Consider the following 144,179-nt stretch of genomic DNA (forward strand, 5'->3'; position numbering starts at 1 on the left):
AGTTTCAACTGTATTAGTGTTCATACAAAACAAACAATACAGAAGCCTAGTACCACCCCTCACTCCACAAAAACACACATGTATATTTGCATACAAATCGTGTATTTTGCTTATATTAGATTTTGTAAGTAATCTACACTGCTGTTGATTTGGCCAAGTCTCAGATGGTAGACTTCTTCGAAGTAAAAACGATACCCAAATCGATTGCCTTTCCTTAAATCATAATCAGAAAAGTATAAAAAAAAAAAGAAAAAAAAAAGAGTATAGCAAAAACACCATACCTGATGTATACATTACTTTTGGTGTGGCATTAACACTAAGGGGAAATGAACATTTATCATCACCGAGAAGACGATGATCAGAAGAAGCTCGTCTTCGCTGGGAAGATAGATAGTAAAATAGTCACACATAGCGACAACAGTGTGGCGACAATTGAGATCAGCAGAAAATTTGTCCGGTTGTTGACCCGTTGAACTATGTGTAATTTTAAAATTGCATCGTAATTATGGCTGTTATGCGTGCAGTGAAGGGAAATAAAAAAAATTAACAAGCAAGATAGATTAAAGAGGAAGAGCTTTTGAAAGCTATGATTCTGACGAGTTTATTTTAGACCCCATAATTGCCAATCAATTGTGCTTGGCAGACGAACGATAAATAATAAGATGTAAATTATGTGGCAATTAATTTTTGTTTAATGTAATACACCGTTCCGTATTGTTTGATCAAGGTGAAATAAAAGGTTTGTAATCAATTTGAACAAATAAATGATGTGTTTGGTTTCATATATTGAATTTCGGCCATTTTGTCACAGATGGGGGAAAAACAATAACAGCGCCTCTTATATCACAGGATGAAATGATATCTTGAAATCATTGGACTTTGGTATGGGTTGGGAAGCGGAGGCTTTTAATCCTACCATAAAATGACTATCAAATCAGTATGTTTTCAATTGAAAACCACAACAAAAAGAACAGACGAGTGTAACGACCTTTAGTCGTGTTCTCCTCAAGAGGATGAAGGCATCCATTAAAAGCTTAGCATCAAGTGCATCTTTGTTCCTTCAACACGCGAAAAAGTCACCCACTCTCTGAATCACGTCTTCAGAAAGATTTCATTTAATATGATTACCATTTATACGCTCTCTATCAATGAGTAATTTTTCTTTGTATTCTGAATAATAAAAGGATAACTTTTTTTTCTAATTTCGTAATTCAAAATATTATGTAGACATGAAAGAGATATTAAGGACCTAGCGTTATTAAGCTCTGAGGAGGCAGGCGTAGGCTTTTCTTCAGTCGAATGTACCTTTACCTTTATTTTCTTCTTTGTAGTTATTTTCGTTTCCCAATAAACAACCTACAGCTAAATGATGACCAAATGACTTTGTGGCATTTCTTATTAAAATGAACCTTCTTTTAGTTTTTTTAAGGATATTTTGGGTTTATGAAATGACTTTTATCTGATTTATTTTAGTGACTAGATACTCTATGGTGCTGAGTGTTCTAGGCTGCTTCCTTATATAACCGTTAAAATTGACTACAGGTTTTTTGGTTTTGATAAAGAGAGGACTTATTCAGGCTCTGCCTGCTGTCCAATCCCTTTATGTTTTTATAATGTGATATTGTTCAAATTAAAGTGATGATAAACACATAATGACGCCGCCGACGGAGGAGGAGGAGGAATAAGAAGAGGAGGAGGAAGAAGAGTATGATGCTGAAGCACGATGATGATACATGATTTTTGGCAGTTGTTCAAGCTTGCTTGACATTGTATAAGATGATCATGCAGTGTTCTGATGGTTGCAAATTATTTCCCCCTTCAGCTCTTACAACATGCTATTTGTTCCTCCAGGCAAAATGTATAATATGCATCAGGACTTATGTTTATCAAACAACCCACCACCAATTTTCGACCAAGCTTATTTTAATGATTAAGAAAACCTTCTCTTCAGAAGAACAGCATCTTTCTATTGGTCTATTATTGGGAGTTCATTAAACTCCTCGTGTTTTTTTTCTTTTTCTCAAATCGCCGAACAATCATTTTCTTTCGTTTAAGCAATGAGCTTCAAACATTGTGGGAGGCCCATATTGTTTAAAAAAGTCAACGACCTTGGGGAAACTGAAACGGTTGTTTATCAAGTTTATACAATGTCATTACGAATTACTTAACTTTGTTTTTTATGGTAAAGTGCACATTGATGGCAATGGTACAATAAGCCCGCTGTTCAGAATTACACAACGTGCTTTGATAACGAATTTCGTTATGATGCAGTCAGTAATAATCGAAAGGTTGTTTTTCAGGTTTAGAAAGTAAAAACAAATTATCAAATGACGTCAATTTTAATTTTTAAAACTCGTCCAAAAACACGATTTCATTAGGCCTACTCTTTTATAAAAATTATTAGCATGATCATGATTTCTCTACAACTAGAAATTAATTTTATAAACGTAATTAACGGTCAGGTTTTTGTAAAATATTGGAAACCCATTCTTTTTCTTTGTAGCTCTCAGTGCGAGGTATGAGCAATTGAAATTCTCCCTGAGAAAAGGCTGTGTTGACGTCACAGGCTTTTAGTCGTCACCGCCACGGCGTGTAACAGCGGAGCGGGGCGCGAGCAGGCAGCGATAGACACCAAGGCGATGGGCGCTATGTCGCGAGCACCGCTCGACCAGCGGTTACACCCCTCTCCCTCCAGCTTCCCGCGGACTTGCTTTCTGACGGTTACCGAAAGATTTCTACCCCTGATAATGAGTTTAAAGTCGATACGTATTCAAATGATAACCCTAGGACATGCAAACTTTTATACAACCTAAGCAAATATTTTCAAACAAATACACAAAGTTCGTTGAACAAAGATGTAAATGTTATGCAAGGAAAGCGGACCAATATTTATTGCTTTATTGCTTTTTTCCTACAAGTGTATGCATGACCACCCAGAAAGGAATGTAAATTGGAAGTGCAAAACAATTCATGTCAGAAACTAAAATAAAAGGTGGGACAGAAAGGCTAGAAATTGTGAATGGTGATCGAGCGAGTGCATATGAATGATTTTTATGCGCAACTAAAAAACTAGCAGTGATGTATTCCAGAGAATGTTAATGCTGTTAGCTTTTTTAATTGAACTTCCATTTTAGATGAGTTGATTTAGAGGAACACTTGAGTGTCATTTATTGTCATCTATGTAAGACAGAGTATCAAGCACTGATTGCAATAATATATCAAATGATCTCCTATATATTTTTAATATGATGTTTTTTTTAAAGAGGGACCTCCAACCATAAAATAAAAATGAGAGAGGGCTACATTGTTGCAGCTACTTTAAGTATGTAAATTGAACAGGCACATGCAATAATGTAAGCAAGTATCCCCCGTTTTTAAATAAGATGTCTCTGAAAGAGGGACCCCCCCCCCCCGAAAAAAGATGAGAGAAAGTTACATGGTTGCAGTTAATTTCTAAATGTATGAACTCAGCAGGCTCGTAGCATCGATTTTGAAAGGGGGCCTTCGCATGCTATTCTTGACAAGGCAAAAAAATCCACATGGCCAATCTTTACAAAATCCTAATTTTTCTATATGTAAATGTAGAAAACTGTCCGTTATGATACACGTCTGCTCAACAGGTGTGCACGTGTCTTGTTTAAACATAAATCTGTTGTTTTAAACCCGTGGCAATAATTTACAGCTTCCGATTTGATATAATATCCGTACCGACAAAAACATATTTTATTCACTTGATGAACTTGTTATTAAGACTACGTTTGGAAAGATTATAATATATGGCATAATTCTTATTTATAACTGCTTTATGCATTGTTATTCTAACTACGTTATATATAAACACCAATTTATAAACATATTTACAGAGCATTTGGGATATTGTTAACAGTCATTCTATAAAAAAGAATTTGTTATGCGCAACAGCTTAGTTGCTGCGTACAATAATGTGGAAAAATATTTCGAAGAAGGTTTTAAAATTATTGCAACTGAGCAGTAAACACATTCAATTCGGTTCAATTTATTTCCTTGTTGTATAACTCATCAGAATACAAATATTTAAAAATTCTATTAACTTACAATCGGTTTATAGACAGATAACAGAATATGAATTTTATCACAATGTATGGTTTTCAAAATACATGTATATATACAAGTGCAATTTGGTGTATATGCTACTCCAATGGTAAACTTCTTAATTTCACAAATTGTAACAGGATTTTGCCTCAATAATTGAGTTTTTTTTGTATAATTTACAATAAATAATTCAGCTAGTTAGTAAACATTACGTTTTACAGTTACATAGTTAACGCTGAAATATAAACTATATTTCTTAATTCTTCACATAATGAACATTCCATAATAAAACGTTCAGAGCTGTAGTTCACATCGTGTAACAAGGTGTTGCCTGAAAAGGAAGTCCATGTAATGGAAAATTTGCTTAAATAAATCTAAAATATAGATCCACATACATGTAGTATATACATGTACCTGCCTCTCTTTCATGTATAAACTTTGATCTCCCTTAGAAGCCATATAAGAGGGCTACATAAATATATTTATCCTGCATCTTATACATGTACTCTTGATAAAGGTCACTGACTGTACACTTCCAAGACAGCATAAACTAGGCTCTGTTTGATACAGATTCTTTATAGGTTACATTTGACAAAGAAATCACATTTTTTTAAAAACAGGATGACAATGGCCTTATGATAAGAACAAATATATCATAATAAAATATTGGCGAATCCAACGAATAATTTTGTTTGCTACACAACCCCACCCCCCTTAAAACGTTCTCTCTACTAAACTGCAGGTGTGTAGCTCCCGGTCTGAAAAATTCGGATGGACTCCCAGGTTGTCCATTCGAAGTTTTTCAGACCGGGAGCAACCTGCGACCTGCAACCAACTCTCTCTCTCTCTCTCTCTCTCTCTCTCTCTCTCTCTCTCTCTCTCTCTCTCTCTCTGTTTTTATCGATCCAGTTCCCATTTTTCATAAATAAAATCTTTACATCAATATTACCCTAAGGTAAAATAACATTTAACACCATATCTGTTTTTCTATTTCTATAATATTAAAATTCTAATTATTTTTCTTAATTGACCTCTAGTTATGTCTCGACAAACACCACCATTTAGTTAAGCCAATGAGATAACAGGCTGTACTGGGACGGAAATTGTCCATAACACAGCAACAAAACAAAATTTGTTTCAACATCAGGAAAAACCGTACAATATACGTAAATTGATTCACTTAGTGCAGGGGTAAAGAAGTACGTTCTGACGCGCGGAGTATGGGAGTGAACTGAGAACGGATAGACGGACGCAAACAAGGCATCTGTCGGTGACCAAAAAGACACTGTATAGAAAATCAATGGGGGATACAGTAGTTATATCATTTTCAAGGTCACGAGCGCCAAATGTCGTTTGGTGCAGTATTGAAAATCATTATCGAGCAAGTTATGTTTTAAGATTTTGTTACAGTATCAGTCACAGGGATGCTGTAGTCCGCCAGATCCGCTACGTATGCTGCTGGGGCTTGAATTACAATGGAGACGCATGTTGCGAAGTGTCAACTCGCTGAACAGTTGATTTTGATTAAAAACAATGTCATAATGATCATGTCCCCAGAAGTGACGAAATTCTATCATTTCTCGTGTGCGTGTAATAATGAAGATATGTATACACATCCAATTTCTCAGTATAAATAGTTCAAGTTAGTTATTTTGTAACATAGGACTCATCGGTGAAAATTTTCATTACATTTTAGAATGTTTGGCATGAGAAGAAATGAGGAAAGACTAAACACAAATTGATGTAAAAGACCTGTCTGTTCCCCCTTAATTATTCTCCCGATCTATTGATATCAAAGTGTTTTACAAATATGTAATACGTCCATCTTTACTACCCTTTTCCTGTATGTACGTATGTATATGTACACTTCTGATGATCTATATACATGTTCATTGGTCGAATAGTGGTCATTCAAAAAATCACCTCCATCTCCCATTAACAAAGTAGTGTCAATGTTCTTGGCATGCGCGGATCTAGAAAAAAAATCAAAATTCTTAAAATTACATTATAAAATTACCAAAAATATGCTTCGGACCCCCCCCCCCCCGGGCAAACTCGATTACACCGTTCTGCTTCCGCATCAACCAGTATCAGACCATTTATGGTTGTTTATTAAATCAGTTGACACGGAGCAAAACGCACAGAATAGAATTGTATTTTCTATATGAAATATACCCAGATCCAAACATCAACTTTTCATATTCTGTGTGTATAAAGGAGTAAGTGGAAATTAGAGTGTGCAAGGGCTCTTCCCCTCACCCAGTTTATATGTATCCTTTATGTGTATTTCAGATACAAAGTGAGATACCTTCTTTATTTACTACATCTAGCATCATTTTGCTACATCCGTTATATAGACGTGAAACATATAATTTAGAATGGTAGATTTGTCAGATATCTTGACGATCAAAAGTTATTACTGATGGTTATCATGGTTCAATACATATTTCAGTCAAGCGTTTTTTAATTAAAAATAGTAGAATGAGTAAGAGGGAGACGTGTTTATATACGTATTGACGTTTATTCAAATACTAAATAAACTCTATGCATAAAATTCATGTATGGAGAAATATCCCATGTTGCTGACCAACCGTGTAGAATTCTACATATGTAGGACAATGCATTCATGCATCTGGTTTTTATTTTAAACACCAGCTTTGATTCCAATTATTACTTAAACTTTAGGTAAAGTTTGACATGTTTGATCGTTTGTTGTTTATTACGTGTACATATACACGTTACATATTGCTTGCACTTACCAGTTAGAAAGGAGCTGTCATCGTGAGGACCATTTGCAAAATATATTTTATAGGTCTTGTATTATTTTGTACATTATTCCTCTCAATTGCAAAATGTATACTTTTGAATTACAGTTGATAATTAATTTAAAAGCTTAAATTTGGTATAATTGCTTTTTTGGGGGTTAAAAAAGATATCAAAAAGAGAGTGTTGTATGTTCAAGGGTCTACATAAGAAATTACATGTATATGTTTGATATAAATGATTTTAGCAGATATCAATCTAATCATCTGTAAAGAAGACAGTAATGGCGTATAATACATGTATATCTGAATCATTGTATAAAAGCATGCAAATGTTGAAAAATTACCGTGCAATAGTATAAACTTTTTAGTAAGGTTATGAGTTGTTTTAATTATTCAAATAAAAAAGTACATAAGGGAATAATCTACTAGAGATTTGTTCTACCTAAAGTAACACTATCTCGATTTCTACAGGAAACTGGAGGCTGAACTTTCCCCGTAGTCATTTCTCGAGAAAACATAGATGTGTAAAGATGAAACACCGTAAGGAAAAATGTTATATAGATACATGTAACATTCGCGCTTCTACCTCATTGGGTTCACATCAAACTTAGCCAGGACACCTAACAAGCACCTGCATGACGCTGCCGCGGTATTCATTATCCTATCCCCGTAATGAAAATTATATTCCCCTTCCTATGTAAATAAGAATAATAGCAATTGATTAAAAATGAGTGGGTATTAAAGTTTGTTCAATGATTACACATAGGCGTCGGAACCGGGGGGGGGGGGGGGGGGGCTTAGCCCCTCCTCCCCCCTCTTTTTTTTTTTTGCAAAGTTAGACCTAACCATTAGGAACATAGCATCAGGGAGGTTTCACATCCCCCCCCCCCCCCACTTTTTCTCGCAGCAAACAAACTTGTTCCTAAATAGACCTTAAAAAGAATGAAATATTAATAGTGATATTGAAAATTGGAGTCATAGTAGGAATACTAGCAACCCCCCCCCCCCCCGATTAGGAATTCTATGATTTGGAACAAAATAAGATTATAATTTAGGGAAAAAAATTTGGGGAAGGTAAGATTGGAGTTATAGGTATACACCCCCCCCCCCCCCCCCCCCCACACACACACACACAGATTAGGATTTTCATGATTTTGGGAATTCTTGTCAAGATTTCTGATGATTAGGTTAGCCCCCCCTTTCCATTTGCTTCAGACGCTGTTCAGTGGGGAGGACTGACGGATTCCTGGATTCCTTATGTAAGGTAAAAGGGAGATAAATGCTACAGTTTTGATTACTTTTTTCTATATTTTTTTAAAAATCATTTTTTCTTTTGAAAAGGCATTAGATATTTATGCATAACACATAATTTCAATTTCAATTTCAATTTTCAATTTCTTTATTAACCAATTAAGGGCCCTCAAGGGGCAACATGAAGACTGTACATACAACATCCAATGTACACATAAAAACATTCAATATATAAACATACATGTATACAAGAGGGAAAGAGTTGGATGATTGAAAGAGCTAGGACAGACATGAACATTTAATTAGTATATACATGTATATGTATGTTTCTATACATTCAATACAGTGTCTTCTATATATTTATGTTAAACACCATACATAAATATGTCAAAATACACTGAATGTACATACAAATTTGAAATTATATAAATGAACGAATTTGAAATAAATGAAAATGAAATATTTCAAAGAATAACGCAGAGATATAAATACTATGTCTCTGAATAACATGAATAACGTAATAATGTCCGTGGTACATAATTGATTACAATGTACATGCTTCATTGGTGTACAATTATTTTTTTTAAATCTATATTTTTTCTCAGATTATCCATAATAGAAAAATGCATAGAATGAACGAGTACATTGCAGTGACTAAGTCAATAATCCTACGGCAAATAATCTATAATAATAATCTATCTATATCGGATTATTTTTGTCCACCGTTGTTGACTTTGTAACATATGTTGAGGCTGAAAACGAGATTGACCTCGGGGTCACTAAAATGGTTTCCTCTGTACGTGGTAATCTTTCAAACTTTTGACACATTTGTAAATATCATTTGCAAACAGCCTAGATTGTACTTAATCAGATGGTAAATGGAAAAACATAGCTACTCTAAATTAATCTAAACGGACCTTTCCTACAAAGTGCTCAAATATCGATAAAAATTCTGCTAGACACGTTAAAACCGGGATTTACAAAAAAAAAGGGGGGGGGGTGTATAATGCCTATTTGAATTTTGTGTTTTTGTTCGTTATTTTTACAATAAGGCATTTCAACTTCCCTCATTAACTCCTCAATACCCCTTAACCAGTTGTTAACCAACGCAATTAATACTAATAGGGGAGGTAAACTGTTGAAAACTATGTTGCTGGATTGAACATGCTGTTTTTTTTTGTTACAGTGAAGTGAACACAAGGAGAATGAGGAGGAACACGGTGACTCTGCTGAAGTACTTGATTGTGGGATGTGTCATAGTGTTAGGGGGACCACTTATTCTAAAGAAACTATTTGGTTCAGATACACCCCCAGATCTGTATATTGATGCCCGAAATGTACTGCCGAAAGTTCAGAAAAGCGGAAAGGTAAAAAGAAGAAAAAATGAGTTTGTTTTACTTATTATTTTACTCACATAAGCACTTGGCTGTTTCTAAAGAAAAAACTATTCAAATCGTCATAATTCTCATTTCATTTGTGTCTTGTTTACACTAGGTATGTATAAAGTAACGGGATAGGCAACTCTCGGAAGTCTCGCCCAAATCACGCGGTATGTGATTTCGTATGTCATTTTAAACTTCATATATCTATGATGTTACCCGATTTATCGTTAATATATCTATGATGTTACCCGATTTATCGTTATAAAACCTTTAAAAACTATCTTGAAATTATTCTAGAGTTGTTATTTTTACTTTATAACCCTGATCTGATCATAATTACGATGGAGTTCTCAAAACCCTGAGACCCATTATTTGCCCCATTTCTGAGAGTACGTAAAATCGATGCTTATTTTCTTTATATCTAAATAAGTTAACTACATGTGATTTAAAATGTATGAAAAAGCTATCCCTTTTAACAAGAGGAAATAAATAATCTAATAAAAAACAACATATTTTACTGGGATTAAACAGAGTTTTAAAAACTTGTCAAGGCTCGCGTGATAGTTTGGGAAGTAAACACATTGCGAATGTAGATGTTGCCTATGCCGTTAGTATATACGTCCCTGTTTACACCTTCACCATTAGAAGTAAACAAAGTATGTGTTTTGATCAGGTAATGAAGTAAGACTTTGAGCCTAGCTTAGAACTGGATTAATAAATTGTTGATTTCTACAAGTGTTAGATAATGGCTCAATGACCAGCAATGAAATAGACAGGCCAAAATTGAATTGCTGTTTTAATTTGAACTAGCAGTTATTACCATAACTAAGAAGTTTGATTGTTTTCAGAATCCTTATGCAGGAGATCCTTTAAAAAAGATTGATTGTTTTCAGAATCCTTATGCAGGAGATCCTTTAAAAAAGATTGATTGTTTTCAGAATCCTTATGCAGGAGATCCTTTAAAAAAGATTGATTGGCATGACTATAAAAAAATCGCGGAGGATGAACAAAGAACAGGTACTTGTACTCAACTTCAGGATTTTACAGAAAACTATTTGTACATGCTTATAGTTCTGCTGTGACTTCTTCTAGCATATGATATTGGTCCAGATATCAGTATTTTTCATCTCCTTGAGTTTATGAGAAAGATAAATAACATTTTGTAAGAAGTTTAATTAATAAGTTGCCTCAATCTTTTACAGTTATCTCCTTCTTTTAATGTAATTGTATGAAGTAAATGTTTGAAATGAAATGGAAGAGAAATAGAATTTGGACAAACTCCTTAACAGAACCTTTTTTATATAGTTTTAGTGTGACTTAGCTTTAACTTGAAACACACAATTTTTCGTAAGATATGTGATATTTCATTTATTTTCAACTGTCGTAGTAGTAGTTCAGCTCAATGAATAAGCCAAAAATAATGCTGTTTTTTGTATGACAACACTTTAAGTTAAAAAGTTTAAGAAATCAATATACAAATGTTACATAGAGAAATTAAGCTTTAAAAAAGAAATCCAAACTGTATGTTCTTGCTATACATTGATGCAGGGCCAGGAGAGCAGGGTCAGGCCTTAATACTCTCCCCCGATGAGGAGAAAAAGAAAGGAGACCTGTACAAAGTGAATGGCTTCAATGCGTATGCCAGCGATAAAATCTCGCTGCATAGATCTCTCAAAGACATTCGTCATTCTGAGTAAGTAAGCCAGGCAAACACTGAGATATTAATCACATGTTAATCATGTACAGTCAAACACTGAGATATTAATCACATGTTAATCATGTACAGTCAAACATGATCCTGATCATGGGTTCTTGTTAACAGTTGTAAGAAGAAGAAGTATCTGAACCATCTGATGAATGCCAGTGTAATTGTTCCTTTCCACAATGAGCACTGGAGCACACTACTGAGGACGGCGTGGAGCGTGCTCAATCGCTCACCTAAACACCTCATCCACGAGGTGATACTGGTGGATGATTACAGCTCAAAGGGTGAGTGGATGATCAGACAATGTGGCACCAACCATGACTGGATTATTAAAGCACTATAGGCTAGTGGATAAAAATAGTTTCTTAAGTTCATGCCCCTAATGATTTCTTTTCTTTTTAAAGAAAACAATATTGTTTCTTATGCCCTTGAAATTTTCCATTGTAAGATGTGTAGTACATGTATCAACAGATTTGTAGTGGATACAAGTGGATAGGTAATGAAAACCCAGTGAGTGGAAGCCTCCATAAATACACACATGTATAACATGTCTATTAACTGAAGGCTTGTTTTCCTGATAATATAATCATCAAAGGCTGTGTGGTGACTTAAAATGGTAGTGGTTTTCCAAGATTTTCCTCAATTTTCCCAAGTATTTTGATAATGCCCAGTTTAGTTAGATTATAAACAATTACTTGAATCAAAACTACCATGTTCAGTGGTGTGAAAATGGTCTAGTATTGGTAGTAAAACAAAATGAGAATTTATTTACACCTGGTGGTATCAAACAATACATTACAATCACTTCCCTCTTTCTATGTAATTTCTCTATTTTATATTCATAATAATAGGGATCACAAATTCTCAAATATACATCATGTTTTCCTCCCTGTGACTAACACATTATAATATATGCACATTGAAATATTAATTCCAAAACTTGATTTTAAGAACTAAAATTTCCTAATTGTAAATTGTGTTGATGTAAAAAAAAAAAGAAAAAAAAAGGAGGAAATGACTTATTAAGTTATTGGGATATAAAAAAATTCTTCAAAAGATGTATTATTTGTATCGGAAACAAATTGCTTTTGCTATATCCTTAAATTTGTTAAATCAAAGTTAATCATAAATGTAATTTCCACAAGAAATTGAATATTGCTGGGGACCCAAGAAAGTTCCTCTTCGTGAATTGGCTATTTAACCAAATTTTACGAGACAAATTTTAGTGTATAGTCATGCTTAAAATTGCAAAGTTTTCATTGTACCAATATGTGTTGTAGAGCACTGCAAGCAGCCGTTGGATGACTATGTGAAGGAACACTTTACCAATGTGAAGGTGGTTAGAGCCAAGAAGAGGGAGGGTCTGATCCGGACCAGACTGCTTGGGGCCCGGGCAGCCACCGGACAGGTTCTCATCTTCCTAGACTCACACTGCGAGGCCAACATCAACTGGTTACCTCCCTTACTGGGTAAGAAAAGTGTTGATTTTTTAAAAGGTGTACGTAGGTGCATGTTTTTATGGGAGCCAAATATAGGTACTGAAGTGTAGCATAAATTCAAATGTATATACTATACTGTAGACTTTAACAGAGTGAAGAATGTGATTTGTTAGAGTTGTTATTCCATACATTGAAAGAAATTACTTCTAGTTTTAACATAGAAGTTAATGATATAGATACTGATTGGTTGAATAACTAATTCTTAAAGTTATTCTATTGAAGAAAGAGCATTGTTGTTCTATATTTCAGTATGTAAATATAAGAAATGATCTGAGATACTAAGAGCAAAACATTGTCCATGTTTATTTATACAGAGCCAATAGCAGAGGACTACAAAACAGTTGTCTGCCCATTCATTGATGTCATTGACTTTGAGAACTTTGCGTATCGGGCTCAGGATGAGGGAGCGAGGGGGGCGTTTGATTGGGAATTCTTCTACAAGCGCCTACCTCTTCTGGAGGAAGATCTCAAACATCCTGCCGAACCATTCAAGTAGGTTTAATCAACCAGTGCCCGCTTATTTAGGAATAATTACTGAAAAGGTCCAAATTAATAGTTATTGATACAATGATGTAAATTGTACGTATAGAACCAATGTTTTATGCATACATGTTATAAGGTGTAACAATATATTCTGTATTTGGGGTATTGTAGGAGCCCAGTGATGGCAGGTGGGCTATTTGCCATAAGTACCAAGTGGTTCTGGGAGATGGGAGGTTATGACCCGGGGCTGGATATCTGGGGAGGAGAACAGTATGAACTCTCATTTAAGGTAACTTTGGTGTATTCATGTACTTATATAATGTGTGTTTCTTCTAAGACTTTGTTACAAATATTATCTTAATGTTCTTAAAAATCCAAAATGATGATAAGTAAATTTTTGACTTTATTTTTTACATTTTGATATACAATGTATTCATATTAGCCTGATATGTTGATGATACATGATCATTTTGAAGCTGAATATAATTTATTGATGATATATGAAGGAGTTTTATTTGGTAATATCAGTTTTAAGCAATAAATCTCTGAAATATCTTTGCATTGGTCTGTGTTATTAAATGGTAGTGACTTGTGCCTAAGCCTGTGTTATTTAGTGACTTGTGCCTTAGCCTGTGTTATTTAGTGACTTTTGCTTTAGCCTGTGTTATTTAGTGACTCGTGCCTTAGCCTGTGTTATTTAGTGACTTGTGCCTTAGCCTATGTTATTTAGTGACTCGTGCCTTAGCCTGTGTTATTTAGTGACTCGTGCCTTAGCCTGTGTTATTTAGTGACTCGTGCCTTAGCCTGTGTTATTTAGTGACTTGTGCCTTAGCCTATGTTATTTAGTGACTCGTGCCTTAGCCTGTGTTATTTAGTGACTCGTGCCTTAGCCTGTGTTATTTAGTGACTTGTGCCTTAGCCTATGTTATTTAGTGACTCGTGCCTTAGCCTGTGTTATTTAGTGACTCGTGCCTTAGCCTGTGTTATTCAGTGACTTGTGCCTTAGCCTGTGTTATTTAGTGACTTGTGCTCTGTTTTTCCAGCTCTGGCAGTGTGGAGGAATGATGGTGGATGCCCCTTGCTCCAGAATCGGACATATCTATAGAAAGTTTGCTCCATTCCCCAATCCTGGGGTTGGAGATTTTGTAGGAAGGGTAGGGCTGAAAGCTAAATATATCATTCAATTAATGACTCAATACACTTATGCAAATTTTGAGAATATTAAATTGCGTTAAGGTGTAATAAAGAGAATATCTTTTCATTTTCAGCTTATAGTACCTGTCATTTTTCACTAAGAGAAATCTTGAAAGACAGCAAACCAATTTTTAAAAACTAACATTGGTGATATTTTTTTAAGTCATTTAGCTGGGATAAATGTTGTCAGATTAACAGGTTCTTATCTTGATTTATAAACAGAACTACAGAAGAGTTGCGGAGGTCTGGATGGACGAATATGCTGAGTATTTATACAAGAGGCGGCCTCACTACAGAAACATTGACCCTGGGGACGTGTCTGAACAGAAGGCCATCAGGGACAAACTTCACTGTAAATCATTCAAGTGGTTCATGGAGGAGGTGGCCTTTGATTTACCCAAATTTTACCCCCCTGTGGAGCCCCCACCATTTGCCAGTGGAGAGGTGAGTAGAAAATGAGTGCATTTAAATTGTTTTTATTCTTTTATTTTAGAAGAATAAAAAATACATGTGCTTTTGCATGCATGTTTATTTTTGTTGTCAGGTTCGCAACAAAGCTGCAAATATGTGTCTAGACACAAGGTACAAAGGTCAAAATGAAAGATTTGACCTTCAGCCTTGTCTCAAGGATGGAAAAGGGGGCGGTGAACAGGTAAGTTGACACAACAAAGTCCATTTATTTTTGTTCCTAAAAATCAAATTAAAAAGTTGAAGAGAATGAAATGTAGACATATTTGATTTAATATATCTCATTAGCCTACACATACATGTAGTTTATCCTCTATGACTGTATCTTTAAGTGATTAAGATGGAAGAAAGTAATTTTTTTTTTGAAACCCAAAATGTGCAATGCTTGCATTAATAATTATCTCTAATTGATTAAGATGGAAGAAAGTAATTTTTTTTTTGATACCCAAAATGTGCAATGCTTGCATTGATAATTATTGAAAGAAATAATTAGAAAAAAAATCTTATTCTCTTTAGCAATTTGAGTTCACTTGGCATAAGGACATTCGTCCCGGGAAGAGAACTGTCTGCTTTGATGTGTCTCAATCTATTAAGAAAGCACCTGTTATTTTATTCAACTGCCATGGAATGGGTGGCAATCAGAGGTTTAAATATAATATAGTAAGTATGTCTTATATTGGTTACTCCATAGCTGTTTTATGATATCTTTTTGAAATTTTTGTCTGTTGTGTGAAATTATGCTTGTAGACGATGTTGAAATTTAAAACAGGACTTGAATGATTTCTTTTGATGAAAATACCAAAGTTAAAAAGCAATCATTTGTGAATCATTTACAGTTAGAAATGAACAAGATTACACCCATTCAAGTTGTTTTTTCCTATTTGTAGGACACGCAGCAGATTTACCATGTGATAAGTAATCAGTGTTTAGACTGTGATTCTGACAGACATGAAATATTCATGAACCCCTGTGATAAAACCTTAGAGACCCAGATGTGGAAAGTGGAGCATGTCCACGAAGACGAAGTCCGCAAAGAGTGGGATGCTAAGTAGACAATGTTGTGTATAAGAGTGGAGAAATCCACAATTGGGTTCCTTAGAAAAAAAAGTTGATAGTTGACCATTTTGAATGCGTGGAGCATGAATAATTCGTAGATAGGGAACTACTTTTGGTTTTATTAATTGTTTATTCTGATATGGATAAATTCTTGCATTGGCTATTCTATAATATAGAGCCCTAAACACATCACTGATTCATTTTTAATTTCATCAAATTTTAGGTTAGTGTAACCCCAAGAAATCATTTGAAGTGCATTTTCCCCAAATCTCTATATTGTTCTAACATTCATGTAGATATTGGTTTTCCATACCCACATGGATATAAAATTATTGTTCATATTCAGCAGAACCTAGGATCTGTTTATTTTGTCCATGTATTATTTATAAATGAATTATTATTTTATTCGTTAGTTACTTGTACTTTAAATTTAATGAAGAAGTTGGCCCCTGGTGCTGCTGATGCAATTTTTTTGAATGGATATTGGTCATGACTTTGAAAGTTGTGTTAAGAAATTCATGCATATATGCAATTTACATTTTTTCCTTCTCTTTTTTTTTTTTATTTATGTTTAGGTGAAGCGTTGAAATTATTTTTGTTTATTGCTTTCTTTAATTTACATATATATTGACAAGACCAACTCAACTGTTCATTTAGTTGCAATAACTTAATTCTTTCATATTAAGGATTAAGTTCTTTCTGTGTATTTTAACTCACTTTCCCTGTTTTGATACACCCAAAACTTTTAATACTTTACAACTCACTTAAAATTATTTGCTGAATTTTTCATTTGTCAGTTATTTGATCGAACAAGTCACAGTGATAAATCTTGTGAAATAATGGCAGTTGTTCTTCATACAGTATTTACTTAGTAAAGAGTCACTTTTACCTATATGAAACGTAAGAGTTCTAGACAATGGGATCATCTTAAGATTTATATCTATATGTATTTCAAAAAGAAAAATAAGTCCATTATTTAACAATGGATATGAAAAACAATGTACATCTCTTTTTAAATAGAAGGTTTTATGTTGCAAAAGGTTATCCATACAAATCAGTATTAAGTCTGACGTTTGTCGGCAAGCACTAAAAACAGAATATTTGCACTCTTTGTTTAATTGTGGATGTCACCTTTTCAATAAAATAAGAAGATGTATTCTTCTTCTCTACTGTACAATGTATTTAATATTTAATTAACCTGCCTTGTGGTCCAATTGATTTGTTTTTATATGGAGATCTTGAGTTTACAGGATAACAAATAGATGTATTTTTAAAGGGGCATGGTCACGATTTTAGTCAAAATATATTTTTCCGATTTAAATGTTCATAATGCTTCAGTAAGGCATTTTTAATAGGCAACCAAAATTTTAGTGTCATTCGTTGAGTTATAAGCAAGTTACAGAGCTTGAAATTCTTCGCTATGTAAACAAAGCGCTTGTTTACATTTTAGACGTTGAAGTAAAAATTTCAGTTTAAAACCTAAAACGAATGTGTTAAACGTTAGGAAATGTTTATCTATGCTTAAAATAAATAAAAAGATAGACAAATAAGCTGGAAAAAGATTTTTTGCTGGTATATTGAACCTATGTAAACAAAAACAGGGCACGAGCCTTGTTTATATGACAAAGAATTGTGAGCCCTGTATCTTGCTTATAACTCTACGAATTACTCTCAAATTTAATTTGATCTTTAAAATTGCATTTCTGAAGCATTGTAAATAATAAAAACATAAAAATAAAATTTGACCAAAATCGTGACCATGCCCCTTTAATAGATTGATGTATTTTCTGCTGACTATTAATTTATTAAGAAAATTGTGCTAAAGGGCTCTGTAGGTTAACCCTTGAATATAATGCTTGTGTATTGTAAATGGGTGCTACATGTTTTTTTCAGTACTTGTTTAATTGTTTGTTAGTGTGCATATTTATAATATAAACAAAACCTGTAAGTTTTGTGTTTATATCATTTACACCGATGATGTTATTTAAAATAATTTTGTGCGTTAGATTTCATGCACTGGGTACTTAAATTTTTTTTAATATAATGTTTTTGATTATTTATTACTCCATTTATATATGAAAGTACATTTTAGCTTTTTCCCATGACTGTCTTAGATCGATGGTTATATTTTATAGTATATAGTGTAATACTTCATTCACCTTAGCCAAAATACATGTACATTCAATTTGTCTAAGTTACCATCAAAAGTTAAGCTATGTACAATCTCACCTGTTTTATTTTTGCTAATGTTTGTTGCCTTAAGTTTATATCATTCCCTTTAATTCCTTAATTTTGTTATGAATTATCAATAAGTGATTCAGACATTCAGTCTGTTTACATCTTTTGTGTCTATGCACGGTTTCTTTGAAGTCTTTTTTATGTGAAATGTACTGGTCAAACATTTACAGTATATGTCTAGATAATGCGAGGTACATTCCATTCCACTGTTATCCATACAATGGATTTTGAGAAGCAGGCCAAGTTTCATCAAGAAAAATTTGAAGTGTTTGATATATTGTATATTTAATTTTTTTTAACACATAATTTAAATGAGACATCAAAGTGTGGAATACAATATTAGCTTCAACTTGAAAAAGGCTTGTTATAAAGTCAATTGATATGATGCATTGATTGTATTCGATTCACTGTTCCTTTTTGAATGTTAAATGGAGTTGATGTTTTTGTTTCAAACATGACTTTAAAAATTTGTTTTTTAGCCATATTTCTGAATCAAAACCCAGGAACTGTGAAAAAAATCCTTTTTTAAAAGCTGCCTTTTTATTTTCATTGCGTTAGGGGAGGGGGGATGAAGATTTATCTTTCTGTCTTATGGTAACAGCTAATCCATTGTTAAATTCCTGTACAGTTGATTCATGTTCAGCTTTAACCCCTGTACCACTTACAGACAAATTAAGCTTTACCTTGAACTTCATAAACTTTAAAGGGGCAAAAGCAATATTCAAAATGACCCTCTTTTTTTAAGGGGGGATTGTGAATAATGTAGTAAAATTTTAATTAAGAAGTTAATGCATTGTCTCAAGTCATGGTCCAGAGTCCACATAGCTCTCTCTAGGGGGGAGTAGAGGATTGTACATATTGGCCATGGTTTGAGACCGTTAAGTTAATGGTGCCATGAATTTTCTTTTTTGTTAATTTTGATAACATCAACATTACATGCATTTCATATACCAATGCAAGACAATTAAGAATTGAGTGGATGAAAAGATTGTGGGGTTTTTTTATTATTGGTATAAATGACTGATATATCAAATCAAATAAGTTATTGTGTGGGTAGTTCTGTATATTTAGGTCAGTAATTGAAGAGTGTCTGGGGTTATTTGTCATCAAACCAAGGGACAATACTTTGTATTGATTGCTTCCCAAAATAGACAAAAAAACAGAAAAATTGCTGATTTTTGCAATTTCTGTATTATATGTGATTTTTTCATACGTAGTTCACATTTGAATATGTCTATTTTTGCCAGTGTTGATCATGACTGATTTTATATTTATATTTCTATATATTTGGGAATCTACATCTATCTTGTTGTTTCAAATAAAACAAAAATCACACAGTTTGATTTGTTATTGTGTTGCTTTAGCATTCTTTTCACCCTTTCTGTCGTATATTGTAAATATATGTACTAAATACATGTCCATCCACAGTGTATGTTTTGTTAAAAATCACTATTCTTGCAAAAGAAAAAATTAATAAAATTGAACAAATATGTCATACATTTAAACTTTAAGGCACCATGGAATCTCACAAAGGACTTGTCCAATTTGTTATTGTTGATATATTGTGGCCAAGGATAACAAGAATATATTTAACTTTTGAATTAATTGAATTCTTACTCTGCTTCACCTATCTCTAAGTTTGAATGTGGGAGGTTATATTTACTATCAGGAGGCCGATTTGGGGGGGGGGGGGGGTTTGGCGTAAACACCACAATAGCAAAACTCTTTATTTTTTATGTAATTTACATAGTACATTTTCGAAGTTCCAAGTAAATCTACAATGTAACATAGGAAATTGTCTTTTCCGCACTTTAATAAGAGCAGAATAAAAAATACTACATTAGCAATTTTCTTAAAATTGTTATGATTTGTAATATTTGATTAGTAATATCATTTTCTACCTTATATTTAAATAGTTCTTGTGGGGGTCATCCCAAAATATCAAAATGCACCAATATATGGATTCAAAAGTAACCACGGGATAGCATTATTCTCTGTATTAAATTTAAAAGTCGTGTTCTTCTAACATTTTTTTAATGATATTTCTTTTAACAGTTTAATGTATTCCCACAAAGCTTCATTTTAACATTAAGTCTTTAAAAAACCAATGGCAATGCTTACCTGGAGAACAACAGAAAACTCGTTTTAAAAATGAATTTTTCCTTTAAAAAGCATAATATTTGTATTGGTATTTTGTTTTTTGTGTTTAATTTAGTAAATGGTATTGAAAAAAAAATCAAGAAAGGCATAAATACACTGTATATTTGACTAACGGTTAGAGTACACTCACATGGGACTAATTTCTGGTAAAATATGCTATAGGGTAAAACGTGTTATTATTTACAATGCATGAACTTCAGACCAACAAATCAATTTTTGCTGAGAAAGTCCAGAATTCTTGGACATTCAAGACAAAACATATCGTTACTTCTAAGACTTTCAACATACAAGTAATAATGTATGTACCGTAACAGTTGAGATTATTTTTCCGGAAATTGGAAGGTTTATCTAAAATACTTTGAAATTCTTCACGTTGACAAAATATCCGGTGATTATTTTTGCAGAGCACATCACAGGGGCTGTGAGCACATGTTAAATTTTCTAACAAATATACGAAATCAGGGTCATATTTCAAAGGCCTTAAACAATTATTTTGTAGAATGGCAACAGCAAAACTATCCTACAACGAGGACGAGAAAGCCATTTTAGGTAAGTCAGTAGTTTTATCATAAACATCCCTAAACCATGTAAACTGGTGTTGGAGCCAACCGAATAGACCCACCATCATTATGATGTATAATACTTTTTTGACTTGTTTGGAGTATCAAATGATGTAAAAAATGTTTCAAGGACGAAATATGGATTATCTAGGCAAATGTATTTTACCGGTAGGCGTTTGTTGGCCTTTTAATTAGTATAGTATGACAGTTATTTCTTGAAACATTATTTTGCTCTAAATAAAATTGATATTATGATAAGGTAAAAACATGACAGGTTTTCCCTATGCCCCCCTTAAACTTTAACCTTTTAGGCATTGAAGTAGTAATTTACAATTCTAATATACAAAATGCACTTCTTTTAACATGAAAATATATCTATCAGGTTGGGACCAATCTTCCAAATGGGATAGAATAGCCCAAATGGGATATAAATTTAAATTGCAAAAAATGAAAAAAAAATTGATTTTGAAATTTTTGATATAAATCTGCATTAGAATAGATGAAATACACCAACTTTTAGTAAACAACTTTTTCTGTAGCTGTACTATTACAGAGATTGATCCCTCAGTATATCCAAAACTTCTTGGGGATCAATCTTACAAACTATAGACATATAAAAAAAACTTCTTAACCAAAACATGTTGCATTTGATTCACATTGATGCAGATTTATATTAAAAAACCTGAAATAAAAAAAAAAAAATTTTGCACTTTAAATTTATATCCCATTTGGGCTATTATATCCCAAACGGGCTATTATATCCCATTTGGGAGATTGGTCCCAACCTGTCTATGATGAATTTCATCAATGAATCATTTCAGCACATTTCACCAATGGCAGAATAGATAAAAAGTGCACAAGACGAATTCATTTTGGTTACTTTGAAGGTGATCAGAATAACAAAAAATTAAAGGACAGAAAGATGTTGGTAAGTTAAACTTTTTTTTCACATTTCTGATCGGATTAGAATAGTGACATTTGTATTTGATTTCAATTAAATGGAAACGTTAAGCAGATGTTTAAGGAAAGATATACAGGAATTATTTTTTTGAACTGTATGGTTGACTTCATATTGACAACTACACTGGATATATTTCTAAATGCTTACTAATTTTCATACAACTTTGATGTTTTATAACCAGTCTAGATTTTATATTTTAACAAGCAAATTATGTTAAATCAAGAAATTGTGAAAGAAATTAAAATGGCAGTAGGCAAATTTATCATCACTGAATAATATTTATGCATATAGAATATTAAGTTTTTGATTTATAGAAAAATTGCAGTTGTATGCAAAGTAATTTCTAACATTGAATTTGCACTGAAATTTCCCCACTTTAATCATACACAGGTTGCGGAGACCACTGACATGTCTTACGTTGGCCAAAATTATGGTCCCCTAGCCAGCACAATGCAGCAAAATTGCAAGTATGACTTTAATTTAATCTATTTTACATACATACACATGTTTGTGTATACTTGTCATAACTAATAATTTGTTGTAATTTGTAGATATTATGTGGGTGTGTTAGATAAAACAACAGGGAAAATGAAAATCTGTGATGCAGAAATCTTCCAGATGCACCCAAAACCTTCAGGTAAGACAACTTACTCCTGGTCTATGGAAATTGAAAACGTGACAAAATTAATAAATCAGTGTAGAATCAGTGTAGAAAAGACTCGGCAGCAGAAAAAAATTAGAGTGGGCAATGCATACAAAAGAATCAAGAAATGATAAAAAAAGATCAGTTTGTTGAGCTGATAAACATTCAGTCTAGGAATTGCATGAGCAGTATGATTAAGAAACATACTTGTGGTGTCTTTTTTAGACCAAAAAGCACACATTTGCTATCTGTCTTTATCTCCATTTGAACATATCACCTTCACATGAGATTGTCTCCGTAAGAATTCATCCAGGGCTCACAAGTTGTTTGTATTGTTTAATATCTGAATATTTTTGTAATTTACTTTACTAGATTAGAACTTCTGGTTTAAATTATGTTAGATATTGATGATGAAGTGGAAACATTCTCCCTCCCGTCAACTGTCACAGAAAAAACCTTTGTAGAGAAGGTAAGACTAAAACTCGTGGACTAGAAACAAAGAGGAACGTGAACTAGATGTCTATATATAGATAGTTTTTTAGTGAAAAAAAACAGGTACAAGGGACAGTGTTTTATAATATTCATTTTATGTGGGAAAGAAAATATTTTAATACAATGTATATCATTTGGTCATGCACCAGTAAAAAACTCCACAATTTGCATTGCTCTGTGAAAAACATTTATAACAAATGAACCAAATCAAGTAGTTAAAGCAATCAAAGACTTTGTAATAGACAAGAAATAAATAAATTAGAAAGCAATGGACAATTGAACACCATCACAATGTTTAAATGAGTTGGAAGTCGCAAGCACTGTTTATGATGTACAGTGTATTCTAACCTCTGTATGACTCTCAGATCCTATTATATCCCAACCAATTTGCGTGGTACAATCAAGTTTGAGTTAATGAAGGAACCAGTATAATTAATCAAAAGCTGTTCACTAAAATGCATGACTCAAATTGCATAAGTGTGTTTGCACTTTGTAGAATGATATGCTGACTAGTGCCTTTGGAAGCAAGAAGAAACAGAGGGCCCTGGAGTCTCGGCTGAAGAACCAGATCAAGGGGAAGGCCCTGGACAAAGCCATGAGTTCCGTGCTCAGTCAGGCCTCCAGCATCGAGCCCGTGCAATGTTAGTTACACCAGTCTTAATATGGTCGATGGGGAGGGGGGGGGGGGGGGGGGGGTAGAGAAAAAAACAGAGAAAGAGATTTGTTTAGCATTGTAATTTGTCATTATTTCAACATAATAATGGAAGGTTTTAATTCTAAAATACTTAAAGATTCTCAGTGTTTTAGTGTCTACCATACACCAGTTCTAGAAATATGAATAAGCACTCACATGCTGAGGAAATACCGGTAGTATTTATCAACTTTTTAAAAGTATCCTTTGTTTTGACTTTACAGTGACAGATTCCAATACAGAATATTCCATTACCCCTCCCATTAACCAGAAGGCAACAACACCAGGGGAGGTCTACGATATCAACTACAGTAAGTGTTCAATAGCTAGGGAGGTCTACGATATCAACTTCAGTAAGTGTTCAATAGCTAGGGAGGTCTATGATATCAACTACAGTAAGTGTTCAATAGCTAGGGAGGTCTACGATATCAACTACAGTAAGTGTTCAACAGCTAGGGAGGTCTACAATATCAACTACAGTAAGTGTTCAATAGCTAGGGAGGTCTATGATATCAACTACAGTAAGTGTTCAATAGCTAGGGAGGTCTACGATATCAACTACAGTAAGTGTTCAATAGCTAGGGAGGTCTATGATATCAACTACAGTAAGTGTTCAATAGCTAGGGAGGTCTACGATATCAACTACAGTAAGTGTTCAATAGCTAGGGAGGTCTACCACATCAACTAATAAGTTTGAATAGCTGTGGAGGTCTACAATATGAACTACAGTAAGATTTGAATAGCTAGGGAGATCTACATGTGCAATGTCAACTACAGTAAGTTTTAAAAAGTTTTGAATAGCTTGGGAGGTCTACGATATCAACTACAGTAGGTTTTAAATAACTACTTTTGTTTTGAGGATTGAAATGTATTTCTGGTAATTTTTTCTCTCTTAGAATCATAGCTTGTGTAATTACAATGATAGTAGCAACCAATTCTCAATTGTTTTACCTGTAGTTGTTCACCCCAATGAGAAGCAGGCTACAGCAGAGGCCTCGGGAGTGTTCTTTGATGCTACATTAGACACCATCCAACAGTGGAGAAAGGAAAATAAGTAAGGAAATCTAATGTAAAACTGGTTTACTGCAATATATTTGACAGTGACTTTTGTGCTCTCATAAATATTGACAGAAAAGAAAAAGCTTTGCTGCCCCCTTTCCTCTGTAAAAGAAGATATACACAATAATCTGTTTGACATATTTATAAGTTGATATTATACACTGTATATCCATCTACTGGATATGAGGACAACAACAAGTTTATTGTTTCTTAAGATAGCAATTATTTCTCATGTCACAAACTTGTTATTGTCTTCATAACCAGTATAAATGTGTCCGGAATGCAGCCAAGTTGGTTGGTATACAATTTTTAGTAATATCAGACTTTGAATTTAATTAAAGTAGCAATTCTGATTCAGAAGAAAAGTACAAGATCAAAGAAAAATTTATTTGATGTTTAAATATGTACACTCTATACTAATTAACACATGTTGTTGTGGTTAAGTTTAACATTCTTTGTTTTTTTTTGTATAGGTATCCTAAACAGATATTGTCCTTATTATCAAGAATGCCAAAGACAGAAGAGCGCCGATCAGAACAAGCGACTTATATAATGTACCTGTACTACTTGATACACCTGCACAACCTAAAGCAAAAACAGCTCAGGGATAAAGGTAAGCTGATCACAAACAAAGCCTGGCTGCTGAGCTTCAGACATAATAATTTTCTTCACGAATCAGTGGCAGCCATAGTTCCAAGTGGCTCAAGCATTATTTAAGGTGATATGGGACACATATTGTGCTGCACTCCCAATCAAAATAAAGAATCAATAAAATCAAGTGTAGTTTTCTATAACTGTTTATCTCGACAGTTGTTACCTAACAGAATAGTGAATGGGGTTTGAACATTACCTATGAATCTGAAAATTATGAGTTTAAATCTTGCTGGGCTATTTATGATTTTTTCCTATCCAAACAATTTTTAAAACATTTTTGGTCAAATATTAAAAAAATTTAAAATTCGACAATGGGAAAAGTATTTCAAATATAGGTACTTTTATCCACATCAATACGGAAAGGCATCCCATACCAACTTAATACAAATGCTGGTAAGAGTAAGAAAAATTCAGGTTTTACAGAATTAATTTTAATTAGTTTAATTCAAGGTGCTTTGTTAGATAAATTTCTATGAAATGTTCCTACAACTCTACATATCTTGCATGTTAAAGGAGCAAGAATAAACTTAATACATCTAATGACTTTGATTTGTTGCTTTTTGGGGGGGGGGGGGGGCAACTTCAAAAATCTAGCTCTTCAATGATTGGACTGCATTAGAGTATTAAATGATACTGTGACAAAGAAGTACTGTAACTATAGATTTTTATCTTATGCAAGTATATATGTACTTCATTCTGCTATTCCACATTTTGTTTTAAAATGAAAGAATATAGTTTTGATATGGTTTGTAACTGAAGATTTAATAAAAGTGAGATAATAAAATGTGTGACAGTTGTTCTCATGATTTTATGCTTATATTAATTCCATGCATTAATGAAGAATCTACGGTAGTATTGACCTTGTTTCTTATAGATCCCCTCCCCACTGACTGGCCAGATCATGTCCGGTACCATCTCCTGAAGAGATTTACACAGACAATCAGTGGGACCAGCAAACAGAGGTACTCAAAGAGTCCCTGTAATTAACAGTGGCAGTGTTTTCTTTATAGAGGCACGTCCTAAGATGTACTGACCCACAGTTGTCAGAGGTATACAAGGATCAGATCAGATCCAACCTTGCCAGCCCACTACATGTATTTGTGATCAGTTTTACACGAGAGGGGGAATGAATCAGAAAGTGACCTATTTTACAATTTTAGGAACCCTCTCGTTGAAATTGTCATACACAGAACAATCATTAGGCTTAGGAAAATGAAATCATATATGTGATAGTAGTATATGTAACATTTTCAGATTCTAACTTAAAAAGCTTTATATAACCTTGAATTCACTGAATATCTATAAAGTTTAACTATTGTTGCAAATGCTAAAGAGACAAAGTTATTTAATAATACTGAGTGATTTTCAGAGTAATATTTTGGTGAAAATGATTATGAATATAACTTGGCATACAATGTACTTACTATTGTTTCTCTTGGCATTGGCAATGAGTCTGCTGAGAAATGTAAATAATTCAGTTTTACTAACAGCTAGGCTGTAGTTGAATTTGCTTGGAAACATCAGCTTGAATTAATGTTGACAATTTTAAATTTTGAAAATGTACGTAGAATACTATTTTAAACATTTTTTTGTTGCGCTAACTTCTTGCATTGTGCTTTTCTTTCTGTTTTAAAACAAAGAATTGAATACTGTTATTTTTTTCCCCCAGAATCATGCCTGCCAGACTAAAAGATAAACTAGTGTGTCACATACTGGTCCTCTGTCTGTTTTTGGAGGAATTTTCATTGGAGCTGACAAACCTTCAGACTGATCTCAGCAAATCTCATGAAATGTAAGATGACAAAAAATGGAACCATTCATATATTCAGGGTTATATCAATCTGAATTGTCTGTGGCACAAAGCTTATAAACAGCAGTTCTGATAGACAAACCAAATGTCAAGGAAAACATATTATAAGGTCTTTCATCTGTGGTGGTTTTTGGGAGTTGATTTAAATCAACTCTCCTATGCAGTTACTCTGGCAAACCGAAAGTGAAACAGTGTTTGGACCTAAGTACAAATCATAAATGCTGACAAGACTAAGTTCTTGAAAACAATAGAAAAAAAATCGATGTAATGTATGCCGAAGCATTGTTTTTCAAGGAAACTTATCATTAAACACTTTGAAAATAGTCAAATTTTATATACTTTGAACAGTTTAGACATTTTTGTAGTCTCGTGTATTCCTACGCCAGAGTTAATATAGTCTCGTTCAACCAGACGCTCGGCTGTCTCCGTAAATCTGCGACAAGCAGAGAGGGGGCTCTCTTGCTTGTCGAATGTTAACGGAGACAGCCGAGCATCTAGTTAAATGAGACTAGAGTTCGATATCAATAGTGCTTGGATCCATACAACTTTTAGAATTGTTTCGATAACTAATACATACTAGTTGTTGAAATCTATCTTTAAATATTACACAACACGATTCATATGGGGTTTCTTGTCGGAAAAGTCTAAAAATTCATATTATAAAAAAGTGCGTAATTCAAATACAAGATACTAGAAACTAATTGCCATGCAAGATAAATTGATTTTAAAATAAATGATAATCGATAAAATCAACTCCCGTCAGTACTTCAGTACTTTGATTAATTGTGGTGACGAAAAATTTTCCTTTGGCCCAAGTTTACAGTCAAAACGCTTAAGGCAAACTCTGACGTGAGACTCTTTGCTGTATCAAAATAGAGTAGAAAAAATAAATATACCATAGATAGAATTTAGTTACTAGTAAATTTTTACAGTACATACAAGTGTAAAATTGCTTCTTTTTTATGCTTAATTATTCAAAGTTTAAGATGTTCACATGTGAATTTTGTTTTAAACAGACTGTACAAACATTGTCAGATTCTTGGCTGTTCAACAAAAGTCAAGAAGATGACGACAGAAGAGGGCAGTACCTCAGTCCGATGGGCGACCCTCTCCCTCCCCCTCCAACTACCCACCCAGGAGCGGCGGAAGAGGAAGCACTAGTCTCCATACATACAGTGTGACCTAGGGGGTGGGGGAGGAGGAGTCTTCATACACAAAAGTTGATGCTGGTGTCATTGTGTGTGGGGAGGTGGATAGGTTGTTGATTGTTAACATTTTACAGACATAAAAAGGGGGAAGGTAGACTAGGGCTTACCTTCTTTGATATCTCTTCAGCCTCAAGCAAGGAGAAGAAAACATCAGAGCTTGCCAATAAAATTTATATACTAACAGTACATTGCATATTAAGTTGTGTTTTTTCTAATTTTATTTTCGGGTATAAATTTGTAACTGATACTGTTACACAAAGACAAGTTGATGGTGATAAATACAAGGTATAAAGCTGTTTAAAATGAAGAAGGAATGTCTCAGACTTCACATTAATTGCTCAAATCTTTCTGGTAATGAAAATTAAAGCAGAGTTGCTAACAAATGAGTTATCCACACTGTACCATAGCACAACTTTCAAATCCCAAAGATAACAAAGAAATACCTGGTACTATAACTTTACATTTTTTATTTTGTTGTTGCAGATAATCATTTACATATTACAACATAATTGTTTTAAAATAGTAAACCAATTGGTCTAGACTTTTGTGGTATTTTTTCACACACAAACCATATTAGTATATATATACATATAAGGAGGATCAACCTCACGTTAGTAATAAAAACTCACACATTTTGATATCACGCAATAGGTGTACACGGTATATATACCTGTATGCAGAATTGCGTATTGTGATCCTGAAAGACCGTAATTAACAATCCATGTGTACACAAATCATGGTAAAATATAAAACAACTAAATCTTTTCTACAGAACTACTAACTGTAATCCACACATCTAAACTTGCTTAAAAACCCAAGACACTTCCATACCCATATATCAATAGAAATCAATGTATGTATACATGTATATACTGAATAATTATTTTGATAATGAAAGACATTGTGTATGTCAAGCTTGTGACTTGTACAAAATTCAACAATAAAAATACTGCTACAGTGAACACAACTCTAACACTCAAAAAATCTTCCAATAAAAAAACAAGACCAGTAAAAACATGGAATCTGGCTACTGAAGTCTAAAACATATAACCATGAATGGTGCCGGACTGTTAACAAGTTTATTAATGACCCAAATGATTTACTCTACTGAAAGATGGCAATTAAATTAGAATTTGTCATATCAACACATTATATTTGGCGCTGAAACATGGCAAGAAACCTAATCATATTCACCAATGACTGACAGCAGTGATTTACTCGTATTTAAACATGGTACATGATAAGCATGTTAAATAAATATAATGTGTGTCTCAAAATACACAATTTACCAGTATATATACATGGAATATTACTAAATTATGATTTATTAAATCAGAAATGTCATGATTATACAATCATGTTAATTGATACATGACTTAACAGTGTAGAATCATGGAACATGACAATTACGATTTATCATTATAGGCATGGCACATAACATGCAATTATCAGTACATGTATTAGTTCTGGATTTGCCATTATTTAAAAAGTTTTTTAAAAAGCTGCAAGTTTCAACCATATAAAAACAAACTAAATATAATGATAAACATGTATACACAGTGTTATGGTAAAATGACTGGCCATGGGAAATTTAGTGACGGCATCTTGTATATGCTAAGAAAAGTCAAAGCATAGTGTATATGACCAGCATCAACATGTAAATAAAATCTAATGGTAAATAACAGAACAAACCACTTCATCACCTCAAACAATTATTAAAATTAAAAGTTGATTATTTACAATGTATATAAACTGCATCTGGAGAGGAAACTACGGTAGCTCTCACTAACAAAATAGACATCTGCCACATTGCAATGATCTAAGTATATTGCCATCTTCTCTTCAGATTTGAATATGAAAATGAATGATTAATCTCAAACAATATATTACTCTTTGAATTATACACTTTCAGCTCTTCTGAATTAATGATGTGGAAAATAATATTTAAAACTCAAGTTTTCACAAAGAAAAGAGTGAAATGATACATGTATGACCAAGCTAAACTGAAAGTTCAAAATAACTTAACATCAAAGGAGAACAGTTAAAACTAAAACATATCAGTACATGTAAAAATCTTGTATTTCTGACTAGAGTCTATACTGTCACTAAATTACTAGCAGTCCTAAAACTGACCTAAATAAACAAAAACTGCCATCAAATTGGCCTTGCATATCACATCATCCTTGACATTTTTGAAGTCTTTTTAAAGTACTTTCAAGACAAGGTAATAAAATCACTCCTGATGCTTAATTAAAAATCAAAGTAGCATAAATTAAAATAAACAATGCAAAAGACTAAAAGCTTATGCTAACAACAACTTTCATTGTGACCTTGGAGTATCTCTGAATGGCGCATCTTTGGGAACCAAATTTTAAGACACCGTGGATTTTCAATCTTTGTTGATTGGACTAATGACCATCAATAGCCTTCAGAAACTTCTGCCGAATGAGCCGTGGAATGACCTTATGTCTGGAACAAGACAAACAATTTGTAAAAATCTTTTCCTATCAAATTTTTAGAAATTAAATAAGAGGCCCACGGGCCACATAGCTGAAATAGCAATATCATTCAATTTAAAACTAAAAGAAGTAAACTAGTTTTTCTGATTTTTTTTTTCAAATGGGGGAAGATATTATGGCTGTTGTCACTGTATAAAAACATGAAGATTTGTACATAATGTTACTTTCATATCAAGTTCAGTTATATGTTTAATCCCTAAGTTTTGTTTTTTTTTCAGAGAAAAAGTATGTCCAGTTTAATTATTTACTCTTTGAAGGAATATGGCCAACATGTACATTTGATAAAAAATAACCGTTAGTAACAGTTAAAAACAGACAGATAGACAAAAGATGATCAGAAAGTTTCAGTTCAGGGGGGAACTAAAAATTTGACACTTTATGACATTGACCTTATGAAATGTCAAGGTCATTGACCTGCCTTACCTGAGAGGTATGAGTGTGAAGATGAGAACTGGGAAGAACATTTTGAGATAGGGGTAGGGAGTGAAGCCAAATGCACACAGCACCAGCAGCTGCACCATCTGGAGAACGGTGAACAGGTGGATCGTCCTCTGGGGGACCCGTCGTATGTAGTGGTTTGGTGGGTAGGCACTCTGAAAGCATATCAATTTTTCTTTCATGTTTTCTGATGAAGATCACATTTTTTTAATGAAAAAGTATCAGGTAGTATGCTTAAAATCTCAGATGATAACATTGTTGCATTATCTATCAATATCTTGCTCATTAGAATTTTTTAAAATGTATACAAATTGAATATACTGGTTAATTTTAACTGGTTTAGATTTTGATTCCAAATTAAAGTTGAGGATTTATTGTTCAGGTAAAATTGCAAGAAGTAACCTCACAAATTTTAAAATACTGCTTATATTTTTCTGACAGTCATAATATTACACAAATTTTTTGTGTTCCTGATTATATATGATATATTCTTGCAATCAGAGACAAAATGACAGAATGAAGTACCTGTATAAGATAAGGAATTAACATCAGTTAGAGAAATGTACCTGTTCTGTAATGAGCAGCATGATGCGCTCAAACAGTTGGTTCCCGTACAAAGCAGTGACCCCCACGTACAGGAACAGACCATACAACACTGGGGTAGGAATATAGGCCAGGTAGTTCAGGATCAGTAGTGACAGACCAATCAGAATGTGGGAGAAGATGGCAGTTAGTCGAGTCTCCCTCACTCGCACAATACTTTAAAAAAAGACAGTCACATTTTATTCTACAAGTCATGGAAGGTTTCCTTTATTCATAATCTATTACAAGACTTATACATGGTAGCTAATTTTGCATTCAAATTATAATACCAAATATCGGTACATGTACATGTAAGAACCAGGTAACTGTACAATATTTTCTATCTCCTGCAAAGCTTCTTTATATAATCAAAAATTACAGAACATAAAGGCTGATTCGGTAACTTTATAAAGAGTGGATTGACCTACATTTGGTAGATATGGCCTTGGTCCACCCTCTCCTCTACATCAGCCAAGGCTCGAACGTGCAGGGGGGAGTGGGGCAGAGCGGCGTGAACCCAGGGGAAGGCCAGCAGACTGAGGACAGCATTGATTACACCACACACCAGCAGGTCCCAGTGGTAGGCAGTCCCCTTCTTCAACCTACAAAGAGAGTACAAACACCTTTAGACTTGATCTTGATTTCTGTCTTATATGGCTACATTTATCACGGAACAAAGTAAAATCCACACTTTGGTCATTCGAATTTACATTGATTTACATCTATCAATCATTCATCAGATTTTTATTTGTAGAAATTGTAAATTCGGAACAATACTAGTACATGTGTATTCTAAAAATATGAATGATGTAATATTAAAAAGAGCTTTATATTGTCAGTCAAGATTGTGTATGTCCTTGTACTTGATACACACATGTACTTTGCAGCAAGTCTATTTTCAGATTATGTGTATGCAGCAGTAACTGTTTGGTATATATAATTGATGCTTTTTTCACTTACTTGTTTTGTTGAGCATTCACGAGAGCAGCTGAGATGTTCTGGTCCATGAAGAACAAGAGTGACAGACAGAAGCCCAGCCCCATAGCTCCAAACACCGCCCCCACAGACAGATTGTGGAAGGGGACCACCTTAAAGACCTCCAACGATAACTCGCGGGGAGTAAAACTGCTATCCACTGCAACAAAATAGTAACTCCTCATGCACAATGATATATAAAGCTGATAATTCAACTTTTATCTCTCAGCATTCAATTTTCTTTGTCATCAATTGATATATGGTAATCTAATGATTTTGCTAATTTAAAGGATCCGATAAATTTTGTATGATGTTAAGTCAATAAGATTCACTTACACTGTACATCCCTGAAAATGTAGGAGCCAAAGAAGCTCATGATCACCACGGCAACAGGAAGTGAGTAATCTGCCAGCAGTTCTCGCTTCCCAGCATTCAAATACGGTCTAAAATTATCAACATTTACATAACATGTAGCTTTTTTTTTCAATATGTTTTAATCCAGTCACTGATTAAGCAGACTATATCATATTTGTAACAACCTTGTAACATTGAACCTAGCCAAAAATAGAATGTCACAAAATAATAAAGTCTATAGGAGTACATTTTCATTTACTTACGTCATCGTAAAGTTATACAGAGTGACACCCAGCCACAGAGTCCCTAGTAACAGAAGTAGATACAGAAGACTGACGTCCCTCTCGCAACCACCAGGGGGAGCTGTTGAGTTTACGACAGAGGCGACAGAGTTTGTGAGATTCGATGTAATGGAGTAGTTTACTGCTGAGTTAGCAGTGGTCGTCATGGAACAAGCTGGAATGTTGTAGTGGGCTGCAAAGTCTGTATAGTAAAAGGAACCATGCCAATGAATTCAATCTTATCAAAATCATGACTACTCACAAACACTGAATTTTAATTATATTGTGATAATAAAATCACTTAATTAACTAACAGTTGTGTCCACATTGTAAAAAAAGTCACTGTGCTTACAAATACATGTACCTTTAATTTGAAAAAATCCAAATGTTAATGTGCCAATGTTTGAGTTTATTTAAAAAGGAAATAATTTTTTTTAACTTTTTAGGTTTTTTTCTTGTGCCATTTAAATATACATGTCTTATGTCAGATAGAAAGTGTTCAAAAGAAATCTTTCTCTTAATGTCTTGTCTGCTACAGCTGTGTTATAGCGATCTGCCAACAGTTTATCCCTCTCAAATTCACTCACATGCAAATTCAAGATCAGATGAAAGAAACATTTCAATGGTTTTAAAATAAAATTTCAATTGCAGAAGAACTTACTACTGACAGCATCCTTGAAAGCGTCAACGCAGAATGCGATGGATATAAACAACGCAAAAATTTCCTCAGAGGATCTAAAAAAAAAATCAAAAACCAGTATATTATTTCACAAGTCTAACATCTGCAATAGTTGTCATGTCTGTTGAAAATAAACAAGAATTCCCTGATTGATTCCATTTATTTCCTTTTATCAATGCTTCAGACTGTTTAAGAGATGTGTCAATCTTCTTTTTACAAATATTTACGAGAGTTCTGTCACATATTTAGATCGATCCGTATCTGCTTATTGATCTTTTTTATTCTAAGAATAAATATTCTAATCATGAGACGTACAACATGCAACCATATTGAAATTATAACATTAACCTTGTAAATGACCTTGAACATAGTTTTGACCTTGAAATACTTTATTCATGACCTTCAGCTGGTATAGTGGTTTTAATCATTTTCCTTGATTCCTTCACACAGAGAAGAAAGGGAGAAACAATATCTATAGTCTCCCCCTCCTAAACCTCCTCTATTCCAATAATTGACAGAGATTGACATTTTGATATTTCTTGAGATTGATATTTGAGATCAGCCTACCTTGTTGACCACTTCATCAACACGCTGAGATCAAACGCTGAGTACAGGAACAGGAAGAAGCTATTCCAGAGGCCTACACAAGCGTACATAGCTGGGAAGTCTATGTCAAAGTCCTGACAAATACTATAGATAACTGCAATAGCAAACAGTGGGTGACAATACAGTTAGGATGTGGACCCACAGAAAGAACGCTTATTACACAGATTCAGTAGTAAAAACAAATATATGCATATTTCATTAAGTTTCTGTTTAATAAAACAATATGAGCTTTGAGTACCTAGGATGTTTCTACAACTAGGCACATGTATGTTCTGTTATACCCATATTTCAGGCTTTTCAAATTTGTAACGCGTGAATTTATTTTCTGATTCAAAAGCCAAGTCTAACAATCATAACTTATCAAAAATCAGATGCTAGGTGTTTGCAATGGAGGTGATTCTGTGAGGGGTACTGTACTTACTTTTAGTGTATAAAGCTAACGGTGCAGTGGTCAGGAGGACAATATGTGGAGTCCCACCAAAAAACGCAAACACCAGACCCCCAAACGTCTGAGAGTATAGAACCTTCTCCACATCTGCTCAGGAAAATAAAACAATATTTAGAATTACAATCAATCAGTGCGACAAACATTCTTGTGTAAATTCAGCATTGATAATCTGGAATATCTGGTTGTGTAAGAGCGTTTCTCTGCTCATCATACAAATTTAAATGGGAATTTATTTTACAGTGTTCTTATATCACCATAGTAAACTTCTGTATAAATATATATATCGTTAATTCTCAACTTTAGCAAAATTGATAAAAAAATATTAAAAATAGCTTTAAGACTAATTTTAAAAATTGACATATGTGTTTTTGTAATTACTATATACAACATCTAATGACTACTTTTTTATACAGAAATAATAAAGAGAAACTGACTGAGTTGGCCTTTGGTGTTGTTGGCATTGAGGACACCAAAAGCAATGGAGGGCATCAGACAGGCAAAGTACAGAAAGAATGTGGTGGAAATCGTCTTCTGGATCGACTTGTTTCCTACCACTCCTGAAATTACAGCGAAAATCATTTATTCTTCATATTTTATACATATTTAGATTTTTTTTTTAAAGTGTGTACCGGTATTAGGCCCAGACCCTTGCTTCCTCATTACAGAGATCAATCAAATTTTGATGAAATGCAAGATTCCAAAATTTCATCTTCTCTTAAAACATAATGAATTCTTAAAGACATGGAGGAACTGAACATCATGATTTTGAAATTATCCAATATACAAGGGTGGTATTCTAAATTGTTATAACTGGTATGCTAACATTATAGCTGGTGAAAAAATTTCTATCACATTTTCCAATTCCTTTTGTAAAGAGTACATTGAATGCAATTTTGGACACTTTTTGAAAAACTAATGGTTTATCAGCAATTGCCGCTGCATGCACAAGCTGTGCTGCATGTCATATTTCTATAAATAACTCCTCGGTATGAAGAAATCATCCTGATCTAATTTGATTTTAATGACCTTGATACAATTTACTCCAGTACTTAACCCCTTGACATCAATAATTGTGCTGATTTTAATCTTTTATTTTATTCTGTCTTAAAAATCTCGCATTTGATCTTTCATGATTTATACATCATAAATAAATGATAGTCTCTCCCATCAAGGGAGCTTGATCATTAAATTTTCTCTCTGTGTTGTTTCTTTCCACTTTCTTTGCCTTCTAATTCCTGATCAAAAGCAACCTGCAACTATTACTGATGCTTATCCCGACCAAAATTTGCGTGCTTTATTATGTTGTTGTTTAATGATTAAAATCTGAAACATTAAGACCTTCTTGTGAGCATGCACAACATGCTTTACAGGATGAAAATAGATCTGCTGCATACTATTAAAGCACTCAGAGAAATCTAATATTCTGTTACTTCTTTTCGACTAATATCATACTTTTCTGTAAGCTGCCAAATCTTTGTTTAGCTATCAGAGAGATTGCTACAGAGACGAAATTAAAACCTCAAATCTATTTTCACACACCAAAAGAAAATCTATGAGTTATTTTTATGTTTATGGAGATTGACTAATTAAATGAGAAAACTATAAAGTTGATAAACTTGGCCAAATTTATCCACTGACTTCAGACTGAAAACATTGCCACAGTTTTGGGATGCGTTAATTGCTTGCATAAGTGACAGCTTACAGTTCTGTGCCTGTTAAGTGAGGGTAGTCTGAACTCACCGTCTTTGAAATCAGAGACGTAGACAGGGATTCTCCGCCTTAGGTCTTCTCTGATCCCCCGGAACAAACTACATCTGAATGAACTCTGCAAAAATCAATCATCCACAAATCATTAAATGTTGCCAGGCCTTAGAAAAGCAATTCTCATATCATTCTGCATTCCAAGATACATGATTTAATCCATAATAAATTGCCTACTTTTAAATATAGCTTTGGTATAGATCTATAAAAATTAGTCTAGACTTCAATAGATATACTGGTAACCATTATACTTGTATGAAGTCTTTGTTAGACTACCTGTTTGCAGGATGTATCTATCTTCTTAGCTAAATATATAGCTCCCTCTTCAAAGCTAATGGTCTGTTCATTTCTAAAAATCTATCTTAGCTCTAAATAATGACAATTCCCTGGTACATGTGTGTGGCATGTTGCAGATTTGACTGCATGTGCAGATATATCTAAAATGCAGCTTTAACAAGAATTCGTAATTAGGTTTCAGACCAACTAGAATATTCTGTTGGTGCCATCATATGTAGTAATTATTACTATCTAAACAATCTAATTCAGAGAAATTCAAATGATCTACTTGGCAAAGAGTGCTAAAGGGGCGACTGACAGCATCATAAATTACATATGTATATTTGTTATACCAAAATAAAGGGTTCTTCACCTGTTCTTGATGTTCAGCAGAAAACATGGCTTTCTCCGAGGCCCAGTTCTTTTGTTTCTCTGCCAGAGCGTTGGTGTGAGCCTCCAGGATTTCCTTGAACTCTGGCTCTGTATTGACCTCCAGTAACTTCATACGAAGTTCAGGGTCAGACATGATGGTGGCAAAGGTTCTCCCTGTCTCCAACTCATTCTTTGTTCCTTTCTGCATATAGAAGTACAAATTTAAGAGAATTTAGGGTGATTTAATTACTGCAAACAATATCAAAGTTAGAGAAATTAGGAAGCGTGGTCCTTAATAAACTTCAATCTGAATTTCATCGGCAGATCTTGCTGAGGCTGTATATTTTAATTCCCACAAACTGTTTTCACCTCATTATTAGGATTTGATATTAAGAGCTTTCAGAGTAAATATTTGATCATGTGCAATAGTAATGTTTGTGTTTTTAGAATTGTTCTCTATTGACCCTCTTAACCTCTTTGGTTAGGATCAGTAAATCTTTAATTATTTATAATACTGTAATTCTGTTTGAGATTTCAGAATTCTTTTCTGTGGACCCCTTACCTCTTTGGTGGGGGTCAGGACCACAATAACAAAGTACACCTCCTGACTGGCGGTTCCCAGGTTAGCTGGGTGGTGTAGACGGGCTATCCCTACATGTCTGGTCTGGATGGAGGGTATACTGGCCCTGTCAAAATTATCCACTACGTTAATTCATGTCTACTGGTAAATCTTGGCTACGGCTGGTATTAAATTTAAAAAATAATTAAAGGATAATTAATAATAAACTTAAAGGTGCGAAATTATTAATTTAAGCAGGAGTCAATTTTCAAGGATTGACATTTTTTTTACTGATAAATGAGGACATAATTTTGTTAATTACATTGCATGAGGAAATGTTTCATATTTCTTAATTCATTTCATTATTCATTGAGGATACAAGTTTTTGGTGAAAGGGACCAACAAAAGCCACAAAAATTGATCTACTATAATTTTTTATAATTTCACAATATACATGCAGTAGAATATTGGGTAAAAAGAAGGTGGAAATCTAGTTGTAAGAGAGCAAAAGCTCTGCAGTATAACTATGTATGCTGGGCGAAACAGTGTGGGGTTCTGTGTTCATACTTGCCAATCTTTGTCGAATTGGTTTTGTTATAAATATTTACTGCAGATGCTCAAGTAAAATTTATGCAGCACAGAAATAATACCAAAACAATTTTATTTATGTGTGTAGGAAATGACCTTGACCTCAAAACCCACATTTTTTAAGAGACATCATCTTATCATGCTCCACAAAAAAAAAATTAGAATAAAACTTCAAGAATTTTATTTTCCTGCAAGATAAGACAAGCTTGAAGATGACTGACCTTATAAAAGATTATACATCAAGCTGAAACTAAGCAATGTTCAGAACATTAACTGCAGATGATGGGATAAAATAAGTGTACTAACATACGTGAACATTTATTTACCAGATTTCATCCACACCCCAATTTTTCATCCCACCCAAAATTATGGCCATAAAAACAACCTGCAAGCATCAGGTCAACAAAGTTTTCTTGGGATTTCTATATCTGAGAGTCAGCTGTTTAGTGCAACGGTTTAGTGTATAAATTTGGATTGAAATTTATTGACACATACATGTATAACCAAGTTGAGGTTGAGGTGAAATAGTGTTTTTATGTTGGAGAATGCTTTGTATCAATATCATGGAGACTGTATGTTCGTTTGTTATGTATGTTATGTGTGTGCATGTTTTATAAAATTTCAAACTTCTCAGTACTTTTAAACATTTAAAACAGTGCAAAAGTTGATGCTGTGGAGAAGACTTGCAGTGCTTTGCATAGAACTATCAAAGAGGACGAGAGAAACAAAGAGTAGGCCTTACAAAGCACAGATCCAGTTCTGGTCGTAATCAAAGCCCCCTCCCTCTGATATGCTGGTACACTGAAGGGTTCGACTCAGCTGATGAACTAGAGAAAACATAACATATGGAAAGTACAGCTTAGATGTGAGCAAAGAAATTATCAAACTCATCATAATTTGTATCTAAACAATAAAATATACTGGCAACATATGGCATATACTTTATACTAAAAAGACAAAAGTGCATGTATCAATGTTTACGTACTTTTATATTAATTCCACAGATTATGATTTCAAACTTTAGAATACATACTAGAGTGCACATACAACTGAGCCAAGGTTACTAGGATTGTATACCCAAAAATTCAATTTTTTTTTATCATACATGAACAAAAGTTATAATTATATTGATAACGAAGTCCTACTTGTTACTGACACATTTAACTTTCTGCACAGAAATTATAACTTGAAACTGGGTTTGTTTTTCATTACCAAGGAGAGATGAGCGCACTTTTGAGCCACCTATGCATAATCTTATCAGACACCCACATAATTCACAAATACTAATTACCAGGTAATATGCCTAAAATATTGAAATTGATATCTTTCATATGAAATGTGGTCAAAGCTCACGAGCTCATTTTCTACCAACATGATGACCTTGACATTTTAAGTACATCCCAACCTTGACCTATAACTTACCACAATCGTGTGTGAAGAGAGCTGATCTGGCCTGGTCAAAAGAGTGTTTACTGCCAGAGCTATCAAGCAGCTTGTGGAGAATTTCATCGATGATTTCATCCAAACTGACCTTGTTAAGGTCAAGAATTAAAACTGTCTTTTTGAGAAAGTTTTGGACATCCATTGTTGCTCTGACTTCCATGGAAAAGTCTTTCATAGGCAGTTTCTGCAACATCAAAATCAAATTCAGATTGGGAGATATCTATCTTTCTCTTTCTCTTTCTCTCTCTCTCTCTCTCTCTCTCTCTCTCTCTCTCTCTCTCTCTCTCTCTCTCTCTCAAGGTTAAATCTCTAAAATTTGTTTTATCTGTTGGTATTTATTATTCTTTATATTTAAAACCCAGATGTATATTGGATTTTTATACTTTCCTTAAATAAAACACTAACTGTTAAATATCTTTTTTTTTGGAAATGATAACGAAATACGTGCATTTGTAAATTTTCTTTATCAGCTAGAATCAGAGATATTTCAAATAAAATGTTGCTTCTGAAAACAGCGAGTATTTCGATTTCATGCATGCACTCTAAGTCAAGACTGACAGAACTTTTCACAGATCTTACGAAACTCAGAGGGAAGCCTTATAATTTGCTAATTTCACCTCCTGGTTATTTATTTTGGTCTCTTTCTATCACAAATCGCTTCTCTAAACTCATGTTCTAACAAATGGAAAGAGGAGGGAGTTAAATAAATCGAAAAATGTACTTTTCACATTCTTAGATAAACCACTCAAGCATTTCAAATTCTCGTACAGTAGTTGTAGTTTCATCAGGTGGCTGAGCTATTTCTGTACGGCATCCTATGTAATTAATGCACTTGAGCTTTTAATTCCCTGCATAAATATAGAGAACATTTTTCCTCCTTCCTATTGCAGGACTCTAATATTTCATTGAGAGATATGTTAATCAGCGATGAAATACAGGAATGCATCCTTTTAGATATACACAATATATTTTTCAAATGAATTCGTTTATAACCTACCTCATGCTTGGAGTACATAAGGGTCAATCCCGACTCATCTAGAAATATGAAACATTAACAGTTGAATCAGTCGTTAGCAAACATCATGGATATACATAAACACATGTAAACTATAAACATCAAAAGCAGACTGGTCGTAAAATAGCAACAAACTTATATTTATGATATAAACTTTCGTTTGTTGTTACTTCAACAAAGATCGCATACAGAGTGCAAAAATCAGTTATCAGTTTCATTAATCTCTTTCAAAGTGTGAAAATTCCCGATATGTAATAAAGTGCTATTATCTGACTTGAAAGGATTAACTTTGCAATCATGCAGTTCTTTATGCTCATCAATGCAGATTCTATACGCATAAAATGCAACCCTGTCTGCTAGAAATAAGAGAATTTGACTTTGTAGAGTTGATGCATTTAACATATCTCCATCAAAAGGTTCATCAATTCATTAATATATATAAGTAATTACTTTGCCATTATCCCAGGACTTATAGAAGCCCATTTTTCTCAATTACCTTCATGCAAATTAGTGTGTTTATTACATTGAAGAATTATTTCTTATGATTCTTATTGCATATAATCTAGCCATTTATATTTTATATTCACAGTCATGTACAGTTGATAGTTGGTATCTCAAACTCAGATATCTGAAATACCATGGTATCGTATAATTAACTCATTATGTTGAACTTTAAAAATATCAATCCTTTAGACTTAAGAAGTTTGACAGTATACTTATGTGTATTTTTTATATAGGATCTCCTGTTTTAATTACTTATGAGTCAGATTTAAATCTCGATCATTATAGACTGGCCAGTTAAAAGTGTGTAAATCTATCCCCATATCCACAAGACTCTCTTTGCATTTACATCCAAAGTCAGTTAAAGTGCCCCAAAAATTTTCAAAAAACGGCTCAGAACAGATATCGCAAGAAATGTATAAATTTGGATAGAGCAATATCTGAATGACCAGAAAACACATATATGAGCTCTGGAAAATCAGATATTATATTTTTCAGACATATTTAACAAATCCAGTGTAATTTTAGAAGTGAATTACGTAACTTCATGGAATACTATACAAAATGTAAAATAAATTTTTATTGTAGCATTCAAAATAGTGTTTTAAGTAATAATACTTGATGCAGATAGAGTAACTATCCAATTAAAAACCATAGTTCAATGGAAAATTGACTATCAATTCTAAAATAGTCCATTTACCACATAGTATCTGTAAGGTAAAAAGTAAAAAAATGTTGTCTTATAAGAAACTTATTTTATTTATTCTTTTTTAAAACTTACATACTAAATTCAACAGAGAATTATGCATCTGCTTTCATTTGTATACCTTTTACGAAGAGATTTTTAAGTTTTTGTTATGTTGAAACTCAGAGGAAATATTTTTTTGAGACATTTTTTTTTTGGTCTTCTTTGTAACGTAATTCACATTAATTCTTTAAAGTGCAAATCAATACGTTTTTTTATGATTAAACAGCAGTATTTTTACAAATGAAACTATGGGAAATAAAAAAAATATATTGCAATACCTATGCAAATGATAAAATATATCTCCAAAGTGTTATGATTGTTTCAAATCAGATTATGGCACATTTCACATATCTTGTTAAATATCAGGGGAATTCAAAAGCTGCATGTTCTTAAAGAACATAATAACTACTTACTTACAGATAATAAAGCAATATTTTCTTGTGTCCATATAAATTTGATGGGAATGGGCAATGAATTATATTTCAAAATAAGTCTGTAGAATAAAACAAGCAACGTAACGTAATTCACAAACGAAGTTGTAAGAGTCAATATGGAAATAAAAATAAAAAGTAAATAAAGTTAACTTATTGAAGGGATTTTAATAGTTAATCACACAAACTTTGAACTTTTCTTCATATATTTCAGAAAATTTAAGCATATTTCTAGTCTCTTCCTGCTATACTGGATCGTTCAAAGAGCAAAGAATATCACTATTTCTCTGTACTAGGAATCCAAGTTTTGTCTGTCTGTTCGGGCATTTAAAGGACTTTTCCCCACCTATCATAAATGTGATATGATATCCCTGGTCTTATTCGATAATTATTTCAACATACAGTGTACTATAAACCTTCGTACATGGTGGCAACATGCACGCATCTACTTGATACTTGCGTTCACCTAATCACCAACAATATAATTATATGTTCCAGTGCTTGCTTTCTGTAAAACTGTTGGTAGGGGTGTTACCCTCACTGCCTTGCCAAGGAACAGAGCTCATACAACAAGTTACCCACTTTTTGCAAGCCACATGGTACCAAATTGATGTTTTTGAAACTTGCGTCCCGGAAACATGATCTGCACGGCTATTACAACTCACAACCCCCCCCCCCTCCCCCACCCCGTGAAATAACAGCATAATAACCTCTTTTTTGCGATAGTTTTCTCTAACCTTTGGTCTTTTTTGTTCCCAGGATTTCTTTTAAAGCTTTGCATATTTCATTCTAGTCATTATATTAAATTAAAACAGTAGTTATGTTTGTTCGTGAATTACGTTACACTGTTGTAAATTACGTTACACTCTAATATAGACTTATACCTCATTTAAACACCAAACGAATCAATGTTTCATATTTATGATATCAAAGTTTAACCTTTATTCTTCATTCTCAATATAAAATTCCAATAACATCATTAAAAACCAAAAAGTTTTCTTCAGTCACAAATAAGCATAATCACACTTCTGATGATTACGTACACAACTGTAGTAGTCAAAATGGTTACCGCATGTAAACTTTCTTTCTACAAGTGCGTGTATGTTAAGCGGTGTCAATGAATAAAGATTCATGGTGATTTTGCCCCCCTTTAGGATTATTTTACAATATAAAGTATATCGGTCATAACGTAATTCACTGTAACGTAGTTCACAGTCTTGACTTTTAATCAGAATACGAAATAAAACTGTGGCAGTTAGAAGCATTTTGTATGTAGTAACAATGATAGGCATCAGTGTGTACATCAGTCTGGATAGTTGAAGTTTGTAGCATTCAGGAACTGTTTGCAAGATTGCGTAACGTAATTCACAATTTAATGTAAATATGGAAATTTTTCGAAATTTGTTATTCTTTTTTCAAAAATGGTATCTTTTGTTAGTGAGTCATAATTTTTTTCATATTTTTGTAACTTTGTGATCAGTTTTATCCATTTAACCTCACGGTAAACGCCTATTACAATTTCATTATTGATGCAAGAAAATCGTAACGTAATTCACAGCATTAAATGGGACACTCAAATTTTGGATTGTATTTTTTTCTTCGGCCAACAGGGAGAAAATTATAGACAAAAAATGTAAAGTCTATCCCCTGAGCATTATAATATTCATCACTTTGCTTCCTATATTGGTGCTTTTAGATTATTTTTTTGTACCTAAATACGACCACTCTCGTTTGTGACATCTGGTTTTGATCAAATTTGGCTTATAAATTCTTTATTTTAGTACAGTAAATGGGATTAATACATCGTAATATCTTAGTTCATAAGTCAGTCATACCTAGATATTAAATTTAATCCCCTTAAAAAATTAAAGATGGAGAATTTTGTTTTCAAAAATCGCTTGTGACAACGAAAACTGGTTTTGGGGCACTTTAACTGACTTTGGATGTTTAGATGAGAACATGTACATATCAAGTTGAATAGGAATTTTGTCTCATCAAAAATGCTTTACATCAATGTATATTCAGGCATACATGCAATAAATAGAAAAATAAGTAAAGGCAAAAAAATAATGACTGTCCTGTACAGATCACTTGACTTGCCTTGGAGTTTTGTTTGCAAACTTGAATCTAACAGAAACAGAAATACATAGAGAATAACTATTCAATATACCTGCATTGCTGTCTGATACTAGAGAGGATAAATCTATAAAACAACCCTCTGTAGGGCATTTTTATATTTTCCAAATTATCTCCCCTTAAAAAGGAGCCTGCATGGCCTTCAATTTGAAAACATTTGAAAGCACTTCACCCAAAGACGTTCTGTGCCAAAATTGGTTGAGAATGGGGCTGTGACTCTTGAGAAGATGAAAATATGAAAATTATGACATTGATAATGACCTACTGACTTGTACAAGATAAAAAGGAGTACCCTTACCAAAGTAAAATTATTGCTGCAACAATGCCGCAATATTGCGGCAATACTGCAGCAACACATTTTTGTTACCAGAAACAAGATTTTGAGACTCGTGAAATGTTGCCGCTAGCTGCAACAACTTCTGGTAACATTTTGGCAATACTGCTGGAGTGTTGCTGCTAGCGGCAATAACTTCCGGCAACATTCTGGCAATACTATTAGAGTTATTTCTGTAAAAAATTATATGAACATGCACTTAGAGTATTGCCACTAGCTGCAACGACTTCTGGCAATATTCTGGCTACACTCAGTATCATACTGCCAGAAATAATTTTCTGGTAACATCTACATGTATTTGATCATTTAAATCATGAACTAATTTATTCATAATATATATAATTCGATCTGGCAATACTGCTAGGCATCATATTTGATTTCTGCTTTAATTATAATTTAAGGAGAAGCAGATCGAGCAGTGGAGGGGGGTTAAAAAACTGTCAATTATTTAGTTATGATTTCAGTTATAACACCTCAAAATTTGCCAGAAGTTTACCACAAACTTTTCTTTTTCCTCTGATTTATTATGCTTACTGAGCTTGCAAAAGCTTAAGCAGAATTTAGACTTATAAGATTTTACACATTCAGCACAAGTCTAAAACTGTCAATTATAATTGCATGAATTGCTTTTGTATACATATTTTTCCCAAAAAGAATTATAATAAGTCGAAAAAATTAAATCTAATAAATATTTTATGATTAAAGTCTTATTCTAAGAAAGTCTCAATTAAAAATATCCAGTGATATTCCCTTCAATGGCATAAAACTGTTATGCATGGTTACGATGTACTGTTTGAATCAGCCCCCCCCCCCCCCCCCCCCCCCCCGCAACTCATGTTTTACGTGAATACCGACCTGTCTGTTCTTTTGTAACGGTATATTTTTATTTAGTTAAAATATCAGTCTACATAGATTTGAGCATCTAAACTGCTCGATGCATGTTGAATTAAGAATTTTCGTATGCTGTTTGTTTCCACTTTTACTTTCGTTTCAATATTAAGTTACGCGCGCGCTGATTGGTCGATCAAATCGCTAGCCGCCAATTTTCACATTCGAAGCTACCATGTTGTCTGCCATCCTGCCATCACAGTGATCACTGGAGATGGTGAAATGAATGAAATACGGGAATTATCTGTAAATAAGGTTAAAAAAATACACTGTCAATGGAGTGTTTATCTGGAAAAAAAAATCAACGGCTGAACTGAGGACGAACGAATCGAGTGTTGACATCGTGTTGACATCCCCTGCACCAGCCACCATCTGCATGAGCACGTTTTTGAAAAAGTAAGTTTAGCAATAAAAATATATTCATTGAATGGCAGTTTAAACTTATTTGTTATAAGAATATAAACCGAAAGACTGAGATCTACCATTATACCAATGGGTTTAACACTGTTTAAGAACCATGCGCGGATCTAAAATTTTATTCCGGGGGGGGGGGGGGGGTTCGACGGTTATTTGAGTTTGCCAGGGGAATGGGGTCCGAGGCATATTTTTGGTAATTTTATAATCTAATTTAAAAAAATTTGAACGGGGAGGTGGTCTTGACCCCCCCTGACCCCCCTTGAAACCGCAATTCTGAAAACAATTGCCAATGTGCTTATATGAAATCCATTTATCTTCCCAGTAGGTCTGCCATGGGTTACACAGACCTGAAGAAAACCATGAAAAAAGCTGTCATCTTACTAATTAAATGAATGGTGAAAAGCTGTCACCTTACTGATTAAACGAATGGTGGAACTGGCAACCAAAAAAGAATGATGACGTAATTTGTTTAAGATTATGGAGAGGAACATATACACAACAGTGCTGAATTCCAATGTGGATATTGTTGTGATACTCTGATAGCTGTTTTTGTGATTGTTTATGTGCGAAATCAGAATGCCCACGAGGCTGTCAAAAAAAGGACATTTGGAATGCCTAGGACGAATGCCTTGATCAGTCGTAATACAGGAAGTGGTTGTACAGGACTTGTGAACTATATGGTTTGAGCTTTGCTTACGGTAAACAGTGAACTTTTGTCCATATCCGTCTGTGCGCGTTGTGTCAATCCGTCTGTGCGCGTTGTGTCAATCAAACTACAATACGTGTTAATCTGCAGCAATTAATTGTCACTGATTGGCCGAGTACTTTAAGTCAAGTTTCATCATGATTTGTTCATCATATTTGTGTTTATTGTATTTATGTGTTAAATTTAAAGATTATTAATTTTAACTGGTGTCCTTTATAAGCATGTTGAAATTCCAGTTTCAGGTCTCTAATGTTATACTTTATATTTTTAATTCAATACTTATTTTGTGCATGTTACATTGAATAATATAATTTTTTTACTTCTGTAATATTGTGTAATCACAAACTGTTTTTTATTTTTGAAAGTCTAAATTTAATGTAATGCAAAATGTTAGTCTTGTAACCTTTTTGCATCTTTTAAAAAATAAAACTGTCATGGCAATTAAAGATTTTTTTTTCATTTTGGTTGTAGATTAATATAATATACATGACTGCTTTACTGTATACATTTATTATTTATAAATATTGCATATTTTGTACCATTGATGCCAGAGCACAGAAAATGCATTGAACCAATATTTCTGCAATGTCATTTTTCTTATGCAAATGTATTGCCAGAAAGGTGTTGTCGCAACAATGTGTTGCAGCAAAACTTTTGCGGCAACATCTTTCTGGCAATATTGCCGCAATCTCATTTGCATACGAAAAACGCTACTGCAGCAACATTGCCGCAATGTATTGCCAGAAAGGTGTTGTCGCAACAATTTGTTGCAGCAAAACTTTTGCGGCAACATCTTTCTGGCAATATTGCCGCAATCTCATTTGCATACGAAAAACGCTACTGCAGCAACATTGCCGCAATGTATTGCCAGAATGTTGCTGCAGTATTGCTGCAATAATGCCAGAATGTGTTGCCAGAAGGTCAATATTTTGGTAAGGGTAGCTTCAGGTCTGTAGCTTCCGGTTTGAAAAATTATTGTCCATCTGATTTTTTTCAGAATGGGAGCTACAGAACTTCTAGGTTGTACATTTTAATTTTTTCAGACCAGGAGCTACAGACCTGTGGCTAAAAAGCCATCACAATGCAATATCAAAAATTCATAATATGGTTGATATCCACCACGCGTTGAGGCAAATGTGATAAAAACAACTGTCAGTATTACAACATTGCCAAAACATCTTTATTTCATCAAGTGCTAGCAATTTATACAATGGTTTTTTATCATCACTTGCTTTTTTCTAGCACATGGCATGCAGGTGTCATTTTAGAATTTGAAACAAGTTATTTGACTTTGTAGATGTATGATTAGCGAACTTCCATTGCTATGAAATTAAAAAATCTTGATTTCTATCACAATTTCGCTGTTGGTTAAGGCATTTGTTAGTGATATGTCACAGATCTCTTTAAATATGCAGGAAGGAAATGCCTGAGTATAACAATTTTTGATTTTATAAATTTTTTTTTACTTTAAGTCTAAGTTTATATGGCACTTAGCAACATTGTTAAAACAGGGATTATACTAGTATCTTAAACAGAGTGTTCTTAATTCCTTATCAATTTTTCTATAAGTGTCCCATTTGACCTTATTGTGGAACAAAGTCACTTGTGCATGTACAAATTTATTGCCGAGTGTGTACGTCATACAGGTATGGCATCAAAACCTGGTTCTCTATATCATCACCTAACCATCAATGTCACTGGCAGGTTTGCTTCAGTTGATGCAAGACCAATTTCAGTAAGCTGATCTTTATTAATATAACCATGTAATAAAGCAATTGCGGACTTTTAGGGGGGACTGAATCTGACATGTGTACAATAAGGAAGGGACTATATTCCCTTGTTATCTTGTTTGCATGGTAATAAATGTATCAGAAGAAAGTAAAACATGGACACTTTCATCTATAAATATATATCGTTATGTGGACACTGACCAAAACATCACATAGTGCATTGACTACCACTTAACCTCTAGATATCCTTGAGATCGAATTTACCTGGGAACTAATTTCCTTGTGACAAACACGTGAAAATCTACAAATACCTCATCCAGAGTCCGACGAAGATTTTTTTGTTTGCTAGGAGTGTTCAAGGCTTATACAAATCTAATAAGTCTGATTTTTCAGGGGTTCCAGATTCCCCGACCCCCACCCCCAACCTACCTTTTTAGACCTATAATACACATAAACATCTTTATTTCAACATTTCTCTCCTCTCTCTCAACATCAACAAACAATGCATGACTTCACCAATATCCGAGATATTTTTTTTTAACTTGGCCTCAAAATCAATTTTGCAAAAGCTAATAGGATTGGAGGTTGTAGGATACTGTCCTCTCTATTTGTTTACAAGACGTTTTCTGTCACTGATTGATTTGTTTTCTTACCATCGTCAGAGTCTGTGGTCTTCCAGCTCGTTCTATCACTACACTTCCCATCCTCTGGATTCACAAATAAAAGACAAGAAAACATGCAGCAAAATAAATCTTCTACACACTCAGCATTTCTAGCTAAATCTAGATAAATAACTGATTTGAAATCAAATTTTGACTTTGCACTACTAAAAAGCAAATGAAAACTCAGAAAAGTGCATTTCTCTATATATTAATGTACACTACAAAAATTAAACTCAAAATTCTTCATAATGAACTGCTACAATATTCCACTAAAACACTCACACATCATTCATTGACAATTAAAAAATCCTACAATTCAAGTTCATGCAACTATACCCCCTCCCCAAAACTCCTAAACGAATTGAAAACTAAACAACTAACGGTACGAGTATATTTTTTTCATAACTGCTGACTAGCAAATCATATTTTACAGGCATGAATGAATCTCGCTTATACTGATTAAACTTTTAAGAGTGAGATATTTTGCCTTGCCTAAGGGCAAAATAAAAATATTCACAAGAAATTAACAAATGTCTTAATTACAATTTTCATTGTTTTTGACACCTAAACATTAACTTTTGACCTCACCTTAATCCTAAAAACTTATAGACCCCAAGATCCTCAATTTAAAGTTGATGAATATTTAATGACGCTTAAATTAAGAAAAGGAAATTCATTTCTGACTTATAAATAACATAAATAAATTTTGATAATTACCTGTTATGTAAGTGATTAAGATTTGGTTTTATTGTAAACTGACTAGTAAATATATTATGTAATATTGTACAGTTCACTTAGCCTATAATCAGAAATAAGGGAGTGTCCACATTGTCTCGATCATCTACATCTAATTACCTATGTATGGATCGTCAAACTTGATGCCGCTAATCGTGCTCCGACTCCCAAACATGGAGTTCTTGCGCTGGTTGGGTGACAGGTGGTTATTCCCGCTAGGCTGGCTGTTCAGGGTGGCTGCTGGAATAGCCCCATCACTCTTGTGTCTTCTCCGGGGGGACTCCGGACTGGTCAGACTTTCCCCGGGAGGAACCAGGGTGTTTCCCGACATGTCTATGGCCAGAGTTTCTGGAGACTCGGGGTTGGGTTGACTGTTTTTTCGGTGGTAGGGTGGCGGTGGTCCTTCATCATTGTAGCAGGCCACAGTTAACTCAACATCTTGTGTTAATGGAGTGTTCTCCATGGTTCAATTTTAATTAAATCTGTAAAATTAAATAACACCTTTAAAATAATCAAATATGAACATGACGAATTCATTTATAAATTAAAGCTATCCATTTAGGATTGTTATGACTTCAATGGTTCAATTTCAGAATGATTTATCCCCATTTCTTCATGCATTTATATAATTTTTTACTTAACTTTCATCAGCAACGTTTATACTCTACTTTAAATTATGTCAAAATGTTCCATAATGAAAGCATTATACACATCTAGTAATTGAATAACATAAAATATAATTTTCAATCAAAATTTTAAACTTTATAACTGACAAAACCTTGAACTATGATAAAATTTAAAGTACCCATAAAAATAACAGTTGATTAACTATAAACTAATGATTTCTTCAGACTTGCCTTTTACAGTCACTGAAAAGATGGTCAAAAGATGGTCAAAAGGTCACAAAAAGGACACCCATAAAAAGAATCCCTTTTACTAGCTAGACACACTTTCATCAACTAAATTATATGTAAATTCAAAACAAAAAATTACGGCTTATATATATATATACACTGGCATGTAGCTATTTCAACTTATATGATAAATGACCTATGTAATTTATTGCTCCTTACATTGGAAACACCTAAAAAACAAAAAAGATATGTATGTATGGCCTTGACAGTCAGGCACATTTCATGGCTAGCTAGCATGTCATTTTACATGTAAACATTTGTATTCTCCAGGTATCTAATAAAATGTATCATATATGGTAGTCCAACACTTCAACCTGGAGACAAGACATTTCAGTCATTCATTAATCCCCCAAAACATTAATTCCACCCTTTGCCACATTTATACTATAATTTGAGCGAATTTCATAACTCCCTATATACTGTACAGGTAATTGTATGATCCGCTTGCTTATAAACACAGATGCACTTCAATTGAATCTTGTCATTTTTTTTCTTCATCAAATAACAAGATTCTCCTGCAAATTAACTGAATTGGAAATTACACCGTAAAAATCTGCACTCATTCATTCACTGAACTGTTGGAAATGCTCAACGCCAATGTGAAAAATAGTCATCAAGTGCAAGATTTGTGGTTTTACCCAATTTTTTAATTATTTTTTTTTAGAGGGTTGACATACACAAGTCTAGGGTTCTAACCAAATTAAAACCATATCATATATATATATAACAGGTTATAATAATGTAGCGACTGATGTTTAAGTGTTAATTACACTAATGTTAATTAATGATTTTTTTTGAAAATTATATAAAAAATATTTTACCAATATAAGAAGCATACGGTACTTTAAAGACTGATCAACATAATAACACATACTATAGGTATAAATCTATATGAAATTATTGTAAAGTTCATACGAATCTTTATCTACTTAATGAAAATAACATCTTGTTTACAGTATAGTTTAAAAACGCTATATAACCACCAGCAGGAAGGGTTTGACAATCCTAAACCAACGTCCGCCTAAAAATCCCGTTATAAATAAAACAAGTTCAATATGCTGACATGATTTGAAAGCATGACTTATACACTGTTGTAGCTAAAATTCAACAAGTCGGCGAATACAGGTACTAAACGTCAAACTCACGTACAACTCACAGAACCCCAAAGTACACATATATAACATATGATACGTTACCTCTTCTTCACTTAGTTCCCAACTTATTAATTAGATCTTATTCACTAATTGAGAGTGTATATCCATTTCGTAAAGAATCACCTTGTATAAAATAACGGACCGACCACGTGTTTCGCTCAACACCCAAGTGTCGCAATATACATGGCCCCTTTAAAGCTCCCTAAATCACACCGACTGCTCATCTGGTTCCAATAGACAGGTATATATATTAGATTGGCATCGAACCGAAATCCCACGTTTAATGCCACTTCCGATTCAAGTCAGTACGTATACAATGCACCCCTTCTCTTTGTTAAAACACACCGGCGGATCCCGTTGATATTTTTCTATCTGGCAACCGCTGCAAGCCAGGATGCAAATGTATAAGTGATCACCAAACAGACCTTGTATATATATTAACGTTCACAAAGCGTAACAAGGAAACACATCCTTAGGGGGTTCACAACACGCCGGGGTGACTAACGCTCAAAATGGACGTACATGGCACTCAATAATTTACCTTTCGTCTTACATTCAGTGACATCATCGAAGGTAAACAATTCTATTTCACGGTTTAATCAATTTCTAAATCAAGTTAATCTAATTCAGCATCTCTAAATGAAAGGGGATTACAAAAATTCTTGAGCAAAATGTTTTTACAGCACAGGAGCTATTTTAACACGATGTGGGTCTTGCCTTTTCAATTACATAATAAACGTTAAATTCCTCCTTCACGGAAACAAAGGGAAGTTGAAAGGGAAGTTTATCGACATCGTTTACCGTGACAAATGATATAAAAATATTTTCCCCGCCTCTATACTTGCCAGCTAGACTTTCCGCCCCCAGGTTTTCTGTGGATCACTTCCAACGTGTAGTAATAAAAAAAATATCAAGTGGTTAAAGTATCATTTCAACTAAAAACTCTTTACTTCTGTATCGCTGCTAATTGAAAGCTTGTTCATTTCACATCTGTTGACTACAGTGCATTTCAAAAGTAACGATCTAATTAGCGAATTAGTACAACACTGTAGCAGATAGAGTTCAAACTCCCCCAAAACATAAAAAAATTCCCTTGGTGTTGGTCTAGAAAAAACGTAGGTATACATACTTCGAGGGGGAATCTTCCATTACTTAAATCATTTTCTTGAGAAACCGCAAAACCACACAATGGACATTATTTACTGCTGTTCAAGGCGACGTCATTGCAATGAAGTTTGTTTTAACTGTTTGATTCATTGATTTTTTAACGGCATTAAAAGATGTTTCATTCACATTTTCTTTGTTGATCTATAGCTAAAATGATCACAGTTTAAAGGTACATTTAAACCTACACAAACCATGAGCATAATTCTACACAGAAGGTATGTACATGTATGTTAAAGTTACATAAATGATTGATTGTTGTTTTTATTCAAATTTGAAGTCAGAGTTCGTGCCATTTGTATGGATGTTTTTTAAAAATGTTTTCCTATTTGCGACATAAAAACAACACGAAGAAAATCAACACAAGAAACAAAGCTCGGCCTGGAAATTAATTTGCATTAACCTTCAATCTAGTTTGATAAATTCTTAAGGATCTTCCGCGCGAAAACCGTCTTTACAGTAACAGTTAAATGCTAATTTTTTAGCGATCTATGGGAAAATTCGGGTTGACAGATTGGCGCTGGTTTTGGACTTCTTAGTCTTATCAATAAAAAATATGCCATAGCTAAAATCTTTAGATCTTATCTAATTAAATGTATCACAATTATTTTATAAAATGCCCCATACATGCCTCATAAACCCAAGAAAGTGACGAGTATTTTTTTTACAGTGCATTTACCATGTGTACAAATCACCATACTATTAACTAATTAACTGAATCCCAGAATTGTGATTTACACATACATGTATATATATATATTTTAAAGTTCGTTAATTGTAACGATAATTTAAAAAAAATGTTGATGTACCTTCATAACCCTCTGTGAAAATAATTTCGCTTGGTCCCAAAATTAACGCAGTTTGAAAAAAAAAATCAAAGTCCCAATTATTTTCAAAGGGCGTATTTTTTAAATGTGCGTTGCCACAGCGCCATTCAAACCAAACTTCAAGTGAAATTTTAGAGGCAAAAAAATGTTTAGAATCAGTAGTTCAGAGAAATCTAGGATATCAAAGGTGTTCGATCGTTAGGTACATGTAAGAAAGTCAACTAGAACCCAATTTTTATGTGCCAAGAATTACAAACAAACTGCTAAACGATTTGTTTCTCACCCCTTCTCTACACACCGATATATCAATATGAAAATCAATATCAAAGTTATACGACACTACAGCGCCAAATGACCTATCGTAACTGGTGATAAAAAATTGAAAATTGTTAATGCTCAGCAATTCACCGATTTACTACCTGTTATGTATATAGGTATGTAAAATTCCTCAAATAATACCCGATAATCACATCCGGTATTTGAACCAAATTTTCATGATCATTCATGGTTTGAAATGGCGGTTTTTTTTTACGATTACCTAAAGTCAAATAGACCCTGTCAATCAACAATGCTTCACAGATATAAGTATATCTGATGAAGAATTTATCTGATTTTCGATATGAGATTTTATTGTTGGCTAGCTGGGAAGGACGCACATCGATTGAAAAGAACTATTCTATGTTTAAGATTTGGGATTTGTAATGAACATCTTACACCTTTAAACAAATAGAAAAACCCAGCAAAGAGCCAGCCTTATGCTGATGACATTTATGGAAAAGGATGTCCAGAAAAAACAAACCTTTCCCTTTTACATTTGTCAGTTGCAGTTTAGCAATAATTGATTTATCCTAACAAAACCCGCAAAAATCATTTACCCTCAATTAAAAGCTTCTTGAACTAATGATTACGAATCGGATTATCTATCTAATCAATAAATGCGTGTAAGGACCAAATGATACTCTGTCCCAGTTGACCCCATTTGACCCCCCTCCCCGGGTCAACCCTGTTGGCAGAACCGCTTCCGAATATACTACATTGATACATTAGTAGACAATATTTGACTACATTTTTAAGACTTATTTACTAGTATTTTTTTTTCATAAAACAGCAATTTATTAATTCCCTTGATCGAAAATTGCATAAATTTGTTTTATGAAGAAAAAAATCTCAGTCAGTAAAGTCATAATTCGAGAAACAGGATTTACACATGGATTTCATTGTTTATTTTTCGTTTTCAACAAAAGAAAAAAAACCATTGATCAATTATAGCCATGAGTACAAAAAGTATTGTTGTATACATCTTTTTGTCAACAAATCGTATTTAAGAGGTTGAACAATCTTAATTAAAATTTGCTTGTAACATTGCAAGGAAATTGATCTTACAAACTGTGCAATTGTAGACGAGTACCAAAAGAAACAATTTCTACTTTCTTCTTTTCTTTAAGCTAACGTTAACGTTTTTAATTAAGTTTATGGTTACGTTCAATCTGCGGTTAAAGGACACATAAATCAGAAAAAGGCCAAGGAGCCACATCGCTCACCTGATCAACACTGTCCATAGGCCACAACGCTCACCTGATCAACACTACCCATAGGCCACAACGCTCACCTGATTCAACACTGCCCATAGGCCACATCGCTCACATGATAAACACTGACCATAAGCCACACCTGACAACCAAAGTAGTTTTCCGAAACCAAAAACATTTTCAATATAAAATAACTTAAAGTATAAATAGCGTTAGAATGCGAGAAAATGAGAAATTCAATATTTCATCATATATTTTCAAATTCTAAAAACTATTCTTTACTTGCATAAGCTGTATTTATTAAACAGCATTGGTATATTTATTGGTTTGTAATTGATGCATCCTGTCTTTTTGATCAGTAGGCTCATATTTACATATTAACATACACAGGTCTGAAAAATCTATACACCTCCCCTAAAAGATGAGTTATTAAAATGAGTTAATAAAAAAAGGGCGAAGTTACATATTTTGTACAGAAGAAAGAACACTCTGTTTATACATCGCAGATAAAATGAAAAATATATATGAAAAAGAAAAAAATTGCCCCCAGTATTTGGGTCTTTTTTAAAATTATATCGGTTAAAAATAATTGCCATTCGTTTGTCACAAAAACTGTTTGGATACGAAGGGAAAAAAGAAATACAAACTCGGAGAGAGAGAGAGAGAGAGAGAGAGAGAGAGAGAGAGAGAGAGAGAGACTCACCATTGAAGAAAAAATCCGGTTTTGCAATATAACTGATATATAACACGAGGGCTTTCCTCTGGTAGAAAAACAAAAAGGATTGGTCCCTAACGCATCCAATTGTCCTTATCTACCCACACTCCATTAATTACACCAACGTGCAAAATATCGACTTTGATGGGTATTAATGCAATTTATAAAACATCAATGGTCCGAATGCAGTTTGGATGATATAATTCGGAATCTAGACATGCACCCTTTATTAGTCAACAAACAATCGATAATGACATGTAAATGTAATTTACCGACAAATTAATCTTTCATACCGCACTAATTAATTCGAACCGATATTCCTTAAAGGCCAAACTGCCAAATACCCCTTAACTTCATTATAAATATTAATTTCGGAATTATTGAAGATTTTTCCCGTATCACGTACAGTATACTTGATCATGCAATCGAATCAGGTAGCCTTGATTGAACCTAGACCAGTATCTTATACAGAAGCAGAAATGCACAAGACTCATGTCAATTTATTAGGTATAAGTAAACTGTTTTACCTGGTGTAAAGATAATCCATATCACACATGAGAGTCACCGGCTGATGCACATAGAGTAACAATGGTGCGAAGGATAAATTGATGTTCAATAAAAAAAAGAATAGTTCGTCACCGCCACCGCGAAATCAAGATGGTATATGCTTTCCGAATCAATATCTATAGCAAGCGTCTGTAGATGTCCATTTAGCTAAATATACACCGTCCTTCGTTCTGTAAACGACTTGGTAAGTTTTCTTGACAGCAGCTGAAAGTATGCGATGTTCCTGTCAGTTTCCGAAAGTTTGTCCGCGCCAATCATCGAGTTCTGCCCAAGTCTGATTGACAACACTGTGTCGAGCGAGACGCTTGATTTAACCCCCACCCGACAAATTCAATAAACAGTTGTGTACAACTCCGCTAAACGATCACTCTCCTGACTGAATTATTTCTTTCTCTCCCTAAGCTCTTTTGTTAATCTGGATTAGCAGTTTGCTCCTATATTTCCGATTCAACTGAGGATTTATCGGAAATCCTTAGTGCTTTGATATTAATGGCGCATGAATAACATATGATCGTAAAACTCTTGCGGTTTATAGTTGAAAAAGTGAACCAATTCACGAATAGGGAGGAATGCAATTTTAACAGAATTAAAGAAACCTGTTAGATTGTCCGTACCTCACCACACGGAGGTGCTACGTGTTGTGGTTGTCAGCTTTCTAGGAAATAAACTTGAAGCAATAGCAATTATCACCCACTCAGTATATATGCAAATGACATGTTATAATGTGGATAACACACACACACACACACACACACACGGGTTTAGACAGGCTATGTGTAGTTTTGAGACCATCAGTCAATTTCAACAGATTTCTCCTCTTTAAAACTACCTAATTTGCATGATACATGTACATGTAACTATCTGAGGGCTCTTTATCTCTTAGACATGTATATTTATAGAAATTATATTGATATTAATACTCTATGGTATTTTTGAAGCTTAAAGAAGAATTGTTACTTGCAATTGTGGTTGATCTTTTTTAATGCATATTTTTTTCTCCAGTGGTATTTCCATTTTGATATTCGATTCAGTCTGGAGCAATTACAATTATCGACAAAAATGGTGATTCTGTACCGTGTTACAAACATTACATAGATCGAAGTTCTAATTGGCTTTTTTAGAGGCACTATCATATTTACTGAAAATTATACCACGATAATGTCTCATTTGAGAAACCCTGATTGTAGAAAGTTTTATGAGTTTCGAGGCATTTAGAATGGAATGTCGATTATTTTCGACAAATATATCGGCAAACATTTGATTGAGAAGACCATGGAGCGCAATAACGCTAGTAACATCGCAATAACGCTAGTAACATCGCTTTTCTTATCAAACCTGATTTGTTATTTTACGAAGCAAGTGGTGGATGAAAGTATCTATCAGTTCTTTTAATTCGTCAAGATTTCTAGATTTAATCGCTACAGCTGTTTTAATCATTTGCAGCTGAATTGCTCCAATCTAAAATGTTTAGATTTATGGAGGCCGATCTGTCGTTCTGTGTTTCATCCAAAAGATGGTCAAAACAGATGTAGCGCAGTTTTTTACAGATAAATAATGGATTTATAATTGGTGAAAAGATGAACGGGTCGTGCCACAAAATTGTTGAAATTTAGAGGCAGTTTTTCGTATTGTTCTTTCTTCAACGTTAAATAATATATGCATGTCTCAAATATATCACAAAGACACACGAGGGGGGGGGGGGGGGGGGGGCAAATACAGTTTGTAGTGAATACATTTGATACAGGAACACAGGAGGATTGTAGTGAATGCATACACGTAATTTTAAATAAAGCTAACCCCTCTCTTCTGAATTTTTAGAATTTTGAACAATGTTGCTTCTATTTTGGAACATGCCACTAAATAATTTCAATTCTCATGACATTTTGCATGTTACGATATGATAAATATCAAGTGCATTTTGGATGTAAATCTGATGATATGACAAAACAAAATCTCCAGCGTTCATCAACAAACGTGAGAATATGAATATTTCTGATTTGTCATTATAAAAGACTCGTTAGAAGCATTTCGTAATCTTTCACTGTGATAATGGATTCAATACAAACGTGTTCTTTAGTATTCATCGCTTCATTGATGAACAAAGCAGAGGCAAATAAAATGTACCCGAAGAAAATAAACCACAAAATTATTTTCCTACTTGCATGTATTTTGACAATTTTAAACAACATCATTTAATGTCCAAAACATATATATATATATATATATATATATATATATATATATATATATATATATATATATATATATATATATATATATATATATATATATATATATCTATACTTTAAGGTATTTAAACACTGCTCTAGGCACAAGTAAACAATTCCTAGTTGAACTGATATAAAAGGATGGAAAAAGGTTTGCCTTGCTAAATCTCTTATCAATAATGTACTTTCGAAAAATCTGAAAATTGAAATGAAGTGTTATAATGTACATGTATGATAGACAAATCCCTTCGACTAGTACATAGCCTTTTCCACTCTGTGCATTCCGTGATATCTTGTTACTTGATATTTTCCCTTTTGGATCACCATTTTCTATTTCTATCTTCAAATATTTACATTTTTCAGTGTCTTTGTCTGTGATAACACTGCGAATTGTAATGTACAGTGCAATAAATTCAAATGACGTATTGTTAGAGCGCAAGTGGGGTTTGCATAATTAATTAAAAGAAATGAAAATCACATAAATATGTCATTCGTGCAATTGCTGAAAATCATATAAATTTAAGTAATAAGAAACTATTATTTGAATATCATGATGTGATTATTTCGGTCTGATCACAGAGCCCTTTAATAATTCGTATAATCATACAGTATATATCATATTTATCATATACATGTATAATGTACCACATAATAACACTTACAGTAAAATGTTGAGGGTATATATTTTGATCATCAAATGTTTCATATTGAAAAGTAACATTAAGATATTTTGAAAGCACAACGAGGCTAACAATACGATACAATTCAGTACGTAAAAAGTTCAATACACACACATGTTCCAGTATAGCTCTTTATTGTTCTACCTAGCGATTAAAAAAAAAACTTCAATGACAGCTGCAGCCAAATTGCAAACAAGTATTTTGCAAAAAATGTACCAATACTTTTGAAACTGAAAAAGACACTGATCGCAAAACCCGCATCGAGTCCCTTGCATGCATATACAAGGGACTTGTGAGTTTGTTTTTCATACTTTATTTCCCAGCATATAAATATACAATAACATTGAAGGTCAAAATATACACACTGATCAATGTATTCATACATGTACAAGAAGAAATAATTACAATAGCGTAATACATTTTTTCATCAATATCCATATTGAATACGGTATGTACATTTGCAATTTGTGATTACAAAGCAGATTTTTTTCCATGATGTACTAATTTGCGTTTTATTTTGGCATGGATTTTGATTCTTCAAAACATTTTATACACATTTTGTTTGTAAAGCTAATATGTAAACGGTGTGACCGTTGGACCGAGCGCAGATTTAACAGAGTGTAGTCTGATTTTTGTATAATAAAATCCATTTAAAACGCACAGAGTAAGATCCGCCAGTATGGTTGCCTACTCAAATCATTCGTCAAAGTTAAACTAAACGTCGCGTGCTCAGTCTACATTATGACGTCATATTTCAGACGTAAAACGTTCAAGTTTTGTCTTCGGAAATAGCCGAAGAGAGTTACGTGATTCCGAATTTTTTTTTTATTTCTTCTTTCATTGTTCATCAATTTAATTCATATGAATGTCAATGTAATAAAATTGAATACTTTATTCAGAATCTAAAAGATCAGTTCCTTGACGTTTATGTTTTTATTTTCCATCTGATAATTGATAAGACATACATAGAACTAGTCGTGTTTCTTGATTGAAGCACTATTGAAACTTATCTGGTTTCCATTTTAATTTCTTTTAATTCAAATTACCTTCTATTGAAACACTGGAACTTATTTAATCGCGTTTAGGGGCAATAAACATCGATAAGTACCAGTCAATCTATGATCAAACTAACTTTAAGCTTTTCAAAGGTTTTACTTTGATTCTCGGGAGAACGTGATGTTGGAACGTGAGGTTGGAAACCATTGGTACTATGAATTGTGGGTCAAAATTTTATATCGGATCAATGTGTAAACGTTTGTGACGTCACACGATTATTTTTGATTGAAAGTGTACTGAGGTGAACTTTAGAGGTAACATTGACTGTATGTCGCTTACATCGTTATTGTTTTTACTGTCTAAATTTGTCTTGCTGATTCTCGTGAGAGTGTGAAGTGATAAAAATTGCCATGATTACAGGGAACTACTGGGACGATTAAAACGATGCATTACTGGTCCGATTTACTGACGCCAAAAAAATCCGTTGAATGAATGTGCAACTATAGTCTGTCCCAAGATATTTTTGCCGCATATTTTCTTAAATTATTCAATATTTATAAATACCTCTTGGTTTAGACGATGTTCATTCTATAGTAAGGAAAAATCCCAAGATTTCCCCTTTGAAACGCCCCCTCTAGCTTGTCGGGTATCAGTACACGGCTAAAAATAAAAAGTCTACGACGTTTTTCCATTGCCAAGGAGATGAAGACGCCCGGATGATAACGTTGAAAAATTGCGCGAGGTGTCCCGAGTATTTCCGAAAGGAGAAAAGATGGCAACATTCCCCATTATAAATCTCCGTAGGAAATCTGTTTTCGTTCCTGTGAATTTTTACGAGGGAAAAATGATAATGTGTGAATGAAGTTACCTTGGGAATTTTCCCTTTCATCGATTTTAATTGCACTTCAGTCACAGGTATGTGTATTTTTATTAAAAATCGTTCAAATATGCAGCATAAATATCTTGGGACAGACTATAGTCCGAATTTTCTATTCACACACGCCTTGCCGGTAGAGCTCGCTTCGCGCCGGCGCTGCGCGCCGGCGAGCTGCGCTCGCTATAATTATGTAAAACAATGAACCTAAAGATATATTTTTCCCCTGGTCTATACTCCATGCACTTGATGCAAAGTAAAATATGACATTGCATGGAGGGAGGGTTGGAGGTTAGGTTTGGTGTTGACTTTTCTCGCAATTACTAGTCTACTCAACTAGATTGCATTGCCTTGGCAAACTTGAACATTGATCTAGGATAACTTTTTTCTGCTGGGGCATGATTTATATTGAACAACACTTGCCGTAATATAATCAAACAATTTCAAAAGTGTTTTACACGTGTTTGGTTTACAAAAGAAGATAATACCCTATTGCCTGTATACCTTAAATTGTGCTAAGAAATGCCAAAACCTACCCCGACGAATCAGTTTGAATGTCAAAACAACAAATGATTAAACAACCTTTGAATTTAGAACTTGATTTCCAGCGCCCCATATGCGTGAACTCATAAAAAAGTTGCTCACATATGAATCATAGTACTGATCGACCATAGAAAATCTGAAAGACTGTACTAGTACGTACAAGGCGTTATTTCATGTCCAGTTATTTACCAATAAATCAACGAAGACACCGGGGTCCTAGGCACCTTACTTTACTGTCTTTTATCAATATACGTCAGTAAATTATTGTATTGGTGTACTTCACAAAAAATGTAGTGTAAGCCTACGTCACAACTGTTCGGTGACCGTGTGTGTGTGCTACGGGTTTTGCCAGTCCTGGCTCCTGTGGCAGATCATACGGACAGAAAAGAGTATTGAAGTAATTGCAAGACAGTCAAACGAACGTTTTATGGCCAAGTCGTAAGTGTCACGTGTCCGGGGAAAACGTTCCCACAAATTAGGTTGAGTTTTCTCCGAGAGAAAATGTACCTTGAAGAAATCGTAACAATACTTAAAAGGGGCATGGTCACGATTTTGATGAAAAATTATTTTTCCGATTTTAATATTTACAATGCTTCAGAAAGGCATTTCTAATAGGCAACCGAAATTTGAGTATCATTTGTTGATTTATACGCGAGTTACAGACCTTGAAATTCTTCGCTATGTAAACAAAGCGTTTGTTTAGATTTTGAACGTTGAAGTAAAAATTTTAGTTATAAACCTAAAACGAATGTTTTAAACGTAACAAACTGTTTATCTTATGCCTGAAATAAATAAAAAGATAGACAAATAAGCTGGAAAAAGAGTTTTTAATGGTATATTGAACCTATGTAAACAAAAACAGGGCATAAGCCTTGTTTATACGACAAAGAATTGTAAGCCCTGTATCTTGCTTATAACTCTACGAATGACTCTCAAATTTTATTTGATCATTAGAAATGCATTTCTAAAGCATTGTAAATAATAAAAACATTAAAAAACATTTGACTTAAATCGTGACCATGTCCCTTTAGATAGTTATAAAAATTGTTCTTATGCATTAAAGTAACTTATTCAAAAATGTTGTATCATATTTGCATGTGCATTGTAAACATTAATAATAGATACGTTTTTAAAGCGTGTGTGTAAGGGGGGGGGGGGGGGGGGTCAGGATCATCCTTAAAGCCTTGACAAACAAGAAAGAAAAGATTAATTCGCAAATCATGAAAATCATAATCCGCAAACCCAAAACACAACTTGGGGAATGACTGTTGTACAACAGCAAGAGGGGTTGCTCCTTGGATTAATTCATCTTAAACAGACCCAAGAGAATAAACTTACTTACTTAGGCCTGTCGTTCCGTAAGGAACATAGGCCATCGACAACAGTCATTCAACGCGCACGGTTCTGGGTTGCTCTGGTGGCACTGCTCCAGGTCATATCCAGTGCCTGTAGCTCTGCCTCTGCATCCAGCCTCCAGGAGTTTCTTGGATGTACCCTTTTCCTTTTGCCCTGTTGGTTGTGTTGTTAAAGGTCTGGATCCTCTGCAGGGATGTTTTTGTTGTCCTCCAGGTCTCCGCTCCATATAGTAGGATGGACTTCACGTTGGAGTTAAGGATCCGCAGCTTGGTGGTAATGCGGATGTTCTTAGAGGACCATATGTTTTTAAGCATGGAAAATGCATGCAGTCCTTGGCTTTCTAATTCTTGACTTGATGTCAGAGTCTGTGCCACCCAGTCTGTCCACCACACTCCCAAGGTAGATGAAGGATTCGACTTCTTTGATGGATTATCACCAACTGTAACTGGTATCTGGGCAGTGGTGTTTATCTTCATCAATTCTGTTTTCTTCAGGTTGATCTTTAGTCCAATTTCTGCTGATGTAGTTGCCAGGCGAGTTGTCTTGTCCTGCATCTGATTGTGGTTGTGTGAGAGGAGAGCCAGGTCATCAGCGAAGTCTAGATCGTCAAGTTGTGTCAGAAGTGTCCACTGTATTCCATTCCCCCTGTCTGATGTGACAGTCTTCAGAATCCAATCGATAACAAGGAGGAAGAGAAATGGCGACAACAAACATTCTTGACGAACTCCTGTTTTGACTTTGAAACTGTCAGACATCTGACCAGCATGGGTAACTCTGCATTTCATGCCTTGGTATGTGGTACGAATTAGGGAGACAAGTTTCTCGGGTACTCCATAGTGCCTCAGTATCTTCCAGAGAGTCTATCTGTCCACACTGTCAAACGCTTTCTCAAAATCAATGAAGTTGACATAAAGTGGGGACTTCCACTTCAGTGATTGTTCAATTATGATACGTAGGCTAGCTATCTGGTCAGCACATGATCTGTTGCTTCTGAATCCAGCCTGTTGATCACGGAGTTTTTGGTCGACTGCCTTGCTCATTCTCTCAAGAAGTATCCTGTTAAGGACCTTGCCTGGCACTGACAGGAGCATAATTCCCCGGTAGTTACTGCACTCTCTTAGGTCTCCTTTCTTTGGCAGCTTGATAAGCATGCTTTCTTTCCATTCCTTTCGGGGTACTCTTTTCCTCCCAGATCTTCTTGAAGAGGTTATACAGGGTGTTAACATGTTTCAGTATCAGCTTTGATGGCCTCTGCTGGAATCCCATCAGGCCCTACCGCTTTTCCGTTCTTGGGCATGTTGATTGCCCTCCTGATCTCTGTTTTTGTTGGAATGTCACAGTTGATCGGAAGATCAGTGTCGACTGGCTGTATGTCTGGAGGTCTTTCAGGTGCTGGTCTATTTCAAAGCTCCTCAAAGTGTTCTACTCATCTCTTCAGTTGTTCATCAGTTGGTGCGAGAGGGTTCCCATTTTTGTCTTTTACTGGCTTGTTTGTCTGTTGAAACTTGTTTGAGAGCTTCTTGGTGACCATATATAGTATATAGTTTCCCTGTCCTGCTGCCTCTTCAGCTTGTTTGGCTAGTTTGTCAATATGATCAGGTTTATCTTTCCTGATACTTTTCTTTACTTCTTTGTTTGTAGCTGTGTATTCCTCCTGAGCTGTTGCTTTTGCTGCCCTTGTCCGGCTGTTGTTCAGTGCCGCTTTCTTTTCCTTCCTCACATCTAACTTCTTCATAGTGTCTGCAGATATCCACTCTTTGTGCTGAGTCTTTCTTCTTCCAAGGACTTCTTCACATGTGCCACGCCATATCTCGCCGATATGAGTTGCGATGGTGGTATCAGTGCTTTCTAGCTGATCTTGTAATGGTTGGAATACAGGCTGAGGTGGAATGCTTTACCCACTTCCTTGGTCTTGAGGAGACTGTCATCTTTTTCATCTTGTTTGTTGTGTTACTGAACTTCTTGAGGCGGAGTCTAACTGCTGTCATCAGTAGATGGTGGTCTGATGGAATATCTGCTCCTCTCATCACTCTAACAGCCTTCCATGCTCTACCGAATTTCTTGTTTATGCAGATGTGGTCGATCTGATTCTCTGTTACGTGGTCTGGTGATCTCCATGTGGCCTTGTAATCCGTTTGTGAGGGAAGATGCTTCCTCGTTTCGCAAACTGGTTAAGAGAGCACAGATCAGCAAATCTCTCACCATTCTCGTTCATGCGGCCCAATCCTTGAGTGCCCATTACTTCATTGTAGCCAGTGTTGTCAGCTCCAATCTTGGCATTGAAATCGCCTATAAGTATTGTCATGTCTTTCTTCCCTGCTTTATCAAGGACTGTCTGCAATTGCTAGTAGAAGGCATGCATCTTTCTTTTTGTCATCAGCGTCGTTGGTGGGGCGTAGCATTGGATGATGTTCAGTTTAATCTTGCTATTCTTTGTGCTGAACTTTGCTGTTTTTATCCTGGAATTAACAGGTTCCCAACCAATAAGAGCTCTCTGTGCCTCCAGGGATAGCATCAGGCTCCCTCCTCAGTATGTCCAAAATACAACAGCGTTTCTCCAGTGTTTAGTTTTATCTGTCCCGACTGCAGCCACCTCATCTTGCTCAGTCCTAAGAGACAGATGTTTTGGCGCTTCATCTCATTCGCCACTTATGCTGTTCTCCTTGCTTCATACATTGTTCTGCTGTTCCAAGTACCAATTCTGACGTCTTTCCTGGGTGTCAGAAAGGGAATCAACCCTGCAGCTTCCTTTGGCTTTCGTTGCACAGCATCATTCTTCCTCTTGAAGAAGGCCCAATCTGGCCCAGGGTATATTGATTTTCGTTTATTGTTGATGCTTCTGTAACAGTCCGTTTTTCTAGGTTGGGTTGTTGGCCCTACGCAAACCTCTAAAGACCTCGAGGAAAGGTGGTTTAATTTTTGGACTTTCCTTCCTAGACTGCTTTTAATCCCTGGATGTTGAGCACAGTCAGCCCATTTGGCTTTTTATATTGGTGTTTCCCTCACCTAGCCTTTCCCCTATGTGGGTATGGCCACAAGGCATTGGAGGTTTGGAATCAGAGTTTTCCTTCTCTTAGATGAGCGGTCCTCCAACCATGATGAGCCTCATCTACCCAAAGCATTGGTTTTCAGGCGCCAGATAACTCGCCTTTGCCCCTTCTCCTATCAGTTATTAGCAGTTCCACCGGGCTTGTTACAAGCCACACGAGCAGGCTAGGAGTTGGACTTGGTTGTCAGAGGCTATTAGAGGCGCAAGCCATGAGGAGCACTTTGTAGACAATGGGAGCTTATCCCCAATGCCACCCCTCGGCTGTAACAACCTTTGGAACCAAGAGAATAAAGACTTAACCAATCTCCTTCGAGGAAAGAGGAGGCCTCAGAGCCTCGTCCAAGACCGTGAACTTGGCCCCGAAGTGGAATTTAGGTTGAAATTTATTTTTTTCAATCTAATTTGAAACACAATTATGATCATTTAAGTATACAATTCATAATTACGATTAGAAACATTACACATATAGAAATATAGAGATATATGCACACTTAAAATCATTTGGGATGTTTCGAATCTCTTATTACAATATGTAAATTACAAGTTAATTATAGATTATTGGTGTCAACAGAAAGAAGTGTATGTATTGAGACAGCCTAATTCTTTTATTCAGAGAACAACTTCGACAGAGGCCCAAATGCCACCGCAATTTTAATGTATTACGCGCCATCAATTCCGGGTATATCGAATCAGTATTAGGTAAAACTACGAAAATTATCAAAATTATTATTTGATAATATACATGAAGGTGTTTTCTATGGTGGCACATCTCTGCCCCTTGTGTGCGAGTTATTTTTCTATTAATTATGTGGACATGCAAGATAGTTATGTCAACATGCAACATAACTATGTAGACATGCAAGAAAACTGCAATCAAATAAGCGTTATAAAAAATCTCAAATATCGCCAACATGTGACATTCAAGATGCTAGATACGCTACCTATTGATGTCAACATGCAACTTATCTATGTTAACATGCAACTTCTTTATGTCGACATGCAACTTATTTATGTTGACATGCAACTTAGTCATGTTAACATGCAAGATAAATATGTTGACATGCAACATATCTATGTCGACATGCAATTTAGTTATGTTGACATACAACTTATAAGTTTATATCAAACATATTTATCTCGCATGTAAACATAACTAAGTTGCATGTCAACATATTCATCTTGCATGTTGACATAAGTAAGTTGCATGTTGACATAAATAAGTTGCATGTCAACATATTTATCTTGCATGTTAACATAAATAAGTTGCATGTCGACATACAATGTAGTATCTTGGATGTCACAGGTGGGCGATATTTGAGTTTTTTTGAGATTTTGTATAACTCTTATCTAATTGCAGTTTTCTTGCATGTCAACATAGTTATGTTGCATGTTGACATAACTATCTTGCATGTCAACATATTTGTCTTGCATGTCGACATATTTGATAGAAAAATAACTTGCACACAAGGGGCAGAGATATGCCACCATAGTTTTCCTTTTTTCATTCAAATGCATTAAATCAGTAAAACAATAGTCATATGCATACACACTGATTAACGAGGCCGATTCTAATTAGTACGGAAACGTATAACCACCTCGTGTTGTTGCGTTTGAACGCGATATATTCACATAAATATATTGTCATATATGATTGTTTCAAAGTTTAGCAATTTAATTAAGACAACAAATTCTATATAGTGACACTATTTTGACATGTTTTTGACGACTAAATAACTTTAATTTATTAAAGTTGAAATCCGAATTGTCGCACTGAAATAATGCATGTAAACTATGCCGCCAAAATTAAATGTTACAGAACTTATTGCAACATATTTTGTATGGCGAATTCACGTAGGCGATTAATCTAAATCAGAGAGAATTTTTCACTAAATTTTGAACGTTTACTTATAGAATGCTGTGATATATATAGAGAGAGGTGGGTCCCCAGATGCTTTAGGGTTTAAGCGATGTGTGTGTGTGTGTGTGTGTGTGTGTGTGTGGATACTCTTAAATTGAGTGATCAATCAAAGCTCTGGTTAAGACCATCTAAACAGACTGAAATTAATTTAATTAAAGAAAAACATTTTTTTTATTTCAGGTACTATTCATTTAACATTTCAGTAACTGCATTCTTTGTGATTTCTTTTATCCTGTTTCGTTACCATCAAATAGTATAAGTTAATATGGTTCCCAAACCAAAGGTTTAGCCTTTCTTTTTTTCTTTAGTTTAAGAAATATTAAAAGCATTCAGGAATGTATATTTCTCTAAGTAATTTTATTTGTCATCTTTCACTTCGAATGTAGAATCATCATTAATTGTGTTAAGATAAAACTCTTCATGTATACATTCATACATGTATAATTTTGAACTTTAAGTAAATTAAAATCTACAGAAAGTTTCATTGTTTTGCATTACAAATTTAATTAAACTAATTGAATTGAATATTAATTGAAGTATTTACTGAAATAATCAAAAACTGTTTAAATCTTGGTTGTATCATATTTGTTTTATTTTTGCATTCGTTTATTTCCAATTTAAATTTTTTTGTTTTTTTTTTAAATTACAAAACAATGTGCTACGCCTCTGTCTCTCATGCTTATGGAGCTTTGCAGATAGCTACTACAGAATGTGTACTGCTTTACATTATTGTATTTTATGATTGGGTTAAATTGTTGCTCAAACTTTAGACGACAAACTTAAGTTGACATTCCTTGTTAACAGACAAGAAGTCACTGAAATTTGGACACGATAGTCTAACAAATTTACCACTTCAAGATAATTAATTTATAAACTTATAAATATTATAAAAGATAGCGAGAAAATTTCTACGCATTTATATAAATGCGACAAATTTATAAAGCAAAATAATATTATGACTTGATCAAAGTCAACAAAGCTTGAACTGAGCGGTTAAATCATCCAAAATACATCGACTTGTATTTATCTCTTTGTCCATGTCGACATAATTTTGACAATATATACATTTTATAGGAAGATGACACTAATTTTAATGCGCCATTAAGAGGTTTAACACAACACGTTTCCGTAAATTTGCTCTGCCCTAGATTTTTATCGTATCTGACATCATAAATGCAAGTTGAAACATAATTATGACTTATTTATGTTGACATGCGACTTATCTATGTGAACATGCAAGTTATTTAAGTTAACATGCAAGTTATTTATGTTAACATGCAAGAAATTTATGTCAACATGCAAGATAATGATTTTGACATGCAAGTTTATTATGTTTACATGCAAGATGAATGTTTTAATTTTAAGAAAAATTTACTGCTTTTATATAGGAATAACGTGAATTCTACAGCGAACCGTACGCACATAATTTTCGCGCATGTAACATTTTTTAATGTTACCCGTTGCTACAGTACAGCTCACGAGTATCCCGACACCCACCGTGTAAAAAACACGGTGGAATACGGTCTGTGTCGCACCGTGCACACGGTGTGACACCGTGTATGTGTATTGGAAAATTGAAGAAAAAGCACCGTGTCGCACCGTGGCCGCCTGTGTAACTCCGTGGCCACTGTGTTACTCCGTGGATATCGTTACCTGAGACGTTGATAGAAATAGCGTATGTTTAGAAATAAAGAAATTATGGCTAAACAAGGGTTGAAACATATATATCCTTTTCACATTTAAAAAAAAAAGAATGTCGACTTAAGTTGCACGGACCCAGAAAATTGTCGAGGCTGTCAACGTGAAGTTAATTTTTTGTGATCTGAAAACTCGACGTAAATGGGTACCTTTTAATTCATTTGTTCTTAAATAAATGGAAATAAATTCACCAAAAATATTTAATAATAAATTTTAATAATATATAATCAAAATTCAAATCAATTTAATTCATCTTGTTTTTTTTCTAAACACACGTGATGTTGTAACTGACGATCCTATTAAAATGTCGGGAGCTTAAACGTCTTATTTCTGTTATCTGTAAACACTTTCTGATTTATCAATTAATTTACAGCCTTACTTTAAAACAATTAAAAATGAGAAATGAAAACATTTCAGATCATGTTTTTCTAAAAACATGTGCTGTTGATGTGCTGTGGTAAATAACAACCCCATATTACCGGTGACTCGAATAATTTGGACTTCAGCTATTTATGTAGCAATAAGTAAACAAAAAATCACTTTTATATTATAGATTATAAATAAATACATGAACAAACTCTTCTTAAATTATATTCAAGCATTGTACATGTATTAAAAATATACCCGCATTTCATAAAATATTTTTCAACTTTATTTCCGTATAGCTGGTAATGGCCTCGTGATTTCACATGAAAAAAATCACTCGTGCGATATACGGAAGCTGATCAGATACCCAGCATTGTCTTTCATCTTGGGTTCTATACACAACAGGTGTTATTGTCCGTCTTGTTAGGTGTCACTGGAATTTACAACTAACTTTGTGTATATTTGGACGTCTGAACAGGTGTACTCGAGATGCCGTTATTCACACCTTTCCGCGAACACCTGTTTGGTAACTCATCACAACCCGTCGTGTGTATGGTCTGAATATATCTTACTTCTACTTTGTTAGTTCAATGATTTTTCCTAATCTCTAACAAACAAAAAAAAATTGTCTGTAGATATGTACACAAACAACTACACGTAAGACTATCGGCGCGTGGATCCGGGGAACAATTCAGCAACTCTATAACTGCGGGAATTTCAAAGAATAAACTTGCGATAAGAAATTATTTACCGGGTACCTGATTGATTAAAAAGATGAATGAGATAATACCGGTCACTTTTTGCAAGCATTTAGAACACACAACTTTATTGATGTGAAATAGCGTCGAAATTTTAACGAAAAATCTTATTACATCGTGAACTTCACAAACTTTTAGTCATTGTGTTGAAATTGTTATTAAAACCATGGATCTAAAATGAATGAATTAAATTCATACAAATAGAACTCTGATAATTCTAAAATGATTGCACAAAAGTACAGAAAGAGAGAGAGAGAGAGAGAGAGAGAGAGAGAGAGAGATTTTACAACGTAACATTCCAACCCTCATACATGCAGTATAAGAATAAAGAAACTAAATATTTCAAACACTGAATACTTCATTGTTAAACATTTTTCTATTTTGCGGACTTACAAAAAAACAATAGAACGGCATTTTTCCATATCATGGAAGGAGCACGTGGTCTATCTCGCGGGCTGATTTGATTGACAGGGATAGCACGTGGACCGTGACTGCATATATTCTATCGCAATTTTAGGGAAAAGGGTTCAATATAATGGAAACTATAAATCTAACTTATTACACTGAATTACAAGTAAAATGTACTTAAATTAAACTCATACTGGTATTCTCTCTCTCTCTCTCTCTCTCTCTCTCTCTCTCTCTCTCTCTCTCTCTCTCTCTTATATGACGATCATTAAACAATCAAACAGTAATTATTGCAATACCGAGTAAACTGTAGTTTCTTGGAACACAAATAATTTCTAGACTCAAGTTGCTATAAAGATGAAATAAAAAAAGATCCACGGATTCTTAGCGCTATGAATATGTACCGTGCGGTACTTAGTCTACATGGACAAGTACATCACACATATGTATAAAAGAAAGAAAATTTGAAAATATATTAGATATAAAGCTGTATAATTATATTACTTAGAGAAAGTACATTTGTTTTCGACAACCCGTTAGATTTGTTATCGTTGAATAGAGTATAAGTGAGAAAAGATCACAGTTATGGTTCTATGCACTATTGAAACTGCCAAACTACAGTAACTACGATTACTACTACGTTTAAAAACGGACTGAAACAAAAACTTATGGAACCGTTTATTTGAATGTTAAAAAGGAAAAGAAAGTGTTAGTGTTTAAATTGATCAAACATTTATGTGGGCGATATCGATTTTTAATATCAACAAAAATCAACCGTAACAATCACATACGTCTGAAAATTGCGTGCCTAAAAATTTTATTTATTTCTATTTCTTTGTCTTTTTCTTTCATTCTTTTACGTACATCAATAAATATTTTATTCTTTATAAGTTTTATTTATAAATCCTCCTTTTTTCACAGGTAAATACCGCGTGTTACACCGTGTTATTGTCCGTGTTGCATCGCGTTGCACCGTGTCGCACCGTGTTTTTTCTCGTTCTGTGGCCGTAACAGAGAACAATAGATCAAAGGTACCGACACTTCCACGCTCAGCGTGGACTTTCAAACACGGTGGTCGGTGTTTTTGTCGGGATACTCGTGAGCTGTACTGTAAGTGCGTTGCTAACGCTGAGAGTAATAGAAAATATTATTAACAGCGTCTTAACCAATCAGATTTCAGTATCTAACATGAAAGTATAACAATAAGTGATATCACCCATATAAAAATTTAATTCGCTAAAAGGATCTGTACCTTGCATGTCAACATAATTATCTTGCATGTCGACATACTTATCTTGCATGTCAACATAATTTATCTTGCATAGAAGGGGAGAAATATTCCACCATAATCACCAAATATATATCTATATATTCATTTATTTATATTGCTTAAAATATCTGATAATATGTAAATTAGCTTCAGACTGAAATCGACACATAAGTTAATATTGCCTATGACACTGCAATATAACAGAGGAATACATAACAGAGTTACCGTTCCTTATCCACCAGGGGCTCGTAACATAAAGCATGCTAAGATTTTGACATAAGTAGGGTCATAAGTAGGACTTAGGCGGATCTTAGGACCTACATAAGTCCTGCTTAAGTATGTCTTAAACCGTAACATAAAGCAAACTTAGCAATGTCTTAAGTAAGTCATCCTTATGTTAAAAAGTAAAACCAATGTTTTCATTTCTTTTGTCGAATTTGAATGCATTGGTAATAAAATTATTGCCTTAGGTTAATGGCTTGTTTATTCTTGATATCTTTGATATTAGATTGGGTAGATGTTAATGTGCAGACACAATTCAAGTTGGCATGAATATACATACATATGTACCTAATTTTTTTTTTAAAAACTCAAAGCGATGGATCTTAGGCAATGTATTCAGTCTATTGTTGTTACTTCTTTGTTTTGACTAATATTCACTAGTCGTTTTCGAAGGCTGCCTGTGGCGTAATATGGCGATGCCGTTAGAACTTGATAGAATACTATGCTCAGAAGTGAATTTCTTTAAATGTTTTGTTATTCATCTTACCTCAACAATACGGCAATTCACATACTCTGAGTATACTTTCATCGTGAAGTCGATATATATTGTTATGAAATGAGGCAATCGTCGTCTATAAAATCGCAAAGGTTTTGTCATTTTTTAAATTTCTCAAGTTTCGCGAGTTTATATAAATAGTTACTTCTTCTTAACGGACCTTTACATGTTGACAACCTATTCAGCAGCCCAGTTGCAATCTATATGAAAAATGTTACAGCTCAATACGACCGTTAAAATTTATATCAATTAAATCAAAACATTTATATTAGTGAACATTAATATATTGATTTTGTGTAAATATGCGATAAATACAGTGTATTCAAATGCTGAATTGAAATAATAAACAATGGAACTTCTAAATGTATGAAAACAATACTTAAGACATACTTGAGTCACCTCTACCGGCCGCCTAAGTTTTAGGTAAATTGTCCTAGTTTAAGCACTCTTCTAGTTACGGACTTAAGTCCAAGAATGTACTTAAGTCCTACTTAAATACTGTCTTAGACTTAAGTACCCTTTATGTTACGACCCCCAGCCCCCCCCCCCCCCCCCCCCCCTGAGAAACACTCTTCCGGTCAGGACCGTAGCAATAGACCATGGCTACTTTTTAGCCACCGTAGAATGTTGCACTCAGATTCGTCAAAAAAAATTATTTATCAAAACATTTTATTCACATATTTGTCTGTAAATCTGTGAAGCAACGAACCAAAAAATATTTAACAAAAATGTTATATCATTGAATTCATAAAAATACTAGCAATAATATAGTTTCATTATATGCTAACTTTCAACACAGTGCAGATAACATTCCAAATCTAATTTTACATTTTTACATTTAAATATTAGATGTCGTAAATCCTCTTTTAAAAGACAAAGAACTCATTTATTCGAGGATTCTTTCTCCACGTAAACATTTACTTTAATTCTATAACAAAGTAAAATATTCATCAGAATTCCACAATGTTTTATTTAGACATGAGTGTCAGTTAAATTCTCTGTTGATTATTAAATATACTATTACTGGTGTAATTTTTAAAACAAATACACATGATGCAAATTAAAATATGTCATGCCGTGGGGGTGGGTGGTGGCAATTATACTCCACTAGATCGTTTTACCAGAGCAAACTTCAGCATTTTAAGAACAGGTTGATCAAGGATAACTATTTTAGATTTGCTAAGGCATGATTTACATTGAGCAACACTTGCCGTAATATAAACAAGCATTTTATTTCAAAAGTGTTTCCACGTGTTTGGTTTACAAACGAAGGGAAAAAAAACTATTGCCTGTGTACCTTACATTGTGTTAGGAAATGTCAAAATCTACCCCGATTGCTTACATATATTGACCGACCATAAAAAATATAAAAGAGTGTACTAGTATGTATAGAGAGTTATCAAATGTCAATTTATTTACCAAATAAATCAACAAAGATGTCGGGGGGGGGGGGGGGGGTCCTCGTAACCATTATTTACTATCTTTTTTCCAGATACATACATATTCATTCTGGCCCACAATCATCTTGCATTATTATTTGTCGTATCCTTATATAAAGTGTGCAAATATGTCTTCGGGATATCAATGCTTTTTTATCGATGGACCAAAATTAGAACCCTATCCTATATACATGTACATACACATTTTAAAATAGTCTACCATATTCTTTTACAAATAATACACAAATGTGCAAAAACCATCAGATACTACTGCCTGATCTGAAGCTGAAATCATTTGATGTGCTACAAATGCCCATGCAACACCATCCTACATTTTATTTATATACTAGTAACAACCAGTTTGAAATTAATCGTAAAATGTGATTTTCTAACCTGCTTGATGTTCACCTCTGCATACGAATTGTTTATGAATTGCCAATTTAGTCCAACTATCATATAACCTTGGATTTTAAGGAATATGGATAATTACCATATTTTTGTGGTATCTGAAATAGAACATTGGACATTAAGAAATCAGTGTACGTTTTCTATTTTTATTTGGGGGGTGGGGTGTGTGCTTAATTTAGCTCAAAAAGTTTGTACATCTATTTCAGCCATAATTTAGCTAATACATGTACTATGTATTTTTTAGCTTTATTAATCAGCAAGGCAATAGTACATGTACGATAACGAATTCTGCTTTGGAAAAAAAGACAGTAAGGTGAAAAGGGTGTAAATATTTAAGCTTTTATAGAATGTTTATAAGTTGTTTTAATTGTTCAAATGACAAATTTCTGAAAGACTGGGTCTATCTTAAGTGTATTTTCATTCGTCAAACAATCATCAGATACAGAAGCATTGAAATGTTTTTTGTTTTTTTTAGATGATGCTTTTAGCTCACCTGAGCTGAAGCTGGAGGCTCATCATTTGTCGTTATCTGTCCTCGTTGTCGTTGTTGACAGAAAATCTGAAACTTGTGTGGAAGCATCCTCAGTTAGTGCTGATTCAAGTTAAGTCGAATCATGATCCCGGGAGTAGAGTTAGACTTCAATTGGGGATGAATTTTTACATAGGGAAAGATCTTTAAACATCTTTTTCTCAAAAACAAATTAGCTAGAAAAGCTGTAAATTGAGTGAAACAACCCTCAGGTGTCATAGATTCAAGTTTGTTCAAATCATGATCCCTGGAGTAAGGTGGGGCCACAATTGGGGGGGGGGGGGTCACATTAAAATAAAATGAGTAAAACCTTTTAAAATATGTTTCTCAAAAATCTGTAACATCTGAAGGAGCTCAACGTTAACTGAAGGAGCTCAACGTTAACTAAAAAGTATGTGGAGAAAACATTGAAAATCTTTTTCAACAAGATATACTCTAAGTTGTCTAGATATTTTATATTTTATATTGATATATTTATAGATTAATATCTGTTTAAGCTCTAAAGACGCTCTAAAGCTTTTCTGGCCCCGGGGCCACGAACGTTGTATTTTACTCTACTCAAATCTGAGTAGAGTAAAATGTATTTTACTCTACTGAGTTTCGACTCAAAAAAGTGTGCCACGAACACGAAAGTAACTCAACTCAACTGAGTGACAAAACTCTGTATAGAACTCAGATAATTATTAATGACATAAGCGGTCATGCATGAAAAAAAATATGTAACTGAATAATAAAATCATTCTATATCTTATTTGCTTTCATTTTTTGTTTCACTGTATGACATATATCGATTGTGACGTCATTTTATGTTTTGATGACGTTTAAAAATCGTCTGTATGGGACGCCCGTATTGTCAAAATGGACGAAGTCGACATACTGTACGATATGCTTATGCCGAATGTTAGCACCGCAGATACAGAAGAAACTGTTTGTACGATATCGCCGCCGCTCGTCTCTAGTACCCCGAAAAGGAAACCAACATGGACAGATCTCGAACAGAGTGTTCTCTTGGAAGAAGTAACCAAAAAGGAGAAGTCTCAATTTGGAAAGTTTAAGGGGTGTGGTAGAGGGAAAAAAGAACGGGAGACAGCATGGGAAGATGTGGCAAAAGCGGTTTCCCAGTACGTATAATAATTTTTTCAGCATTTAATTATAAGAATCAATACATTGAATAACTTTCTATTTTGAAAAGGGGTAACCCTGTTTTACAAGCAAAATAAAATGACATGGAATTTTTAAACATAAAACGTGTTAACACGTTAACAATTAATTCAAAACTTTAATGATGGTTAAAAAAAACCCTAATATCAGAACAATAAAATGTTCTTTTTGGTGTTTAATGCGGGTGTAAAGGTACATGGAGATAACATGTACATGGCCCGCTAACGTTAACTTGTTTGAAATGCGTAGATTTCGGTTCGTCATTTTCAAATGCATTAAAAAACAATTTGCTTTTATAAGCAATTAAGGAATAAATAACTAGTGAATATTATACCATTGTATATACTGTCGTAGAATAATATGCTACACGTATGTTTCTGTAGATCTCAAAGTATGCCATCCCGTTAAACGTTTTCTGAAGTCTATCATATCTTTTTTTTTCGTTATGCGTGATTTTTATTACAGTAAAAAAAAAGCCAATGGTCAATCTTAAGTTTTAAATAAATATAAAAACTATAATTTCAGAGTTGGTGTTTATGTCCGAACAGGAAAAGAAGCTGGAAAACAGTATGCAAACTTGAAATGCAGAGGTAATTATATAGAATCATTTTATTACGTGTTAAGTTTGATTTATGTCATAAAAAATGAAAGAAAGTTTGGAGCGATAACCTAATTGATACTTTTTTAATGTACAGCTAAGGATAAAATTTCACAGATGAAGAGGCCTAAAACCGGTGGAGGACCGAAACCCCAGTCCCCCACCCCCATAGAACGAGCCGTCATCGACTCAATGGACGGTCGGCCCTCACTTCAGGGTCTCGACTCCGGCATTGATACTGGAGGTATACATAGGCGCAATATTAAAGCTGAAATAAATGTATAAATACTCATTATATCCGTTTTATTTCCACTACCGCCATAATATTAGTTTTCTACATGTATTTCTATAGTTACGCGTATGTATGTTTACTTTTATTTTTCCACAAAAAACCAACTCTAAGTGATACTGTCATGTCGTACTAAGCAAGTACATGTAGTTTCTTTTTTAATTTACACCATCGTCGGAACCCACGGGTTTTCTATCCGTTACACTGCTTTGAAAGCAGTGTAACGGATAGAAAACCCGTTGGTTCCGACAACGAATTTACACATAAACTCGGACATCAGGTAACACCTGCAGCTGGCTAACCTGTCAATCAAACTCTGTGTATTTTTTTCATTGGATGGTCACAAATCTTTTTTGGTCAACAGCCAATAAAAATTTAATGATTTTAAAGCAGTCAGAATCATTGTTTGATAAGGACACGACCCAGCTTAACAAAATTAAAGAAGAATAAAGCGCAAAATTTACTGTTCACGATATATATGTCTACTTCAATTATGTATGATACTATGATTTTAAACAGTTTGTGGTAAATACGCCCTGTAGTAAATAAGCTGCGTATATTGATTTATTTTGTTCTTTTCACGCGTACAATCTTTTTAATTATATTTAGAAACAAAAAGAAAACGTTATACAATACTGGTTTAATGTACTTAACATATTTTTTATGCGGTTGATACGATAGAAATATTTGTTTAATTGCATTGCATGTTTTAAATTCTGTGAATAATTCACTTTAAGTTGTTGATAATCTTTAAGATCATTTTAGCGATGAATAACGTAACATCTATCTACTGTTGTAATGATACGGAAATTAAATTTTAATGCTGATTAATAATTTACGCCATTACATATTTCAACCTTTACATGTATTAATTTTGCGCGACAATTTCAATTTGCCTACGACAAAGATACGAATAACGAATATATTTGAGCGATAAATACTTGTACGTGAATGTTCAGCACAAACCCCTTCTGTATTGTGAGTTATTTCTAAATAAACGTTAATATTGCTACAGTTCTCTAGTACGTGGCAGCTGAGGAGCGATAGGAACTAATATGGCGATTTACCAAGTGCTTCAAGAATTCATGTCAACTGTAAAAAAAAAAACCAACAACACAAAAAGTGACATTAAACGCTAGTGTTCTATTGCATAAGATTGCTTTTTATTCAGATGTAATGGACTTCGAGTCGAGCGTGGAGTGCCACCAGTCAACGTCATCATCTCTGAGCACCACCAGTTCAACCGTTCCGGCTCCCAAAACCCCGACTGTGAGTCATTGTGGTCAATCTACATCCAACAAAAAGCAAAGTTTGATGGATCTACAAAAACAGCTACTGATGAAGGAAATGGAAAAGATGGAGATGGAAATGGAAGTCATGGAATTAAAGAAGGAGAAACTGAAAGAGGAAATTCATCTTTTGAAGTTAAAGACGGAGAAATTAATCAGTGAACAATAAATTATCTAATTTCTGAATTTATAGGTGTGTGTTTTCTATTAAGATAATTACCAGTTTATCAATTTGCAAAAAAGGTCTGTGCAATATGGTCCCGCACTGCCTTTCCTTCATTCCGAACTCCGTTCACAGCTGGCAATGCGACCTCGTCCACTATCTGTCTGTTGACCGGTGGGATGTCAACGATGTCCTGTCGCTCAATGCCCAGATTGTGCAGCACAACACAGGCCACCACAATAGAACAAGCTTGTTCTGGCTGAACTCGTAATCCTTTACATACAAATAAAACAAAGTCAAAAAGTAAGAGACTTGTACTTGAAAAAGTATTATGAGTACATATACATGTTCATGTAAATTACATTCTAATATTCTAAGCATTTGAGCATATTACCTATTTGAAGGCAAGGAAATCGCCTCTTGAGGATACCGAACGCTTGCTCAATCGTTACCCTTGTACGACACAATGCATTATTGAAGTTTTCTTCGGCTCTGTTTGATGGAGTCAGGTAGGGTACCATCAAATATCTTTTCAAGGCATAACCAGAATCACCTAAGATCAAACCTGTACGTGCATCTAAGTATGAAAAATATATATGCATGTATATTTTATTTGTCATCCTTTTATATTAAATTCTTGTTTTTATGAAAGAAATTGATTTTTGAATTTATATACTTACTAGTCTCAAATATCCTGGCTAGTGAGGATTCCTTAAATACACGGGAATCGTGTACACTTCCGGGCCATTTTGCAACGCAATTTACAAAACGAAATGTAGCATCGCAAGCCATCTACAATTTATACTCATTTAATGAGGATAGTTATAAAATAGTTAAGATGGCTTCAGGATTGGATATTAGAATAATTATAAATTCATTTTCATAACGATATGTCAAATCTGTAAGAGAGAGAGAGAGAGAGAGAGAGAGAGAGAGAGAGAGAGAGATTCAGATATGTGTTGGAAATTATTGCATGTATGACCTGGACATTTAGAGCATAATATCCCTTCCTGCAAACAAACTCTGCCTCGTTTTGCACAGGACATCTGTTATTGCTATTGTGGCTTAGGTGAGCGATGTGGACCTTAAGTCTCTTGTTTAACGATAGTAATAATTCATATATCATTAGTAAGTTGATGCAATATGCTACTGTTCAATCAAACCGGCGTTATTCGTTTCACGGGTACTATTCAAACTGAATGCACATGCACTATTAGTTCTAAGAACGTTTGCTAATAAAGTAAGGATCCAGGCCCTGCCGTCACAAACTTTCATCAAGTCGATACTCAGCCTCAATTCTGAGTTTGACCTCAAATTCATGCACTTTTCTTATAAGGATTTGAGTTGAGGACTGAATTGAGTGATTTAAAAATTTTAGTGACGGTGGGACCTGAGTACATAAACTTAAGTAGCATAATACATTTGAGATCTCATTCGGTGGTCTTCAAATAGAATTTTGCATGTATGTACCTGAACGGTAAGAAACATATTTGATGCATCAGTTTGCTTACCAACACAGGGAGTTCAGTCACACAATGCTTCACAAAATTTGATCTAACAACTTTAATTCAGCTCTTGGATAGAAACCAAACGGTATGTAAAAAAAAAAAAACAAATTGCAAAATAGTTGTGTTGTACCTGCACAAGTAACATAACTACCACAGAGTGGTGTCAAATTCAGGGAAACAGGCCGAGGGTGGTGTAAGGGTCTAAACTGGACCTTCTATTACTAATATTTTCCCTTTTGTTGTAATGCATGTCTTCTTACAAAACTGACAACGGACTACAGTACTTTATATAGAATAATAAGATCCCTTTAAAAAAGGAATACGTATACAAGCTTTGAATTTGGGTAAATTTGTCCTCCTCGCAGTAGGAGTAATTCAGTCAAGTTAAGACATTTTTTTCTTAAACTATGGAATAAATGATAAACTGATACTAGTAATCTATTCTGCAGACATCTTCGCTGATGGTGATTTCTATGCTTTGGATGACTTGAAAAAAGGACATGAAAATGCAATACAGTTTATGAGGATCATGACTTTGTATAAGATCTATATTTACTACAACTTAGGCTTATACCATCAGCTAGGATTAATTAGTTTTTTTCCGGGAGGGATCAAACGTTACAGTTTGTGCGGAACTTGACTGTGCTAAATATAATATCTATGCATACCATACAAATTAGTATGATTTTGTTTCTACGCTCGTTTCGAGTTGTGGGACTGTTCAGCATTGCAGACTGAGATTATACCAAACGATCTTTGAAGCTATCTATAAAATTATTTTTTGAAAAATTCTAGATTTAATGCAAAATCAGTTATTGAAGGCAGTTTACATGGTCTGCTTCTTTGGAGAAAGTGTTAAGTAATAAAAAAGTACAGACTTAACAAACTGCTGCAAAAGCAGAAGGTTTAAAAGTAATATCGTGCTCACGCTGACCCTGATGAAAAACATTGGGTCACTAAAACATTGATGTTGCAAGGTATTGGATTAGACCGGATCCATCATTTTATATTGGCCTGTCCCAGGCGAAATAAGGCCAAGAAACTTTATCCTTGTTTCATATCAATAAAATAACTACTAGTGCCGGTGTAACGAAGAATTTTGACCCGGGTTGAAAATTGACCCGGGGGTCATTTTTCCACGTTGATTATTGAGACCAAAGGTGTTGAATAAAGACCCCAATCCGTTGAAAATTGACCCGCATCGTGGAATTTTGATCATGAAACCGGTGCAAAATTCAGCAGCAACGAAGCACAAATTAACGAATCAATATTTATAACTTGAGTTTATTTAATTAAAAATTATCAGTTTTAACATATTTATTCTTTAGAATTACATGGGGGTGGGGGGAGCAGGGGGAGGGTGGGGTGGGGTGAGACTTAATGATTATATTTTGAATTTACTTATTATCCCTTTAAATATGTAATAACTATTTTATTCATAATAAAGTTTTTACATACAATTGCTTTTTTGTGTAATATATATATATATATATATATATATATATATATATATATATATATATATATATAGATATATATATATATATATATATATATATATATATATATATATATATATATATATATATATATATATATATATATATATATATATATATATATATTTGTTTTTAAAGAATATTTGTATACATGGTTACACGTTAAACTATTCAATTCAGTAAATCTCCTTTTTTTAAATTCGCTGGAGAAGTGTACAAATTTAAATAATTTTAAAAAATTACAAAACATCATATTGTTTCATTTTGGTATTACTTACACCCAGTAAACTAAAACTTTGATATTGTTCATTGTATATTTTCTTGGCGGGTGTAAATACAAAATTTACAGTATGTCATATTGAGAATTTTGTGTTTGCACTCGCAGAGTTTGTTAAAACTGTGACTATCTGAATTTTGTATTCACACCCATCCAGCCAATAACAGTTTACCCAATAATGATATACTAACATGTACTCTTTCATGAACAATGCTGTAGAAACTATATATCTTGAAAGCCGATATTTTTTTCAGTGTACTATTTGTTCCGCGAGGACAACTAAATATCATCAAATCGCTAATTGTTTGGGCATAAACAATTCTGCTTCATGGAATCTGTAGCAAGTTCGCAACCTAATTTTTGTACAGGATGACAATAAAATAATTTTGCTTTAATAGTTTCTAAATTGCTCTGATCATAAAAATTTAACATAAATTTACTAACAGTAATTGTTTTTGTCAATAAATTGGTAAATTACATTTTTTGAATAGAAATATGTAGTAGAAGATCATACAACAGCGTTGGAGTAGATGGTTGACCCTCCTATCAGAGGCACCAACATTATTAATTTAATTCAAACGTTTTTTATTGAACGGAATGTGCAAGTTATTGAATGGATTTGATAACAGACAATGCCTATGTTAACCCTTTCAAACATAGAAAGTCAAGAAGAAATTATCTATGGTCATAAGAATATAGTATTACAAGTTTACAGAATATTATTGATATTATGTGTATATATTATGTGTATATTAGGTGAAAGACAGGGGGTACTTGAATATTAAATAATTATCTGAACATTTACCATATATGATTGTAAGCCATATTCTTAGTAGACATCTTTACTCACACCTACATTAACAAACCTATCACTTTCATTTATACTTGCGGAGATACAAACATAAGAATGAGATTTTCATGATCCGTTTGAAAAGAACAGAATATCGTATAACGGGTATTTTCTGCGGCTTGAAATTTTTGCGGTTTAACCCCCAAAAAGTATCAAATTATATTCTGCGTTTTCAATTTCTGCGGTTACATTAGACCGCAAAAAATACATATATTTACCGGATTTGCCTTAGGGAACGTAAACTAGAGAACTAAACTTACATATCTTAAAATCGACATTCTTACCGTGTTCACGGTGAATGAGAAGTTTTACAAGTCTACTAAATACTGCTTGTGAACTTTTCTCAGATCATTTTTATTTCATACTCGACTAAACACACAGTCCTTTTATCATTTCAGCTATAATTGATATCGCACAGGTAACATGAGATAACTAGGTGTGAAATACGACGCAGATCCCCCTAATAACGGACTAATCACGTTTAAAAATTATAGCTTGTATTCTAAATAATGTCAAAATTAGTGATTTTTTTGAAAGAATATTTTGCGTTTTGAATTTTTGCGGATTTTACTTATCCGCAAAATACCACAGAAAATAAACAACCGCAGAAAATACCCGTTATACGGTAAATAAAAGGGAACTATATATAATAAGTAAATGTACATTTATAATACTTAAATAGGTTTAAACAGTGTTACTTAAGAGAATCAAAAACGCTTTTGAGCTCGAATATAACTATAAACATGGAAAACAATTTTACAATTTTTAAAATGAAAAATCAGAACTACCATAAAGCATATAGTTCATATGAAAAGGTACACTAATGTCAATAAGTTGTTTAAAAGATCGTCTCTTTGTTGAGTTTATCTTGGACATCCAGGGAACATTTCCTTCAGATTAAAACCCACAGTATAAACATCGACTCTAATTAATTAAAAAATCCTTAAATAAGTAAGCTTTACTAGCTTTATTCCATAATTGACGTTAAATTATATTTCCTATTCCCTTAACTGAAGTGTTTGTAAGCTCTAGCTATATTTTGGGGGTTTTTAAGTTTTGACTTAAAGATAGTTAAAGTTGAAGTTTTCTTTTCTGTATGAAGATTATTCCATACTTTACATGTAGACAAAACAAAGTTATTGTAATAAGTAGTCCGATATAGTGGTAGATAGTAAAAAAAGCTCATTGGACCTATGATCATAGTCATGTTAAGTCGAAATATGATTGAATTAAATCTAACACATCTTGTGGTGCTAAACCATTAATAATCTTGTAGAATATGATTAATTTATGTTTATCTCTTCAAGATTGTAAGGTTTCCAAATTGAGCTCACTATATAAATGACTTTAGAAGAATTAACTCTGATTGCTGTCACTGTCCTGGTTGCTTCAGTTTTCCTTGATACAGCTGCTCCACACAACATCACCATATTCCAATCTACGTATGTTAAAGGCCGAATTTTAACAAGTGTTTATCGATCAAGTGTAACATTTTTGCTGTAGAGGATATATGTTTTTAAAGAGAAAATATATCACGTCAGTTGCCCGTGTTTCTAATATACAGGTAAATAATGGAATTGAAAACTCAAAATAATAGAAATGAATTGCATTTTTTGAAGAAAAAAAAACAATGACTTTGCATATGCAGATAATTGGATGGTGCTTCAATAAAGTTAATCTGGCAAGTTTATGAAAAATTATTGTTAAGTCGTAAAAAAAAAATAAAAACATGTGTAAATATGTATAATATATTAAAAAAAGGGATAAAAATATTACATTTATTCATTTATTATTTTGTCAGGAAAAAATTCTGACTTCTTTAAATAAAACACAGTCAGGTACCTGAGGTTATATCGTTTTGTCTTAATATAAATATATATACCCTTTACCAAATAAAACAGTATAGTTATATATTATATAAATAGTGCCTGTTTGGGAGGGTAACAGTTGAAATTGACACCCCGAGAAAACCATTGTCAACCGACGCGAAGCGGAGGTTGACAATGGTTTTCGAGGGGTGTCAATTTCAACTGTTATCCTCCCAAACAGGCACTATTTATTTTGTTATACTGAATGTCTTTTTTTAAATTTTTAAGAAAATTTTACTGCTTTTATATAGGAATAACGTGAATTCTACAGCGAACCGTACGCGCATAATTTTCGCGCATGTAACATTTTTTAATGTTACCCGTTGCCAAGTGCGTTGCTAACGCTGAGGGTAATAGTAAATATTGTTATACTTTCATGTTAAATACTGAAATCTGATTGGTTAAGACGCAGTTAATAATATTTACTATTACCCTCAGCATTAGCAACGCACTTGGCAACGGGTAACATTAAAAAATGTTACATGCGCGAAAATTATGCGCGTACGGTTCGCTGTAGAATTCACGTTATTCCTATATAAAAGCAGTAAAATTTTCTTTAAAATTTTAAAAAAGACATTCAGTATAACAAAATAAATAGTGCCTGTTTGGGAGGATAACAGTTGAAATTGACACCCCTCGAAAACCATTGTCAACCTCCGCTTCGCGTCGGTTGACAATGGTTTTCTCGGGGTGTCAATTTCAACTGTTACCCTCCCAAACAGGCACTATTTATATATTATTAACTGCGTCTTAACCAATCAGATTTCAGTATTTAACATGAAAATATAACAATTCCAATTATTATATACAATGTCAGGTGGTTGTCGAATAGAGCTCTGTTGAATTGCCTGAAAAGTAACGATAACGGGCAATATATTTGTTAGATATATTCAAAGATTATGACAAGATTAGACTTTAAATTATGTTACACGAGGGAATGAAAATCAATTCTTTGTCAAAAAGTATTCTAGCCCGACTCGCCTGTTCCATTCCAAAGCAAACGATCATCTTCTTAGCTTTATTTACATAGTATTGTAATAATGATTAATCGGACATATCAACCTAAAAGAAATCAGCCACGTCCGCATATATATCGGAAAGTATGAAAATTGTAAAACTGAAACTTTCAAATGTGTGCATGATTGTACGTTTAAACCATGTAGAGTAAGTTCCAGTTCAGATTAAAACTCTGAGGTTAGGGTCAATTCTCAACAGGATCAATTTTCAACGTGTCGAGGTCATCACAGTTAAGAAAAATCTTTCTCATACCGTTGAAAAATGACCCCGGGTATACATTTCACGGTTTCGGTCTCAATTTTCAACGTTGAAAAATGACCCCCCATGTCAATATTCAACGTGGAAAAATGACCCCCGGGTCAATTTTCAACCCGGGTCAATATTCTTCGTTACACCGGTGCATTCCGGAGTTATATATATGTTATATTCAGGCATATTTCGATATAATGCTAACATCTGAGAATTTAGCGCCGAGCCTCTGTGAAAAGAGAGATAACTTTTAAGATTCATCAAATCTTCAAAAATGATATGTATACAAACTTTACTGTTTATCCGCACCCTTTTATCCTACTACATTTCTGCTAATAAAAGCAGAATTTGTGACAAGGTAAACTGTTCTTTATGTGACCAGTCTTGTCATTAAAAAAACATGTGATGGGTTTGAACACAAGTTCTGACAACTTATTCCTTGAATAAAGTAGATTAATTTTTAGAGCGATCCATAAGGAGTTACAATTAAAAAGTTGCAATTTACGGCGCCGGTTTTTTTGGCTGATTAATTTTTCAATTTACTATTATCACTACTGATGTCTTCGATTTACGTGCCTCAGACTTACTTTAAACACAGAAAATGGGATCATTTGGTGCACAGTTTGGGTTTCCGGTTGTTAATAATAGATACGCCATCGCTCGTCTCCTTAAACTGTGTATACTTTTTGAGGACAATATGGAGTGTTCTATATCAGGGTTGACTTTATTGAATGTTTTAGAAAAATGAACATTTTTAAAACATAAGAATCTTTGATTACTTCCAATAAACAATGTAGAATATTTTGTACAGCCTCTCTTGTTACTTGTATCAATACATTAAAAAAATTAAAGCGAAGTTCAGAAATCATTATTTTTGTCAAAAAATTTAGAAAAAGTATCCTCTGACGGAAGAAAGAGTATCTGGAACCGTGAAATCAATTTAGATTATCACAACATGTTACGCTCCTCATAAAGCAAAAGTTCACTGATTTCCTGTAGTTAAGTATTTTTTAACTCTTCTTTCGCCACATTTATTTGAATTTTTCCAGATATTGTCATTTGCAATTGGTACAGGTGCAGTTGATTACCAACAGAAACATATAAAATAGGAATATAATTTCATGTTTATCATAGAACAATTCGACACTGAGGTAGGTGTACATTACTTCTTAGTATGTTTTCCCTTTGAGGTACGAACGAGTTTTGCGTGAACTCGTTTCTGCGATATTTGTTCCACTCAAAATTTATTAATCTTTAATTTTAATAAACATACCATGGTTATTAAATCTTATCAAATGACAATGGTAATAAAATATAATATTTTATTATATTTTCAGAATGTTGGTGCCAGTTATTTTTGCTGTGGGTTTGGTGGTGTGCGGAGTAACTGGAAAACCGACTAGTAAAGAAAATGTAAATAATTCGAAATTAGTATAGTTTTACACATTGAAAATGACGATCTATTTCGCATATGTTTCTTTGATCATTCATTCATTTATTCTATTAAAAGTGATAATTACCATTTCCATGTCTCTAATATACCAAATACACCAATATGCATCTATGTCTTTATATACAAAATGCATAATTATGAACTTTTAAAAACATTTGGATACGAATGGTAAGCAAAGTACTTTAAGTGAAAATCCGTTATTTTCTGAATTAGGGTTCTATTGAATGGCAAAAAATATTTAATTTGGTTCATTTTAATAACAATTCTGATTTTTTATAGGTGACCAGGCAATTAATATTGAGGAGCTTACTCATGTAACTTCAAGTCTAGGGGATGTCGGAATTCTTGATCACTGTCAGCGTCGTCGGTGCTGGGCAGTATGCATTCATATTGGATAAAACTAAAATATTTCGATGACTATATTTTGGAATTAAAACTGTATAAGAAAATTTTTTTTAATATGAAGGACCAGCAAAGAGGTTTTCTTTTTTTTTTAAATGTTCGATAGCGGTTGTTGAATCAAATACACATTTAATACAAGACAGTAATAATATGGATAATGATATATCATAATGCTATTTAAATTTTCTGGATAGTTGAAAATACAATATTAACAATTTTCTATTTACAGCTACCTAATAACATTATATATATATATATATATATATATATATATATATATATATATATATATATATATATATATATATATATATATATATATATATATATAATCCAAAATGAGTAAAGTTAATCCACACAAGTAATTAATAATAAAAAATAACAGAAAGCCGATTCAAAACTCTACCAGTTTCATTATAATCTCCTGAAGATTACAATGAAACCGGTAGAGTTTTGAATCGGCTTTCTGTTATTTTATATATATATATATATATATATATATATATATATATATATATATATATATATATATATATATATATATAATGGCAAAAATTCAATAAGCTGAAATGATAAACATTGGTTTAACCTCCGATAAACGCCTCTAAGAACATCGTAAATCTGTAATTCATCAAAGGTCTTTTGAGACCTATATTTAAAATAAGATTATTAAGTTTCTTATATATATACAAAATCATTCATCATAAGAGATTTTGGAAAGATTATGAAAATGCGTGCGAGGTAGTTGTTGAACATAAGAATTTAATGATTGAAAATTGGTATTCAGGGCTTTGTAGGCTTTTAAAGTCTGCAATCATAATTTAACCGTCATTTAGTCTATCAAGAAGAAAAATGCCAAGTTTTCCATTTCTCATAGAAATCATTAACTCTGCAATAAACTCTGCAATTTTGGATAGGTATATATTTTTAAGTTGATATGTGGGTTTTAATATCTATAAACGATGAATAAATTGTTAGTTTTCTTTAAAAAATCATGTCCTATTAACATAAGATTTGATAACCAAAAGAGAAGATTAAATTGCTGTGAAACTGCAAAAGTCTAGCACAAATATAAAGATTAAAGGATCTCTTGGAATTATTATCTTTGTTTGACAGACTTCAAAAATGAGCTCTTGAACATTTGGACATATATAATTACAGAAGAAATTGTGTTGTTCACTAAAGGTGCATAACTTACAGCATTCCATTCCTGGCCTTTAAATTTTTTTTAAATGTTGTGGTGAATTCTAAATTGCAGCCATTGCAATTTGATACTCTTAACATAGGTGAAAGGTAACTGATAAAATAAAGTCCATTGTATATCTGACAACATAAAATAAAGTCCCCTTATTTATTGTTTTATATTTCTAATGGTGTGACATTCTCTACGTTTAGAATATTGTACATAATGTTAGAGCCTTGTCGGCTAAAACAAAACAGTTAAATGTAGAAGAGTAAAAACGATCTCGAGCTATCATCCCTTGGGGGATTTCATGAGAATGCAAATTAGTTTTAAATTGATATATTTCTGTAGATCATGATATGTAAGAAAGTTATGGTTTGATATCATATTTACTCTGAAGGTTTTTTAAATTTAGAAATGACCCATTTTCATCAAGCAAATTATATATATATATATATATATATATATATATATATATATATATATATATATATATATATATATATATATATATATAAAAGGCTAACGACACGAACAATAGAAATTGTCTAATTTTCGGGACAACCAGTCCCTTCTTCAGGACCAAAAAATAAATTACATGAGTACAAGACAAAGAAAACAAAATCTACAGCTACTACTAAACAACTTTAGAAACTATAAAAAAGAACAGCTACATTATAAACATTTGTTCACATTCTTAAAGAAGGTGTTGCTACTGTCGCCGATCGCTCTAAAGTAATCAATCGACTGCCAACTTCACGCCTGATTAAGTTAATTAGCTAATTAAAATTGGCGTCCGAGTTAACTAATGAAAATTTGAACCCCTGTTGTTAACTCGTACGGCACTTATGATATAGACTCGAATTTTGATTAAAAAGAGATAAAATTAAATGAAAATAAATAAAAAATTAAGAAAAAATGATTTACAAATAAAAAGTAGTGAAGAAACTAATAAATGAATGGAAGAGGCGCAGTAGACAGATTTCATGAAATTACTATGTGGGTGTCAGGTGATGTATGGCCATGAGACGTTCATTTTAGTGAAGTCCATTTGTTTGTTCATGCCATCAGGTCTGAATGATTTGAGTCTGTGCATCCAGAACTTTTCCTTGCTCTTCCTCTCCGCGTCTGTCCAATGAGGATTATGGTCAATAACCAATACTGTCATGTCTTCCCATTTGTGACCACTTGTATTAAAATGTTCTCCGACGGGCTCCTTGACTTTTTTGGTCTTTATGGTAGAGCGGTGGTTGTTGATCCTTCTGTGGAGGTCACCTGTTTCACCGACGTATTGCTTAGAGCAGACTTTGCAACTGATGAGATAGATGCAGTTGTCTGTGCGGCAAGAAGTGTTACCAAATATCTTGTAGGTGCGACCTGTGATGGGGCTTTTAAAACTGTCCGCGTTGGTACTGTGTTTGCACAACAGGCATCTGGTATCGGAACATGTTTTAAAACCACCATTTGGCAACGGGTTGTCTAATCTTGCCCTCACTACCATGTCCTTTAAGTTCCTCAGGCGTTTAAATGCAGCCATTGGTGGATCCTTGAAAAGATCAGCCATTCTTTCGTTAGTGTAAAGAATGGGCAGATTATTTCTAAGGATGGTGTTGAGGTTCTTAAGGGCGGGGTGATATGTAGTGACAAGTGGAACCCTGCTTTTGTCTGTTTTCTCTTTGTATTGTAAAAGGGTTTTCCTGTCTTTTGTAGTAATCTCATCAATTGCAGATTGAACTGTGTGGGCTTTATAGCCTCGATTACACAGATGGGATTTTAATATTCTGCTCTGTTCTTCAAAGATCTCATTAGAAGAGCAGATTCGTCTGATTCGAGTTGTTAATCCTTTAGGAATTCCTCTAAAAGTATGGGGAGGGGGCAACTCGATGGCTTGAGGTAGAGGTGAGAATCAGTGGGTTTGGTATGGAGACTGAATTTTATTTCACCATCTTCCAAGGTGGATGTAGTATCCAAAAATACATTTTTGGAACTAGATATGTCCACTGTGAATTTAATCGAATTGTGGAAGGAGTTGGCAAAGGTGATGAAGTCATTTAGGCAGTCTCGGTTTTCGACCCATTTCATCTCAATATCATCAATGAACCGCAACCAGCTCAAAGGTTTGAAAGGAGCTCTGAGAAGCAGGTTGCGTTCCAATCTTCCCATAAATATATTGGCGTAAGAGGGGGCCATTCTGGTGCCCATAGCTGTACCACTTATTTGTATGTAATGTTCGACATTAAACATGAAATTGTTCAGCTTGAGAACATGTTCAAGGAGCTTGAGTAGAGATTCCGTTGACGGCTGCTGAATCGTTCTACTGTCCCATACCTCCCTGCAGGCCTCGATACCTTCATCGTGAGGAATATTCGTGTACAAGGACGTGACGTCCATTGTAACGAGAAGAGTATGGTCTGGCAGGCCAGAGGAAGGTGTTTTATTCAGGTAATCTGTAGTGTCCTTGAGGTATGATGGCAAATCTTCTACATGTGGACGGAGATGTAAATCTATAAATTCAGATATTTTCTCCGTGGGGTGGCCGATGGCACTGACTATAGGGCGCCCAGGCATTCCTTCCTTGTGGATTTTTGGAAGCAGATAAAATTGACCTGGTCCACAGTTGGTTGGGCGAAGCGTTTCATAAACATTAACACCAATCTCATCATTTTCTTACATTTTGTCCAGGGTGTTAGTGATGAGAGCTGTAAACTCTTCAGTCGGATCAGAGTCCAGTTTCTTGTAGAAACGATCGTCTGTCAGCTGTCTGTTGGCTTCAGCTAAATACGCTTGTTTGTCTAGGACAACCACTGTGGATCCTTTGTCTGCTTTCTTTATGACTATGTCGTCCCTGTTTTTCAACCTTTGTAGAGCAGATCTCTCTTCTTTCGTCAGATTGTCAGGGACGAATTTTGGTTGGTCAGGAGCTTCTCAATGTCTGACTCAACAGCATCAATGTAAGACTCAAGTGCTCCACATTTGCCCGGTGCCGGTTCCCAAGTACTTTTGGGTCGGTACAACTTATGTTCCTCTAAGTTGTGCAAGGGCGGAGGAGGTTCGTCTGTGTGATCATTGCTGGAGTCTTTTCGCGAGAAGTGTTCCTTTAATCTTAGCCTTCGGAAAAATGCTCTGGTGTCCTCTCTAACCTTTTTGTCATCGACCTCATGCGGTGTTGGACAGAAATTGAGACCTTTAGATAGTAGCGATGTCTCAACGTCTGTGAGAGGAACCTTAGATGTGTTCAGAACTGGGCAGGTGTTGGTATCGACCAAGGACTCGTCTTCACTTGTTTGCTTCTTGCGCTTGAAGCGTCTAGAGCGCCGTATTTTAGCAGAAGGACGAGATGACCACATATTAGACCTAGTTCTGTTTGTTGTTGGAACACCATCCCGAAGGAACTTCTTGTTTTGGGTATTGTTGAGGTCATTAGGTCATTTTTCTTAATTTTATTTATTCATTTTCATTTAATTTTATCTCTTTTTAATCAAAATTCGAGTCTATATCGTAAGTGCCGTACGAGTTAACAACAGGGGTTCAAATTTTCATTAGTTAACTCGGACGCCAATTTTAATTAGCTAATTAACTTAATCAGGCGTGAAGTTGGCAGTCGATTGATTACTTTAGAGCGATCGGCGACAGTAGCAACACCTTCTTTAAGAATGTGAACAAATGTTTATAATGTAGCTGTTCTTTTTTATAGTTTCTCAAGTAGTTTAGTAGTAGCTGTAGATTTTGTTTTCTTTGTCTTGTACTCATGTAATTTATTTTTTGGTCCTGAAGAAGGGACTGGTTGTCCCGAAAATTAGACAATTTCTATTGTTCGTGTCGTTAGCCTTTTTTAGTGCTTTTTATATTCAGTTTACTGGCTTAGTATCTATATATTAGATCCGACACTTTAAAGATGCCTAGTGTTGTTGATTCTATTCAGTGCTTTCTATATATATATATGTGTGTGTGTGTGTGTGTGTGTGTGTGTGTGTGTGTGTGTGTGTGTGTGTGTGTGTGTGATCAATTTTTTTAATAAGATACTAGTATTCCATTTTCAATTTGGGTTATTTGTCTTTTAATCCAGGATGACTTTTGACCTTGGATATTATGATTGATTTCAATCATTTTAAACCACCATTTGAATATTTTATGTCTAATTTGTTTTTGGTTTTTTTTTTATCTATTAGTATTGTCTCCGTAGATTTATATTGGAATGTTTTGATATGAATGAAAAGGAAAATACTTAGAACACCATTACTGTAAACGAAGATATTTTTAAATCTGTTTTATTTTTGCTATGATCGGAGGTGGGGAAATTCAGAACAGGGCCAATTAAACACTGCAAGCTACTTCTCTTATTCACAACTGTTATGTTGCGACTGAAAACGGAACGACGTCTGTGTTACTAACGAGACACAGGACAAAAGTAACTCTGTATACAGTGATTTTGTTTTAATTTATACTGCATGATATTAAAAATTTGTAGTTTTTTACACTTCTGAATAGTTTCAGGTGACTATACAATTGATATCTACGATTCATATACATGTATATGATTTAGTCATATAAGGACAGTTTGGATCTGTGAATATATATGAACCATGTTTATTTATAGTTACAAATCTAAAAATCACACTTTTTTATTATGCAGTAAATAACCATTAAAACATTTAAAAGGCTTTTTATTGTTGTCTTGTTTTCATGAGTAATCCGTAAAGAGTGCATTGGGCCTTATACATGTAGATCACATGAGAACAATACAGCTCTGTAAAGGATACCTAGAACTAAATGCGCAAATTACAATTGCTCAAAAGCAACAGTCACATGGTGACCCAAACAATAATTTACTTTTGCATGTTATATATTTATAAGCCTTCCTCAAATCTCAATATTATATGGTTTGGCCCTTGCAAAATTTTCTAAAATAAATTACATGGAAACTTTGGAGTTATTGGATCAGTTGCTGCATGATTTGTTTGATATTCCAGTTGCTAATAATTAAGGATGACAATTTCTAACCGGAACATTGGTCATTCAGTCGGAGCGATGATAACCGAACAGCTAGTTAAAAAACAATAATCGGTTAGTCGTATAAGCAATAAATTAGTGCATATCTTTACTCAATTTCGTTTCTAAATCTTAACATGTATTACTTGAGATATTAATGTCTGATCAAGTTAAATTGGAGCCAGTTAAGGAGACTGGATGGTAACCAAACTATTTCGACAGAACAGAGTAATAGAAAACATGTTGGCAGTTTCTGTCATGGCTTTATTATTTATTGTATATAAATGAAACAATGATAAATTGATATATATATATATATAAAACAATGATCAAGTCAATGATAAGGTTTTTAAGTCAATGATAGATTTATAAGTCAATGATAATGTTTATAAGTCAATGATAATGTTTATAAGTCAATGATAATGTTCAAAGACAATGATAAATGGTATTGAACTGACATTTTTTATTATTTTACCAGGAATAAAACTGTATTATATAATATGACAATGACAATGATAAATGGCAATGAACTACATCGACTTCACACGAGTATAGGATAAAGCAAATTATATGAAAATGGTAGGAGCCCATATTATTGGCCGCAGACCCTCGACTAAAACAGAATGTGCGGTAGGACTTCTTTCAAACTTCGACAGATCACCAAAATCCATCAAAGCCATGACTTTATATTATAGGTTGTTGCTGGTGAGACGTGATCAAAATATGAAATACGAAAAAAAGACAGTAGCAACAAACAAAAGACAACTACTTAAAGACACTTGTATAGGTTCTCTTAATAAAAATTACAATATCAAGAATTAATTCAAACGGGATACTTGTATTACATCAACAATTTTTATAATATTTAAAATGAGCTAAAGGGAGGGCGGAAGGGGATTATGCGTCTTATCCAGAGCATTGTCAACAGCAAAAGGAGGTCGTAGCGCGGATTATTTGCGCAGGTTCTCACCAAAATTACATAACATGAGCAACAGGGGTTTACACGATATATTACAAGGGCCCTGACAGAGTATACTTAGAAGTCCTGTGTCTATGGAGACACGTTGACGTTATTTATATTTTCATAGAAAAAAATTGCTATACATCTCTATACCTGTCCCATGTTTGTTTTATGGGGATTTTTTTAGTTCTTTAAGTATATATCAAAATAAATTCTTTTTAGAAGTGGGATAGGGGTCCGAAAATCGATTTTTTAAATTAAAAAAGCATACATCATATTTCAAAAAAAATATTCTTGCAATGTACCTCCATAAACACCGACAAATATATCTTGCGATATTTTTTACCCGTTTTAAGAATAGGGTACCTTTCTTTGAGACAAAATTACAACTTATATTAGCAAAATTCAAACTTTTTCTCAACAAATGGTTGTAGAGAGGATAACAATGAATCCCCTTCATATTTTTTCAGATTTTAAAGGGGCATGGTCACGATTTTGGTCAAATTTTATTTTTCTGTTTTTATTATTTACAATGCTTTATGAATGCATTTCTAACGATCAAATGAAATTTGGATGCTCGTCGATGAGTTTTAAGCAAGATACAGGGCTCACAATTCTTCGTCATGTAAACAAGGCTCGTGCCCTGTTTTTGTTTACGTAGGTTCAATATACCAGTAAAAATCTTTTTCAAGATGATTTGTCTATATTCTTATTCTTTTTAAGCATAAATAAACAGTTCCTAACGATTAACACATTCATTTTAGGTCTTAAACTGGAATTTTCACTTCAACATTCAAAATGTAAACGAAAGCTTTGTTTACATAGCGAGGAATTGTGAGCTCTGTAACTTGCTTATAACTCAACAAATGACACTCAAATTTTGGTTGCCAATTGAAAATGCCTTACTGAAGCATTATAAACATTAAAATCGAAAAAATGATTTTTGACCAAAATCGTGACCACGCCTCTTTAAATCTACAAAATAAGTCTGTATCTGCGCAGTTCAACAGCTGTTCTGAGTCATTAAAAAGGCATTGTCCTGTTCTTTTATGCATACTTTTCAAACAAAATAGCATGCAGGAATTAAAGTGGTATGGGACACTTCCATGTTGTGACGAATTCTTTATCGAAATAAACAATAAAATTAAGTGCAGTTATATAAGTAGTTTCTTTCCCAATATTGTCATCAAACAGCGTAGCGCAGTGAGTTAGAAGGTTTGATTCGAATCTGTAAGTCATGAGTTCGAATCCCACTGTGGGTTTTTACAATTTTTTACCTTTCAAAATATTTTTAAAAGCTATTTTAGGTAAGATATTGTAAAATTTGAAAATTCTAAACCGGTGAAAGTATTTCAATTATAATGTACTTTAATCCACATTAATATCGACAGATGTCCCATACCATTTTAATATTTATTGCTTTTAGATCTTTTAGCAACATTTTTGGACAGTTTCGGGCAGAAACAACCCAGTTCAAGAAATATTTAATTCTTATCCTCAAATGTACAAGATGGCCGCACATCCCCCTTAAGTCTAATTAACTGAGAGACAAAAACTCCATATGCAGGTGATGAAGGTATATTGCTACATGATTTTTTTCTTGAGAATTATAATGATAAATAATTTTCATATAAAAGTATGATTTACATATCCAAAGATTTTTCCTATTGTACTTCTTGTGGCATTATGGACCTTAGATAAGAAAAAGAAATACTATGCACAAATTGTGTATTTTGATGCGAGTAACCGGGCACTCTGTCGGAACGAATTGAGATTAACCGATTATCAATTCTGAAATCACGCCTAAATATTTTTTTTCCTGAATACTTTTTTTGCTATCATTTTCGACTTTTGAAGACATCAAAAATAATATTTGTAACGAAGTCTTAGAATAAACGCACATTATATAAAACATGCATGAATACATCCACATTTATTTGATTTCGTCATCCCTATTTAATATAGACACGTTACCGCGCTCGTCTCTTCAAATAGGCTATTTTGATCAATTTATTTTTTCCATACAAATTGTTTGGAAAATAGAAAAATATAAATGATAATCTTTTATTATAAAGTTCTAATTTTTGTTACAGTATAAAATGGGGAGGAAGAAATAGTATCTGGAACTGTGAAATCAATTTAGATTATCACAACATGTTACGCTCCTCATAAAGCAAAAAAAACAAGAATACTGTTCACTGATTTCCTGTAGTTAAGTATTTTTTAACTCTTCTTTCGCCACATTTATTTGAATTTTCCCAGATATTGTCATTTGCAATTGGTACAGGTGCAGTTGATTACCAACAGGAACATATAAAATAGGATATAATTTTATGTTTGTCATAGAACAATTCGACACTGAGGTAGGTGTACATTACTTCTTAGTATGTTTTCCCTTTGAGGTACGAACAAGTTTTGCGTGAATTCATTCCTTTGATATTTGTCTCGGTATTCCAAATTTTTTAACTGTAATAATCTATCATGAATAATTATATATCATGAACATGAAATCTTTATTGATTGATAACGGAGTTGAACAATAACATTTTATTAATTTTGTTTAGAATGTTGGTGCCAATATTTTTTGTTGTGAGTTTCGTGGTGTGCGGAGTAGCTGGAAAACCGACCAGTAAAGAAAATGTAAAAAATTTGAATTTAACTCAACACATTAGAAATAATGGGATCTTTTAAATCCTATTTTTGTTAATTCGTTTATCTTTTCATTTAAACGTGATAATTGCTGATTCTATTTCTTCCATTTTTAATATTTAATAAAAAATATTAGGTTCAAAAACAAGTCTACTTGACATTTTATTTTCAAATTTCTATTGGAGTGTTGGCACTGGAAGAAAGAAGGTGTATCCTTTATTATTTAAAATGGACAAAAAATTTTCTTGAAAAAAAGGTGTTTATCTAGGTTGCCAAATAAGTATTGATCCGTTGTTGTAATTTGTTAACAAATTCTTTACTAACAGATAGGCTATGTTGAATGTATATGTAATGAAAATTCCCTGAAAATTAAAAATAACGTGTTGGATGTCTAATAAGCCTCCCAGTTTTGTAATAATACGAGATCATTTAAATGTCTGAAGCGTGATGTGTCCGGAGGGGAAGAAAGGGACCGGGTTTGATTTTCAAGCACATGTGTAACTGTCTCACCATGCCTTTTTTCCTGGGTTTTTTTTTTTTTGCTACTATGTAATATAGGAAGTGTTGTTTTAAAAGATGTCAAGAGGAATTAATCCAAAAAGTTTGTTTCCAATTACAATTGGTATCGAAAGGTGCAAGGTTAAGATAAGAATATCAAGTAAAATTCATACTGTAGTGACACCTGAGCGATGATACCTAGTACATAATTCATAATTGACTGAAAACATTTTAATCTTTTAATAAATGTTAAAGGCTCATTATCGATGTAGAATTTGCATCAAAAAGTGTATCTGGGTTTATCTTATTATTTAGGACGTTCAAATCCCATGTCATTTTGCTACCTATGATATGGACGGCGATGAGAATATTTCTCTGGAAGAGTTTCTGAGAGCGACTGCAGGCTTCACAAAAATGGATCCTAAGACTTTGTATGAACATTTGGATACGAATGGTAAGCAAAGTACTTTAAGTGAAAATCCGTTATTTTCTGAATTGGGGTTCTATTGAATGGCAAAAAAAATTTAATTTGGTTCATTTTAATAACAATTCTGATTTTTTATAGGTGACCAGGCAATCAATATTGAGGAGTTTACTCATGTAACTCCAAGTCTGGGGGATGTCGGAATTCTTGATCACTGTCAGCGTCGTCGGTGCTGGGCAGTATGCATTCATATTGGATAAAACTAAAATATTTCGATGACTATATTTTGGAATTAAAACTGTATAAGAAAATTTTTTTTTAATATGAAGGACCAGCAAAGAGGTTTTCTTTTTTCTTTTCTTCTGTTTTTTTGGTTTTTTTACTATGTTGATCCAGCAAAAAGGTTTTTTTTTTAAATGTTCAATAGCGGTTGTGGAAGCAATTACACATTTATTACCAGACAATAATGTGGATAATGTATTGTCATAATGCTATTCTGGATAGTTGAAAATACAATATTTACAGTTTTGTATTTACACCCAACCAATAACATAAAAATATGTATCATGGCAATATATATATTCGATAGATAAGCTCATATGATGCACATTGGTTGAACGTCAAATAAACACCTCTGTAATGAATCAAATGGCTTTTAAGGCCTATATTTAAAATAAGACTACTAAGTTTACTGTTATATATCAACATCATTCATTTGAAGAGACTAGACTTCCACGTCCACGGGTTGACATTGCATATGATATCGGACATTTACGAATTAGATACAACGACACACTGTAGTGTTGTTATTTATATAACCAAGCTTTAAGTCTATAATAATGCTATCAATATCACTACACTCTGCTTGGTTAGAATTATCTTACTGTGTCTAGGGATAGGCCTTCACCACAGTTTTGTCTGCTAAAAGTGGAGCGCAATTGATAACCAATTATTAAAATTGCCATATCGGAGGAACAGTTCTTTCACTGCCCTATTTGATGAAATTAACTTTCGCCTTTTTAAAAATAAGAGAAACCAGATTATTACAGATAAAACAGCAAAAAGAACAACAAAAATCCCTTTAAAATAATAATAAAAAACACTTTTTAGAAAGGTCGTACATGTATACATGGTATCAATTTTCATTTTAATATTTTTTTTATAAACGTTGTTATGCCTAGTTAATAAAACTGAGTGTATTGCTCTAATTTACATGAATTATAAGTAGTAGCTATGGTGACCAATACAAGTCTTAAAAGAAGCCCTCTCGTCATAATTCTTAAGGTGGCAGTTACTCCAAGAACCAGGCTTTGTGTTTGTAGAAAGAAAGGCACAATGATTTGACACCAACACAGCATATGCTACGACTAAGCACATATTTAAGTTCGGAAACAGTAATTTTAATTTAGTGTTATATTTATACCCCAACCATGAACTTGTAATTGTACTAACAAAACAAGCTATACTAGATAACGAATCACAGCCAGCGTAGATTTTTTTCGGAGGGGTGGGTATGTTTGATTTTTTTCCTTTTGTCTAAAGAAAATGTAGATATATTAAAACATATTAAAATAAAGATATTGAAAACATATACAAAACATACCAACATTAAAGAAATACATCCAAAAAACAAACTTTTACATGGGGCAACCATGATCATGACTGACAGTACGGTGAATATTGTACTTTTGATTAGAGGATATTGATGACTAACTGCTTGATCAAGCATTTGTATACCTGGTATTTGTCTACTCAGGGAAAAAGTTGTAATTTACGGTTCCTTTTTAATGTACTGTGGCAATTTACTTTCCCCTCGACCCAAACTGTACTCTAAAAAGCAGTATTGCTTCATTTCATTTTGATAAGGATTGAAGCGCTGAGCAGTTTTACACCCACCCAGTATATTCAAGATTTACATACTTTGCTGTTCTTACAAATCCTTCGTAGGCAGCAGATGAGCAATAATAGCATAATATATCGTATACGGTTATTCATCGGATTTTTAACTTTATATTTAAGCATTGAATGCTTATTTTTGGATGTCGTCGGTCCTATGACACACCAATGCGGTGAAGACAAATTGAATACCGCGCGATAGCTCAATAGTGTACAGTTTCATAGAGCCGTCGGTACATGTTATGATTCAACATAGTAAACCATACTCCTATATGCAAACTCGCAGCAAACAACATGCATATAAAAATCTGACAAAGGAAGTCCTAGAAATAAAATATACTCCTTAATACGAACTTAAAAATTCCTACCCGCCATCCCCACCCCCTCCCCTAAAATTCCAGGATATTTTACACATTTTTATTGAGAGAAAATTAACACATTATTTATGGTTAAGGACGTTTTAAGTACACAGGGTTTGAGTTCTCAAATTTGGATTGTTATAAATTTCAATTTCATGAGTAAAATTTGTTCTAAACACTAAAAGTATTTATGAAATGAATTATTGTTGACTTACCATTCGATATTTTTACTATATTTTGGAATAAGGCTCAAACAAAGTTAGACTTTAATCAAAACAGAGATATTTCAGACAAAAAATTTCTGATTTTGTTTATCACTAAAATTTATTTGGTAGTACTGTATTATTCAAAGTTAAGATGTGATTTGTTAGTCAACATAATTTTGCATATTTTCTGTTGGTTTTATCTCTTTTATTTAGATAATAGAATGACACACACTAAAAAAAATTGAAAAATGCTTAAAAACGATAAAAGACACCATATCTCAAAATTTTGATTATTGACCTCATATAAGCTTTATGCCTGCAGAGTAAGGTCAAAATACTTAGTTTAAGGCTATAAATGTGTTAGTATTATCATCATTCATTCTGAGAAAATGTATACCTTAATAAGATTTGATTTTACATTTTTTGAAATTATACAACATAACCATGCCGACTTACTCCATATAACTCGGTTCAATTTCAGTTTTATGAACCAATTATTTCTTCTAAAAATGTTTACAAAATGTATCATAAATATGAATGAAATCTTGTGTTAAAAAAATGTTTTGTAAACCACTTTTTCACTTTTGTTATTTCTTTATCTTTAAGTGTCAAGAACACCACTTGCAAAAAAATTCTGTAATTCACCAACAAGCAAAACCATGTTAAGCAAATGAACAAATACAAATATTAAAAGAATATGACAAAAAAATAAAACCAGATATCATACATAACATAATTGTATTATGGATCAGTATTTGTGTGTTGGTAAAGTTCATACATTTCTATTGCTGTCAAAAGTCTGTAAAAGACATTAACGGGAAATATAGCAGATAAAATAGTTTTCCAGTAGATTTCTCCATAGAACTCTCGTTGAATTGATAAATTATCGATGGTCTTTCCAATGACAATGCTGTCAAACACCCATCTCAAAATATTCATGACAAAAATGCAAAGAAAAATTCGACTGACTCTGAAATATTTAACTCGCACCTGTCGGGGCTTATAAGAAATATTTTTCACCTGAAGAATAAACCCGCTCTGTATCACAGTAACAGCTATTTTAAAACACTTATTAAAAAATAACAAGAAACAAAAGAGGTTTCCTGCGTTCATGAGTCCGGCTATTGCACCAAATGTTTCGTAACCAACAACCACAGATGTAATCACTATAAGTGTCATCTGATATCCGCTAGAAGGAGATGGGGTTTCTTTTTTCCAAACTTCGTTGAATTCAACTTGAAATTGTCTTTTTCCGAATAATAAAAGGACTAAGAATTCTATTTCGAATATGGTACTGATAATACGAAATACCTTTGACAAGTTTGCTGTTTTTAAAAAGGCCAAAGTTAATGTCATCAAATAGGGCAGTGAAAGAACTGTTCCACTCGATATGGCAATAATTTTAGAGATGTGCCTTGTCAGATGTTCAGATGAGTTTGATAACTCGTTTGGTGTTGTTTGGTTTTCCGTTTCTTGAGGGTCGATAGGTAAAGATGCTTGAACAGAATTGTAACGGAAATATTTACAAGCATTCTGACAGCAATGGCAACAGAGAGCAAGCTATATTCGATAATCAATGGATTAATGTAAGATTTCAAATCATAACGAATGGTGTTAATGTTAGATGAACGAAAGCAATCGTCCAGTCGAGTAACATTCGATGGTTTCCAATTCCTGGCATACATAACAGGGTCAAAAAAAATCCTAAACCATCGAAGGATATGAGCAATGATCATGAGAGAGATACCGTAATTAATCAAAGACGAGGGTCTGAAATAAAATTGTCCATACAAGCTTAAGAATCCGAGTTGTCCAATACAGAAACATATCTCTATTAAATGTGTAACGATATTTAAGTCATATGCAATCATATACGGTTGACCTCCATCTTTGAGCAAGCAGTCAATATTTGCACCCATATTTAGAGCGAAATTGAGGATACTTGCAAACCCAAAAGCCTATAGGAAAACGAGTTTAATGTTTAATGTGACGTCCTGTCTTGTCTTGTTTTGCAATCAAAAACTTTCGTGTGTTGCGTTTGACTAAAAACCAGATAACGAAGGTAACGATCATGCTTAGGAGAGTTATGATGGCTTCTGTCCCCCATACTACGGGGCGGGGTATTGCTAATGGTTCCGTAGTCGTAAACACGTTCATTACAACAATGCACATAAACAGAACACATGTCGGTCCTACCGTAGAGTTAACGAAAAAGAAATGGGAAATGTCTTCATTCTGTTTTAGATTTGCCATATCTGAAAATAAATAATAAATATTTCCTGCATAAAATGTTTCCTTTTTTCAAAAGGACACAATTTAAAGGTTTCACTGATCGATACACAGGTCTTTCAAACTCTTAATTCATTAGCAAATTCTTTCAAATGTACAATGTATCACATGAATCAAATATGGTTCCTATCAAGAGCACTAGAATGTATAACGTTTTTCTTCATTAATCATAATTTTCTATTCATTATCAAGCCTTGTAACAAAAGTTTATAAATGCACCGTTTATTCATTCATGGGTAAAAAATTTAATACCATAAAGCATATTTATAATATAGTTTGTATGGCTCAACTCTCTGGTTTTCGCAGTATGGGTATAAACCATGATTTGCTGTTATCACTTTGTACTATTCAAGAAGCTGAATGACTCTTCGTTTAATATAATGTGCCTATCTTTGTAGTCTTTAAAATATTTCTTGCTCCATAGGTACCCCTTTTTAGCTCACCGAGACGAAGTCAGGGGGAGCTTATGCTATACCCTCGGCGTCGGCGTCGGTGTCGGCGTCGGCGTCCGGACCTGGTTAAAGTTTTTGTTGCAGGTCCTGTATCTAAGCTATTACTTGTCCTATCTTCACCAAACTTGCATGGATGATGCATCTGGACCTACTTATGGACTTGAAAGACTTGGATGCTGAATCTGAGTCCTAAATTTCAGATGCTGGAAGAGGTTAAGGTTGTTGGACCAGGTGAAAGTTTTTGTTGCAGGTGCCCTTTGATAGCAATATCTAAGTTACTGCAGGTCCGTACTTCACCAAACTTGCATGGATGGTGTGTCTTATGATACTGATGCACCAGACAGGCTTGAGTGCTGAATCTGAGCTATAGGTTTCGGATGCTGGAGGAGGTTAAGATTTTTGGAGCAGGTTAAAGTTTTTGTTGCAGGTGCCCTTTGATAGCAATATCTAAGTTACTGCTGGTCCGTACTTCACTAAACTTGCATTGATGGTGTGTCTTATGACACTGATGCACCAGGCAGGCTTGGATGCTGAATCTGAGCTATAGGTTACAGATGCTGAAGGAGGTTAAGGTTTTTAGAGCTGGTTAAATTTTTTGTTGCAGGTGCCCTCTGATGATTATATCTTAGTTACTACTTGTCCTAACTTCACCAGACTTCCATGGATGGTGCGTCTTATGATACTGATGCACCAGACAGGCTTGAATGCTGAATCTGAGCCATAAGTTTCGGATGCTGGAGGAGGTTAAGGTTTTTAGAGCTGGTTAAAGTTTTGAAACAGGAGCCCTCTAATGATTATATCTTAGTTATTACTTGTCCTAACTACACCAGACTTCCATGGATGGTGCGTCTTATGATACTGATGCACCTGACGGGCTTGAATGCTGAGTCTGAGCCATAGGTTTCAGATGCTGGGTATGGTTAAGTTTTTTGGAACAGGTCACATGTTTAATAGATAATAGTACTATTTCAAACTTGCATAGTTGATTAAACTGTAATATGAATGAATCACAGAGGAAGCTTCAGATGCAGAGCTTGATCTCCATTATCAAGGATGCTAAAAAATATATCTTAGTCATTACAGGTCCTAACTTCACCAAACTTGAATGGATGGTGTGTCTTATGATACAGATGCACCTGACAGGCATTGATGTTGAATCTGAGCCATAGGTTTCGGATGCTGGAGCAGGTTAAGGTTTTAATTGCTAGTGCCCTCTGATGATGATATCTTAGTTATTACTGGTCTGAACTTCACCAGACTTGCATGGAGATGCGTCTTATGTATACTGATGCACCTGACAGGCTTGAATGCTGAATCTGAGCCATAGGTTTCGGATGCTGGATGAGGTTTAGTTTTTTTGGAACAGGTCACATGTTTTATAGATGATAGCTTGCATAGTTGATTTAACTATATTATAAATGAAACGCAGAGGTTGCTTCAGATGCAGAGCTTGATCTCCATTATCAAGAATGCTAAAGAAATCTCCTACCTCACTCAAACCTGCTCGATAGATAGATGTGTTTGTTGATAAATGATATAACATGATTCCTATGATATAGTATTGTATAGTATGAAGCAATATTTTTTAATATGGTACAATATACATGTAATATCATATGTAATATTATGAAAAGTTATATGATACGATATAATATTTTATCAATTTTTTTGATATTTTATGTTATGATATTGTTACATGATATCGTTATGTATCGTATTGTATATTATGATACAATATTGTATAATATTATATTGTATTAATAATTTATTATTTTATCACATGATACTATTACATAAGATATTGCAAAATATAATACTGTATCCTATGATACAATATTGTATATTCTATAATATTGTATCATACGATATTGTATTATTTGATATTAGTTTCTATAATATAGAATTATATCACATGAAATTGTATGATATGATACTGTAATATTATATAATATCGTATCATACAATATTGTATAATATGACATTGGTTTATAATATGATATATTATCACATCACATGAAATTGTATTGTATGATAATGTAAAATATATTATTGTATCATATGATACAATATGTATTATATAATGTTGTATTATATATTTTTCTTTATCACATAATATTGTATCATTTGATATGATACAATTTTGTATCAAATTATATTGTATCATATGATACAATATCATATTATGTTTCAAAAATGATACAGTATCATACAATATCATACTATATTATACAATATAATATCATATGTTTCACTGTTATGATGTATTATGTAATATGATATTGTAATATGATACTATATTGTTTTATATATAATGATATTGTATTATGTGTTCAAATATAATAACGTATAACACAATACAATGTCATATCATACGTTACAATATCATATCTCATCATTGTTTATTATGGTATTTTATTATATCATATGATATATGTTGTAAATATGATAGTATGCAATATTTAATTTTATATTATTGTATTGATTAACATATAAACATATGATTATCATACAATTTTTTAACAGATGATATACAATATTGTATCAAAACAGAATCCATGAATATCATAAAGTATGATTTTCCTTTAATATGATAAAGGTGGTCTCATAAAGGTGAAGCTTCATAAAGGTGATGTCTCGTCTCGGTGAGCTTTGTAATCTGTGATTACCTATGTTTATCTATAATTAAATATGAGCAATCCCTTTAGAGGCTTAATTGATTAGTGGCCAATATTGGCCCAGAAATATTGAAATCATTTAATTAAACAAAAGTGCGAAGAAGGATATGATACGCGATTTACTAACGTTTATATTTTTTTGAATAGCTGTAAAATATCTTAATTTGTGTTCAAATATTTAGATGTTATATGTAAATTACTTTTTTCTATGAAAGGTTGAGTTTAAATGACAGATGTCCCATACCACCTTAATATTTATTGCTTTTAGATCTTTTAGCAACATTTTTGGACAGTTTCGGGCAGAAACAACCCAATTCAAGAAATGTTTAATTCTTATCCTCAAATGTACAAGATGGCTGCACATCCCCCTTAAGTCTAATTAACTGAGAGACAAAAACTCCATATGCAGGTGATGAAGGTATATTGCTACATGATTTTTTTCTTGAGAATTATAATGATAAATAATTTTCATATAAAAGTATGATTTACATATCCAAAGATTTTTCCTATTGTACTTCTTGTGGCATTACGGACCTTAAATAAGAAAAAGAAATACTATGCACAAATTGTGTATTTTGATACGAGTAACCGGGCACTCTATCGGAACGAATTGAGATTAACCGATTATCAATTCTGAATCACGCCTTAATATTTTTTTTCCTGAATACTTTTTTGCTATCATTTTCGACTTTTGAAGACATCAAAAATAATATTTGTAACGAAGTCTTGTAATAAACGCACATTATATAAAACATGCATGAATACATCCACATTTATTTGATTTCGTCATCCCTATTTAATATAGACCCGTTACCGCGCTCGTCTCTTCAAATAGGCTATTTTGATCAATTTATTTTTTTCATACAAATTGTTTGGAAAATAGAAAAATATAAATGATAATCTTTTATTATAAAGTTCTAATTTTTGTTACAGTATAAAATGGGGAGGAAGAAATAGTATCTGGAACTGTGAAATCAATTTAGATTATCACAACATGTTACGCTCCTCATAAAGCAAAAAAAACAAGAATACTGTTCACTGATTTCCTGTAGTTACGTATTTTTTAACTCTTCTTTCGCCACATTTATTTGAATTTTCCCAGATATTGTCATTTGCAATTGGTACAGGTGCAGTTGATTACCAACAGAAACATATAAAATAGGAATATAATTTCATGTTTGTCATAGAACAATTCGACACTGAGGTAGGTGTACATTACTTCTTAGTATGTTTTCCCTTTGAAGTACGAACAAGTTTTGCGTGAACTCATTCCTTTGATATTTGTCTCGGTATTCCAAAATTTTTAACTGTAATAATCTATCATGAATAATTATATATCATGAACATGAAATCTTTATTGATTGATAACGGAGTTGAACAATAACATTTTATTAATTTTGTTTAGAATGTTGGTGCCAATATTTTTTGTTGTGAGTTTCGTGGTGTGCGGAGTAGCTGGAAAACCGACCAGTAAAGAAAATGTAAATAATTTGAATTTAACTCAACACATTAGAAATAATGGGATCTTTTAAATCCTATGTTTGTTAATTCGTTTATCTATTCATTTAAACGTGATAATTGCTGATTCTATGTCTTCCATTTTTAATATTTGATAAAAAATATTAGGTTCAAAAACAAGTCTACTTGACATTTTATTTTCAAATTTCTATTGGAGTGTTGGCACTGGAAGAAAGAAGGTGTATCCTTTATTATTTACAATGGACAAAATTTTTTCTTGAAAAAAAGGTGTTTATCTAGGTTGCCAAATAAGTATTGATCCGTTGTTGTAATTTGTTAACAAATTCTTTACTAACAGATAGGCTATGTTGAATGTATATGTAATGAAAATTCCCTGAAGATTCAAAATAACGTGTTGGATGTCTAATAAGCCTCCCAGTTTTGTAATAATACGAGATCATTTAAATGTCTGAAGCGTGATGTGTCCGGAGGGGAAGAAAGGGACCGGGTTTGATTTTCAAGCACATGTGTAACTGTCTCACCAAGCTGTTTTTCCTGGGTTTTTTTTTGCTACTATGTAATATAGGAAGTGTTGTTTTAAAAGATGTCAAGAGGAATTAATCCAAAAGTTCGTTTCCAATTACAATTGGTATCGAAAGGTGCAAGGTTAAGATAAGAATATCAAGTAAAATTCATACTGTAGTGACACCTGAGCGATGATACCTAGTACATAATTCATAATTGACTGAAAACATTTTAATCTTTTAATAGATGTTAAATGCTCATTATCGATGTAGAATTTGCATCAAAAAGTGTATCTGGGTTTATCTTATTATTTAGTACGTTCAAATCCCATGTCATTTTGCTACCTATGATATGGACGGCGATGAGAATATTTCTCTGGAAGAGTTTCTGAGAGCGACTGCAGGCTTCACAAAAATGGATCCTAAGACTTTGTATGAACATTTGGATACGAATGGTAAGCAAAGTACTTTAAGTGAAAATCCGTTATTTTCTGAATTGGGGTTCTATTGAATGGCAAAAAATATTTAATTTGGTTCATTTTAATAACAATTCTGATTTTTTAATAGGTGACCAGGCAATCAATATTGAGGAGTTTACTCATGTAACTCCAAGTCTGGGGGATGTCGGAATTCTTGATCACTGTCAGCGTCGTCGGTGCTGGGCAGTATGCATTCATATTGGATAAAACTAAAATATTTCGATGACTATATTTTGGAATTAAAACTGTGTTAGAAAAATTCTTCTGTTTTTTTGTTTTTTTTTACTATGTTGATCCAGCAAAAAGGTTTTTTTTTTAAATGTTCAATAGCGGTTGTGGAAGCAATTACACATTTATTACCAGACAATAATGTGGATAATGTATTGTCATAATGCTATTCTGGATAGTTGAAAATACAATATTTACAGTTTTGTATTTACACCCAACCAATAACATAAAAATATGTATCATGGCAATATACATATTCGATAAGCTCATATGATGCACATTGGTTGAACGTCAAATAAACACCTCTGTAATGAATCAAATGGCTTTTAAGGCCTATATTTAAAATAAGACTACAAAGTTTACTGTTATATACAACACCATTCATTATAAGAGACTAGACTTCCACGTCCACGGGTTGACATTGCATATGATATCGGACATTTACGAATTAGATACAACGACACACTGTATTGTTGTTATTTATATAACCAAGCTTTAAGTCTGTAATAATGCTATCAATTTCACTACACTCTGCTTGGTTAGAATAATCTAACTGTGTCTAGGGATAGGCCTTCACCACAGTTAAAATGTCTCCCATCAAGCCAGTATGTAGCAGAAAATTGCAGAATCGCTCCAAAACAATTTTGGAGAAAATTAATGAAGTTGCATTAAAAATAATACGACTTTGCGCGGCCATCTTTGAGGATAAGAATGTAAACATTTCTTGAACTGGCTTGTTTCTGCCCGAAGCTAGCCAAAAGATCTAAAAGTAATGAATACAAAGACCTACATGCCATTTTGTTGGAAAAGTATGCATACAAGAACAGAACATTGCCTTTTTAATAACTCAGAACAACTGTCGAACTGCGCAGGGACAGATTTATTTTGAAGATTCAAAAATCTCAAAAAATATGAAGGGCATCCTCCTCAACTCGATCAAGTTATCAGATTTCGGTGGTCATCGGCTATTGTAACATCTTTATCCTGCGCAATAGTCAGCGTCCTTTTCCAAATGTAGCAAAATTTTCCATAATAAGGCATTCTTTTGTTAAATTTTTTGTTACCCACCAAAACATCAATCCACCTGCAGTTTCAATGCCTATTTCATTAACCTCAGGTTTTGTTTCAAGTGGGATCGAGTTATCATATCCATTACCTCACACTCTATCCTCAACTATTGGTTATAATTTGTCACCTATCTTCTCTGTTTATCAAAATCCTACATCCATCATTAGTGTTTCACATTGCTTAGGCACCCATGTTGCACCGCCCATGAAAAAAAATATTGGCAGAGGTTTATATTGACCTATCTAAGCTAATACAGTCTGGCCCAGACACTGACAAGACAGACCAACATAAATTCGACATTTTAGATGGTCAGTTAGTTATGACCCCTAAAACTAACCCAAAGAAAATCACATCTCTTGAAGCTTAGACGGGTGCGTTCATTGTCTTTGCTAGCATCTATTTAACGAAACATCCAGCAGACATCCAAGGCATTCTAAAATAGATCTAAACCATTAGACTAGGGGCAAAGAAAAATCCCAATGCATGTTGGCCTAAGTACAACCAACAAGCAGTTTTGTTTAAAAATGTCGGCTGACTCAACCATATCATGGGCCTCCGTAGATGCAGATGTAAATATACATGTCAAATCAACCCTTGAGTCAACAAAATAAGTCAAACCTCAAATGTTATGACTACAATTTTAAGGATTCTTGTAGTAGACAACCTTGTCTCTAACTGCATTTAGCATGTAATATTTACATTCGATATATTTTTTGCTTGCAAATTGTGTTGAAAGCTACGCAAGTTATAATGCTGAAATGCACACAGGGTACTTAAAGGTGAAAATGACGAGTTTAATTATGACGTTACAAACGTTGAACGCCGTAAACTGCAACTCCACAAGCGAAAACCAAAGTTCACGCTTGTGGTTGTTACTGTGGCTCTTCCATTAACATGAACTTACCTTTAGCATAAGATAGGAATTTTAAGGTATAAATCACATTTGCAGATAAAGCGTGAAGTTAAAAAAATGTAAATATAAGCATACATAAGCTAACGCGCGTTACTCAGTTTGTATGCACACACCGCTGTATACTGATTCAATGCTATTATTGTCACAAAAACCTCACAAGAAAACTTTGCTGGTCATTGCAGTCATCACAATCAGTGAATACCAGACATAACCCCTCTCAACCAAACCAATCAAAATAACGATTTCTTTCGTCCCAATTTTCACAATCACAACATCCGCCCACGCCAACAATTCCAATACACAAGACAAAGATTTATGGGGCCTAGGCACATCTCCAGTAAAGCACTTTACCCTGACAGAGACACAGCAATGCTCCTTTTGAGTGGTTTTCGTATAGGTTTTTATTTAAACTACACTGGTTTAAAACTCCCCTTACTACCAAAGAACATGGAATCTTCAGATGTTCATAGCTCGGAATTACTTGCAATAATCAATAAGGAAATATATCATGGCAGAACTTTTCAACAATCCACCAATGTTGAATCTTAGATGTAATCTAGGAGTTCTGCCAAAAAAGGATGGGGGGGGGGGGTGGAGATTAATCACAAATTGGTCTGCCCATATTGGTAACAGTGTTAATGATTTTTATTGATCCTGCATTGTGTTTAGTATCTTATGCGTCCTTTGATGATGCAATAAATGTGATCAGTTCTCTAGGTAAAGCCACATTGTTATGTAACATGAACTTGTCAAGCGCTTTTCGTCTATTGCCCATTCATCCTTCAGATTTCTGTCTGCTGGGTATGTGTTGACAAGTGTATGCCGTTTAAGTGCTCCAAATTTTGCTCAACATTTGAAAAGTTCTCTTCCTTTTTACACTGGGCATTGGCAAAAAACTGCAACAATCCAAATAAAATTCATTATCTAGATGACTTTCTTTTTGCCGGTAGTAGAAACACTTCGCATTGTGCACAGTTAGCAGAGTCATTTTAGACATTTTGTAATCAGTTTGGCATACCTATAAACGCAGACAAAACTCAGTTAAATCGTTTATCAATTCTCTTTCTTTTAAATTAGAGAAGTTGCCCTTTGAATTTCTGTCACATTGCTGTGTCTGGAGCATAATAAAATGGCAGCGTCGAGAAATTAAAAAATTAATTATCAAATTTTCGGAGTCGGTATTGTAGTCAAGCCACATTTCATTCAATGTTGTAATGTCAACCCCCCCCCCCCCATTCTGCTTGAATAATGTCAGTTTTATTACTTACGCTTTGAACATTAAGAAGTACTTGATTGATTTCTCTAAATGTTTATTGAGTGAGTCCAGTGAATTTTCGTATGCATCAAGGTTGAGCGCTGCGCAAGTGTCACACAAACCTGGATTTTGTTCTATATCGCCACTCAATAAAAGACAATGCATGATTTTCAATATGATGATTGTTGTCGTTGCGCTCAATGTTGGGCGTACTAAAGAGACATATAAGTAGGGGACCAAATTAACACGTGTTTGGTTCGTAGAGCAGGTGTAATCTCTATGTGGTGTGTATAATGTTTTAGGATGACTTGGTTTTGGGGATGTACACACAAAAAAGTAAAATTGATACAGTAAACACAGTAAAACTCGGTTATAGCGAGGTCCGAGGGAACAGGGGATTTTCTACATTTTATTTATCCGTAATTCGTTATATCCGTATCACGAACTCGTAATAATAACTACTGCGAATTCACTATATACATGATTGGACATGTTTTCTTTCACCAGACAACAATTTTTTACTAATTGAGGCCTAGAATGAAAATACATTCTTTTGATACCTTTAATGATCGGATTGTAAATTGAAAAATAATGTGAAAATAAATTAATTCAAACTATTGAAACGGGCAGCATATTTTTTTTTTTTTTGGTTTGAGTTATTGCGCTTTGATTTAGTGAATCTTGATTATTGAAATAATGTTTCCAGCATTAACCAATTATTGTGATGATTATTTTCATACAATAATAAATATTATATGTAAATAAGGTGTTGTGCATAAGTAGTTTTAGATTAGGTTGGATTAGTATGTTTATTTTTGATTTCCTATTTTAAATACTACGAATTATTTTAGGCCGGTACATATACAGGGACATGTTAATTGCGTATGAGAAAACGACTGTTTGAGCTTAAACTTAGACAGGTACGGCTAGATTAAGTGTGTGGACATCCCTGCTCTATCTAATCTTCGTGTGATCTAACCTACATTATAGAGTGTGCGGTCATCCCTGCTCTGATCGCATTAACACAAGTGCGCGGTCATCCCTGCTTGTACTGGTGGTGGTTCCAACGGAGCACTAGTGTGTGGTCATCCCTGCTGGTGTTCTGGCCTTTCTAGCGCAAGTATGCGGCACTTTCTGCTTGCGTTAGGTTGAGCTGTTGGCAAAAGTGTGCGGTCATCCCTGCTTGCGTTAACGTAGGTACCTGTTGAGTTGCGTAGGTGTGCGGTCATCCCTGCCTGCGTAACGTCAAGTCCCTATATATGTGCAGGAGCGGTGATTAAGAGTCTTAGTATTCCACAGGTTCCCAGTCTTCACTACAAGGTGGTTCTAGGTCCGGCCCAGGACGTTTTGAAGGTTCTTCTGGAATAGGATCGCTTCCTACTTGCAGTAACTGCAAAGGAAAAGGTCATCTTATCAGTGAATGTTTTAAACTCAAAAGAAAAAATGACTTTGACAAACATCAACCACTTGCCTGTACTACAGCTAGAGGTGATCAAGGAACCTTAGTTTCATTTTGTTCTGACACTCCTGAAGTTCAGGGTTCAAAGTCCAGTTCTACTGATTCTATGAAGGATTATAAGCCTTTTTTCTCCAAGGGATTTGTTTGACTCCGGCAAAACTCACCCTGTTAAGATTTTGAGAGATACTGGGGCTGCACAGACATTATTGTTAGAAGGTGTACTGCCTTTGTCTGAGCAGACCTTTAATGGTAGGACAGTTTTAATACAGAGTGCGGAGCTCGGCGTCATTAATGTTCCCCTGCATAGAATTTGTTTGAAGTCAGATTTGATTACTGGACCTGTTACTGTAGGTGTTCGACCTACTCTTCCTGTTTCAGGCGTTTCTTTATTGCTTGGCAATGATTTATCCGGTGGAAAGGTTGTACCCGATCCTATAGTCTGTGAAAGAGTTACGTCCAATGTCACTTCAGATGATGAAGATGATGATTTATATCCAGCCTGTGCTGTTACTCGATCGATGGCCAGAAGACGAGAAATGGAGGCTGGCTATTCTACAGGTGCAGTTACGAAAGATTCCTCACCTCATATTGATTTAAATGACACTTTCTTTTCCAATATAGTTGATTATAAAACAAGCACTGAACCACATAATATTAGAAAAATGGTCAAGAATACACCATTACCCAGATTTAATGGCAATTATGATGAGTTGAGTCTACCATCAAAACAAGAAAATGACATCCTCAGGCGAGAAAAATTACTTGCTGAACAACATACAGACCCTGATATCATTCAATTAAGTAACAGAGCCCTTCCACCAGAAGAGGTCATCAAATTCGGAGAATGTTTTTACCTGAAGGATGGCATCCTTATGCGAAAATGGCGACCACCTGAGGCTTCCCCTGATGAAGTGTGGCGTGTTGTTTACCAGATAGTAGTCCCAACTGTGTATTGTAGGGACACCATGGCTATGGCTCATGAAACTCCTATGGCAGGTCATTTAGGTGTCAATAAGACTTGTCATAAAATGTTGAGTCATTTTTATGGCCTAAATTGCGAAAGGATGTTTCTGAGTTTTGCAAGTCTTGCCATGTTTGTCAGATGGTACATGTAGGTAAACCAAATCAGAAGATTCCATCTGCACATCTCCAACCAATTCCAGCAATTGAAGAACATTTTAGCCGTAATATAACCAAGTTTTTTAGTTTTGTGGGGGCACCTAGGGCAATCCAGTCTGATCAAGGTTCGAATATCATGTCAGGATTGTTCCAGCAAGTTATGCGTGAGTTGGGAATTAAGCAGTATAAATCAAGTGCCTACCATCCAAAATCCAATGGCGCGTTGAAATGTTTTCATCAGACACTTAACACAATGCTGAAGACCTATTGTTACCAAGACTGGGATGAAGGAGTTCATCTTGTACTTTTTGCTGCACGGGAGGCTGTCCAAGAGTCTCTTGGGTTCAGTCCTTTTGAACTGGTGTTTGGTCATGCAGTTAGATGTCCTTTGAAGTTGCTGAAGGAAAAGTGGCTGACTGAGACTAGTGTACTGCCTTCCGTGTGTATTTGCTTAAGAACTTAAAAACACAGATTACAGTTAATTAACCAGTTTCATTTTATTATCCAAGACATCTAAGTAACAAGGGAAAGTGCAGCTCCTGATATGCGCACAATGTCACTTGAGTGGTGAAATGAAGTTTGTGTGAATGTGGTAAAAAGCTACAACATACAAATAAATGAAAATACAAATAAATGAATACATACAAAGTAATAAAATTCAGTTTGTCAACAAATTTAAAACATAGTTCAGCACGCATAAATGAACATTAAAAAGGTTCTTCATTAATTTCTCTTAACATATAGTTTTAAAACAATAAAACTTACATCGTGATCGGCCACAGTTTCTCTAGATTAAATAACGACTGGACAGTTCAGAGACTTTTACAGGAATGGATTTTTATGCCTAAATTACTGATAAAGTGACCAGATTCACACAGGAAACGACAAGGTTCCATAATTAAGATAAGTATCAAAATGCAGGCTTTAACCAACTTGAGTAAACAGAGCGCAGCAAAATTCTACTCTAACGTAAACAACAGACACTACTAATAGACTAATGGTCAGCAAACCAAATTTAAGCGTGAGAACACATTAGTTATAAAAACAACAGAAACACTAAACTTGCTTAATTGCACAAAGTTTGATACATTTGTAAATGTTACTAAAATATGAAGGCTACAGGTTCTAAATGACATAAACAAAATGCAGGGCAATACAACTAGTGATCTTAATCTTTTAGATTATGTGTCTGATTTTAAATAAAAACTGTGCACCGCTTGTAAATTAGCACAGGAAAATCTAAAAAAAATTCTCAATTGAAAATGAGAGTATGGTATGACAAAAATGCTAGAAATCGTAATTTTAAGCCAGGAGATAAGGTTCTTGTATTTCTACCTATTCCTCGACATCCTTTACAGGCCAGATATTATGGCCCTTATGAAATTGAAAGTAAAGTTAGTGATGTAAACTATGTAGTTTACCAGATAGACGGAAACAAAAACAAGTGTGTCACATTAATATTTTAAAAGAATATCACGAATGGTGTGACCGAAATCTTGTCAAACCAGTTTCCACTTTAGCCAATGTTAAGAAAGTTCAAATTTGTATTGAAAGTGATATGGGTATTGATATAAATGAAAAAGATTGTAATCAGAGTGCACGTTTACAAAATTCAACAATTTTTGCTAATTTTGACACCAAAGTTGGACATTTGAGCATTCACAAAAAAGAACAAGTTAAAAAGTTGGTTGATGAATATCATCAACTTTTCTCTGATGTCCCAAAGAAAACAAATGCAGCTTGTCATGATGTCATAGTGGGCGATGCTTTACCTATCAAACAACATCCTTATCGACTGAATCTCATAAAGCTGCAGTATCTAAGAAGAGAAGTACAATACATGTTGGACAAAGACATCATTGAGCCAAGTAAAAGTAACTGGAGCTCACCATGTATTTCTGTACCAAAACAGGATGATACTTATCGATTATGCACCGATTTTAGAAAAGTGAATTCCGTCACGAAAACTGATCCCTACCCCATTCCAAGAATTGATGACTGTATTGACAAAATAGGGAATGCCATGTTTGTCTGTAAATTTGACCTGTTGAAGGGTTACTGGCAAGTTCCATTAACAGAAAGAGCAAAAGAAATGTCCGCTTTTGTAACCCCAGATTGACTTTACCAGTATAAAGTAATGCCCTTTGGCATGAAAAACGCACCAGCTACGTTCCAAAGAATGATTCATTCCCTTCTCCAGGACCTCGAAGGATGTGAGGCTTATATAGACGACATCATCATATACAGCAAAACATGGGAGGAACATCTTCGAATCATGTGTGTATTATTTGACATTTTAGCTAAAGCCAACTTAACCGTGAATCTTGTAAAAAGTGATTTTTGTCATGCTTATGTAGAATACTTTGGTAATAAAGTAGGTCAAGGGCATTTTACTCCAATTATGGCTAAAGTGGAGGCTATTGCAAAGTTTCCGATTCCTACAAACAAGAAAGAATTAATGAGATTTTTGGGCATGGCAGGATTTTATAGAAAATTTTGTCCGAACTTCTCCTCTGTAGTTAATCCATTCACTAATCTTTTACAAAAGAGGTTAACTTTGAATGGACAAAAGACTACGAAAAATCGTGTTCTAAAATAAAAATCTGTCCTTATTAGTAGTCCAGTTCTCTCAACTCCCGATTTTTCTAAGCAATTTAAGCTTACTGTTGATGCTATTGATGTAGGAATCGGTGCAGCTTTGTTTCAAGAACATAGTGATAGTGTAGATAGGGTTGTTTCTTATTTTTCTAAGAAACTTACCAAATGTCAACAAAATTATTCTACCATAGAAAAAAAATGTCTTGCTTTGTTGTTAGCTTTACAGCATTTTGACGTTTATTTAAATGTTACTGTACATCCTATTCTTGTATATACAGATCACAACCCCCTGACATTTTTGCATAAATTATCAAACAAGAATCAAAGACTTACTAGATGGAGTTTTTTGCTACAAGAGTATAACATAATTATCAAACATATCAAAGGTAAAGACAATGTTATTGCAGATGCCTTGTCAAGAGTATCATGATTATTATTTGTTGTTCTTTTCTATTTGTTTGATTGGACAATACAAGTTTTCATTTGCACTCAAATTTTTTTAAGGGGGGAGGTGTTATATATAGTATGTTTGTATAAAAGAATATTCTTGAGTGGTCAGTTATTCTTTCTAGAATATTCTTGAGTGTCCGGGTAATTCATGTAACTTCTTGTACATATAATTTCTAGAATTTGCTAGATTTATATTTTAGTATAAATAACCTGTAAACAGTGCTCATAAGAGACTCTCATTGGACTTCTGTTCGAAGACATTAAACTAATAACACTCTTTAGTTAGGATTCTTATATTGTAAGTTGTATTTTTGTGTATATATATATATATATATATATATATATATATATATATATATATATATATATATATATATATATATATATATATATATATATATATATATATATATATTACTGTAAATAAATTATTAAGTTTAAAGTTTACTCTTTGTGATTGATCTTTCTGGACATAAGGGTTATTCTGACCCATAACATGCTCATAAATAAAATTAACAACAATATCATTCCAATGAATGCTTACTTTCAACGCAATACAGACAACTTTCCAAAATATTTTACATTTTTTTTTTCATTCAAATTCAGATCCTTTGTTACAGGACAATGAACACTTTTATCATAGATGCCTTTTTATGTAAACATTGACTTTTTTACAACAAAGTAAATTATTCATCAACCCAAAGTTGAATTAATTTTCTGTTGATAATTAAATACATTCTGACATGTCTTGACTAATGTACTAACGTTGAACTCTTCCCCGTGTAAAGTAAAAGTAACGCTATCAATTTGATCAAAGCAAACGTGTTTTTTAAAAAATGAGTAGAGATACACATGCCCCAAAATCACAAAGCTATCTTAGTATAGAGTCAGTTGAGAATTACGGTGTATCGGGTGTTTTTTTTTTCATGCTTAAAAAATATCATGAATTGTAGGGTATTGGAATGAGGGTTAGACTTTGAACTAGTCTTTATGTCGCAATGGTATCCAAAATCCAATGGAATGATACTAAAGAAAAATTGGATAATTTCAAGAACTTTCAAGAACTTAGACACGATTTGAGGTGAACATTTTATTTTTAATTTTTTATGTATGAAATGGTTTATTCATGTATTTTGAATGATTTTTTTTACCATTTATTTGTTTCCTTACAAACAATAGTATAATAAAATGTCGTTCATGATAATAACAACAGTACTACTACACAACAATGCATATGGCAAAAAAAAATTACAATATATATCAGCTTTTTATGAAATAAAAATGTTACGTGTACACTGTACATGTATATGTGTTTATCAGTGAAAAATAAGAAAAAATCCTTGTATTGATAATTTACATAAGATTGGAGTGGATACTCAATATTTATATACAGATACCACAAAGTACAAAATCGTAGATACACATGAACATAATCCATACATATGCATGTGTTTTTATCTGATATTTTGAATGATTTACCCAAATTTCAAAGTCACAAGTCAAGTCACAAGCGAGATACAGAGGAAAGAAGTCGGTGTTATGTACACAAAGATCGAGTCATATTCGTTTTACAAATTATGTAAAGGAAAGAAAATACCATTTCTAAGACAAAATAACTTATGGTAAACAATACATGTATAAACCGATTCAATGTGTTCATAAATAATTTTATCAACAACAAAAAACATTAGATTGGTAAACATACCAATACGACACATGCATGTGTGTTAACTATAAGAGGGCTAGAGCTTTGTCTACAAAATAAAAAATTATACCCTCTGTAACTCGCTTGTAACTAGATATTTGACTTTCAAATTTTGACAAAGCATTTAAAACATCCATATTGACCGTTTTAGACATTTAAAAATGAAAAAATAAATTTTGAAAATTTGAGCTTAAATCGTGTCCAAGTCCCTTTAAATTCTACTTGTTAATTTATATTTTACAATGCCAAATAAACTATATTGAATAAAAAAGTTAAGGAAAAATAACATTTTACAGAGTTTAGTAAGGGGCAATATTTTGAGGCGGAAAGTTTTAAACAAGAAAATGAACATTTTTCATAATTTAGTTGTTTTAGAGTACCGTAACTTTAGCTTTCTTTTTTCAGTGCAGATCAAATTTTCAGATAGTTTGTGCATTGGGATAGCTTTGAGTTATTTAAAAACACATATTTCACAAATTTTCAATATTTTTTTCGACATATATTGGCATATAAAACTGATTATTTCTAAAAAGTCAAGAAAAATAAACTCCAATTTTAGCTGAAATTTAGCATATTTCATGCCATATCTTAAATTTTACATCATACACCCATACTTTTGGTTTTATTTTTCTAAATTAATAAGACTTTTTCTGACAAGTCTATGATAATTTGAGAAAAAGTTTGAGACTTTTAAATAATTTCATTGCATGTTGCATCGTTTAATAGCTAAAAATGGCGTTTTGTCAGTGCCAAAAGGTCAAAATATCAATTAAGTAAAAAATGGCAAGCTTTTTCTTTATGTTAATTTTAATTTTATTTATTTTAAATGATATGAATTTATATTTGATGCCAGGGTTCATTCCAATAAAAAATTAGAGGGTAAAGCAATTTATGTGCAATTTACACTTTCAATGCAGGACGGTCATATTAAATATACCGTAGCACCAAAAGGGGCATATAGACCCCAAAATTTTGTTTTGAATTTTAGAAAAGTTATGTGTGTAGATTTAAAAAAAAAATACTTTTAACAAAATTAAAGACTTATGATTGCAGGATCAAACGTCCTTTGAAAGAAATACTCTAAAACCTGGCCTAGCCTGGCCCAAATGTCGCTGTCTGTCATATATTTTTCATGAAAATAATAACTAACATATACGTACTCTAGTGTCATTGCATTAGATGGAAAGATGTTGTTACAATTTAAATCTGGTTTTAAAAGCAGCATGAATTATCACAACGGTACCGTCTACACATAATGTCCTGACGAGCAAAGTTTATTCATATAACTTAATCTTTATTCCGTACTTAATATCCTGTGTCATTTCCCTATATTTAAGAACGATTCTATACGACATTGTGTCTTATTCTCTCACAATTGATCATGATTAAGAAGTCAGATCTCTTTTTTTTTCAATCTTTTCCCCCCAACAACACAGAATTAGTTTATTGTATCACAGTCTTATACCTTAATTTATGTTGGACATTGACAAGACGTTTTAATATAATAAACAAAAGTGATATGAGGTTTAGAAATAGACGCACCAGAAGCGACCGAAAAAGACAAAAAAAAATCCGGCGTTAAGTGCAGTTATTCTTTATTTCAGTTCAGTTATTCTACTCAGGTCTACCAAATAATACTAAAACAAAAAGCTCTACAACGGAGACGTCTGCAATGGTTAAAAATCCCGGTCTTTATGATACTTGGATCCACGTCTTTGAACTCCTCTGTTTCTATTGTCTGGTCACCTAAACAAATTATATAATTTACTTTTAAGTTTAAATCTCCAAAAATACATCAATTTAAATAAGTTAGAATCAAGTACTATTGTTTCATTGATATTTCACACATAATTTGCATTTTATATTATCAGCATGTGATTAATTACTGAGTTCAATACTCTGACCAAGGCATATCCTTATAAATATAGGATATGTTTTTATATTCAAAATGAAGAAAAAATGTTTGACATGTTAAATATTATACGTAGTATTAAATGACACAAGTTTCCAAAGAAGTAACTAACATGAGAATTCGTTATCGAAAAACCATTGTGAGACCCTTTGTTTGAAAACGTAGTATTGTACGTACGATTTACTGTGGGTTTGAATACGCTTTTAACAACTTATAAGGTTCTCACTCTTATACAAATAATTTGCAATTCTCATATAGATGATACATAGAACAAAAAATAAAGTAGCTTTTCATTTATTTCGAACCAGGTGTGTCTAATTCAAGTGATTTTACAATAATTATTAACTTTCTTGCTCAGAAGACCACATGAAAAATTTAATCCAAACCAAGCATTTACCGCGGATCAAACTTGCATTCTTTTACTACTATACACAAAGGCATGTGAAGTATGAAAACGCTACTTCTATGTTTTAATTTTCAGTGATAATTTTTATAGAGTAATAAAGAAGTATAAGTATCTCAAGCTATTTCGTTTCATCTAAACGTTTCATGATTTTGTAAAATTTATATTATGTATTCTTATAGGAATGTTTCTAACACACAAAAGTGATAAAATCTGGTTTAAAAAACTTTAAATAAACCATTTTTGTCCAAATGCTGAAATAAGATATTTGTGTCCATCTCCTTGAAGTCTTGGGTAACTGTAAGGAATTCTTCTTTCGTGACCATTGAATCACCGTCCAAATCGTACTTCTTGATATGGCATTCCAGTTTAACACCCTTGACATAAAATTATAAGCTTAGAAGTAAAATTATGATAGTTAAGGTTTGAAAATATTGTCCCATTATGAACTAGTAGCCACAAACCACGTTATGGACGAAGATAAATAAACTTAAAGTAATCGTATATAAAAAAAAATAAAAAATAAAAATTAGCATTTAATCAGTGTTTAAAAAAGGAAAATAAATCTATAGCACACATTTACATTTTCTGTTGTTCCTCCCTCTATTCCATACACCACAAAACTAACGACGAAAACGATGGCGGTCAACATTCTGTGAATAAATAAAATAAACAAATGGAAATATTGGAAAGACCCGGGTATCAAGCAATACAAATACTTGATAATAGATGGCCTAGGACTTGAAATAAAAATGAATTTTAAGACCTAGTTTTTATGATATGGCGATTCAACTTCGTTCAACTTCGAAAATAATTGTAGACTTACCTCTGCAAAGAAATTTCCTTTATCTGTGCATGGATAGAATATTTAATTTTATACATTTCTCTTATTGATTGATGTACTTGATAAAATACTTCAAATGACGGGATTTCGTACTTATAAGTTTTTGAAATATTAGCAGATGTGTTGATAACACTTAAACAAATTTTAAGTTTTGATTTATTGTCTTACACATATTGTAGCATAGGACATAACTTTTAGATAATTTTACACAAATTTAAACCTTATTTGCGTGACGTTTCGTTTAAATTTTGCTATGCAGGAATTGAATGCAGTACAAGTACATTTTTGAAGTTATGAAATGTTATATCAAATATGAATATTAAGCATTAATTTACCAATTATTTAAATTTTACAATGATTTACGTGTAACCCAAACAAACTTTTGATTTGTTATTAAAAAAATGAATTACAAAAGGTATACAATTATTAAGAGTATATATATTATCTATACAAAATTATGTTTTAGATAGAATACTTTAAGATCCAGGAAAGAAAAGATTGATGCAGCATTCACTCTTAAATTCTGCAAAATTCTGAATATTTTTAAAATATAACATATCTTTAGACCGCTTTAGTTACTGCCTGTCCATCGAAAATTTTCCGTAACAAAAACTTCAGTATGAAATCAATCCGGAATGTAGCATCAATACTTAAATTGTAAAATGTGAAACGAAAATGTGTTTAAATATGATTTTTTCTACATTTCTTACACATTACTTCGTTTTGTACAAATTCTAAGTGCATAAATTTGATTAGCAAAGGTACATTTGATATAAAAATAGTAGACAAATAAACTGGACTAATTGATTGAGCAGTGATGTGTTTCTCGTAGGCATCTCCAAATGACGCGCCTTAGCATAGAATATTAATGAATTGTCTTTGTATAAATATTTCTAATTTCGAGGATTCATTACTTTTATTCTGAATATTTACTCTTTTCCCGATTACGACAAAAAGGACATGGCGGTCGTGACCGGTCAGCAGAAATACCTGATCCGATCCTATCCCTAATTTTTAGGAGTTGATTTTAATCAACTCTCCTATGCAGTCAATCTGGCAAACCGAAAGTGAAACAATTGTTACATTAAAAGTTTAAAATTTATCAATTTAAACTTAACTATAACAGTTTTAAAACTGTTATAGTTAAGTTTAAATTAATAAATTTTTATCTTTTAATGTAACACAATGTTTGGACCTAAGCACAAATCACCACCGCTGACAAGACTTAGTTCTTGAAAATAATAGAAAATTCGATGTAATGTATGCTAAAGCATTGTTTTTCAAGGAAACTTATCTATAAACACTTTGAAAATAGTCAGATTTTATATAATACGAACAGGTTAGATATTTTTGTAGTCTCATGTATTCTGCGGCTGTCTACGCAAATCTTCGACAAGCAGAGAGGCTCTCTTGCTTGTCGGAGATTAACGAGACTAGAGTTCGATATCAATAGTGCTTGGATCCAGACAATTTTTAGAATTTTTTCGATTACTAATACATAGTTTAAAATCCATCTTTAATTATTACACAACATGATTCATATGGGGTTTCTCGAAATTCTTGTCAGAAAAGTCTAAAAATCCATATTATAAAATGTGCGTAATTCAAATACAGACTAGAAACTAATTGCCATGCAAGACAATAAATGATTATCGATAAAATCAACTCCTGTCAGTACTTTGATTTAATAAGACCGTGTTTGCTCAGCTCCTGTTTGTGATTTACCGTTTAACTTCTAATTTTGAAGACTGTTCGTGTTCGTTATCACCACATGTCATCTACTTGAATGTAGTGATAACATAGATAAGGAAAGTTGTTTTTGTAAAAGTTCATTCATGTAGTCATGTTTATTTTTGGTCATAAGTGTTGCTTTTCTCGTTATTTATTATGCAGGCAGTACTCCTTTTTATTTATTTTTCTAGTATACTTCAGCGTATCTGTTACCACCGGTGTGTTGATTTTAAGGGTAACTTGCTTTTCTTTCGTAGTGACAACTGCTATTTGTCTAAACCATGTATCATTTTATGGGTAATTAATAAAACGGCATACTCTAAAATCTGGCCTGGCCTCAAAAATTTGCATAGCCTCAAATTTGGACTCTACAGAAATTTTTGGTCTCAAATTTATTTTTATATTTTAACATATTTGATGATTTCATTGACTTTTTATTGATTTATTGTCAATGCACATTAAACATCCTACTTGGTGGCTTTTGTGTATTATAGTGACAGTCTTTTAAAAATAATAGTTACAGTTGAAAATATAGTACTAACAATGTATATTTATGACTACAGGTATGTCGAGTAATCCATTCTAATAGATTTTTATTAAGTCTGTTTTAAATTCTTAAGAACTTAAGAATGTGATTTTTGCCCTGCCATTGTATAACCATGGCATGTGTTTGCAATGTATTTAGATCAAACTGCTCTCAGGATCAGACAAAATCTATGGCACTCTTTTACCAACAACTTGTTTGAGAAAAAAAATAATTGAAGTGGGCCGATATTTGTTCTAACCAACACCAAAGGTCATAAAATGTTTTGCTTTGTTCAAATTCTGATAATGACAATTCCCCATAGAAGAAAAATTCTTTCCTAAATATACAAGCAATACATGCATGGAACTCTTCTCTAACCAGGAGGTGATGATTAATGACCATCGATAAGTCAAGTTATCAGAGGATGCAATGTTGCAGTCATTCACAAATGCCATTAATTAAATTAGACCGTTTGAAATGTAAAATGACAGAATAGGCAATGAATCTGACCCCAATATAGCAGATTAGCGACAGAAAAGATTGATATCGAATTTCTGCTAGGGAGGGAAATTTGGGCTTGATCGGTGTTGACAGGTAATGTAAACAAACTGCAAATTTTAAAGTGCATTAAACAGTAATAACAATTTAATGCTATGTACCAGTTTACAAATGTTTACCAATCAGGTAAATGATGTTGTACTTGGGAGATTGGGGGGGGGGGGGATTCTAATTTTTAAAGTTAATCGCTTTGGTATTGGCATAATTTACTCCTTAACAACAGTAAGAGCAATGCTGTACATACGTGTCATAGGTATTTTCTGTGTGTTTAGACATGGATTATATTAATCAAACTTGAAAAATTGGTCACTTGTCATATATATTTTTACATATGATTATTCTTTAAACATTAGATAGATTGAATTTTTAATTTATGAAAGAAATCAATAAATGAGAAAAAAGAAATTTTGTAATTTGAGGTCAACATTTTTTGAAGGCCGGGTAAAAATTTGGGGCCAGGCCAACTTTAAGGCCAGACCAATGGTTTTAGAGTATGCCATAATAAAACATGAAAATACTATATAGGTACAGTAGAATAATAACACAGTCTGTATAATGTATTCATTGCTGCAAGTGCCAATACGCCACACACGTTCTGGTTCTCTTAAAAATCAAATGGACAAAGCCCCACTCCCTTAATATTCCTTGTTGTCAAATATATTTTGCTTGTTTTTTTTAGAACAAGTATTAAATGATTGATATTATACATTTCTATTAAAATTGAGATCATTTTAATTTGAATTACACAATATTCAGTTCCTACGTATGATTTTTAAATTTACATTTTATATGATTTCTTTCGTTTGAGGGACGAATTAGACAGAAATCAATTTCTACTTGGTATAATAATGAATTATTTATATCCGGATATATAAGGTTTTCATTCGAATACCTGTTTGTGTCACCTGGTTCTTAAGAACCGGTTTATTAGCAAGGCTATATAAAGAATTACTCAGGTGTTAAATACCAGTTTAGGACGACACGTACAGCGGAAAGTTTAAATTTTCAGAATTGTTTTATTAAAATAAATAAATCATGTGATCCAACTTTATGCCATAATTATGTGTGTGTACATTTAATATGCCAAATATTAAATAGCTGCAGCGTGTCGTTGCTAATTCCACACAATGTGTTGTTATTTACTAGTATCATAGTATTCAGCTTTCATTTGGAAAGTAATGAATGGATTTAAAGGAGAACCTTATTTTTTGGTTTCTTAAAGATTGACTTGTTAAGTCAAACTAAATTGTGAAGTTCAATTGAACAACATTTGGAAAGACGACGAGGCGAACTAAACATTCTGAAGAAAACGTTTATCAAATATACCTATTTTGTATTGCTAAGTATTCATTTACATTAAACAACATTAGTCGTAATATAATCAAACATTTTGATTTGCTCATGTTTGGTTTACGTAAGGATTAAACCCCGTTTTTCGTAAATATCGAACACCTTGTGAGGAAATGCCGAGCAAAAAGCAGCAAGCAATTCAACAAACTTGAACGTGGTTCTTTATTTTCATTAACTTGAATGAAAATTATGCTACTGACAAATTATATTTTTAAAGGATCTAAAGTAGAGGACTAATCTCTTTTCGAGCTTTCGTTTCCTTTATTTTTTACCATTATCACAAATCTAAAACGGTTGTATACGCTACGGCCGATGAAGCATTGCGTTGAGTGATGAACTTTTCTAATCGGTGTGTATTTTAAAGTGCGATTCGCAACAAAGATTCTGATTGGCGTATTTATATAGACCCGCCCATTTATCAAATACATGTTCTCAACATGATACTAACACGTGAAGAATTTCGGAGAAAGAAAACTTATAAAGTTGTACTCGAAAGTTGAAAAATCACATACAGAGTTTTTTTTTAACAAATGGGGCGACGTTTACGTACATGTGTAAATAAAGTTAGTGGAGAAAAAGAAAAAGTTCTCTTAAAGTACGGACGAGCAGATTGTACTTCGCTCATCAAATAACGTTATTCAGTTTATTGTAACGAAATTCGTCAGAAACTGTTTCGTGAACAAATACATTTTACGTTACCGTTTATAATATACCATATGTATGAAATAATCGCTTGAGCTGAACAGACTATTCTTCCTCATAAAAAGCTTGCTGCAAAATGTAAAATCCATGGGAAAATTAATATTCGGGTTGACACGCCTTTAAATCCATTAGACGTTCTACGGCATATATCTTCACTTATTTGCTTATAATAAATCTGTACTGAAAATCATCGACATAAAATGAGGAAATGATTGGTTTGTTTATATACATGTAAAACTGTAAAATGGCGACTCGATTTGCACGTGAGTTTGAGAAAGTCAGTGGCAAGGAAAGCGTCAACATCAGTAATAAATATTGTCTGATGAATATTGAGGTACATGTAATAAAAAGAATGTCTTACAGACTGTCTGAGTTACAAAATCAGGTTAACCACAGATCAGTCCAATATTGAACACGTTTGTGCGTAAATTTCAAGTTTTTTGTATGTTTGTAAACGCATGCACAATTGTAGAAGGAAGTTTGTCATTAATCGGTTGAAGTTTAATAACATGCAATTCATCTAATATTTATTGTCAGTATCTCCCACAACCTTGACGGTCACCTGAGTACTATGGCCCGCAGATGGACGGAAGTTCTAACTTCATATTATAGTCTCAACCCTAATCTAAGACTCCTCTGACTGTTACCCCCGATTTAAGTATTTAAACCCCTAGGCTATTGGCAGTAAAATGAAAGTACGGAAGACATTTTTGTATTAAGATTTTATACAGTTTTATGAAGTGGCCATATTGGTCCTGCCCGAGAGCCTGAACCTCTGGCCCAGGGGCCATGAATTTAACAATTTACGTAGTTCTTGAAACGTAGGGTTTCAAGAACATCAAGAAAATCAAACATCCATTTTTTCTTAAAAAGATATGGGAGTAGAGAAGAAGCTCTTCTAAGATTATTTAATTAATCCCGCTCTAGGATCTGAACTTCTGACCCAGGGTCATGAAAGTTCGGTAACGGGCTTTATGGACATCATCAATTAAGCTGATTTCTTTCCCCACATGTTTACGAGTAGAGAGGGGATTTTTGAAAATTTAAATTTCTTGCATAGATGGCCTAAGCAGGATATGTTTATAAATTTGACAAATCAGATTCCTTTTATCTTAGAGATGCTTCCATTCAATTATGGTATTGATGGACTTAGTAGTTTTCAAGATAAAATTAAAATATAAAATTAAAGAGATCTCGATGAGCATGGCCATGTATAGACTGCATAAACTCCTTTATAAGAAGAGCTCTATAGAACAAGCATTCTGAGAGTATTGGATAAGCAATACACGTCCCTTACTGGTTTGTATTATTCTATGAAATCTTCAAAGCATACTATTATAAACGAGATGTAATACTTTAATCAAGGAAAAAGAACAGTGGAAATTCAAACTACATACTTGATATAGAAATAAAATTTAAAAAAAATGTATGGAATGCCATAGCTGCCTTAAGGTCAATTTCATATTATGTGAATAGTTATATTGTTTATATGCAATATTAATATCATTATATGCAGTGCTTACATCATTATATGCAGTGCTAACATCATTATATACTATTATTTCACCATTATATTCAGGGGTAAAATCTTTATATGAAGAGGTAACATTATTACGTTATGTCGTAAGATCATTATGTGCAGTAGTTTATTCATTATATGCTATGAATAAATCTTTATATGATATGATAAACTCATTTCATACAGAGCTAAACTCATAATGAACTATTGTTCAATCGTTATGTTATATGGTACACTCTTCATGTGCAGTTGCAAAATCCTTTTATGCAGTGCAACTTCTTAACATTAGGTGATAAGTTCATTATATGCAGTACTAACATCATGTTATGGTGTATTAAAACCATTATGTATGGTGGTTTTAAAACCTTTATGTATTGTGGTGAAAGCTTTACATGCAATTGTAAATCCTTTATATGATGTGACAATTTTATAATATGCCGTTGTTGAGTCATTATATTATGAGGTCAGTTCTTTACATGATGTGATCATTTCATTATATGGAGTGGTAACTTCTTTTTATGCAGTCGTAACTCTTTATGATGAGGTTGTAAACTGGTTCTCGCTGAAAAGTTTTAATGGGGAGGAGGTCCAGTTTTATTTTTAAAAAGATGCCGCGTTCATTGTGACGATGCTCATTTCCTGGTCAACTTGTCGTTTGTTTTGAAGAGAGAGAGAGAGAGAGAGAGAGAGAGCGAGAGAGAGAGAGAGAGAGAGAGAGAGAGAGAAATACTCTAATCTTGATACATCGATATGTGATAAATCGAATGAATTTTTAGTAGAGTACGCGTTTAATTTTAAAACTAAAATAAATTTCAAAAAATGATTGAATTTTGTAGAAATTTAATACCCCCCTCTGCTTCTAGATCCGCGCATACAGTTAGGAAGATCACTTTATGTATCTTGATATTAACATAGAACAATTTGATTTCTACTTGCTATCGTGTTTTAAATATAAATAATATATGTAATTCTTTGGAGCTTTTTGAATTAATAAATCTAATTCTGTCTCTTCAAAAACGTTTAAATTGAAAATTACTTTGCTCTTTATTGTTATTTAAAATTATTTTGATAGCATCCATATAAACCGTGGTGCTTGGAACAAACTTATCCGTATTTTGCTGATTCATACATTATTGCACGGCTTGCTTTTAACGATGTCGAACAATGTGTATATATATTTTGAAAACGACATATTTTACAAAAAAAATACATTAACTTTATCGATTAATGCGTTACTTCCTCGTTCAGCAGCAAATGTTTTAGCTGCAGACCTGTAGCTCTCTGGTTGAAAAAATTCGGATAGACAATTTTTACAACCAGAGAGCAACAGATCTGCAGCTACAAATGTTTATAATGTGAACAAAGTCGGCAACGTTGAAAAAATCAGCACACATGTAAAATATTACAATGACAAGCGTTTTGAAACTTATTTATCCCGACATCATTTATTTTCAAAACCATCGGAATAGGGGTATTACCTTTTCAAAAATTAATTTAAAAAATACCAAGCAGTTAGTCTCGGTGATTATTCGGACATCCTGCGTAACCAGTCGGCTATACTAGACACGATGAAGTTTGCTAAGATTTAAAACACCGTTTTTTAACTTCGGAGGTTTTTTTCGAAGTTTAATCTTAAAAAATATGCCTCTTTGAAACAAAAATCGGATATGCCATGAAACCAGTCACATTTTCCAGTGAAACCATTTTACAATTTGTTTAATGCATGGGGGTCTTGAACGGGGGTGGGGTGGGTCGCGGGGAGGACCCCGCCCCAGAAAAATTAAAATTTCTTAAAATTTCCATGAAATTACCAAAAATTTGCCTCGGACCCACCTCCCCCCACCCCTTCGGCAAACTTCAGTATTCATCGCACCCCCCCCCCCTCCCCCCCGAAAATTTTGTATTGATCCGCCTATAAAATGGTCCTATAAAAATGATATGAAAATATCTGCAACAGCTTTATGGAAAATAGCACAGGAACTGCAACACCTTCTTAGTAGGATTTAAAATACAAAAATAAATGCCCAGTGAGCTTAAATTTTATATAGTGGATGAAACAACCATAAAAAGAGGTTAAGACCAACCAATTTCTTTATTATTTCTTGAAAACAAAGAAAAATGAAAAATAATTTTTATTTATATCTATGAATAAAAATCTGTCTATTCCTTTTGCGTTGGAGGCATTAATCAGCGAGGAGTAGCATCTACCTGGTACATTGAAACAAAGGTCTTCCGACTTTGATTTTGAAACGCTTGCTTCATTTTTTGTAATTTCTTTTACTCTTAAATCAAAAGCATACTCTACTAATAATGAATAAGATTTTTCACACAATATGGGTTCAATGATTGATATTATGATATCGATGTTAAAGGACAGATAAACTCTCTCTCTCTCTCTCTCTCTCTATCTCTCTCTCTTCAAAACAAACGACAAGTTGACCAGGAAATGTGCAGCGTCATAACGAACGCGGCATCTTTTTAAAGATAAAACTGGACCTCTTCCCCATTTAAACTTTTCAGCGAGAACCAGTTTACAACCTCATCATAAAGAGTTACGACTGCATAAAAAGAAGTTACCACTCCATATAATGAAATGATCACATCATGTAAAGAACTGACCTCATAATATAATGACTCAACAACGGCATATTATAAAATTGTCACATCATATAAAGGATTTACAATTGCATGTAAAGCTTTCACCACAATACATAAAGGGTTTACCACCATACATAATGGTTTTAATACACCATAACATGACGTTAGTACTGCATATAAAGAACTTATCACCTAATGCCAAGAAGTTGCACAGCATAAAAGGATTTTGCAACTGCACATGAAGAGTATAACATAACGATTGAACAATAGTTCATTATGAGTTTAGCTCTGTATGAAATGAGTTTATCATATCATATAAAGATTTATTCATAGCATATAATGAATAAACTACTGCACATAATGATCTTACGACATAACGTAATAATGTTACCACTTCATATAAAGATTTTACCCCTGAATATAATGGTGAAATAATAGTATATAATGATGTTAGCACTGCATATAATGATGTTAGCACTGCATATAATGATGTTACCACTGCATATAATGATATTACTATTGCATATAAATGAAATACCAGTTCATATAATATGAAATTGACCTTAAGGCAGCTATGGCGTTCCATAAAAATGGGTAAAATAATACTCTTTATTTTATCTCCTGTATTTCGCCAAGTCCATTAAGTATTTGCTGGTAGAGATTTGTGAAAACAATGCACTGTTATGCAGAATATCATTTCTTACCGTCTTCTGTACCCAGAATCAATAGACCAACCCGATAACGACCCCGATTGTAATAATACAAAAAACCCTGTCAATTAAATTTACAACACAATACATGACACTATTTTACTTATTTGTTTGTTAGAAACAATAAAAGGGATGGTTCAAGTAATGCACGATATTATTACTGACTACATACTTTCCTCGTTTCTTCAATACACACCGAACCCGATAACGAACCCGAACATTAAAAATTGGAATATAAATAATTAATTTTTGGAAAATATGTCAACAAGACGCTAAAATGTGTAAATTTGATCTGTAGTTTGACATTTTGAAGCAATGTAAAGTAATGACATTACCATTTCTTTGACAAAATGACTCGTGGCGTATAATTAATAAAAGAAATCTAAATTTTATTGAAACTTATACCAATATCACACATTACACAAAACTCAATATTTGACTTTCAAAATTTGACAAATCAACAATACCCATATTAACCAAAATAGACATTAAAACTGGAAAAATAAAATTTCAAATTTTGAGCTCAAATTGGTTCTAAGTCCCTTAGAAATGACAGAGAAACAACAACTGAAATTGTGCATATTCAGTTTTGATCTATAAAATCAAATGATTCATTTTTCCTTTTAAAAACTGAAGTTTATTTATTTAACAACAATTAATAACCAAGTTTAACAACTTATATTAATAAATTTCGTTGGCACGGATGTTAGCGTCGCTAGCGATGGGGTCGTTAATGTGTAAGGAAGCCGGGGTGCCCAGAGAAAACCTATGTGTCCAAGCTAGTGACCATAATACCCGTTCACACACAACCTTACTTATACTTACTTTTACGCATGTTCAGACTTATTTCCTGATTGTATGTTCATTATGTGTACTAGGAAATCGCACTTTCGTGGATCATTTTTGTGTATTTTTTATCCGACGTAGAATATAAGGTCAATTAAAAATACGTAGGCAGTGTCGCCGTCTGTATTTTTATGAAAATACTAACTACCACATCAATTTAACCACCAACTTATCTTGTGTTGTTGTGTGTCAAGTTTCATTACAGGTATTGTTAATATCTAAACCTAAGTTTAAAAGCAGACGGTATTGTCTACACATAACGTCATGACGAAGCTTGTACAGTTTATTAATATACCCCAACTTTATTCCATACTTAATATCTTGTGCTATTTTTCTGCATTTTAAAACGGATTGTGTCTTAAATTGATCAGGATTAAGAGGTCTCGTATATGTTTTCAATCTTTTGTTACTGTTCATTTCCCAGTAAAAAAAAAACATTGAACGTCAAAAACATTACTAATTTTTTAAGGGGTATGGTTACGATTTTGGTCAAACAATCATTTTTCCAATTCTAATGTTTACAATGCTTCAGTAAGACATTTTTTCTAGGCAACCAAAATCTGAGTGTCATTTTGGGAGTTATAATCGATTTATTAAGCTATGTAAACAAAGCTTTTGTTTACATTTTAAACGTGGAAGTGAAAATTCGAGTTTAAGACCTAAAGGGGCATGGTCACGATTTTTGTCAAATTTTATTTTACTGTTTTTATTATTTACAATGCTTAAGGAATGCATTTCTAATGATCAAATGAAATTTGAGAGTCAGTCGTAGAGTTATAAACAAGATACAGGACTCACAATTCTATGTCATGTAAACAAGGCTCGTGCCCTGTGTTTGTTTACATAGGTTAAATATACCGGTAAAAACCTTTTCAAGCTTATTTGTCTATCTTCTTATTAATTTTAAGCATAAATAAACAGTTTTTAACGTTTAACACATTTATTTTAGGTCTAAAACTGAAATTTTCACTTCAACATTCAAAATGTAAACAAACGCTTTGTTTACATAGCAAAGAATTGCAAGCTCTGTAACTCGCTTATAACTCAACGAATCACGCTTTAATTTTCGTTGCCTATTAAAAATACCTTACGAAAGCATTGTAAACATTAAAATCGTAAAAATAATTTTTGACCAAAATCGTGACCATGCCCCTTTAAGTGTTAAGAACTGTTTATATATGCTTAAAATAAATAAGAAAATAGACAAGTCAGTTTGAAGAAGATTTTTTACCGATATATTGAACCTATGTTAACAAAAATACGGCACGAGCCTTGTTTACATGGCAAAGAATTGTGAGCCTTGTATCTTGCTTATAACTCTACAACTTATTCTCAAATTTAAATTGATCATTAGAAATGCCTTTTTAGAGCGTTGTAAATAATAAAAACAGAAAATTAGAATTTGGCCAAAATCGTGACAATGCTCCTAACTATATCATTTTTCTTTCGGGCTTTTGGTGTTCAAAACTTCTACTATTCCAAAATAGTAAACATCAAAACACAAAAAGAACATTTCACATATCATTTCAAATATTTAGGTCTACCAATTTTATTTAAGCATTAAGTGCTTTTTTTTGGATGTAGTCGGTCCTTTAACACACCAATGTTGTGTAGACAAATTGGATGCGTGTTAACGCGGTACAAATAATTTGTATGCCTTGGTGTGCTACTACAACCGACGACATCCAAAAATAAGCATTAAATGCTTATATTTATATTCATATTGATGTCTATTTGAATGAAGTATTTGTGTATTGTCGCTTTTAAGCCATTATAGACACTTTTACTTTAAGATATGAAACATACAAACATTAAATACGCTCTTAGTCAGGGATATGGAACATACATGGACAGTCTTACTAACATGTTATTTAGTGTAAATTTGCGACTAAAAATGAAGCGCCAGAAACTTTGTAGAGATAAAACATTTTTAACGATGAGATATGATTAAACGACTTATTATTATTTTTCTTAAGTACATATCAAATTGGTTATGTAAGTTTCAACTTTTCATTTAACCTTACAATAATCAATATATTCAAACCGCGTGATGCTGTTTATATTTTTGCTCTTGCGCACAAGTGTTTTCAGAGTAAATTGAACGTTGCAAACAATAAAATGCTTTCATTGGTGATTCATGCTAGATATGAAGATGGCGACATTGCAGAAAAATTACATGACCCGCTAACTGTAATTTTTTTTCTTTAAAGATCGCTGCCCTCATAACCCGCATGGATCATCAAAGAAAGCATTTTATTGTTTATGTTTACATCTTTCTTTTAACAATTTAATAAACTGATTGTAAAAAGTAAGTAAAATTCACTAAATTACTATTTTTTTTTTTTTGATGGCAAAAAGTTTTATTAACTTCATTTGCACATACAATATATCATACAATATATATATATATATATATATATATATATATATATATATATATATATATATATATATATATATATATATATATATATATATATATATATATATATATATATATATATATATATATATACATATTAGTATATTTAGCACAATTGAAAAGTCTGTTGACAGGATCAATTTCAACAAATTAAGGGAGAGAAAATGAGGGACAGTAGGAAATGGAGAGTGGGGGGAGAGAGTGGGGAAATTATGAGGATACATGTATCATGTCAGAAATATTTTATTAATAATAAGGCGTAATCAAAATATTTACTGCCGTGTTGTTGTATTCAGACAAGGTTTATATAAATCGTGCCTTATGTAAATATGTCAATGGTCAGGATCTACATGTACATGAGAAAAAGCCAGTCAGTCCATTGGTTTAAGAAATTATTATATTTGCCTTGTTTTGTTGCAGTGTATTTAAGTGTAGTTATATGGGTTTTGAGATCAATCAGAAGTTCATGGATTGATAAGTTTCCTGTAGACATCTTTTCCTGTATATGTAAGATTTGATTATAAGAAAAATTATACCCAAATAAATTGAATTAGGGGTTCCTAATATAAATTATTTTTCTTCTAATGTAATATGTAAACCTTTTCTGTCACATATTGATATAAAGTGGCTTAAAAGATTTTGAACTTGTAAACAGTCCCAAAACAGATGCACGATAGTTTCTTCGTTACTTTGAGATAAAGAACACAACTTTGTGTCAGTTTTACCTTTTTTAAATAAAAATGAGTTTATTGTCAAAATATACTGATTTATTCTAAATTGCAACCATTGCAATTTAGAATCTTTGTTGTATAAAAAAGGAAATGTGAAGATATTTTCCCACTGAAGGACTGAAATTTCAAAAAAATTTCCTCATTTTACTTTTCCAAGAGGAGTAATTTTTTCTGTAGTCAGAATATTGTAGATATGTTTTGTTCCTTTTTTGTTGTTACAAAATGTTTTAATATTATGAGGAAGAAATGGTCTAGGGCTATTTGTTCCAATTTGAATTTTTGAGCTTGAGAGACTTGCTTTAATTGAATTTCTAAGTGATGCATAATTCAGAAAATTTGTTTTTATCTTAATTTTTTGGGTAAATCTTCTAAAGAATAAAAATTTCCATTTTCATCAAGCAAATCTGCTATGTATACTATGTTCTTATCAAACCAGTTTGTATAGAAAACTGTTTTATTTTCAATTTTGATTTTCGGGTTGTTCCAAATAGGCTGAGTAATAAATTCATCCCATGATTGAACTTCTAATTTTTCTTGAATTATTTGAAAGACAGTAAATGTATCTTTCCAGAAAGGAACATTAATATAGTCTGATCCAGTTTTTAACATTTTTTCTATAGATACAGTTTTGCCAAGCAGCACTTTCCATTTTGTTTCTTGGGAATAAAGAATTCTTTTTATCCATGATGATTTTAATCCCAGATTGTAATTGTAAATATCAAGCATTTTTAAACCTCCATTAATATAGTCTTGCACTACTTGCTTTCTTTTAAGTTTATCTACTTTGGAATGCCATAAAAAATTTAAAAGAGTTTCATTCAGATTTTTCATGAAAGTATTTGATGGGGAGGGTAGAGAAATGAAGAGGTGATTGAATTGTGCAATAAGCAATGATTTTATAAGAGTTATTCTGCCAAGTGGAGTAAGTCGTCGTTTACTCCATTGATTAATGATATGCTTGATTTTTACTAATTTCTTGTCATAATTAAGTTTTGGTATATTTGTTAAGTCCACATCAAAATATATACCTAAAAGTTTAAAGGTGCTTGTCCATTGAAAGTTCATTTCCTCACATATTATAATTTAAGAGTATTTTTACTACATGTACCAATCCAGACAAGTTGAGTTTTTGATATATTTATTTTGAGACCAGAAATTTGATAAAAGTTATTTAACTCTCTAATTGCTTCTCTGAGAGACCTCTCACTGCCATCTAATATAATAAGGGTATCGTCTGCATATTGTGATAACAAAAATTCTGAATTATCTATGTTAATACCATTTATTCTTTTATTATTTTTTAATTTAATAGCTAGTACTTCAGCACATAGTAAAAAGGTATATGATGAAATTGGGTCACCCTGACGACAACCACGCTCTAATTTGAAAAAGTTGGATAAGTGACCTGCTTGTGATACAGAGGAGGAGGTGTTTTGTTGAAATACTGATATCCATTTTCTGAGCGATGGACCAAAGTTAAAGAATTGAAGCGTTTTATCAATAAATTTCCATGAGACAGAGTCAAATGCCTTTTCAAAATCAATCATTAACAATAATCCAGGAATGTCATTATTCTCGGTATATTGCATTAAAACATAAACAAGACGAGTATTTTCACCTATATATCTTCCTGGAACAAAGCAATTTTGATCAGTACTGATAATTGAACTGATTATTGTTTTCATTCTTTGAGCAATGCAGCCTGCCCTATTTTATAAACTATGTTTAATAAAGAGACTGGCCTCCAATTTTTCATGTAAAATTTACTTTTTCCATCTTTTGGTATGCAGGTGATTATACCCTGCTTTTGTGTAACAGATAACTCCCCTAGATTGTATCCGTGATTAATTGATCTAATAACAAAGTCTCCTAAGTATTTCCAAAAGACTTTAAAGTACTCTGTAGTGAAACTGTCACTTCCAGGACTCTCATTATTCGACATTTTTTTCAATACATGAGAGGCTTCATTATAAGTTATTTCACCTTCAAGGGTATTTCTTCGAGTATCGCTTAATTTAATTATTCAGAGTCTGATTCTAGAATCTCATTTAAATCATAGTCTTGAAATTCACCCTTGTTTTGATATAGATTTCTATAATAATTTTCTATCTCTAACAGGATTTCCTTTTGTCCATGAATTTCTTCGGAACAATCTTCTTTTATTAATTTTGGGACAATTTTATTTACAAAATTTCTATTCTCAAGATTAAGAAAGTAACTTATTGGTTTCTCTCCTTCACAGGTCCATTTAGCTCTTGATCTTACTAGACTTCCCATGAGTTTGCGATTTCTGATATTTTCTAATTCTTTCTTTTTAAAATTAATTGTTTGAATGTTTTCTTCATACTTTTCCTCCAGCTGTTTTATTTGGTTTACAAAAAATTTCTCCTTTTCGTTATTTTTCTTTTTGGCATAGCTAGAATATGATATACATTTGCCCCTGATTTCCATTAATAGTGTTTCAAGAAAGAGCTGGTCATTGACAGTGAATTGAATTTCATCATTTGGAATTTTGTCAATAGATGCATTGTTATATACAGGTACTGCATAATTTTGTTTTATTTCTTGTATTTTTTTATTAACAACATATAGGAATTCCTTATCATATAAAAGTGCATTATTGAACTTCCATAAACCTTTTCCATGTGTAAATTCATTGAGTTTTAGACTAAGGAGTACTGGTGAATGATCTGACTTATAACTTGCTATGATTTCACTTTCTTGTGACATACATAGTAGGGTATTTGATATTAAAAAGAAATCTAGTCTTGCTTGTTTAAGAGGGGTTGGTTTACGCCATGTATACCTTTTCTTATCAGGGTGAGTTTCTCTAAAAATATCAATAAGATTGAATTGATTTATTTTTTCTATTACTTTATCTCTTGCATTAGGATTGTTAAGATGAAGATAATTGTAATAATCCATATCGGGATCCATAATAAGATTGAAATCACCAACAACTATTCTGTCTTTATTTCCTATTTCACTTACAATTAACTAAATCACTATTAATGTACATCAGTACGTTAGCAAGAAACAGCCAAATCGTTTCATTTGGGAATTTAAAACTACCATCATCCTGATTATTTCGTGCATTCCGTGATTTTGTTTATAGGTCAATGTAGGTTTCGACCAATCGATAAACTGGGCATGTAGACTTCAGTATGGCTTTTTCTATTGAGCTATATGAATTAACTTTAAGTTTTCGTAAGAAATAGAAAGAATCATACTCGGTAGAAGTAAATATAAATCTATTATGTTAAATGAAAAAGCTAAGTCAAAAGCCTTCGTATTCTTTGATTGACCCTCGTATCTTGCTAAAAATCATGTAACATTGCATTAATCATATTGACGTTGTGTCTCTTCGTCGGAAACTCGCCATTGATTACGCTACATTTCTTGTGCATAGAAAAACGCGTTATCAATCGTGGGTTTCCGTAGATTGCTCTTTGTAACTTGCGCTTTGATCCTTTGCTCGAAGATAGAAAAGTACTCAAACGTGGGCTTTTGGACGACAGTATTTACGTAATTGGACAACAAGCGCATAAAAAAGGTATTAAAAATTCAGTACATGCATTTAAAGTTTATTTCATTGAAGTTTAGTAATGTTATTCGGGTTTACCAAATAATTGTATGACAAAAAGCCCAACACCGGAGACGCCTGCAATGGTTGAAAATCTCAGTCTTAATAAGAATTGGATCCACGTCTCTAAACTCTTCAATCTATATTGTCTGGTCACCAAAAATGTGTAAAATAATTGTTAGCTAAAATGTCTAAACCAAACATCGATTTAAATACATTAGATTTACATACCATTTTGATATTTGGAATATGATTAACATTTGTTAATATTTGCAACTCCATTGTTCTTTCCCACTGTAAGCCCATACCGTGGAGCTGCAATCATTATCCTATAATCGCAATTGCTCTGTCTGTATGCGCAATTGCGCCCATTGACTTTCAGGTAGCGAATTCTCACCAATTGCTATAATGATTTTTAATCATATATATAGTGAATATTTGTAATTAAAAAAAATATGTGGTGTTTAATATAAATTATCTAAAGTTAAAAATTAAATACAAAGTATTTTAGTTTTATTCATATTTAATTTAAATCAATTACAAATGTTATTTATTATTGCATAATATAAATGTGCCTAAATAAAACGAAACTGTTTGATTTTTATATTTTCATGTAAAAAATTCAATGTTAAAGGAAAGATAACTCTTCCTAACTATACCATGATTTATGTACCTAACTGTTGGCGTACTATGACGTCATAAAGGTGTGACGTCATATACTTTTCAATGACGTTATAGATTTTACCAATATACGATACATCATGTGTTTTTCTCCAACTCCCTAAAATTGATGTATTTAAAACATGTTTATATTAACATTTTAAAGGAAATACTGTTATAACATAACATTGATTTTGTTAACAAATCTATGTGAAGTAAAAAAAAAACACATTACAGTCTGAACGTTTATTTTTGATGGAGCACCTAAATGTCAAGGTTAAGGCTAATGCAGGGTATTTGCGAGTTGTAAAATGCAAATATAAGTAATAAACAACGATTATTTAGTGAACATGGCGTTATGAATAACAATTGCTCTGCTGGCATATTCCATGATGCGCGCTAAGGTTCTGAGTCATTAAAAAGGCATTGTCCTGTTCTTGTATGCATACTTTTCAAACAAAATAGCATGCAGGAATTAAGGTGGTATGGGACATTTCCATGTTGTGACGTATTGTTTATCGAAATAAACAATAAAATTAAGTGCAGTTATATAAAAAGCATAAAAATTGTGAATCAATATTGTCATCAAACAGCGTAGCGCAGTGAGTTAGAGGGTTTGCTACGAATCTGTAAGTCATGAGTTCGAATCCCACTGTGGGTTTTACAATTTTTACCATTCAAAATATTTTTTAAAGCTATTTTTGGTAAGATATTGTAAAATTTGAAAATTCTAAACCGGTGAAAGTATTTCAATTATAATGTACTTTAATCCACATTAATATCGACAGATGTCCCATACCACCTTAATATTTATTGCTTTTAGATCTTTTAGCAACATTTTTGGCCAGTTTCAGGCAGAAACAACCCAGTTCAAGAAATGTTTAATTCTTATCCTCAAATGTACAAGATGGCCGCACTTCCCCCTTAAGTCTAATTAACTGAGAGACAAAAACTCCATATGCAGGTGATGAAAGTATATTGCTACATGATCTTTTTCTTGAGAATTATAATGATAATTAATTTTCATATAAAAGTATGATTTACATATCCAAAGATTTTTCCTATTGTACTTCTTGTGGCATAACGGACCTTAAATAAGAAAAAGAAATACTATGCACAAATTGTGTATTTTGATACGAGTAACCGGGCACTCTGTCGGAACGAATTGAGATTAACCGATTATCAATTCTGAAATCACGCCTAAATATTTTTTTTCCTGAATACTTTTTTGCTATCATTTTCGACTTTTGAAGACATCAAAAATAATATTTGTAACGAAGTCTTAGAATAAACGCACATTATATAAAACATGCATGAATACATCAACATATAATTGATTTCGTCATCCCTATTTAATATAGACACGTTACCGCGCTCGTCTCTTCAAATTGGCTATTTTGATCAATTTATTTTTTCCATACAAATTGTTTGGAAAATAGAAAAATATAAATGATAATCTTTTAATATAAAGTTCTAATTTTTGTTACAGTATAAAATGGGGAGATAGAAATAGTATCTGAAACTGTGAAATCAATTTAGATTATCACAACATGTTACGCTCCTCATAAAGCAAAAAAGCAAGAATACTGTTAACTGATTTCCTGTAGATAAGTATTTTTTAACTCTTCTTTCGCCACATTTATTTGAATTTTCTCAGATAATGTCATTTGCAATTGGTACAGGTGCAGTTGATTACCAACAGAAACATATAAAATAGGAGTATAATTTCATGTTTGTCATAGAATAATTCGACACTGAGGTAGGTGTACATTACTTCTTAGTATGTTTTCCCTTTGGGGGTTCGAACAAGTTTTGCGTGAACTCATTCCTTTGATATTTGTCTCGGTATTCCAAAATTTTTAACTGTAATAATCTCATCATGAATAATTATATATCATGAACATGATATCTTTATTGATTGA

At 33.2% G+C, this 144,179-nt stretch overlaps 5 protein-coding genes and 2 long non-coding RNA genes across 19 annotated transcripts; 4 read left to right on the forward strand and 3 right to left on the reverse strand.

Moving 5' to 3' along the window:
- The first annotated feature begins 8,759 nt into the window (after positions 1–8,759).
- LOC105319733 (putative polypeptide N-acetylgalactosaminyltransferase 10) lies at positions 8,760–19,450 on the forward strand. Of its 4 annotated transcripts, none has more exons than XM_066074938.1 (13): positions 8,760–8,883; positions 9,274–9,454; positions 10,363–10,486; positions 11,018–11,162; positions 11,292–11,458; positions 12,455–12,643; positions 12,988–13,165; positions 13,328–13,445; positions 14,200–14,310; positions 14,573–14,794; positions 14,895–15,002; positions 15,335–15,478; positions 15,706–19,450. In XM_066074938.1, exons 1-13 carry the CDS (start codon positions 8,831–8,833, stop codon positions 15,868–15,870), a joined length of 1,905 nt encoding a protein of 634 aa, XP_065931010.1. In that variant the 5' UTR covers positions 8,760–8,830; the 3' UTR covers positions 15,871–19,450. The 4 variants fall into 4 exon arrangements, with proteins under 4 accessions (XP_065931010.1, XP_065931008.1, XP_065931009.1 ...); XM_066074936.1 differs by having other exon boundaries at positions 8,816–8,961; XM_066074937.1 differs by having other exon boundaries at positions 8,816–8,961; positions 10,408–10,486.
- Positions 19,451–20,648: 1,198 nt separating this feature from the next.
- Positions 20,649–28,543, forward strand: LOC105319729 (DNA-directed RNA polymerase I subunit RPA49). Its single transcript, XM_011417371.4, has 12 exons — positions 20,649–20,821; positions 21,654–21,760; positions 22,184–22,260; positions 22,345–22,430; positions 22,838–22,905; positions 23,425–23,569; positions 23,844–23,930; positions 24,577–24,673; positions 25,152–25,291; positions 26,207–26,294; positions 27,002–27,124; positions 28,159–28,543. Exons 1-12 carry the CDS (start codon positions 20,773–20,775, stop codon positions 28,301–28,303), a joined length of 1,212 nt encoding a protein of 403 aa, XP_011415673.3. The 5' UTR covers positions 20,649–20,772; the 3' UTR covers positions 28,304–28,543.
- Positions 28,544–28,797: 254 nt separating this feature from the next.
- LOC105319731 (solute carrier family 4 member 11) lies at positions 28,798–58,012 on the reverse strand. Of its 8 annotated transcripts, none has more exons than XM_066074942.1 (21): positions 57,365–58,012; positions 50,655–51,016; positions 49,791–49,844; positions 45,027–45,053; positions 41,229–41,266; positions 40,211–40,415; positions 39,531–39,615; positions 38,204–38,327; positions 37,643–37,843; positions 36,973–37,057; positions 35,667–35,789; positions 35,206–35,319; positions 34,746–34,878; positions 34,161–34,234; positions 33,482–33,701; positions 33,201–33,307; positions 32,850–33,024; positions 32,318–32,491; positions 31,874–32,066; positions 31,293–31,462; positions 28,798–30,819 (listed from the first exon to the last, which is right to left on the reverse strand). In XM_066074942.1, the coding sequence occupies exons 2-21, from the start codon at positions 50,995–50,997 to the stop codon at positions 30,759–30,761; spliced, it is 2,706 nt and encodes a 901-aa protein (XP_065931014.1). In that variant the 5' UTR covers positions 50,998–51,016; positions 57,365–58,012; the 3' UTR covers positions 28,798–30,758. The 8 variants fall into 8 exon arrangements, with proteins under 8 accessions (XP_065931014.1, XP_065931017.1, XP_065931015.1 ...); XM_066074945.1 differs by lacking the exon at positions 57,365–58,012 and adding an exon at positions 56,826–56,845; XM_066074943.1 differs by lacking the exon at positions 57,365–58,012 and adding an exon at positions 53,732–53,863.
- Positions 53,042–56,745, forward strand: LOC117686771 (uncharacterized). The gene is made up of 3 exons (XR_010710733.1): positions 53,042–53,175; positions 53,917–53,984; positions 56,039–56,745. It is a non-coding gene; the product is annotated as an uncharacterized lncRNA (long non-coding RNA).
- A 19,215-nt stretch (positions 58,013–77,227) lies between the features above and the next one.
- On the forward strand, positions 77,228–80,225 carry LOC105341925 (myb/SANT-like DNA-binding domain-containing protein 4). The gene is made up of 4 exons (XM_066074948.1): positions 77,228–77,823; positions 78,389–78,453; positions 78,559–78,705; positions 79,922–80,225. The coding sequence occupies exons 1-4, from the start codon at positions 77,561–77,563 to the stop codon at positions 80,206–80,208; spliced, it is 762 nt and encodes a 253-aa protein (XP_065931020.1). The 5' UTR covers positions 77,228–77,560; the 3' UTR covers positions 80,209–80,225.
- On the reverse strand, positions 79,908–80,992 carry LOC105333097 (uncharacterized). 3 transcript variants are annotated; one of them, XR_010710736.1, is made up of 4 exons: positions 80,883–80,992; positions 80,597–80,779; positions 80,260–80,475; positions 79,908–80,038 (listed from the first exon to the last, which is right to left on the reverse strand). It is a non-coding gene; the product is annotated as an uncharacterized lncRNA (long non-coding RNA). The 3 variants fall into 3 exon arrangements; XR_010710735.1 differs by having other exon boundaries at positions 79,932–80,070; XR_010710734.1 differs by having other exon boundaries at positions 80,013–80,148.
- Positions 80,993–92,344: 11,352 nt separating this feature from the next.
- On the reverse strand, positions 92,345–93,076 carry LOC136272938 (uncharacterized). Its single transcript, XM_066076155.1, has one exon. The coding sequence runs from the start codon at positions 93,074–93,076 to the stop codon at positions 92,345–92,347; it is 732 nt and encodes a 243-aa protein (XP_065932227.1).
- Positions 93,077–144,179: the final 51,103 nt, after the last annotated feature.

This window comes from Magallana gigas, chromosome 2, assembly GCF_963853765.1.
Source record: "Magallana gigas chromosome 2, xbMagGiga1.1, whole genome shotgun sequence".
NCBI lineage: Eukaryota > Metazoa > Mollusca > Bivalvia > Ostreida > Ostreidae > Magallana > Magallana gigas.

What these genes read in the sequence shown, in the direction of transcription:
- LOC136272938 (XM_066076155.1), bottom strand. Translation starts at nt 93,076, where the DNA reads ATGCCTGGGCGCCCTATAGTCAGTGCCATCGGCCACCCCACGGAGAAA.
- LOC105341925 (XM_066074948.1), top strand. Translation starts at nt 77,561, where the DNA reads ATGGACGAAGTCGACATACTGTACGATATGCTTATGCCGAATGTTAGC. An exon ending in GTGGCAAAAGCGGTTTCCCA is followed by an intron (nt 77,824 to 78,388) that starts GTACGTATAATA and finishes CTATAATTTCAG; the next exon opens with AGTTGGTGTTTATGTCCGAA. An exon ending in CTCCGGCATTGATACTGGAG is followed by an intron (nt 78,706 to 79,921) that starts GTATACATAGGC and finishes CTTTTTATTCAG; the next exon opens with ATGTAATGGACTTCGAGTCG.
- LOC105319731 (XM_066074942.1), bottom strand. Translation starts at nt 50,997, where the DNA reads ATGGAGAACACTCCATTAACACAAGATGTTGAGTTAACTGTGGCCTGC. An exon ending in GTTTGACGATCCATACATAG is followed by an intron (nt 49,845 to 50,654) that starts GTAATTAGATGT and finishes TTGTGAATCCAG; the next exon opens with AGGATGGGAAGTGTAGTGAT. An exon ending in TTCACACTCATACCTCTCAG is followed by an intron (nt 30,820 to 31,292) that starts GTAAGGCAGGTC and finishes GTCTTGTTCCAG; the next exon opens with ACATAAGGTCATTCCACGGC.
- LOC105319729 (XM_011417371.4), top strand. Translation starts at nt 20,773, where the DNA reads ATGGCAACAGCAAAACTATCCTACAACGAGGACGAGAAAGCCATTTTA. An exon ending in GGACGAGAAAGCCATTTTAG is followed by an intron (nt 20,822 to 21,653) that starts GTAAGTCAGTAG and finishes GAATCATTTCAG; the next exon opens with CACATTTCACCAATGGCAGA. An exon ending in CAGTGGAGAAAGGAAAATAA is followed by an intron (nt 24,674 to 25,151) that starts GTAAGGAAATCT and finishes TTTTTTGTATAG; the next exon opens with GTATCCTAAACAGATATTGT.
- LOC105319733 (XM_066074936.1), top strand. Translation starts at nt 8,831, where the DNA reads ATGTTGAGGCTGAAAACGAGATTGACCTCGGGGTCACTAAAATGGTTT. An exon ending in AAGTTCAGAAAAGCGGAAAG is followed by an intron (nt 9,455 to 10,362) that starts GTAAAAAGAAGA and finishes GATTGTTTTCAG; the next exon opens with AATCCTTATGCAGGAGATCC. An exon ending in CACCATTTGCCAGTGGAGAG is followed by an intron (nt 14,795 to 14,894) that starts GTGAGTAGAAAA and finishes TTTTGTTGTCAG; the next exon opens with GTTCGCAACAAAGCTGCAAA.